This window comes from Microcaecilia unicolor, chromosome 11, assembly GCF_901765095.1.
Source record: "Microcaecilia unicolor chromosome 11, aMicUni1.1, whole genome shotgun sequence".
Taxonomy (NCBI): Eukaryota; Metazoa; Chordata; class Amphibia; order Gymnophiona; family Siphonopidae; genus Microcaecilia; species Microcaecilia unicolor.
In genome coordinates this window covers 123271930-123416108 of record NC_044041.1, presented here as the reverse complement: position 1 = coordinate 123416108, position 144179 = coordinate 123271930, and the positions used below count along the sequence as shown (strand labels likewise).

Here is a 144179-nt window from a genome sequence, read left to right as displayed (position 1 = left end):
TGGGAAAAATCCACAATTCCAGGAATAACATGTATAGAATGTTTGTACGTTTGGGAAGCTTGCCAGGTGCCCTTGGCCTGGATTGGCCGCTGTCGTGGATAGGATGCTGGGCTCGATGGACCTTTGGTCTTTTCCCAGTGTGGCATTACTTATGTACTTATCTTTCGACACAAATCGGGAGATGAGCGTCCTTCTCCCAGGGTTGCCCAAATCGGCACAATCGAAAGCCGATTTTGGGCACCCTCAACTGCTTTCCATCACGGGGATGACCAAAGTTCCCGAGGGCGAGTCAGAAGCATAGTGAAGGCGGGACTGGGGCGTGCTTAATACAAGGGTGTCCTTGGCCAATAATGGAAAAAAGAAGGGCATACCTGATGAACACTTGGCCGACTTTACTTGGTCCCTTTTTTTTATGACCAAACCATAAAAATGTGCCCTAAATGACCAGATGACCACCAGAGGGAATCGGAGATGACCTCCCCCTACTCCCTCAGTGATCACTAACCCCCTCCCACCCTAAAAAAAAAAAATTAAAATATTTTTCCAGCCTCTATGTCAGCATCAAATATCATACCCAGCTCCATGACAGTAGTATGCAGGTCTCTGGAGCAGTTTTAGTGGGTGCAGTGCACTTCAGGCAAGCAGATCCAGGCTCATCCCCCCCCCCCCCCTCCACCTGTTACACTTGTGGTGTTAAATGTGAGCCCTTCAAAACCCACCAGAAGCCCACTGTACCCACATCTATGTGTCCCCCTTCACCCATAAGGGCTATGGTAGTGGTTTACAGTTGTGGGGAGTGGGTTTTGGGGGGGCTCAGCACACAAGGTAAGGGAGCTATGCACCTGGGAGCTTTTTCTGAAGTCCACTGAAGTGCCCCCTAGGGTGCCCGGTTGGTGTCCTGGCATGTGAGGGGGACCAGTGCACTATGAATGCTGGCTCCTCCCACAACCAAATTGCTTGGATTTGGTCGTTTCTGAGATGGGCGTCCTCGGGTTCCATTATTGCCGAAAATCGGGGACGACCATCTCTAGGGACGACCATCTCTAAGGTCGACCTAAATGTTGAGATTTGGGCGTCCATAACCGTATTATCGAAATAAAAGATAGCCGCCATCTTGCTTCGATAATACGGGTTTCCCTGCCCCTTCACGGGGACGTCCTGTGAGGACGCCTTCAGGAAAACTTGGGCACCCCGTTCGATTATGCCCCTCATGGTGATGTAAATAAGCAGGCTAAATTCTTTCAAAACCTTGAATTGCCCTCCCTTACAGGGAAGCAAAGAGAAATTTTAACTCCCCTGATATCAGGGCAAGAGATACAACAGGCGATAAGGCGTCTCAAATTAGCTGAGGCACCGGGGCCCAATGGCTTAGGCCCAGAATATTACAAACGTTTGATTCAGGGGAGGTTGGCACATGCCAATATTGTGGTGCTACCAAAAGCGGATAGAGATAGAGAGCAGCTGGGGTCCTATTGTTCGATCTCTCTATTGACACAGGATATTATGCTATTTGCCACCATTTTGGCCTTCTGTCTGGGGAGAGTTCTAAGAGTTCTTTCATTTTTAATTCACCCAGATCAAGCAGGCTTTCTGTTGGGTAGATATGCCTCTTCTAATATTCTTAGGGTCCTAGCTGTTTTACAAAACAGGGGAAATCAGCAGGGTGATACAATCATAACTAGTCTAGACACGGAGAAAGTGTTTGATAAAACCTTATGAGACTATTCTGGGTGTTATCTTAATTCAGCACTGTATAAATGACCTATGGCACAAATCTTAATCAATGGAGATCTCACTCCTACTTTTGCCCTTGCAAGGGGTACATAAGTACATATACAGTGGGGGAAATAAGTATTTGATCCCTTGCTGATTTTGTAAGTTTGCCCACTGACAAAGACATGAGCAGCCCATAATTGAAGGGTAGGTTATTGGTAACAGTGAGAGATAGCACATCACAAATTAAATCCGGAAAATCACATTGTGGAAAGTATATGAATTTATTTGCATTCTGCAGAGGGAAATAAGTATTTAATCCCTCTGGCAAACAAGACCTAATACTTGGTGGCAAAACCCTTGTTGGCAAGCACAGCGGTCAGACGTCTTCTGTAGTTGATGATGAGGTTTGCACACATGTCAGGAGGAATTTTGGTCCACTCCTCTTTGCAGATCATCTCTAAATCATTAAGAGTTCTGGGCTGTCGCTTGGCAACTCGCAGCTTCAGCTCCCTCCATAAGTTTTCAATGGGATTAAGGTCTGGTGACTGGCTAGGCCACTCCATGACCCTAATGTGCTTCTTCCTGAGCCACTCCTTTGTTGCCTTGGCTGTATGTTTTGGGTCATTGTCGTGCTGGAAGACCCAGCTACGACCCATTTTTAAGGCCCTGGCGGAGGGAAGGAGGTTGTCACTCAGAATTGTACGGTACATGGCCCCATCCATTCTCCCATTGATGTGGTGAAGTAGTCCTGTGCCCTTAGCAGAGAAACACCCCCAAAACATAACATTTCCACCTCCATGCTTGACAGTGGGGACGGTGTTCTTTGGGTCATAGGCAGCATTTCTCTTCCTCCAAACACGGCGAGTTGAGTTCATGCCAAAGAGCTCAATTTTTGTCTCATCTGACCACAGCACCTTCTCCCAATCACTCTCGGCATCATCCAGGTGTTCACTGGCAAACTTCAGACGGGCCGTCACATGTGCCTTCCGGAGCAGGGGGACCTTGCGGGCACTGCAGGATTGCAATCCGTTATGTCGTAATGTGTTACCAATGGTTTTCGTGGTGACAGTGGTCCCAGCTGCCTTGAGATCATTGACAAGTTCCCCCCTTGTAGTTGTAGGCTGATTTCTAACCTTCCTCATGATCAAGGATACCCCACGAGGTGAGATTTTGCGTGGAGCCCCAGATCTTTGTCGATTGACAGTCATTTTGTACTTCTTCCATTTTCTTACTATGGCACCAACAGTTGTCTCCTTCTCGCCCAGCGTCTTACTGATGGTTTTGTAGCCCATTCCAGCCTTGTGTAGGTGTATGATCTTGTCCCTGACATCCTTAGACAGCTCCTTGCTCTTGGCCATTTTGTAGAGGTTAGAGTCTGACTGATTCACTGAGTCTGTGGACAGGTGTCTTTCATACAGGTGACCATTGCCGACAGCTGTCTGTCATGCAGGTAACGAGTTGATTTGGAGCATCTACCTGGTCTGTAGGGGCCAGATCTCTTACTGGTTGGTGGGGGATCAAATACTTATTTCCCTCTGCAGAATGCAAATAAATTCATATACTTTCCACAATGTGATTTTCCGGATTTAATTTGTGATGTGCTATCTCTCACTGTTACCAATAACCTACCCTTCAATTATGGGCTGCTCATGTCTTTGTCAGTGGGCAAACTTACAAAATCAGCAAGGGATCAAATACTTATTTCCCCCACTGTATAAGTACATAAGTATTGCCATACTGGGACAGACTGAAGGGCCATCAAGCCCAGCATCCTGTTCCAACAGTGGCCAATCCAGGTCACAAGTATCTGGCAAGATCCCGAAACAGTAAAACAGATGTTATGCTGCTTATCCTAGAACTAAGCAGTGGATTTTCCCCAAGTCCATTTTAATAATGGTCTATGGACTTTTCCTTTAGGAAGACATCCAAACCTTTTTAAAACCCTGCTAAGCTAACTTCTTTTACTACATTCTCTGGCAACGGATTCCAGAGTTTAATTACACGTTGAGTGAAGAAAACTTTTCTCTGATTTGTTTTAAATTTACTACTTTGCAGCTTCATTGTGTGCTCCATTCAAATCCACTCATTATTTTATAGATCTCTATCATATCTCCCCTCAGCCATCTTTTCTCCAAGCTGTAGAGCCCTAGCCACTTTAGCCTTTCCTCATAGGAGAGTCGTCCTATCCCCTTTATCATTTTCGTTACCCTTCTCTGTACCTTTTCTAATTCCACTATATCTTTTTTGAAATGTGGTGACCAGAATTGATCACAATATTCGAGGTGCAGTTGCACGAGGAAGTGATACAAAGGCATTATAATATCTTCATTTTTATTTTCCATTCCTTTCCTAATAATACCTAACATTCTATTTGCTTTCTTAGCCGCCGCAGCACACTGAGCAGAGGGTTTCAACGTAGCATCGATGATGCCTAGATCCTTTTCTTGGTCAGTGACTCCTAATGTTGAACCTTGCATTACGTATCTATAATTTGGGTTCCTCTTTCCCACATGCATCACTTTGCACTTGCTCACATTAAACGTCATCTGCCATTTAGACACCCTGTCTCCCAGTCTCTTAAGGTCCTTTTGTAATTTTTCACAATCCTCTTGCGATTTAACAACTTTGAATAGCTTTGTGTCATCAGCAAATTTAATTACCTCACTAGTAACTCCCATCTCTAGATCATTTATAAATATGTTAAAAAGCAGCGGTCCCAGCACAGACCCCTAGGGAACCCCACTAACTACCCTTCTCCATTGAGAATACTGACCATTTAACCCTACTCTCTGTTTTCTATCTTTTAACCAGTTTTTAATCCACAATAGAACACTACCTCCTATCCCATGACTCTCCAATTTCCTCTGAAGTCTTTCTTGAGGTACTTTGTCAAACACCAGACAGGGATACTCCATACTACCCATGCTTTTTGTTCTTTCACTTTAGCCTTTTGCTTCTAAAATCAGATATGTGGACTCCATGAAGGGGATCACTGTAGGCTCCAGGGAATATAAAATTAATGTTTTTGCAGATGATATGCTGATTTCCTTGGATCAGGCATCGCAAGGGATCCCCCAGCTGGTAGACCTCATTCAATATTTTGGCTCATTCTCCGGTTTAAAAATTAATTTTGAAAAATCAGAAGCACTAGCAGTGTCAACCAACTGTAGATGCTGTCACAATCCATCCTTTCCTTTGGTGTGGTCCAAGGGTACTCTGAAATATTTTGGACACTGCTATTGTTTACAGGAAAAACATACTTGATAAATTGGATTCTATGAAAACTCTTTGCCATAAGTGGAGGTATTTGCCCATTTCCTTCTTAGGTAGGGTAGCGTTAGTTAAAATGGTTATATTGCCAAAGTTATTATACAATCTTCAGATGATGATCCTTTCGATCATGTGCAAAGATGAATCAGCATATGGGGGGATAGTCACCTCTTTTTATGGAAAGCCAGACAAGCCCAGGTTGAATATAATACATTAATTAGGGATACAAATAAGGGGGAGGGGTTTGGTTGGTTTACCTGATATTCAACTGTATAATGTAGCAGCCTTGCTTTGATGGGTTCATGAAATACACATGGGCTCTTACAAATGTGCCCCTGAGTATATATGGACAGATGCAGCCTCACCACATTCTGTGTTTATTGCCCATGTTGCATCCCCTGAGGCTTGTTTGGAACTGGTGGACTAAGCTGGGGGAGAAGGAGTCATCAGGTCCTTCCCCTTTTTTAGAATTTGTGAACAATCCAGATTTCCATGCAGGCCAATGAATAACACCGTTCCTTAACTGGAGAAAACAGGGGTATAGATATGTGGATCAGGTTCTTGGTTTAGGCCAAGGAGACATCTCATTTTTTTCAAACTTGTAGGCAGAAGTGGGGCTGGCCTAATGCAAGTTTTTTTTGCATACCTTCAGCTCCAGAGTTACTGTCACTCATTGAGGCGACCAGATGAGGAATACCCTTCTTTTACTACATTTGATGCTATTTACATGAACATACCACTAAAATTCAACAGGCTTGTGGTGTAGTACAATTTGGGCAGGGAGCAGAGACCATCCCTCTTTTTTTCAAATTTGTCAGGAATCACATTTAGGGAACAGAGTATCTGAGGAGGAGTTATCATATAGTTTTGTCACAGCTGTTCATGTTACCCCTAACATGGGATTGCATGAGATTCACTTGAAGCTCCTACACAAAGCTTACATCACAAGATGAACAGGGAAGCCAATGGGGCCACTGGTAGGATGATATGTGCCTTAGATGGAAGGTTCACCCTTGTATGTTTGGTGCATCATTTTATGGAATGTTCCACACTGCAGAGTTTTTGGAATGCAGTTCTCTCCAAGTTGGAAGGGGTCATAGGTATGTCACCTGAATAAGTACATAAGTACATAAGCACCGCCATACTGGGAAAGACCAAGGGTCCATCAAGCCCAGCATCCTGTCTCCGACAGCGGCCAATCCAGGCTTCAAAAACCCGGCAACCCCCCTCCCCCCCCCAAAAAATTAATAATGTTCAATGGACTTTTCCCTCAGGAATCTGTCCAACCCCCTTTAAATTCCATAAGGCCAGCTGCTGTCACTACATTCTCCGGCAACGAGTTCCAGAGTCTAACTACACGCTGAGTAAAGAAAAACTTTCTCCTATTTGTTTTAAATCTACCATATTCTAGCTTCATCTTGTGTCCCCTGGTTTTGTTGTTGTTTGAAAGTGTAAACAATCGCTTCACATCTGTCCGCTCTACTCCGCTCATTATCTTGTAGACTTCTATTATATCACTCCTCAGCCGCCTTTTCTCCAAGCTGAAGAGCCCTAACCTTCTCAACCTTTCCTCATAGGGAAGTCGTTCCATTCCCTTTATCATTTTCGTCACCCTTCTCTGCACCTTTTCTATTTCCTTTATATCTTTTTTGAGATGCAGCGACCAGAATTGGACACAATACTCGAGGTGTGGTCACACCATGGAGCGATACAACGGCATTATAACATCCTCGTGTTTGTTTTCCATCCCTTTCCTAATAATACTCAACATTCTGTGCACTTTCTTAGCCGCCGCAGCACAATGGGCAGACGTTTTTAACGTCTTATCAACGATTACTCCCAGATCCCTTTCTAGGTCTGTAACTCCTAACGCGGAACCTTGCATGACATAGCTGTAATTCGGGTTCCTCTTACCCACATGCATCACTTTGCACTTGTCAACATTGAACTTCATCTGCCACTTGCACGCCCAATCCCCCAGTCTCGCGAGGTCCTCCTGTAATCTTTCACACTCCTCCTGCGACTTGACGACCCTGAATAATTTTGTGTCATCTGCAAATTTAATTACCTCACTAGTTACTCCCATCTCTAGGTCATGTATAAATATGTTAAAAAGCAGCGGTCCCAACACAGAATGCTCTTATAAAATATTTTTATTAGGCATTTATAGATCAGGGGATTGTAGAATATTAGACAGTTTCTCCTCCTAGCCTTTAGTCTGGCAAAAAAGTTATATTACAGCACTGGGTGGGTGAGGCCCTCCCATCTGTACAACACTGGATCACACCAAATGGCTGCATGGGAATGCACAAGATTATGCTTGCAGAAGCAGAGTCAGAGTTATTCTGGCCTATATTTATTTATTTATTAGGATTTACTTACCGCCTTTTGAAGGAATTCACTCAAGGCTGTGTACAGTAAGAATAGATCAAACATGAACAATAGACATTTACAGCAGTAAAAATATTCAAAAACAATACAAAGTATGGTATGGTATACTATTTACAATGTCAACACAATACGTAATAGAACATTATAGGTGATAGCGAAGGGTAAAGCAAAGATGTAACATATAGAAGGGTAAGGAAGTAGGAAGAGTTAGAAAGTAAGGTGATTGATTTAAAGAAAGTTGCACATGAGGTCACAGAAATGGTTAAATGTTATCTTAGGTAGGGTAGGAGTGGGTAAACATGTTGTGCTGCAGTCTATGCAGCCTGAGTACTCCTTGTGTGTGTGAGTGAGACTAACGGGTTAGTTACTTCTTCCATTAAAGGCCTGGTTGAAGAGCCAAGCTTTCACCTGCTTCCTGAAGTAGAGATAGTCTTGTGAAGCGGAGCCTTTCAGGCAATGCATTCCAGAGTGTGGAGGCAACTCCGGAGAAGGCTCGCTTGTGGGTATCACATCGTGTAATGTCTTTTGGAGAGGGTGTAGTTAGTGAAAGTCCTTGGGAGGACCTTAGTGTCCTTGGCGGTGTGTGGAGGATCATCCTATTCTTCAGATACTCAGGGCCATTTCCTTTCAGGGCCTTGAAGATCAGACATAGTTTTAAGTTTAGCCCTGTATTGTACTGGTAGCCAATGAAGTTTTTGCAAAAAACGGTTGTGATATGGTCACGTCGCTTGCAACCTTCTATGAGCCTTGCTGCTGCATTCTGAATCAACTGGAGCTGGTGCAGGCCCTTTGTAGTCAGACCATTGTATAGAGCATTGCAATAATCCAGTCTTGATGTTATCATGGCATGTACAACTGGAATAAGATTTACCTTCTCGATGTAAGGAGAGAGCCAGCGTAGCTGTCGCAAATAGTAGAAGCAGCTCTTGAAGGTTCTTGGATTTGGGGAATCAGTGTAAGTGTTGAATCTAACTGTATTCCAAGGTTTCTGACGTGATTTGAGGCAGGGCCGGTCTTAGCAAGTGCGGGGCCCTGTGCAGACCAATTTGGTGGGGCCCCATCCTAGCCTCGCCCCCACCCCAGCTCCACTCCATTGATAAGATTATTCAATTTTTAGAAATTTTTTTATTTATGAAATTTCAAATAAAGACAAATGAAGCTAAACTTGTACAGAAAAACTGATTGAAATAATAAGCACAATGCTATCATGAAACTCCCCCTCCCCAGAAATTATTCAGTTCAAGTCCACTTCAATTAGTAGTTCCAATTCTCATAACCCCGGGGGGGTCAGAGGTGCGGACACACAATCTCTGCACTGCAAAACACTACACACAAACTTGTGCAAAAACACACTCATAACCTTACCAAACCATAACAGCACTAATTCCAAGGACAAGACGAGCTACAACCTTATGCGTGGAAAGGCAGAACTGTAATTATACCAGGCTCTAAAACACCAATACACTACCTCGTGAAAAAAAACAAAACAAAAAGGGCTGCAAATACTACACACTAGCAGGATACTGCACCTTGATCACACATGAAAAACACATGACACAACAGATATGAAGGCAAAATACTGAACTGGAAAGTTACCTCAAGAAGTCAGACTCAGTGTGCAGCAATACTAGAAAAATTGAAACTTACATGCAAAGTATCACAGATGCACATTTCCAAAAGCTGACATATTCCAATTAATAAATTCTGAATAAAATACTTTTTTCTACCTTTGTTGTCTGATCATTTAGTTTTTCTATTCGCTTTGGTCCCAGTGTCTTCTGTTTTATGCAGTGTCTTCTTTCCATTTGATATTTTTTCTCTCATCATGTCCACCATCCTCCTATGTCCTTATGTGTCCTGTCTACCATCTGTAGCCCTGTCCCTATCCTTTCTCCAGTTTCAGAAGAGGGAGAGGGCCCACAGTCAGTCATAAAGCTTCAAACTTAATTATATACTTCTGTGGGATAGATTAGACACAACACCCCTCCTCTCTCCATTCCATTCCTTAACATTACCTTTTTATTTTAAGTTGCACTCGCACCAGCGATGGCTCACCTCCGACCAGGCTCCAGCTTTTCCCTTCCCGCTCAGTGACTCCCGCCCTCGCGGAAACAGGAAATACCTCAGAAGGCAGGACATTGAGCGGGAAGTAAAAAGCTGGAGGTAAGCCGTTGCTCGGGGCCGTCGCTGCAACTGTCGGGGTCCAGGGAGGTCCACCCAGTCTGCCCAACAGTCACGTTCTCAATTCTAAATTATATCAACAATGAACGTGATATTATATACATACATGTCTAGCCTCAGTATCCCAAAAAATCACCAGCTCTGGAGAGGAGCTAATTGCATATCATAACACTAAAATCTCTGTCCCTTCCCTGCACTTCTTCCAGCACAAGAAAAATGCAGGATGGACCAAATCTTGCAAAGAAAGTCAGGTGCCTAGAAGTGCAGTGGAAGATCCTATAGATTAGAGCTGCTTTCTTGTGGCAAATCTTGGTGTGGTGCGCTGCATGACAAATTTTGAGCCATTCTGCCTCATTCTATTTGGTCTTTAAAGACTTAAGGGGAGATTTCACTCAGAACACAGTCCAGGAAGTTAGTCAAATATTTATTCTGAGATCATTAGTGACACAATTAGCCTGCATACTTCAGACTGGGAACCTCTCAATTACCTATCTTATCAAGAACACATCCAGTTAATTAATATGCAATGCACAAATGAACCAGATCAATTTCATGTAAAAGGTTCCAACTTCCATCATGATTCGCAAATCAACAGACCACTTTAATTTAAAAAGGTTCCTTAAGCTTACCTTTGAATGGCACAAACTGTTGCTCTGCCTCCTTCTTAGCCTCTAATCAGCCTCAACCTACTCCCCATCAAAACTTAAATGCATCTGATTTGGAATCATTTTTGAACCAAAACAGCACCATCCTAAGGGGCCGTAGACTTTATTTTTGTAATTAATCCCTCGTCAGAAACCACAACAAACACGCACCACCCGCGAGATGCCAAAAAAAGGAGGACCTCGCTTGGCTATTATCCAAAGAAAATGCATCCGAGAGATAAGCGCATTGCGCGGCGCCTAGTCACAGATCCGCACGCAAATCTCTCCCCCCCCCACAATATCCCCCAAAGGTAAATATGACTTTTTCTCTGCATGTTTTTAGTTACTTGTTTATTTGCAAATTGTCTGTGGAGAGTGTGGAGGATGGGCTAAAATGGGGGGGGGGGGGGGGGGGGGACTGCCATTACCTTCATGCAACTGCCGCGGATCGTGCATGAGTTCAGATCTGTCACTGCAGTGCACCTGGGGCTTCTTGCAGCTAACTGGTTCATCTTTTGCAGTCTGCCGGCTGGGTTTTGTACGTTTGTTAGGCTCTAATGTTAGTAGTAGTAGTAGTAAGTCGCACGTCGCACCAGCGATGGCTCACCTCCGACCAGGCTCCAGCGTTTCCCTTCCCGCTCAGTGACTCCCACCGCCCTCGCGGAAACAGGAAATACCTCATCAGAAGGCAGGACATTGAGTGGGATGTGAAAAGCTGGAGCCGGTGTGAGCCGTCGCTGCAACTGTCTGTCGGGGGCTCGGGGCCGTCGCGTCGCTGCCTGCAACAACTGTCGGGGATGGGGTCCACGGAGCTGACAGCGGGGGGGGGGGGCACCAGTGGCGGGAGCGAAGCGGGATCAGGAGTGGTCCGAGCGGAGGTCAGAGGCAGAGTTGAGGTGCGCCGCGCGGGGCCCCCTTTAGTGCGAGGCCCTATGCGGCCGCCTCGGTCGCCTCTGCCTAAGACCGGCCCTGATTTGAGCGGGAGCTCATACTTCCCAAAAGGGATATTGATGTCAGGTATGCATCCACTTTTGTTAGGGGCCCAGAGAACCTCGATTTTACTTGGGTTCAGGCAAAGTTTGCTGTGTTTAGCCCATTCTTGAATTGATGTTAGACAGGTAATCAGTTTATTCAAGGCTGTAGGTAAGTCAGGTTCAATGGGTATGAGTAGCTGCACATCATCCACATAGATGTAGAACTGAGTGTCCATTGACCGAATCAGCTCAGCCAGTGGTTTGAAGTAGATATTGAACAGAATAGGTGACAATATCGATCCTTGTGGTACCCCGCAGGTCAGTGTCCATGGTGGTGATGAGTTGCTGCCAAACATTTTGGATTGTTGCCTGTCTGATAGATAGGATCTGAACCAAGCATGTACTGTTCCATTGATACTTGTTTCGGTCAATCGTGCTAGCATGATATCATGATCCACGGTGTCAAAAGCTGCAGAGAAATCAAGTAATACTAACATCGAGGCGAATTCCTTGTCTCGGTTTCTGTGAAGATCATCTAGTAGGGCTACAAGGACTGTTTCTGTACCATAACCAGGTCTGAATCCAGATTGACATGGATCTAGTCAGTTTCTCTTTTCTAACCAGTCATTAAGTTGAACACAGACTGTTTGTTCTATGAGTTTCTCTAGAAACGGGATGTGGTAATGTATATTTTAAGGGTTTGTGTTACGCAATTGTTCCCCCAACTTGGGAAACAGAATTGTTTAACTTTAGAGTATGCTCTTATACGTTGGGCTTTAGTTGCTGCTTTGTAGGAAGTGGGTTTTGGAGATAAATGGTCTTTAATAGGGAGGGGTAGGATGATTATAATCATACACCACCTTGATAGTTTTTGTTACCTTAAAGTGATATATAAAAATATGAAAAAGATAAATAAATACAAGTCCTAGAGGTACATAAAATATTATGAGATATGGCCATCCATGACTAGGAAGGAGCAGAATGACACAGAGATGAACTCCAGTGTTCCAGCCTTCCCAAGCTGACCACTGGAAGCGCCAATCAAGGTCTGGTTAATGATAATATAAACTTTAACTTATTTTCACAGAAGGGAAGTAATTAGACCTGGGGTAACTGTCTCAGCTGTTAACACTATTTTGCTTGGTCATTTTGTTGATCGATGCAAAGGTCCAATGATGGGGAAAGGTCCAGGATTCAGCTGGCAGGATTGTAAAAGCCATGTATTTAGCATGTGACAATAAGAAATAAGTTATCATATTACTACTAGAAGGCAATACTGCTGTGTAGACTGAATGCTGACTTGATGGGAAGAACTCCTCCTAACACTATTTCTGGGACACTGGGTCAGTACTACTGGCTCAGAGGAGAGTGTGTCCCTTAACACCATGCTGAACACTGAGTCAGTACTGGTACAGAGGGAAGAGTATCTCCTTGCACTAATTAGGACACTGGATCAGTACTAGGTCAAAGGAGAGAGTGTCCCCTAACAACATACAGGGACACTGGGTCAGTACTGGCTCAGAAAGGACAGCACCCACTAACACTGTTCTAGGACACTGATTCAGTACTAGCTCAAAGGAAAGAGTGTCCCCCTAATGCCAATGCTGGACCCTGGGCCAGTACTAACTCAGAGGGGAGAGTGCCCCTAACACTACACTGGAACACTGCATAAGTACATAAGTAATGCCATACTGGGAAAAGACCAAAGGCCCATCAAGCCCAGCATCCTGTCCCCGACAGTGGCCAATCCAAGTCAAGGGCACCTGGCTGCTTCCCAAACGTGCTCAGGCCCACCCAGCAGTGCCGCACCATTAACATAGCTGGTATGGAGGGGATTAGGCTGGGCTCCCACGGTCCTGCATCTCCCTTGTTTCGCTCTCACATGAACGGGTTCCCTGGCAGTGGCAGCAGCAGCAATTCCCACATGCTTCCTGCTGGTGCCAGTATGCCAGAAGCCTCCTTTCTGCTGCGTCCTGGCCCCCTCTGTCACAACTTCTTGTTCTGACTAGGTGGCAGGACACTGCAGAAAGGAAGCTTCTGGTTTAGCAGTAGGCAGAATGTGAGAATCGCTGCCATTGCTAGAGACCTATTCACACAAGAGCAACGTTTAAGGGAGGGAGATGTAGGACCTCCGGAGACCAGCCTGTTTCTCTCCACACTGCCTTTGCTAGGAACCCGATCATAGAAAGGTGTGAGGTGGGGTAGGGAATGAGAGATGCTACAGGGGGGGCGGGGTCATGGAGAATTGTTGGATCATGGGAGGGGAGGGGATAATTAGTTGGACATAAGGGTGGAGGGGAGAGTGAGATGCTGCATGGATGGTGAGAGGGATGACAGAGGGAGAAATGCTGTATGGCCATGGAGGGTGTGAGGGGTGAGAGAGGGAGAAATGTTGGACATAGGGTTGGAGGGGAGGGAGAGAGGCTGCATAGGGGGTGAGAGGGAGAAATGTTGGACATAAGGGTGAGAGGGGAGGGTGAGATACTGCATGGAGGGTGAGAGGGATGAGAGAGGGAGAATTGTTGGACAGGGGAGGAGAGAGGAGAATTGTTGGTCAGAGGGGTGGAGGAGTGGGCGAGAGGCTGCATGGAGAGTGAGAGAGGGAGAATTGTTGCACGGAGGGTGAGAGAAGGGGAATTGTTTGACATGGGGAGAGGAGAGGAGAATTGTTGGACATAAAGGTGGAGAGGAGGGTGAGATGCTGCATGGAAGGTAAAAAGGGTGAGAGAGGGAGAAATGTTAGACATAGGGGTGGAGGGGAGGAAGAGATGGTGCATGGGGAGAGAGGAGAAATGTTGGACAAGGTAGTGGACAGGAGGAAGGGAAAAATGCTCATTGGGAAGAGGGAAAGAGAGATTTTGGGCACAAGGGAGGGAAAGAGAGAGAGGGTGGACAATAGGAGAAAGGGAGAGATTTTGGATATGGAGGAAGATGAGAGGAACGGAGAGGAGAGAAAGAGGGAGATGTTGGATCCAGGAGCAGAAGGGAGTGATGGAGAGATGTTGGACAGTGGGAGTGAGGGGAGAGAGAGAGAAATGCTAGAGAAATGGGGGAGCAAGTAGGAGGAAAGAGAGAAGAGACAGGGCAATGTCAGGTTACTAGAGTGGAGATGAGTAAAAAGAGGGAACAGTTGCTGGGCTAGAAGGGTGGTGGGGATGGCGGAATCATGTGGGACAGGCCAGGAGGAGGTGACAAGGAAATGAATGAGAGGATAGTGATTACAGATAGTAGAAATATGGTAATGGGGATTAGATTAAAGATGAAAGAGAATTGAGGGCTGGGGAAGGTTTGAGACGGGTAATGAGAGAGAAGATGTACATTTGATAGATAGCTGAAAAGTAAAAATGAGGAGAAGGGTAATAGAGGGTGAAATTTGAGTTGACAGCAGAAAAGAAAAAAAAGAGGAAAGAGCTAAAAAGGAACGATCAATATGTTAGAGGTAGATGTAGTGAGGGAATAAACATATCCAGGAGACTATGACAATGATACGAACTACATCTACCACCATATTTCCCCCATGCTTATCCTGTTCCCATCCTCCTCCCGCCTCTACTTCCCCTCCTCCCATGCTTAACTACCACTTGCTCATCCCCCTCCCACCTCCACACCCCTCCTCTTGTACCTAATCCACCCTCTGCCTATACCTCTCCTACTCCCTTCAACCTTACCTTTCTCTACCTACCTACCTATCTCTCTTATTATTCTGCTATATTTAATTTAGATTTTCTTTATCATTACTATGTAATCCCTATTACTACTACTACTACAAATCATTTCTATAGCGCTACCAGTCGTACACAGCGCTTCACAATTGAACATGAAGAAAAGACAGTCCCTGCTTAAAAGAGCTTACGATCTAAACTACTATGTAAGCCGCATTGAACCTGCTTTAAGTGGGAAAGCGTGGGGCACAAATATAATAATAAATAAATAAATAAATAAATAGACAAACAAACAGGAGAAAGAAGGAAAGACAAATGAACAGCAGCCACTAATTCTCCTTCATTAGCAGATGGCAGACAGGAAAGTAGAAAAGAGAAATCAGAACCAACATGTTGAAAAAATAAAATGCCCAGACTACAAAGGTAGAAAAAAAGAATTTTATTTTGAATGCTTTGAAAGGAACATGTTAGCTCTGGGAAATGTGCATAGCAAATGTTTTTGTGTTGTGTTCAGTAGAAAAAGAAATGCATTTCTGCATTTAGATTTTACTCACACCTTTTTCAGTAGTAGCTCAAGGTGAGTTACATTGGATAGTTCTCTGTCACAGGAGGGCTCACAATCTAAGTTTGTACCTGAGGCAATGGAGAGTTAAGTGACTTGTCCAAGATCACAAGGAGCAGCAGCAGGATTTGAACCAGCTACCCCTTAAGACCAGTGCTCTAACCACTAGGCCACTCCTCCACTGTTGTAGGATGTGCTAGATTTGTATTCTTGGGGTTGCCAGCTCAATTTTTGTCTAAATATTTTTATTTCTAATCTGTGATCCCTTGTTCTGTATTTGGTGAGGGTCTGGCAGTGTGTTGATCAAGTCTCTACAGTGCTGTAATCTGCATTCTCAGATACGTGAACTGGTTGCTGTTTTGTTGTCTTTTTTTTTTTTTTTTTAAGTTTGTTGTAGAAGTGCATTTTTATGTAAAAGATAAAATGAGACATTGGATGCAAATGTTAAGACAAATTGAAGAGCTTCAGATCTAGAATAGCTGTTGCTATAGGAGATCCAGTAGTTTATTTTAGAGCCATATATGATTCCTTGTTGTCTTTAAAAATTAAACAAAAATTACGTATGTTGATGCAATAAATTGATTCATAGTGTGTTTGGTTAGTAAGCATTTTGAAATTGTTACCACTTAGTGTGCACTCCTGTACCCTTTGTGGTGTGATAGCAATGGCAGGTGGGGAGATTGAAGGGGAGGCAGAGAGGAGAGGGGTTCAGGGAAGGGGGGGCCCTCTTCTATTTTCTGACCTGGGTTCTAGCACAGCTAACATCAATCCTGACCCTTGCTGTATAACTGGTGGGATCTCCAAGCATTCCCAGTTGTGGAATTCATCCAAAGACAGCCAGAACTCCCTTCTCCCAAGCTCTGCAGTAGACAACAGCATCCTTGAGCCACCAACAGTTATATGTGTGTGGGGTGCTGGCATCAGTGGTTTAGGGACGATGCTGCTGCCTGCCAAGCTTGGTAAAAGGGTATTCTGACCACCTTCAGAGAAATTGTAATTTATATTTTGAGGTAGGGGTAGGGCAGGGCAGAGAAAATGTTGTGCCCATCCACTTTGGGCTCAGGCCCATCCAAAATGGACACTGGGCCAGTACTGGCTCTGATGGGAAAGCACCCCCTAACACTACGCTGGGACACTGGGTCAGTACTGGCTCAGAGGGGAAAGCACCCCTTAAAACTATGCTGGCACACAGGGTCAGAGGGGAAAGTGCCCTCTAACTCTTTGCTGAAACATTGGGCCAGTACTAGCTCTGATGGGAAAGCACCCCCTAACACTACGCTGGGACACTGGGTCAGTACTGGCTCAGAGGGGAAAGCACCCCCTATGCTGGGCAACTGGGCCAGTACTAGCTCTGATGGGAAAGTACCCCCTAACACTACGCTGGGATACTGGGTCAGTACTGGCTCAGAGGGGAAAGCACCCCTTAACACTATGCTGGCACACAGGGTCAGAGGGGAAAGTGCCCCCTAACTCTTTGCTGAAACATTGGGCCAGTACTAGCTCTGATGGGCGAGCAACCCCTGCTGGGATACTGGCTCAGAGGTGAGAGTGATCTTTACTACAGTGTTGTACCCTGGATTAATAGTGGCTTAGAGAGAAGAGTGAACCTGTACTGGGACACTAGGTTAGTACTAGCTCAAATAATAATATTTTCTTTCTTATATATAAATCTTCTATAATTCTCCAGCACATAATGATCCACGCTGAATGAAAACTGAGGGGCCATGTTATATAAATAAGAAAGCTTGGAATGAGGAATGGGAAAAGCAAAACCAGAATCACTAGAGATACTCTGTGACAGTGGGATGTGGCTTCTATCTCTCATGGACCTATTAGATATTATTACATTTATCCACCCAGCCCCACTTCCTTCCTATCCTTTCATAACTTGGTTCCAGAGTCAATCTTTAACCATCAGCTGAAGCAGTGGCCGCAACACTGTGTATATAACCTGCAGAGGCAGAAAGAGAAAACATCTGAACACACTTTGCCTTCAGGAGACCTAGCAGGCAGAGAACATCATTATCACAGTTGTACAAAATGGCTTTCGGAGATCTCTTGGAGAAAGTGGGTAGCATGGGGCTCTTCCAGATCATCTATATCTTCTTTCTCTCCATTCCAGTCCTCATGATCGCCAGCCATAATCTGGTTCAGAACTTCAGTGCAGCTATACCTGAGCATCACTGCCAAGCCAATATCCAGATGAACGGCACCCAGTCCAACTTCACTCGATATCTGGACCCATATGACCTGCTGAAGTTATCCATCCCCCTGGATGGGGAGCAGAGGCCAGAAAAGTGCCTACGCTTCACCAACACACAGTGGCGACTATTGGAGGACAACGGCACAGTTCTTGGGATGGAGACAGAGCCCTGCCAGAATGGTTGGGTGTTCGATGACAGCATCTTTTCATCCTCTATTGTCACTGAGGTAGGAGAAATAGCATAATCAGAACTGTGTTTAGTGTGTCTCACGTGGGAAACAGGGGAAGTCAACCACTGGTCCAATCAGAACAGCCAAAATGAAAGCAGCCCCTGTTGACTAAGCAGTTGGTACACTGTTGTTCCTGCCACTCTACTGATTCCCTTTCTCCTTCCCAAAGCCAAAGACCCCCTAGTCATCAATCATCACTTGCAACTTGCCAACAATAAGTATGCTGCCAATACATTGCCAATAACCAGTCTACCCACTAGTGGGCACTTTTTACACTACTACAGGTTGGCTCTTAACTGTATATTCTGACCAGGCTGGCTGAACATCAAGCTCAGAATTCTATATTGGGATAGTTTCCAAACTGCTCACACTAAGTTTCAAGGGGAAACTGCCCAAGGAAATAGATTTGTAGTTGCTATTTCCAGCCAAATAACACATGTAGTTTTGAAAACCCCAAAACTACATTGTTTCCTTTCCTGACCTAAACTCGTCCACACTACAAGTAAAAGAACAGATACCGTAGAATTATATGCTTACTTTTACTTATATACTTATATACAATGTAGAGAATGTTCAGAAAGTCAACTTATGTGGATTTGAAGGGCAATTCTATTAATCGGTGCCCGCATTGATGCACCACTTGTGCGTAAATGTACAGAATATAGTCACTTACGCATGTAAGTGGCAGCAAAACAGGTAAGTGCTATTCTATAAGGATGTGTGTAAGTGGAATAGTGGAATGCAAGGGGGCAGAGCATGGGAGGGGCATGTCGTGACTGCCATATACACACCACTTACAGAATACTGTAAGTTACATGTGCCCTTGCTGCATGTAGGCATCTGTAGTTACCTCAGGTCTATGGCTGGTGTAACTGCAGCTGCCTAGATTTTAGGCACCTGATACTGGGTTGTGCTAGTATTCTGTAATGGACTGGGCCGTTAGCTGAGTGGGTGTCCTCCAACTGCATTGCTACCAGTAAGGGGTGGTGCCTCAATGTTGTGTTTTCAGTCTCTAGGGCCAGGCAGGTTCCCTGGAGTCTGCAGAACTTGAAAATGTGATAGTGAAACAGCAGCCCCTACTGGCAGGACTGTAGATGGAGGACTCACACTCAGCTTAAAGAGAACAGTGCTGGGCACCAGATGCTGTTATGGAATAGGCTCTCATGGCACTGCATCGAGGCAGGTCCACAGAGAGACAGAACCAGGCCTGGAGCAAGGCCACCACCGCCCCCCAAACACTCAGGCCCCCCTTCCCCCTTACCTTCCTGCATCTGCTGCTCCCTCAGTCTGTCACTTTCCTGTTCCTGTGTGCCAGGACTTGGGTTATTACATTAATGCAATCACCTGGGTCCCAACACACAGGAACAGGACAGAGATAGACCAAGGGAGCAGAACCTTCTGCCTGCCTCCAGAAGCCTTGCTGGCACTGGGCTCCCTTTGGATGCCGGGCCTGGGGAATCTTGCCCCCCCCCCCCCACCTCTCAGCAGTCCTGCACTGAAGCACCTAAAAGAAGTCACCCATTAATAAAATTACCCCCAAAATGTTACTGCCCATGGAAACAGCTATGAACATTTCCCTCCCTTTGTTGGTAATGAGACTATACACAACTGAAAAGGACGACCAGATCTATGAAGCAGAGGACTCCAGCTCCTCAGGGATACATTGAGTCAGGTTCTGCTTTTGACCCATTGTATCATAGTTTTCCTTTCATTAAGAAGATTGAAACTATAGGTCTGGGATAAAACCCAAGTCAAGATCCATCTGAAAAGACATCATATTCTATCATCAGTAACTGATTTTTACAGAGATATTCTTGTTTCCTTCATGCAGTGGGAGCTGGTATGTGACTTACGCTCTCTCAAGGAGCTGGCTCAGTCTCTCTTCATGGCTGGCGTTCTGATCGGTGCTCTCATATTTGGTGGTCTCTCTGACAGGTAGGTATCACACCAAGAAGATAGTCCTTTAATATTAAAGAATGTACCAAACACTTCAAAGCACTTTGCTGCTACCATGGAGAAATCTATATTGTTTGACAGTGGAGTTACAAGGTTCACAGCTGATCTGTAGGGTGGTGCTTCTTAATCTTTTCCTGGTGGTGTGAGCTACATTTATATGTACTGGAAATCCACTGTATGCAACTCTCTCAGGTATAGTCATTTGGTAATCCTGAAAACCCAACTGACTACGTATGCCTCCAGAAAAGTGTTGAGAAACGCGGCTGTAGGGAGCTTGCAATGTGACTGCTTTTATCTGAAACTTCAGTGAGTCTGTTTTTTTTTTTGTTTGTTTGTGGTTTAGGTTTGGCCGACGGGCAGTCCTTCTTTGGTCATTGCTGATGATAGGAGTAATGGGCACTGGGGCAGCTTTCTCTCCCAGTTTCACTGTCTACTGCCTTTTCCGCTTCCTGAGTGGCGTGGGACTCTCTGGACTCCTCCTGAACTACATTTGTCTGAGTGAGTGCAAGCTCATGTAGCCTCTCATGGTCTGGGGTCCCTCACTGCTTCTTCTTTTTGCCGTGCAATAGACCAGGGGTACATCTTCAGGGGGAGGGGTGGCAACACTGCCTTTTTCATAGATCTAGACTACCCTCTTTTAGCTCCACAAACTAATACTTCACTTAAAGAGCCAGAAGGAAAAAGCACAAATATAATCATTCAGCAGAGTGTAAAAATAGCACAAGTAGAGTCACTTTAATTCTTATGGGAATCTAAGGGGAACCTCTACTCTCCTTGTCCCCACAAGTAGCTTGAGTATCTGATCTCAGATGTGATCACAGGTACTGTACTCCTGTAGAGCCTGGCCCTCCCTGTCTCTGCTCCAAGGCATCCTCTTCTTCTCTTCCAGAAACCATGGTATCCCTTTCCTTCTCAGTACTCATAGGCTTTCTTTTTTTAAAGTAAACTTCTTAATTTCACTTTACTGTAGAGGTCTCTGTCACCTAAGCAAGGCAGAACCTCTCTACTTTTGCTACAGACTTGTTGAGTTTAAAGATAACCACTGAGCTAGGTCAACCTTCATCAGGATGAGTTAGACTTGGATTTACCCCAGTTGCATCTATGAACTTCTAGTTCCTTCTAAAACTAAAAGGCTACAGACACGGGTAAAGCCAGGCAGGCACTCCACTTATATCAGCCTTATCTTGATAGCCCTCAGTGCAAAGTCAGCAACTGAAATGCCCAGTCAATGAATATGCAGTCTCCTCTGGGGTTGAATGAAGCATGAGTTAATTGAAGGAACAGGATGATGCAGCCTAGTTGGAGAAAAGTGGGTAGCTAGGAAGATTAAGGTGGAGTCTTCATGGCCATTCTCTTTCTTCCAGGTCTTGAATGGGTCCCCACCAAGTTTCGTGCCTTTGTGGTGTCCATGCAGGCGTACTGCAGCACCGCTGGGCAGGTGGTGTTGGCGGGCATAGCCTACTGGCTCCGAGACTGGCGCTGGCTGCAACTAGCCATTTCTCTTCCCTTCTTTGTCTTCTTCCTATATTCCTGGTAAGCTGACGTAGAAGGTGCTTCTTTTGGTCATTTTTCAGCTCTGACTAATACTCTCATAGACTCTGGCCACCCAGGAGATACGTTTTCATTTGTCCAGGCCAGCTGGGACTCAAACTGGTAATTGCTAGTCCTCACCTAATGCTTGAACTATGAATTTGCAAATTCATGTCAAGACAGAGAAGGCTCGATATTTAACCCGCGGCAGTATGCGGTGTCTGAGCTGCGCCACAGACCTGACCCTGAATATTCAATATCAGGGCATGCACGGCTCCCGGCATTGAATATCCAGGAATCAGCAGTTACCCAGAAGTTAACCAGGCACCAGCCAATATTCAGATTGGTGCCCAGTTATCTTTAGTGCATAAAGGACCCCTTTTACGAAACCATGCTAGTAATTCCTGGCACTGCAATGCTGACAATGCCCATTCACTGAATGGGCTTCATCAGCATTGCTGCACGGGAATCGCTAGCACAGTTTGGTAAACTAGTCCCAAAGTTAGGACAGCCTTTATGCTGTCATAACTTTATGCGTTTACTTAGCCAGTTAGCAGATTGAAAATTGCCACTAACCAACTAAGTAGGTGCTCCACCCATGCTCTGCCTCTGGCCCGCCACTAACTGGTTAGGAGATGGCTGGTTAACAACGATATTCATCAGCATTAACTGGTTATGTGCCGCTGAATCAGGGCTGCTGAGGGGAGGGTTGGACAGGGGGAAATTCCCTGGGCAAGCTTCTTCCTGCCTGCTTCTGAATGCCATCCAGGACCTGGAAGATTGCATTAAAGCGAGGAGAGAGCGAGGGAGCAGACAGAAAGGTGCGAGGTCGGCAGCCTGAGTGTGGGGGGGCTGGGGTATGCTGCAGCGGCCTAGGTGGGGGGGGGCATGGGGTACACGCATGCAACAGTCCAGTCCTGCTCCGGGCCTGGCTGTGTCTCTCAGCGGCCCTGCGCTAAATATCTGGTGCAGGGTCGCTCAGTGGGGTTTAACCGGGCAGGAGCCTCTCCTGCCCAGTTAAGCCCTTTTGAATATTGGGCGGATGGTTTCCCGGTGCTTTCTCAAAGTGGGGTAGAGCTGAAATGGGATTTCTTCAATTATTCTGACTCGGTTCTGATCAAAACTCTTTAACAGGTGGCTGCCCGAATCAGCTCGATGGTTGATTGTGAACAATAAGACAGAGGTGGCCCTGAGGAGCTTGAAGCGGGTGGCAAAGATGAACGGGAAGAAAGAAGAAGGGGAGAGGATTTCCCTGGAGGTTAGAGAATGGATTTTCTGTGTTCAAGGCTATCATATAGTCTCAGTCATACTAGGAAGAAGAAGGCATATGCAGAACAACGGAGATTGGGATGAGCTTAGAAAGGATGACAGAATATCTTTTCTATCTCTGTAAATGTAGCAGTCACTTGTTAGCACTGTGCAAATGATGATAATAAGTATTTTATTTATGTATTGACTGCCCGATATTCAAAAGAGTTTAACCAGGTAGGAAAGGCTCCCAACTGGTTAAACCCTGCTGAGTGACCCGGAGTCTGATATTCAAAGGCACTTAACTGGTTAGTGCCACTGAATATCACCACTAACCAGGCAGGGGGCAGATCATGGGCGGTGCCCCTACTTAGTTGGTTAGTGGCAATTTTCAGTCCGCTAAACTGCTAAGTAATTGTATAAAGACAAGACAGCAAAAAGACTGTCCAAACTTTATACACAAATGTGAGTGGCTCAGACGTCACATATCACTGTGGGCCCTGAATTCATAATTTACTTTTGTAGTGCTCAGAACAAGGGGCAACCTTTAAAAATACAGGCCTTCATATTCACAAAAAGCTGAGCTCCTAAATTTAGCTCCTGAAGTGGTTCCCTATTTTCTGCCAAACTTAGAAGCCTAGGTTTCCAGCTGACAATTCATTCTAGGAGTTTAAACATTATTCTGATAAAAGTAGGCCTGCCATTCATTTGCCTAGATTTATAAGCCTAGTGCTGGAAATCAGTTCTTAAATCTTAACTTCTTTTCCCCACCCTAAATCTGCTCCTGTCACCACCTACTTTTTATTCCCTTAAATTTAGGAGTTTAGTGATATTTTGAGTATAAATTTAGAAAGTCAGCCCTAATAAAATTTCATAGAGGCTCATACCTGCCCACTTTCTTTTGTCAGATGTTGCAGAAGGAAGCAGCAGAGAGTTCACCAAAGGCCAGTACCCATTCCATTCTAGACCTCTTCCGCACCCCAGCCATGTGCCGGATCTCCTGCTGCCTAATGTTCGTCAGGTACTGATTCTCTTTCTCCTTGTTGAAGCCAAAGACCCTCCTACCCATCAGGTATCACCCAGGGGCGTATCTAGACTCCAGCGGTAGGGGGGGCCAGAGCCAGAGGGAGGGGGCACATTTTAGCCCCCCCCCAATGATGTTGGATTATTTGTAGTAAATAATTAGCAGATTTTAGTACACACAGCTTCAGCTTTAGAAATGTTAATTTCTTTCTTCATCTCTCTCTCATTCACCCCTGAATAATTCACTGCTGAGTCACTTTAAAGTTGAAGTAACAAAACATCTGTTTACTCACAGTTTGTAGTTAGATTATAATCAGACAGGCTTATATATACATATTACTATACATTTGTCTTATCAGCTCCTTCCATGTGCTTAGATGGTAATGGATGCTCACACCACCATAGATCCTCTCAGGTTAGGAGAGATCATGAGCTCCATGTGCTCCATGTGCTGCATGTGCTGCATCTACCCCCACAGGAAGTTGCATAGCAGTGTGACCTCTCTAAGTAATTCACATCAGAGGTCACAGAGTAATCACAGAGAAATAATAGGTGACAGGCAATGCATGTAAAATACAATTACATTCCAACAAACCCCTTCTCATGCATAACTGTCATGCAATTATTTATTCATACAAAGTCCAAGCTTTATACGCAGATTCACAAAATGTTCTCTGGGTAACGGTTTTGGTCATGATGTCAGCTGTCATCTCACTGGTGTGACAATAGTGTAGACTGATGACCCCTTCTTTTGCCAACTCTCGCACGTTGTGGTATTTTGTTGCGATGTGCTTGGTGCGTGACTGAACCTTGTCATTCTGTGACAGTCGGATGCAGCTCTGATTATCTTCCATTATCTGGATTGGTCTCTTTTCAGCTATTCCAAAATCCAGCAAAAGTTTTTCAATCCATATCAGTTCTCTGCACGCTTCCGATACTGCCACATATTCAGCTTCTGTAGAAGACAAACTCACAATACTTTGTTTATGACTGGCCCATGAAATTTGTACATTTCCATACATAAACACATATCCACTTGTGGATTTATAGTTAGAATGATCCCCTGCCCAATCTGAATCACAGTAACATATTAGTTTTGGATTACTATTGGCTGAAATCTTTAATTTACAATCAATGGTACCCTTTAAATACCTTACCATCCTTTTAACTGCAGTCCAATCTGATTTGGTAGGTGAGCTGACCCTTCTGCTCAAAATTCCTACTGCATTTGCTATATCAGCCCTGTATGTGGTAGCTAGATATAAAAGCTTACCTATGGCTGATCTATATTGGATGTTATCTGGTAAAGGTTCTCTTACTGTTTCATCCTTCAGAAAATCAGTGATCATGGGAGTGCTTACAACTTGGGCATCTTGCATACCTAAACTTTCAATAAGCTCATTTATTTTCTGCTTCTGGCTTAGAAGATAAGAACCATCATTTTGTTTCTCAATTTCTATACCAAGATAGTATGACACATTTCCAAGTTCTTTTATCTCAACATTGTGGTTTAAACACTTTACAATGTCCTTGTACTCTTGCTCACTTTTGCTTGCAATGAGCAGATCATCAACAAAAGCTAAAATGTATGCATATTGTCCATTTGTGCACCTAGTGTACAAGCATTTATCTGCTTCACCTTGCTTAAATCCTAAATTTGTCAATATTTCATGCAATTTATCATTCCAACATTTTGCACTTTGCTTTAATCCATAAAGACCTTTGTTTAATTTACACACTAGCTGTCTTTGTTTTGTATTTATGAAACCTGTTGGCTGTTCCATGTACAAGTCTTCAGTTATATCTCCGTGAAGAAACGCTGTTTTCACATCAATGTGTTTGACTTGCATGCCTTTTGAGACTGCAATGCTCAGAAGTGTTCTGATTGTCGTGTGTTTCACTACAGGTGCAAACACTTCATCAAAATCTTCTCCATATTTTTGAAGATATCCCTTTGCCACTAATCTGGCTTTATACCTTTCCACTTTTCCTTGTGCATTCCTTTTTAACTTGAATACCCATTTGCATCCTATAGCTTTCTTGCCAGGAGGTAATTTTGTAAGAATCCAAGTATTATTTTTATCCAATGCATCAATTTCTTCTTGTGCAGCTTTATGCCATTCAGCAGCTTCTTCTGCTGGCATTTTCTCAATCTCATCCCATGTTAAGGGCTCTTGAGCTTCTGCTGACTTTGTTAAGTACGACAGTCTTGGGGGTGGAACACCTTTGTTTTCCCTGGATGAGCGTCTGACAACAGGTTGGTCTGACCTTTCTGCATCCTCTAAATCTGAGAGTCCTTCTCCAATTGATTCCCCTTCTCCAACTGTACTGTCTTCTTCAATGATCCTTTCTGTGTCTGTTTCCTCTGCCTGTTCCTCGTTCGATACAGGTGAGTTGCTTTCAGACATCTGCCTTGGTATGGCATTTATATACACTGGCATGTCTATTATGGTTCTAGTTTCATATTCTGGATGATAAGGCTCATCTGGGATAATCCAGCCTTTATCAACCCTTTTGTTTTCATCAAAATATGTAACATGTCTTATGCCAACAATGCCAGTTTTCAGATTCAAATTCTATATCCTTTGTGTCCTGGAGCATAGCCAACTAAAATGCCCCTTTCTGTTGTGGAATACAGCTTATGCCTTCTTTGCTTTGGTACATGAGCATATGCTGTACTTCCAAATGTTCTTATGTGTGACAGGTTTGGCTTCCTACCATGCCATGTCTCATGTGGTGTGCGCTCAGCGCCTTTAGTTGGCATTCTGTTTTGTAGGTACACTGCTGTGAGAATGGCTTCCCCCCATAGTCTTTTAGGGAGATTGCTATCTGACAGCATACATCTGGTCATTTCCACAAGTGACCTAAATTTTCTCTCTGCAACAGAATTTTGCTCTGGTGTATAAGCTACTGTTGTGATATGCTGAATGCCTTCTTGTTCTAGAAATGTGCGCATGCTTTGTGAAGTGAACTCACCACCATTGTCGGTCTGAAGAACCTTTGGTTTTCTTTCAAATTTGTTGCTCACCATGGCTACGTATTTCTTCAGCATGTCTGTGACTTGACTTTTTTCTTTCAGCAAATAGGCCACACAATATCTAGAGAAATCATCCAAGAATATTAGCACAAATCTGTTATTTCCCAATGATGGGATATTAAACGGTCCACATAAGTCACTGTGTATTAAGTCCAGCACTTTATTACTCCTATTTCCTGTGTATGCAGGAAATGAGGGTCTCACACCTTTTTGAGTAACACAGTCTATGCATTTCTCCATTTTACCAGCATCTGCACTTATCTGAATGCCGGTGGCCAGTTGCTTACTGTAAAGATCCTGGATCACCTTAGAATCACGATGTCCCAGGCGGCGGTGCCAGATTTCCAGACTACATTTACCATCATTCTTCCTTACTTGCGCCATATGTGAGGCTTCACCTGAAATGTTCAGCTTATAAACATCATTATGCATAAAAGCTTCAGCATACACTTCATCATTTTTAGAGATTGTGCACTTACTGTTTTCAAAATGAATCACAAATCCCTTCTTATCTAATGTAGATACACTAAGCATATTGCAAACTGCTTGGGGAATATACAAGACATCACTTACAGGAATTTCTTTAACTTCATTAGACACTTTGCATTTTAAGAATCCAATACCTTTTGCTTGGATCTTAGCAGTCCCTGCGTTTGCAGTTTTAAGAATACCTTCCTCTGGACACATTTCCTGAAAGAAATCCTTACAATTGGTTAAATGGCATGTGCTCCCCGAATCCAAAATCCAAGTACTTTCATTTGAATTATTATTTACCATAGTCAAAGATTTTTCTGCCATTAGAAAGCCCTTGTGTTTATCTTTGTCCTTCATACATTTCCTGGTTTGAAAATTCTTTAGTTCCATTGGCTTAGGTGAGCTAGAGGGAGTGTTTTGTGTTTCCTTACACCATTTAGATACATGTCCCTCCTTTCCACATGAGTAGCAAATCAGCTTGCCCTTGGGTGGAGTTTTCCCATAGCTCTGCCTTCCTCTGTTCTTTGCCAAGAAATTTGTTTCATTTCTCTCTGACTTGCTTTGAGAACACATCTCCTCAGAATCATTTATTATGCATTCCTGCCTTAGTTTTGATGTTGCCTGTTCAAAAGATTGCCCTTCAATGGCCTCATTTACAGACCTAAAAACATCAAACTTCTTTGATAGTGAGGTAAAAAGAAATGCTCTTTTCAATGCATCACACATGGGAATTCCAGAAAGTTCTAACTTTTGAAATGAAGACATAAGATACATAATGTGATCATTACATTTACTTTTATCCCTTAATTTGGTTTCATTCAACTCTGCTAACCAAATTGGTTGCTGCTTTGCATATGTAGTTGCATACATAGTTCTCAGTTTATATAAAATGTCCTTTGGTGTATCTTTTCCCTCCACTAATATGGCTTGTTTCTCTGAGAGAGCTTCCAAAAGCATGCACTTCACATAATAGTTTGCATTGTCCCATTCAGCCATATTTTCAGCTGTTCTGTCTTGGTCTAAGCATATATCTAATCTTTTTGCTCGAAGGAAACATATGAATCTTAATTCCCACTGCTGATAATTAAACTCAGTTAATCTAGGCACCTTGAGAGAATAGAACAATGGTGAATTTCTTCCCTCAGCCATTTTCTTAGCCTTCTGTCTGCTGTGTGGGGGGAGAGAGAGACAGACTGAATCTTTCCTTTAAAACTTAAGAGAAAAATGTGGCCTTTTTTTCTGCCTGGTAATATTTCTCTTCTTTTTCAATTCCTGAGCCCTGGGCCCATAACCCTTTTGTTGGATTATTTGTAGTAAATAATTAGCAGATTTTAGTACACACAGCTTCAGCTTTAGAAATGTTAATTTCTTTCTTCATCTCTCTCTCATTCACCCCTGAATAATTCACTGCTGAGTCACTTTAAAGTTGAAGTAACAAAACATCTGTTTACTCACAGTTTGTAGTTAGATTATAATCAGACAGGCTTATATATACATATTACTATACATTTGTCTTATCAGCTCCTTCCATGTGCTTAGATGGTAATGGATGCTCACACCACCATAGATCCTCTCAGGTTAGGAGAGATCATGAGCTCCATGTGCTCCATGTGCTGCATGTGCTGCATCTACCCCCACAGGAAGTTGCATAGCAGTGTGACCTCTCTAAGTAATTCACATCAGAGGTCACAGAGTAATCACAGAGAAATAATAGGTGACAGGCAATGCATGTAAAATACAATTACATTCCAACAAATGACCCCCCCCCGCTGCCGCCACCATTGCCAGAACCCCTCCTGCCATTGCCAGATCCCCCCACCAACGACTCTCCACCCTCCCCCCCCGCCAACCCTCCCCCGCTGCCGTTGCTTACCTTTGCTGGCGGGGGACCCCACCCCCCGCCAGCCGAGGTCCACTTGCCGCCTTTAAAGATATTTCTTCAGCTGGCGGGGGACCCCAACCCCCGCCCTTCCTGCAAAGAGTGCATTATCAAAGTGTGATCCTTTGTTTAGGTAGGAGCATCTGATGGGCTATATACATTCTATGGTCTGTGTCCCATATATGACAAGACAGATTGGGATAGGCTGGAGAGGGCTTTGATGGTCTATGTCCCAGAAATGACAAAGAAAGATCAGGATCAAGTATTTTATACCACATTCATTGTTTGTTTAATCATGAATTAATTATGAGTGTGACTGTTGGGCAGACTGGATGAACTGTTCAGGTCTTTATCTGCGGTTATGGGGCCAATAAACCGTGGGAGGTAGCCAGGCTGCCTCCCACAGTCAGTGGTCAGCCCGGATATTCAATGCTGGGCCGTTTCCAATGACCAGCATTGAATATCTAGGTGTTTTTTTGGCCGGTTTAGATGTAACCAGTCATGCCGATATTTAGCACTGGCTGGTTAAGCTTAAATCGGCCAAAGATATTCCAGCTGTTTAGGTGGCCTAATTTGGCTGTCAAACTTAGCTGGCGATGTACTGAATATTGGTGGATAGCCAGTTATATTGTGCGATATAACCGGTTATCCGCTATGCGCTAACTGCCAATATTCAGTGGGAGATAACTAGCTATCTCCCACTGAATATTGCTGGATAGCCGGTTAAGTGCCATTTAACCACTCCTGGCTGGTTAAATGCTTTAAAATATCAGGTGGCATGTTACCATGTTACTACAGTTGAAGGTCAAGGTTGGGACTAGATAAAAACTAGGAGACTAGGAGACACTCACTCCACACCACTCTCGGTCAATGAAACAGTCCAGGACAGCAGGTATATTCTGCCTGAATTGAGTTTACTATAACTTGGATTAATCAATGGCATAACAGTATTAATCTTCAGAGCAACTATGTGCATTCCATGTATCTCCTAGCATCGATAACAACACTGACGTTCTCTAGGCAGTATCCCTTAAGAATAATCTTTCTTACTAGACTAGGTTCTTGAAATCCTAAACCTCTCTCCCTCCTCTGGGCCCTGTCCCAGAGAATAACTCCTCAGGCTGTCTTTCTCTCTTACAGACAACTTGTAGCCTTGGAAAGCTAGTCAAAAAATGTGTTGATAGTCCACTAAAAAAGTATCATCTTATCCTCTTGCTTTATTTCTACTTATTATAAATAAAAATAGTAACATGGTAAGTGGGGAGAAAGAGAGACCAATGTGGCCCATCCAGGTGCCTAGGGGTGTAACATGGTGCCCACATAGCTGTCTTTATCCATGAACTTTGTGCCAGTTTTCAAATTGGAAGCGAGGGTACTTTCACTTTGAAAATTGTCTATGGAAAAAGTTCTCACTGCCATTTGTGCCCACATTTTCTGTGGGTACTTTGATTGAAATAGCACATTATTTTTGAAAATGGACACGTATGTTGTTTCAACCCCCACTTGAACTCTGCCCTGGGGGACACCTCTGTTAAACACAAGTAGAATCACATGTATAATGGAACAACACATACATGGGCGGACAAATTTTAAGGAGCTCATTTCCGCAGATAAGACATATTGCACTGTACAGTTACTTTTAGACAAAGCGTCACTAACTCAAGATCAAAGGCCCATGTATCTTGCATTTCAGTATTAAACGTTTGGCTACAAATTTATTTATTTATTTGGATTTTCTCACACCTTTTTCACTAGTAGCTCAAGGTGAGTTACAATCAGGTATACTGGGTATTTCTCTGTCCCTGGAGGGCTCAAAATCTAAGGGGTCCTTTTACCAAGCTGCGGGGGAAAAGTGCCCTGCACTAGCAGCAGGGGTAATTTTTCCACACACCAGGGCCCTTTTTACTGCAGTGGGTAACCCCCCCCCCCCCCTCCATACACACATGGCCTTCAGTAAGAGAACTCTTACTGCATGGCCATGTGACGGGGAGTTCTTACCACCATCCAATGAGGTGGCGATAATGGCTCCCATGCTAACCCGGTGGTAATTACAACCAGGTTACCACTGCATAAACCATTTCTGGGGGTTTTCTTTTTCCCATAGTAAGTAGAGGAGTGTGGTAGCCGTGTTAGTCCACTCTTAAGGTTATCAATAGAAATCAAACAAATAGAAAGTTTGATTTCTATTGATAACCTTTTTCCCATAGAAATGGCATGCGCTTGGGGTGGGACTACCGCCGGCGGACACGTTGGACCGGCGATGGTACCAGAAGAGAAAGTGGTAAGCCCCCTTTGGGCTTACCGCTGCTCTCTAAAAGGGCCCCTCATTTTGTACCTGAGGCAACAGAGGGTTAAGTGACCTGCCCAAGATCACAAGGAGCAGCAGTTGGATTTGAACTGGCCACCGCTGTATATCAAGGCAGGTGCTCTAACCACTAGGCTACTCCTCCACTTCGCTTGGCGTTTTGTTGCTGGCAGTGTATTTCCAGCAAGCTTGAAAATCATACTAGTCGGCTCCTCAACTAATTGAATCAGTCCTGGTTTTGATTCTAGCAGCACATGGCCTTGTAGTTCTGATTTCCCTGAGATAGCCAGCATGCATGCAGCTAGGGGGCATACCCGTAACTAAATTAGTCTATCCTGGAAGCCTAGCATTGATTGGTGAGCCTGCATTGACTGTTTAGTTCTGCAGAATCTACAATGTCACATGGCACCTGTACCCTGTTAATAAGAAATACATTTAAACAGAGCCGAAAGATTCCATTTATTTCATTTAGGAGACCAGCCAATGGAAGTCAGCAAATATATTACACACACAGCACAGCACAGCACTGCAGTAGTGCCTTCAACCTTACATCAGGATGTGTGCCTTTTTAATGATTTACAGACAAAGTATCATCTGTGATTTTTAATTAAAACAGAAAGGCTGCTATCTTAGCAGGTTTTCTCTCTTCAAAGGACATTCTTTGTCACATACACCATTTCTTTCTCAAGCATTCAGTAGCCTTGAGTAAAGCCAACTCCCTTTAGACTAGAGGCTATTTTCTCTATGCTAATACTTCTGGCTCACAAATAAACACTTGCTTATGGACACTGGGGCCTACATTCATATTTACTGCTTGAGAGTGGTACAAAATACACCGACCTTTAAAAGAGAACTAAAAACATGGCTGTTAATGTTATATGATGAAGGGTGATTTGTTTACCGAATCTGTGATGACAATAATTTAGGAAATCCTTCAATATGTTGTTTTAATATCATTTTTTAATTTATGTATGGATGTATTGTAATCCGCCTAGAATTAATAGTCAGTGCAAACTACACATATTTTAAATAGATAAAAAAATAGCATCCTATAATCCCTTCCTTGCTCCTGTGTCCACCTACAGCTTCTCCACCAACTTTGCCTATTTTGGCCTCTCCATGGACTTGAAGAACTTTGGTTTTAGCATACATCTGGTCCAGATGCTTTTTGGTGGCATTGATGTATTTGCCAAAATCATATGCGGAGTGGCACTGAACTTCTTTGGGCGCCGGACTATCCAGGCATCCTCTCTCATCCTGGCTGGAATCTTCCTCTTAGTGAACACAGCTGTGCCATTAGGTAAGATTAGAGAAAGGTTGCCAAGTTGTCAAGGCTGGGGCGAGACAGTTCTGCTTTCACACACACTCAGTGGAGTTTGCAAACAAAAACGATTCTTTCGTTTTATTTATTTATTTGGATTTAGCTCCAACTTTTCAGTAGTAGCTCACGGTGAGTTCCATTCATGTATATTAGGTCATTTATGCTGTCATATTACGAACTCTAGTTCTTGAAGCTCAGCTTCCAAGGCAGATCCTCTTATTGGATCATTAGAGAGCTTTATGCTTTTGGTGAAATAGGCAAAACTGACCACAAGGTGGACCAAGCATCTACCTAAGGTGGCACAATTTGAGAGGTGGCACCAAGGAAGCCATCAGCTTGTCTATCCATCGCAGGTAGTGTAAACTTTGAGCACCTGCACAATCTCAAGAGCTGCAAGCCTTTTGAACTTCCTTTTTCAGAGGGTGTAGGACCAGCAGGTCTTGAGCATGTGGAGATGCTCAAGATTCCATACTGATTGTGATGAGTCTTCTTTAAAGACTCATCACAAGATAGCCATACTGTTGCTGCATCAGATGGAGAAGGGAAGGGAATGGAAGTACAACAGAGCTGCTGAATGCCTCAGGAGGGGAGGGGTGGAGAGGGGAGAGGCTGAACTATTTAGGGAAAGGGAAGGGGAGATGCTGAACACCAGGGATTAGGGGAGGGAAATAGAGATGCTGAACATCTCAGGGGAAGGTGGGAAGAGGAGATGCTGCACACCTCAGGTAGGGAAGGTAAAAAAAGGGGAGATGCTGGACTTTTTTTGGGGGGAGAGGAGAGCAACCCATTTGCCTAGGCAGAGACTCTCAACCCAGTCCTCATGACACACCAAGCAAATCTAGTTTTCAAAATATTCAGAATGAATATGCATGAGATAAATTTGCATGCACTGCCTGCATTGTGTGACGATCTCTCGATGTCTCTCATGCATATTCATTGTGGATATCCTAAAAACTTGACTGGCTGGGTGTGTCTCGAGGACTGGGTTGAGAATCCATGGCTTAGGGTGTCAGATACCTTTGGCTAGGCCCTTAGAAATAGGCTTGTCCTTGATGGCATGATCTAGTGACTCTAGATAAAGTTGTGAGCTGTAGATACAAACCTCAAAAGTGTGGACTCTCATTTTCTATTGTAACATGTAGTATGTGAATAATCTGTAATTTGTGTCAGAAATTGTTATTTGTTTCTACAGACATGCAGGCATTTCGCATTACACTGGTCATGCTGGGGAAAGGATGTCTCGCTGCCTCCTCCCTCTGCACCTACCTGTTTGGTGGTGAACTCTTTCCAACGATAGTCAGGTACGAATCACCCAATGCATAAGGTCATCCTTGAGCATCTGCACTGCAGAGAGTGCAAGGGCTTAAAATATTAAAGGAGACTCTAGCAAAATGTGCATGGGCTGAAAAGATTGGAGGATACTTCGTGTGCAGGGGCAGAAAATATTGTCAATGAAAATAATATAAATAATAATTTTCCTATATTGACGAAGTGGCTTTCTCCCACAGCAGATGCTGATGCTCTCAATTCTTTCTTTTCTTGGCAGACAAACAGGAATGGGTTTCATAACTATGATGGCGAGATTGGGTGGCATTGTGGCCCCCATGGTTCTGATGGCCGGAGACTATGTGGCTTTCCTGCCCCTGGTTGTATTCGGGGGGGCTCCAATCATATCTGGAGTGGCGGCCTGTTTTTTACCAGAAATGCTCAATGCACCACTCCTGGACACTATTGAGGAGGTCGAAGAAAGGTCAGTGAAATCAGAGTCTCCATGGCTGCAGCCTTTCCATCCATGGCTTAATTTTCCATACCAGAGGTTGCCGTGTGTCGGGTGATTCAGCTCCATTTTTTCCAGAAAGGGACACACCAGGGATAGTATCAAAGCTGGGTTTATAGAGGAGTGCTTTTATAGGAAAGGTTGCTTTTCATCTTGACCACTTCCCTATAATATTCTCCTACCTATACTCTTGTTTGTCATGTATGTTTGTCCTGACAAGACCGTCAGCAAAAGGGGACATGGACTGTCTTTCCTTTGTTAGGTGCTCAATATGTCTGGCAATGTGTTAGAAAGGGTATCAAGGAAGACAGTTACCCATTGAGGATTATGAAAAGATGTTCTTATAACAGGGATGGACAATGCAGAAAAATTTGTTTTGGTATATTTGACATTTCCTTTCTTAATTTCTCTTTTCCCAGAGCCAAGAGGAAAGAGGTTGTGACGATCCGGGAGAACACCAAGGAGATTGTGATTCAGATCATTGAAGGCACAAGACTTTAAGAGCACTGGAGGAGCTTCTGCAGTTGCACTGGAAAAGACTGATGCCACCATGTGTGTTTGAGGGTGGCTGAGTGAACTTGTCTGCAAAAGAGGGGTCACTGGTATTTAGGGGGTCATGGAACCTCCAGGAGCCTAGAGCAGAAGACAGGGGACAATAGTCTTCTAGGAGATCATGGAACCTCCAGGAGCCTAGATCAGAAGACAGGGGACAATAGTCTTCTATCTCCATCCTAAAGGCAAGTCAGTTCAGCAGTGTTAGAAGGCCAATGAATGGGACAGGAATCTAGTTCCACAACTATTCACAAGAAAAGCCGTGCATTCTGTCTCTGATAGGGGCTAGTCTGGGTCACAAGTACATGACACATCAAATACCTTATGATCTCATTGGCTCCAGTGCCTCATTTCTTTGTTGAGAGCAACTCTTGGAAACATGTGAGACTGCCAGTGTATCTACCCTTGAGTTTCCCTGTGGCTGCCTGGACTAACACTGCTCAGAATCGGAAGACCTCTGCCACAGGGCCCACTATACTGACTGGGCTAAGCTGCCAGGCCAGCCCAAAGCTCTCTACTCTGCTGAACCTCTCAAAGCTGCTTCTAAAAATAGTAACAAACTCCACCCGCCAAGATGAAAGACTTTTTTACACTATCAGTCAGTAAATGCAGATTTGGTCAGCCCCTCTGGACATCCTGAACTACCAGATTTTGATTGAAAGGCTGTTCATCCAGTTGTCTGTAACCGAGGTGATTTCATAATGGGCTTCCAAACCTTTAAGACAGGTATGCGTTGCTGCACCAAATTTCAAAAGGGAAAACATGTACATACTGGGGGTGGGAGGGGGGAAGTTACCTATGTGGGCTACTGGTAAGACATGTTATTTTATCTCTAACTTGTGCTATTTTAGCACAGGTCATATTTTATTCAGTGAGACCTAGTTACTAATAACTGCGGTTAACAGTAAAATAACATAGAAATGTACTTCAGGGGGAACCACGCACACCTTTACATCTGCTCTGAGGCACACACAGTTTCCTGGTTTGACAGACATATTTTATATAAAATATGCATGTAAGTCCAAACTCCATCCCAGCCCCTCCCCAGGAACCTCTCTGCTCAGATCAGAGAAACTTAGGGGGTGTTTGACTAAGCCACGGTAGCATTTTTAGCTCACAGTAGAAATCAGCTAGTGGTAAAAGCCGAGACGCCCATAGGAATATAATGGGCATCTCAGCATTTACCACAAGTTGATTTCTACTGCGAGCTAAAAGCACTAGCGCAGCTTAGTAAAAGACCCCCTTATGCATATACAGGGTGTTTGAATACATCCACAACTCCTGAGGAAGAGTATGAAACGGGGCACCTTGCTGAGCTTCAGTGAAATCAGCCTGCCATCAGCTGTTCTATGAGTAAAGATAAGTGAATGATTTTTTTCACAGGTTTAGTTTTTTGAAGATTGCAGGAACGTTGAGTTTGAAACAAGTACAATTGAACCCAAATTTCTAACAGTTGCTGATACAATTGTTAATGATATATTTCACAGTATAGGACCTCGGACATGTGTGGATAAAGTCACTGACAGAAGCAATAGTAGCCATTTCAGGCTCCACATTTGCTGGTATAAAAGGCCCAAAAACGATATGGTGATACACTGAGAAGTTTTATTTATATATTAACAAATTTCTTTCCTATATGAGCGTATAGAGCAACTGGTTCATGAATATTTTTCAGAGAGTATTTTGATCAGTTTTATAAATGCCCATTTCTGCACATACAGTGCTGTTTTTCACATAGAAATGCCTTATGAAGTTATCTCTTTCTTAATATTATTAAAGATTTGTAGATATGCATCATTGTCAATTTGTTGAATACTGTACTGTGAAAAAGGTTTTGTACTGTATTGAAAATGCATTTGTGTATTTATTTCCAGTGTAAACTGGGCTGATATTAAAACAATAAAAATTTAGCTGAAGTAATTTTGTCTTTTCAGTAAACATTTAAGCCAATAAGGGAAGAAAAGGTGTTAACAGGATATTGTACAGGGAACATGCACCAAATGAACAATAATGGCTGTAGGCTTGTTGAGACCTTTGGTGAGAGAACCTTTGGGTCCCCTTAAAGGCTTAATTTTGATAACCTATTTTATTTCTATATTTATTTACATATTTTTAATTACAATCAAGTATAATACTTGTACAGAAAAGTAAACTGGCTTGACAATATTAAACTTACAAAGTCTAAGAACAAAGGAATCAATTATCCCGCCAGATATTACTGAAGTCCACAATGGGATTCAAAATATTAAACAAATGGAATTTTAAATTTACATATAATAATATAGGAATTTGCTAAGTCTGATTACCCAAATGATACCAGTTAATCACTATCAAGAGAACAATTATTTAGACCCCCCTGTAATTTTCTTAGCTGTTAAAAAAGCTGTGAGTTGGGGTGGTTAAAACAAAAAACCCCATACTTGTTCATCTGGTATTTAATAACACATTTACAGGGGTATCTTAAAAAGAATGTAGCCCCCAACTGAAGAACACCTGGCTTCATCATCAGGAATTGCTGATCTCTCTTCTGAGTATCTTTAGCAACATCAGGAAATACTTGGATTCTCAGTCCAAGAAAAGTTTTTTCTCCATTCTTAAAGAATAGTCTCATTATGAAAACATAACACGTGTCATATTTGGCCACATGGAATGTCTACACCTACCAACATAGCATGACTATGATCAAACAGGACAACACGCAATTTTCATCCATTCCGACCCTCCACTTATACCTCATACGATCACTAAACAACTTTGTATTTGCTAACCACCGACTGGGCAAACACCTTTGACGGTACTATGTAAGCCACATTGAGCCTGCAAATAGGTGGGAAAATGTGGGGTACAAATGCAACAAATAAAAATAAAGAAAAAATAAAGAAAATGATCCTGTCTCTAACAGTGGCTATCAATAAGAACTGATAGGAGCTTGTCCAAACCTTTTTTCAAACTCAGCTACATTAAGTGCTTTTACCACATCCTCTAGCAATAAATTCCAGCAGGAATTCCTTATTGTTCATACCCAGAAATAAACGATGACTTTGCTAAGTCTGCATGGCCAATAATGGTTTATGAGCTTTTCCTCCAGAAACTTATCTAAACCTTTTTTTTAACCCAGCGATGCTAACTGCTTTGTCCTGATATTCGAGCAACAAATTCTATTAACTTGCCCTACTCCAATCATGATTTTGTCATTCTCTCTCATATTCTTCTCTCAGCAAACAGTCCCTTCTCCAAGCTGAAGAGCCCTAACTTCCTTAGCCTTTACTCATATGAGAGTTGTTCCATCCCCTTTATTATTTTGGTTGTTATTCTCTGTACCTTTTCTAATTCCTTTATACCCTTTTCACGATGATCAGAATTGCACACAATACTAAAGGTGTGGTTGCGGGATGGAGTGAAACAGAGGCATTATAGTATTCACTTTTATTCTCCATTCTTTTCCGAATAATTCCTACTGTTCTATTTACTTTACTTGGGTAGGTTCCGCCTAACATGAAACTCAGTACTGCGTACCTCTGGTTTGGATTATTCTTCCCTATGAACTTCACTTTGTACATTTTCACATTCAATTTCATCTGCCATTTGGATGTCCAGTCTCCCTGTATCCCTTGGTTCTCCTGCAGCGCCTCACAGTTTGCTCATAATTTAAGAACGTGGGGTAATTTTGTGTCATTTGGAAATTTGATTGCCTCTCTTACTGCCATTTTGAGATCATTTATATATGTTAGAAATCACCAGTCCCAGTATAGACCCCTGGGCACTCCACAACGTACTGTTCTCTATTGATAATATTCACCATTTAGCCTTATTCTCTGTTTTCTGTCTTCTAACGAGTTCCCAATTCACAACAGGGCATTGCCTCCTATCACATTTTTAAACAGGAAAACCTCTCTGGAAGTACGGAGGCTGTTCCAAACTCCCCTCCCCCTCCAGTGCAGCTCCAGTCAGGTCAGAGCTGAGAAATACCATTTCCCCAGCAGCAGAGGCAGTGCCCTGAACCTGGAAGTGGGTCAATAAAGGAGGGGGAAGTGGACAGCAGCGCAGCAGCATTAAACAGCTGTGAAGTCTGTAGTGATGTGATGGAGCCATATGAACATGTTCTGAAGCAGCCGTGAAAGATCTAGGCCGTATTGGCAAGGGCAACCCCCCCCCCCCCCCAAGCATAAGGGGTAAGGAGACCAAATAAGGGCCAAGCAAATATAATCAGAAGAGAAGGTTTCAGGAAAAGTATAGAGGTGCATTAGAGGTGGCTGACAGGGAATGCACAGGCCTAAATCAGCAATGGTGTCTCTAGACAGAACATACCAGACCCGGTAACCCAGTCTCACCTACACCTTAGCAGAGGCTGTTGGGTCAGTGGGCTGCCCAGAGGCATATCACAGGAGAAAGGATTGCTAAGCTTTATCAAACTTACTTTGCTGTCCCTCTTCTGCATTATTACGGGGTCCTTATACCAAGCTGTGGGGGAAAGGGCCCTGCGCTAGCAGCGGGGGATGCTTTTCCCGCGCGCCAGGGCCCTTTTTTCTGCAGTGGGTCAAAAATCCACAGACACACATGACCATGCGGTAAGAGAACTCTTACCACGTGGCCATGCGACAGGGAGCCCTTACCACCACCCATTGAGGCGGCGATAAGGGCTCCCGCGCTAACCCAGTGGTAACCAGTCAACGCGCAGCGATGCCCAGTTACCGCTAGGTTACCGCCACGCAAGCCATTTCTGGAGGTTTTCTTTTCCCACATTGGGCTTACTGCCACTCTGTAAAAGGGACCCTAGGTAACTAAGGTAATACATCTACCACAGACTAGATCTTAGATATGCCACCAATGGAACCTGCTCCGTATTGCAGAGTCTGGTCACCTCCCTCCGCAGCACCACTACACAGGGGAAGAAAACCCATGTAATATCCAGAGAAATATGATCTGGGTGGCATTGCAGCAGAAAAAAAATTTAGGGTCAAGAAGAAGCTGAGTCCAAAACATGGTAGAAAAAAATTCAACACCACTCACCCCAAAAGGCCTGAACCCTTGGGCACGTCCACACCAGATAAGGAAAAAGGATCCCACACCTCCACATGATCTCCAATATTTTTCAGAGTGGCTAGCAGAAATATGATGAAGTTTAGTGGGACAATAAGACCTTCAATGCAGCAATTTAAGGCCATTTTCAACTAGGTTAGCAGAAACAAGAGAGCTTAGACGTGTCATAATAAATGGCTTCCCATTCTGCTGATAATAAGTCCCCTAAATCCCTCTTCCATTGCATAGGCTGGAGCAAGAGAGTCAGGATCCGTATATAGGTGTGAAATCAGCTTATGTTGCCTAATTCCAGTTCCATGAATGTTTCAAATATAGTCATAGTGGATTCTAACCCCACTTGCTTACAAATGACGAGAGTAGATGGTGTAACTGCAAATAGAAATAAAAATCAGCAGCCGTGATTAAGTTGCCTCTCTGTTCCCATAAGTCCAGAAGCTTAATATTCCAAGAGGAAGAATAGAGACGTAAGGCAACTAGGGGTGTCAATAAAGAAAATAATTTGCCCTTCAATAGTTTTTTTTAAGTCTTACGCCAGACCCTCAAGACTAACTGCAGAGAAGGAGGCAAAGTTGACTGTTGGAATTGATAACCCTCCAGTCACATTCCATTCTCTCTTCTCTTCACTTGCAGTAATCCCCCCTTCACATCACTTCCCTTAATGTGCAGTGTCTTTCCCTCTCTAGGTACTCTTTCTCCTCCTTCCTACCTGTTATGACCTGGTGAATGTGAGCCCTTGTGCCCCGACTGAGCACAGCGAAGATGAAGTGGCACCGCACTCGATCAGGCAGCCAGACAACCCCTAGCTTCACCTGGGGAGCGACCACCGTTCCCTGGGAGTTGAGCCCCCAGGTGCAGGCGGCCACCAGGACTTCTGGAACAGGCGGGGTTGCACAACCGCTGACCAGGCTGGCAGGCAGGCAGACACAGTCCAGGAGCAAAGAGTCAGTGAAGCAGCAAAACAGAGAGCAATCCGAAAGTCTGGGCAGGCAGCAACACAACGCGTGGTCAGTAAACAATCCAAGGTCAGGAACACAGGAAAACACTGGAACAGATGAAGACCACAACCTCTAAGCGAATAGAAGCCAAAGCATGGAAGAACTGGAAACAGGGCTTTAAATAGAGCAGGAATTAGGCTCAACCATGAGCAGCTGTTCCAAGATGGCTGCCCCCATCAGCAGAGGTGCCTACATCCAAATATGGGCTTCCTTCCTGACCTCGTTACTCCAAGATGGCTGCCCTCTCCTGAGCTAGCCAAGATGGCTGCTGTCCATGATCCAACCCGGATGACGGCTGCTAGGTTAGGAAACAGAAACCAACCCATCCTGGAGAAGTGTAGCAGAGCGTAACACTACCCCTCTTCCTTCCCATGGCTCTAACCACTTTCCCTACCTTCTTCCTCCTCAGCCCTTAGGTCCAGTCTCTCTCCCTTCAGCCACGAGTTTAAAAACCTAAGGCAGCTACCGGCAGCGTATAAATCAGGCCTTCCACTAGCCGCCTCGAGGCTTTCCCTCTGATGCAATCCACCCACACAGCAAAAGGAAATTGCAAAAAAGGGAAGAACTCCAGGGTTGGCCAGAGGAAGGCCTGATCTGATCGCTGCCAGTAACGCCACAAGTGTTTAAATGTCGCGGTTGAGGGGAGAGAGACTGGACCCAAGGGATGGGGGAGGAGGAAGGTAGAGGGAAGTGCACTGATTTTGTTTGGGTGGTGACCTTTCACTAAGGTTGCCAACTTTTTGACAAAGAAAAACCCAACACCTACCATGCTCCATGCCCCACCCCTATACCTCCATTGTCTCCCCCTCATATCCCACCCCATCCCTTGCCACACCTACTGTTGCACCCTTCATCTGCCTGAAGCTTGATGCCGAGACTCCTTGGTGCCAACAAGGATGATGTTAAAACCTCAAGTCACCTCGGGGTCGGGTCCTACCCTGGCTGGTCCCGGGGGCCCTGTACAGCAATCGGTGTACAGGTAGGTGGAGACCCACTCTACGTACTACTGCTCCCAGTGTCTCTGGGTCTCAAGGCAGCCATAGTGACCAATGCTCCCAATGCTGATGCTGTCTTTAACATCGACACTGATGTTGCCAACCTCGATGCCGATGCCAATGCCAATGCCGATGTTGAAGACTGAGACTTGGCTCCAAAAATCTTTTCTCGATGAGTTTCTCTGGGCAGTTGTGTCCTTTTCTTCATACGAAGACAAAGGACACAGTTAGCAGGACTATGGTCGGGCCCTAGACACTGCAGACACCAAGAATGGGTGTCTGTGCCAGGGACTGTCCGATTGCACTGGGACAGCGCTTAAAGCCACTGGGAGCTTTAGAGGGCATGAACGGAAACATTTCTGACACTAAATCAAAAGACGTGATGGTGCTTGAAAAAAGAAGCAAGGCACCAGGAAAAAAAGACAGGAATGTTTCCGTTCATGTCCTCTAAAGCTCCCAGTGGCTTTAGGCACTGTACCCAGTGCAATCGGACAGTCTCTGGCACAGACACCCATTCTTGGTGTCTGCAGTGTCTAGGGCCCAACCGGAGGCAAGGCCTAAGCGCAGCCTAATGGATGGAAAAGAAAGGAAACTTAAAAATTGGACAAAATAAACTAAAAAGGTATGGAAAGAGAAGGAAAAAACAAATGCCCAAAAATGCACAGCAAAAAACCACTGAAAAAACACCAGTAGGCACCAAAAACGAAGCTCTTCAGACCGGACGTGAAGTCAGAGATGCAGTCTTCTCCTCACTGTGGTAGAAAAAGAACTGTAGCTGCACACAAGCGGCAAGTGGGAAGGTACCCATGCATGCACAATGGAGAGTGTCTCGCGCCGCGCGCCACAAAAGCTTTTATGGCTTGTTATAAAGCCTGGACCGGGCAAGGTGGAGCCATGTTACTCACTTGTGAGAATTAATGCCCTGTTTGTCCTCAGAGTAGTGTCAATTATTGCCAATTAGTGCTGACAATTGGTTTTGATTGGCCAATTATCATCGCTGGTTGGCTGGTTACTCAATTAAGATGTGTATGTAAATTAGGCGGGTTTGTGTGTAAGCCATAAAAGACAGTATATCAAGACTAATAAATATAGATATAAAGCCCAGTTGACTCATTATTTTCCAGGATTAGGAGACCTATTTTGGAAGCGTTGTGATAGCAGGTAAAGGATGGCCCACAATTGGTGGCTTCTGCTCATGAATCAAAGCATACTGGAAAGCGATTCAATATAGAATCAAGTACATGCTCGGAGTAGAGATTCTCTGGTAGCTGCTTGACTTGAAAGTTCCCAACTTTTGTCAGGCCAAGGCAATATTAGATTTTGTTTACGTTCACCCAGGCTTGTCCTGCATGGAGACAGGTGCCGGTATCTTCCCTGATTAACTAGCTAACAGAACATGGGGCATATGCTATATGAAGAAACTCACAGCACAGCAAAGGCATAAGGTGATAGTTATAAAAGAGAATGGATGCCGTTTTTGCAGCATATGAATCAACACCTGGAAAACCCTTCTGGAATTAACATACACTGGATAAAATATAAAGATTGAATGTGTGATGCTGTGGCCCTCCAGTATTAAGTGATTGATATCCTTTTCTTTAACCTTTATTATTTTTTTCTTTTTTTTAATAAAAAATGGAAGAAAATGTAAAATTGAGGCTGATTAATTTTGAAGCAAGCAGTTGAATCAAATACATGCGCTTTTACAACTCGGGAAAAGACATAAAAGCAGAGAATCCAATGCAGGCAAGGGGAGGGATGCAAAATTAATAGAGGAGGTGATGTTTTCCCAGTGTTTATCCAATAAATACTTTTTTACAATTTGTTTCGCATGAGAGGGATTGTTGTAGGTTAAAAATTAAAATCAAGTTTCTTAGCTACCAGCAGGAAGCAGCATAGCATAGACAATGTGTAAGCAGAGAATGGTGAAACTCAAAATCAGGGGTGCTCAGCCCAATAATTTGGATTTTGTATTTCTAATTTGAAACGTTTAAGTTATTGGTGCAATCCTTGCTTTTTATGTTTAATTTCTTTATTAATTTTCATTTTAAACAAAGATTACAATCTTTGAAAGATACACCAATATTAAATTAATTCTACATCACTGTAGAATCCATGAGGAAATATCAAATCTTATAACATAGGGAAAAACATTGGATCAAACAGCCCACAATAATGGGGGAGATCCTAGGTTACACCAAAGGAAGTAGGCATAATTAACAGAAAATACAAATCAAAGTAAAATTGAGTAGGCAGTTATCCTTTTCATATCAGTCATGTCCTCTTGTCATCTTGCATATCTAGAAAACGATTCAATTGTTCTGGCTCATAGAAGATATATCTATTTTCTTTATAGGAAATCAAACATTTACAAGGGAATCTCAGTTGAAAGGAAGCATTAATCCTCAAGACTCTTTGTTTTAAATCCAGAAATTTCTTCCTCCTTTGCTGTGTCCATCTAGAGATATCTGGAAAAATCAGGACTTTACTACCTTAAAATTCAGGTTGAATATTTTTGAAATATAATCGAAGCAAAGATTCTTTATCTTGCAAAAATACAAATGTGATAATTGCAGTTGCTCGAGTTTTAATTTCTTCTTTAGATTGTTCAAGAAATCCTGTTAGATCTAATGTCTCTGATGGAACTTCTTGCTGAGTAGGAATTTCTTGTGGGATCGTTTGTTGTGGCTTCTTTTTATCTCCAAGATAATATATTCTTTGTAATGGAGGAAGAGATTGTTCTGGGTATTTAAAAATCTCTTTAAGGAATTTGTTAAACATTTCTCTAGCGGATATATAATTTGTTTGAGGAAAATTTAATATACACAGATTTAAGTTTCTTGTTGAATTCTCCAGATTTTCAATTTTCCTACGAATTATTAAACGATCTCCTGCCATTTGTGATTGCTGCTCTCGCACTTTAACCAAGTCCCCTTCTAAGGATTTTTGTTTAGTAGAAACAGTCTCAAGGTTTCCTTTTATCTCTCTTATTTGTTTTGCATTGTTCAATGAGACAGAAATAAATGAGGTACACACCTTATGCAAGGCCTCAAGAGCTGACCAAATAGACTCCAATGATATTTCTTGGGGTTTCACCAGGGGCTGTATCGCCATGGCGCATAGCGAAGTTTCCTGCCCAAAGGCAGATATCCGTTTTCCCTCCGCTACCGCCTCTCCTCCCGCCATACCTGGCGAACGATTCCCTTCCACGAAGATGGAAGCTGACGCCACTTCCTCAAACGGGGTCTGCCGCTCCTTCGAGTCGTTCTCTCTCACGCTCGGAACTATGGCTCCGTTTAGTTGTGGCGGTGGGGGGTTGCTGGTCCAAGTGGGCTGAGAGATAATTCACTCTCCAAACCAGGAATCTTCCTTGTCTCAGTTACGGGTGTGCCTGTCAGGGTGGATACCATAAACGAGGAGATGGAAGACTGTCTCGAAGAAAGGGACTCTAGCTTCGGGAGGGGAGGTCCCTTAGGCTTGCCTTTTCTCTTCGGCATGCTCAATCGCCAGGAAAAGGTAACTTTGTCAGTTCTTTAGGAAGAGCGTTCCTCCCCTGCGTCCTACTCAGTCGCCCGCAATCCTTGCTTTTATCTAAGATTATTGTAATTTTATATATTTGGGTGCACCCAGCCACACCATCCAAAAATTACAAACAATTCAAAACACCGTTGTAAGATTGATTTTTTCTTTGCAGAAGGATAACATTTCTTTGTGTTTTGGGGAAGTTCATTGGCTGCCTATAGAGGCAAGGATTCTGTTTATATTTCTTGTTTATTGTATAAGATTCTTAGGGGCTCTTTTACTAAGCCACGTAGGCACCTACACATGCCCAATGCGCGTTAATTTGGAGTTAACACCTGGCTACCGCAAGGCCCAGGCAGTAATTTCATTTTTTACGTGTGTCTGGTATGCGCGCCGGAAAATAATTTTTATTTTCCTGTGTGTGGCAGAAACGGGCGGTAGTTGTCATTGTACATGCGTAGATGATTACCGCACAGTTACTACGTGAGACCTTACCACTAAATCAATGGCTGGCGGTAAGGTCTCAGACCCAAAATGGACGCGCGCCAATTTTTATTTTGCTGCACTTCCATTTTCGGCAAAAATATTAAAAAGGCCTTTTTTATAGGCACGCTGAGAAATGGATCTGCATGTGCCCAAAATATGCACCTACAGTAGCACAGCCCTTTTTTTGGCGCACCTTAGTAAAAGGACCCCTTAATGGTGAGTGTCTGGCTTACCTGTTAGAGTTTATGCCTAATAACAGGGTTAGAAGGTCTTGCCATAATTCATTGTTTGTCTGTCCCTCATTGTGGGGAGTAAAGAGATTTAAATTATATGTTAGACTTCTTGCTGTCCAAGCCAGTGGCGAAGCTATGTGGGGCCACAGGGGCCTGGGCCCCCTCAAATTTCCTCTGGGCCCCTGGTTTTGCTGGTGGGAGTCCCTAACCCCCACCAGCTGAAGCCTTATCCAGCACGGGTCTCTGGTGCTACCGTGTTGCCTGCCCTGCTCTTTCTTCCCCTGGGCCCTCTTGTCCTGCACACTCCTTTTAGTGAAATTAAGCATACTCAGATTCACTAAAAGGAGTTTGCAGGACGTGAGGGGGAAGAGAGAGCAGGACAGACAATGCGGCGGTGCCGGACACCGGTGCTGGAGGAGGCTTCAGCTGACGGGGATTGGGGACCCCTGCCAGCCAAGGTATTTGCTGCAGCAGTGGGTGGGGAGCAGCAGGGGAGGCAGCAGTGGGGCAGCAGACCAAAATTGTCCCCCCACCTCGGGCTCTGGCTCCCTCTCACTGCAAGGTCTGGCTACACCCCTGGTCCAAAAACTAAAGATATGGAAAAGTTTGTATCCCTGTTTTAATTCTCAGTTACATTTTTTCTTATTTAAGAGAAATTTAATGGCCTTGCTTTTTATGAGATTTGTATAATGCAGATTCCCAATAGATTGTCTTGGTTTTCTTATATTGATGAAAACTGCTTAAAACCTGGTGGTAGCAGCAGTATAGAAGTATATAATGTAATGTTTCCCGTGTTATTATGGGAATTATAGTTTTAGTTTTGATTTTAAATATATTTTTTGTTATAGGAGATAATGCAGGGTATTACATTTTGACTGATGAGGACCTGTATCATGATCTCTATAGTGAAATTTGAGATTGATGACAGTCTGTAATTCACGGTTACATACAGTGAATATAGAGTTTCTGAAGTCTTTCCTCCTTAAAAAATTTGCACTCACTATATTCCTTCTTGCCTATAGTATATAGCAGTAATCCTCAGGGGTAAGTACCAGCAATTGGGATAAATAAAAAAATGCAGCAACAAAGGAGTAGCATGATCAACAGAACTCTTCCAAAACACCAAGGAGATGTGGTATAACAAATATCTCCTTGGTGTTTTGGAAGAGTCCTGTTGACCATGCTACTCCTTTGTTGCTGCATTTTTTCTCTACGTAGCGAATCCAGTTTCTCCACCTCAGTGGTTTCCTGTTAAATAAAAAAATACCATTAGTAGAGTGCACTTTTCACAAAGAGGGCACACTCCTTTCCAATAGTGCATGTACTAATGGGAAAGCGTGTGCCCAGGGCCGGTCTTAGCAATTGCCCTGTGTAGGTGGGGCCTGCCCGTCCCACCTAGTCCTGCCCCCACCTCCAGCCCCCACCTAGCCCTACCCCACCTACCCCCGCCCCTTATTGACAAGATGTGTTTTAAACATTTTTTTTTAATTTCAAATCAAGCAAAACCTGTTCAGAAAACTAATGTGCTATCACAGGAAACCTTTGGGTTTAAAAAGCAAAAGCATGTGTATGTAAGGACTGGATAAATGAATTAAAACAAATCTCCTTAATATGTAATACTTGGTAGCAATAATGAAACAGTGATTAAATATTCACATAGCAAGCAGCCTGAGCCAACAGATTTATTTTCCACTGAACATAATTAACTTTGTATGAACTTGGCTGCTAATAGTGTGCTGAACTGGACAGTTCTGCTTGCTCTTTAGAAATGGCTGCCGAGACTTCCAACGGTGGCCTCGCAAGACTTCAGCAGAAGTCTCGCGAGGCTGCCACTGGAAGTCTCGGCAGCCATTTTTAAAGAGCAATGTGACAGCAAGAGGGTCAGCACCGGCAGCGGACAGGAAAGACTGGGGACCTTTCCTGCCCCGAAGACTCCACTAGACCACCAGGTGGCTTCAGGTATGTGCCGGGAGGGCACCCTGAGGCTTGGGGGAGGAGAGACAAAGCAGATTGCGACAATAGCAGGGAGCATGAGGGTCTGCCACGGGGCCCCTGGAAGCCTGATACCCTCTGCAATCGCCCCTCTCACCCCTGCCTAAGACCGGCCCTGTGTGTGCCCCCTTTCAGGAAAGTGCACACTTGTCGCACAATATAACTGGTTATCAACATAGTGCTAACCAGAAATATTCAGCAGGCACTAACCGGCAATCTCCCACTCAATATTGCTGGATAGCCAGTTAAATTCAATTTAACCGGCCAGGAACCATTCCTGGCTGGTTAAATGGTTTTAAATATTGGGTGGCTTGTCTCTACATTCCCACAAATGCAGATAATATATTCAGCTAGTGTGGTTCCCAAACTCATCTAACTTTTATTTACAAGAGAATTAAATGGAACAGGCCAGGGTGCCTTTCCATAAGAAGAAATGAGTTTCACAGTTCTTTTTTTTCTGCTTGGATCAGCTGAACTAAACAAGAGTTTTAAAGGAAATCTTAGCCTGAGCTGCCCTCTCCCCCTGTTTACTCAAGAGCTGCAGGATCAAATTTAGGATAATCTCTGTGACAAAGGATGCTAGCAACTTTTCCCTCCTGCTTGGGTGCTATCTTGTCATGCTCTGCCCCCTCCACCCCCCCTCTCTCCTCAGTATATAAGTACATAAGCGTCACCATACTGGGACAAATAGAAAGTCCATCAAGTCTAATATCCTGTTTCCAACACGACTAATCCAGTTCACAAGTACCTGGCTGTCAGACCTGTGAGTTCTTGTACCAAGTAGAGTGCTGCTAAGCCCAGTACTCGGACAAGGTTCTGTTTGGCAGCCGGACAACCCCGGGTTTCACCTGCGCTGACCGCCGTTCCCCAGAGGTTGAGCCCCTAGGTGAGGGCGGCCTGCAGGGCTTACGAGATGGAGCAGGAAGCGGGGTGATGAACGTGACGGCCAGACAGGCAGCAGGCAAGAGAGTGATCCAGGTACAGGCAAGGTCAGTAGGCAGGCAGCAGACACAAGAGTAATCCAGGTACAGGCAGAGCCAGTAGGCAGGCAGCAGACACGAGAGTAATCCAGGTACAGGCAAGGTCAGTAGGCAGGCAGCAGACACAAGAGTAATCCAGGTACAGGCAGAGTCAGTAGGCAGGCAGCAGACATGAAAGTAATCCAGGTACAGGCAAGGTCAGTAGGCAGGCAGGCAGGCAGCAGACACAAGAGTAATCCAGGTACAGGCAGAGTCAGCAATGAAGAACAAAATAGAAGAGAAGCACACAACTGAGCAAGTAACACCTACCAAAGTAGAAGCCAAAGCAAGGAGTCTAGGGAGAGCTCAGCTGATAAAGTGCTGGCGTTTGACATCAGCAGGGAGAAGGGGCACAGCCATAGGACAAGAGCAGGGGAAGGAGGAACCGGAAGACCAATAGGAGAGAAGCAAGGGAAGCCAGGCAGAGGAACAGCAGACCCAGGTGGGGTGGAAGCAAAGCAATCAAGGAGCCTGGAAGCCAGACAGAGAGAGAGAGAGAGAGAGCAGAGCCAGGTGCATGGAAGCAAAGCAATCAAGGAGCCTGCTGTCAGAGAAGAACTACACACACATGGCTCAGGGCTGTGCCAGTCAAGTGTGCGTGTCGACGGGACCCTGCGCAGCCCGAGGACGCTGCTTGCGTTGAGGTAGGGGACATGACACTGGGAAGATCCCAAAAGAGTAAAATAGATTTTATGCTGCTTATCCATGAAATAACCAGTGGATTTTCCCAAGTCCATCTTAATAATGGCTTATGAACTTTTCTTTTAGGAAGCCATCCAAATCTTTTTAAATCCTGCTAAGCTAACTGGTTTTACCACATTCCCTGGCAATGAATTGCAGAGTTTAATTATACATTAAGTGAAGACATATTTTGAAGAAGATGGCCAGAGATGGAGCTTGACATACCGGCTCAGGAAGTCTATTCCAGGCATATGGTCTATTCCAGGCAAATCTAAGCTAAAAGCCCACCTTTTTGATGCTGCTTTTAACTCCTAACCCTTATTCACTTGTTCAGAACCCTTATGTTATCATCCTCACTTTAATATTCCTTTATCTCTTGTTTGTCCTGTTTGTCTGTCCTAGTTAGATTGTAAGCTCTGTCGAGCAGGGACTGTCTCTTCATGTTCAAGTGTACAGCGCTGCGTACGTCTAGTAGCACTTTAGAAATGATAAGTAGTAGTATATTTTCTTTGATTTATTTTAAATTTACTACTTTGTAACTTCATTGCAAGCCCCCCTAGTCCTTGTATTTTTGGAAAGCATAAGCAAGTGATTTGTGTCTACCCATTCCACTCCACTCAGGATTTTATAGACCTCTATTATATTTCCCCTCAGCCATCTCTTCTCCAAGCTGAAGAGCCCTAGCCTCTTTTGTCTTTCCTTATAAGGAAGTCATCTCATCCCCTTGTTTTCGTTGCCTTTCTATGTACCATTCTAATTCCACTATATCTTTTTTGAGATGCAGTGACTAGAATTGCACACAATATTCGAGGAGCGATATAAAGGCATTATAACATCCTCATTTTTGTTTTCCATTCCTTTCCTAATAATACCTAACATTATATTTGCTTTCTTAGCTGCCACTGCACACTGAGCAGAAGGTTTCAACCTATCATCAACGATGACACCCCTAAATCCTTTCCTGAGCAGTAATCTCCTAATATAGAATTTTGCATCATGTAGCTATAGTTTGGGTTCCTCTTCCCTACATGCATAGCTTTGCACTTGCTCATATTAAATGTCATCTTCCATTTGGATGCCCAGTCACCCAGTCTCTTAAGTTCTTCTTGCAACTTTTCACAATCCTTCTGTGAATCAACAACTTTGCATAATTTTGTGTCATCAGCAAATTTGATCACCTCAGTCATTATTTCTGTTTCCAGATCATTAATAAATATGTTAAAAAGCAGCAGTCCTACCACTGATCAGATCCCTGGGGAACCCCACTATCCAGCTTATAATCAAAAGAGAAAAACGTCTATATTGCGACCCAAATCGGGAGATAGGCATCTTTCTCCCGTGGGCGCCCAAATCGGTATAATCGAAAGCCGATTTTGGGCGTTTCCAACTGCAATCCGTCGCGGAAACGGGTAAAGTTGATGGGGGCGTGTTGGAGGTGTGGTGAAGGCGGAACTGGGGCGTGGTTATCGGCCGAGGAGAGATGGGTGTCTTTAGCTGATAATAAAAAAAAAAGGCGTTTTTACCGCGATTTGGGGTCACTTTTTTTGGACCCTTTTTTTTTACGAACAGGTCCCAAAAAAGTGCTCCAACTGATCAGATGACCACTGGAGGAAATTGGGGATGACCTCCCTGGACTCCCCCAGTGGTCACTAACCCCCTCCCACCAAAAAAAAACCCACTTTACAAACTTTTTTTCCAGCATCTGTGCCAGCCTCAAATGCCGTACCCACCTCTATGACAGCAGAATGTGTTCTATCCTGTGACAGCCTTTCCCTGGTTCTGATGTGGCTCTCGGGTGAGTGTGACACCTTTTCTGTTATGCGCACTACAGAGTCACATCAGCAATGCATTGTGGTGGGTGTATTGGGCTCCGTGATTCCACTAGCTTGTGGCAAATACTCACGATGTTGGTAATTGGTAGGTTCTACTCCCATGGTGCTTTTCCCCCTGCTTACTGGGTCAGAGTGTGCCCTGTTTTGTTTCCGTTAGTCCATGAGGTAGTGGCCATTTTTGTAAGCCAGTTTTAGATCCCTTTCACGTGTCAGCCACGTTACAGAACTTAGTTCTTCCCTTGAATGTGGCTGAAAGAGGGCATTGTACAGCATTCTGCCAGCTCTGACCTACTTCTAATCTCAGTACCAGGGAGACTCGTTGCCAGTGGGGCACAACCTCTGATCTGCAGTTAACTGTGAGTAAGCGTGCTTATTCCAATAAAGGACGTTTTTGGAGAGATTAGTCTTCAGGTGTCAACTGGTGTGCCAATGTTATATAGCAGCAACCAGTCCTAGAGGCCTGCGTGTATGCAGGTCCCTGGAGCACTTTTAGTGGGTACCGCAGTGCACTTCAGCCAGGCGGACCCAGGCCCATCCCCCCCTACTTGTAACACTTGTACTGGTAAATGGGAGGCCTCCAAAACCCACTGTACCCACATGTAGGTGCCCCCTTCACCCCTAAGAGCTATGGTAGTGTTCTACATTTGTGGGTAGTGGGTTTTGGGGGAGGGGGTTGGGGGCTCAGCACCCGTGGTAAGGGACATAGGCGGTCGGTGGCCCAACTGTTTGGGGAGGCTAAAGGGGGTGGGGATAGGGGTGGGGCCAGGGGTGCAGCTTTAATCCATAATTGTCTGATAACAGAAAAAAAAATAAAAATAAAAGTCACAATTAACACCTTTTATTAAATTTAGATATTAGATATGTATCATATGTCAAAGAATGAAGTAGTTGCTCAAAGCATATACTAACCACAATCGCTCAACTGCAAAACACTATGCACAACTTTGTGCAAAAACACACTCAGAACCTTACTGTACCATAAATATTACACTGGGCAGAACCTAATACACCAATATACCACCCAAATGGACAACATCACAGACTGTCAACAATATAAAACAAGGGATCATATCACAATTCTCATGTACAGCCACAAAACATCCTTTTAGGGTGGATAGCATAGTATTCACAATGAGCTCCTTTTATTAACGACTAGATAGAGATAAGTGTTTTCATATTTCAATTTTGGCACAGTATAAGTCATCTTTATGACTACTGATGCACTCAAGCTTGCAAGTAATTAATTTGAAACTCCAAAGCCACAGTCTCACACTACCTGTGCATAAAACAGGATACAGGAAAAGTTATCATCATCGCCCACAGTTAAATGTGAATCTTCTTTCAGCATATAGAGTGGAGAAAAAAGGGGAGTTCAGTAATGCCACCCAGCCAGCCCAAGATGATCGGACTATATAAGGCGTAGTAGGCCCGGCGCAACATCATCTAGCCCCCCCAAAAACTCCACACTGTTAAATGGCCAAAATTAATATCAAAAATGGACTTGAAATGTCCTGAGGGAGGGTTAATAATGGACAAATTCCTGCATCCAAAAAGTTGAGATCACAGCAGTGGCGTAGGAAGGGGGGGGGGGGGCGGTGGGGCGGTCCGCCCCGGGTGCATGCGGCTGGGGGGGTGTCGGCTCCACTGGTTCCCTGCGCCCTCTGCCCCGGGACAGGTTACTTCCTGTTCCGGGGCAGAGAGAGCAGGGAACCAGCAGAGCCGACGCAGCTCCCAGCGACATGCACTCGGGGCGGTTCGGCCCTCCCGCCCATCCCTCGCCGCTTTCCCATGTAGGTACATGCTCTGGGAGGGGGGTGCGCTCCAGAGGGGGGAGGGTGCGCAGTGCTGCACCCAGGGGGGGGGGGTGCGCAGTCGTGACCCGCCCCGGGTGTCAGCTGCCTCGCTACGGCACTGGATCACAGTCTGTCATCACAAACAATATAGGAAAAACCAAAAGCATTAGGGGCTTATAGCCCATTTAGTTATGTTTAAACAAAAGAGATGTGCATGAAAATATTTTTTTTTTACTTGTTTTAAAACCTTCAGGCTTCAGAGTCAGTCAGTCAGCACCTCTGCCTAAGTTGAGATCACACAGAGGGGCATAATCGACCAGAAACGCCTATCTCCATGGGCGTTTATCTCCGAGAACGGGTCCGTGAAGGGGCGGAGTGAACCGTATTTTCAAAAAAAATAGACGCCCATGTGTTATTCGCCAAGGTGTGAGCTGGGCGTTTTTGCTTTTCAGCGATAATGGAAAATGAAATCGCCCAGCTCAAAAACGAATAAATCCAAGGCATTTGTTCGTGGGAGGGGCCAGGATTCATAGTGCACTGGTCCCCCTCACATGCCAGGACACCAACCGGGCACCCTAGGGGGCACTTTTACAAAAACAAAAAAAAAGGTAAAAGAGCTCCCAGGTGCATAGCACCCTTCCCTTGGGTGTTGAGCCCCCCAAATCCCCCTCAAAACCTACTGCCCACAAGTCTACACCATTACTATAGCCCTAAGAGGTGAAGGGGGGCACCTACATGTGGGTACAGTGAGTTTGGGGGGGTTGGACGACTAAGCATTAAGCAGCACAATTGTAACAGGTAGGGGGGGGATGGGCCTGGGTCCACCTGCCTGACGTCCACTGCACCCCCTAACAACTGCTCCAGGGACCTGCATACTGCTGCTTGGGAGGAGGGTATGACATTTGAGGGTGAAAGTAAAAAGTTGTGAAACATCATTTTTTTGTGGTGGGAGGGGGTTAGTGACCACTGGGGGAGTCAGGGGAGGTCATCCCCGACTCCCTCTGGGGGTCATCTGGTCATTTAGGGCACTTTTTGGGGCCTTATTCGTGAAAAAACAGGGTCCAGGAAAAGTGCCCTAAATTCTAGCTACAAACGTATCCATTATCGGCGAAAGGCGCCCATCTCTGTTCGGGTGATAACCACGCCCCAGTTCCGCCTTCACCACGCCTCCGACACGCCCCCGTCAACTTTGTCCGCATCCGCGACGGAGTGCAGTTGAAAGCGTCCAAAGGTCGGCTTTCGAGTATACCGCTTTATTTGTTTTTGTGAGAAAAACGCCCATCTCCCGATTTAGGTCGGAACTTGGGCGTTTTTCTCGTTCGATTATAAGCAGGACAGTCTGTCATCATCATCAACAATATAGGGAAAAAACTCAAAAGCATTAGGGGCTTGCTTGGCTTATATAGCCCAGGCATTTAGTTATGTTTAAACAAAGAGATCTGCATGAAACTTACAAAAATAACAAAATATTTATTTTTTTTTACTTCTTTCTTTTGTTTTAAAACCTTCAGAGTCAGTCAGCACAGCAGCACCTTACCTCTGTCTCCTGAAATCCAAGCGGTGCAAATTTCTAGAAGGAAGTGGGAGGGATCAGACTCTCAGTCTTTCTTCTTCTTGCCTCCTACGTGCCCGTCCCACGTGTTCCCGCCTATGCGGAACAGTACACCACGGGACAGGAGCGAGCCGAGCGCTCAAAGAAGGCTGACGTGACGTGATCTGAGGAGGGTGAGCCCAGCCGAGGGCGAGGGGCGAAGAAAGAAGAAGCACTTCTGAAGCACACAGGACCGGCGCGCCGGTGAGAGCCCTAGCGGGCGGAACTCAACTGCCTGGGGCCTGGGGCTGGGCGGGCTGAATTTGGGATGGTGGCCGTGTCCGTGTCGGCTCGGGATCGTGGTCACACGCGTCGGCGTCGGTCTGAAAAAGTTTTGATGCCGGGCCAAGCGGCGAGCCCCGCGGGCGGAACTGGGGGCTGATGCGGTCGGTGTGGCATGTCGGCGTTGTCGTGGTCCGACGTGTCAATCAAAATCCGACGGTCTTCTGGCTGGGGAGGCTTAGCTTCCCCAAGCCTCTTATACCGGGCGCCTATGGTAAGGGAGCTATGCATGTGGGAGCGTTGTCTGAAGTCACCGCACTGACCTCTAGGGTGCCCAGTTGGTGTCCTGGCATGTCAGGGGGGCGAGTGTACTACAAATCGTGGCCCTTCCCACGACCAAATGGCTCGGATTAGGACATTTTTGAGCTGGGCATTTTTTGTTTCCATTATCGCTAAAAAAAACAAACGCCCAGCTGAAAAACGTCCATTTTTTCAAAAATATGGTCTGTCCTGCCTCTTCACGTACCCGTTTTCGGATATAGACGCCATGGAGATAGGCATTCGCGTTCGATTATGCCCCTCTATGTATCCTTCTTATTGAGAGTATTGACCATTCAACCCTACTCTCTGTTTCCTTTGAACCAGGTCACAATGGGACACTGCCTCCTATCCCATGACTTTCTAATTTCCTCAGGAGTCTTTCATGAGCTACTTTGTCAAATGTCTTCTGAAAATCCAGATACACAATATCAACCAGCTCACCTTTATCCACATGTTGTTTCACCCTTCAAAGAAATGTAGCAGATTGGTGAGGCAAAATTTCCCATGTTTGGTGATGAAGTCTATAAAATAAGAGCAGCACAATATCAACTTTTATTCGGACAGCAAACACCATTCAGTGGTGTAGATCAAAATGTCCTATTGTTCAGGTCTTAGACCATCCAACTTATAATCGAAAGTGATCGCCGGCCATCTTCCGACACAAATCGGGAGATGGCCGGCAATTTCTTAAAAGCGGCGAAATTGGGAGTGCAATAGAGAGGTTCAAGATGGCGTATGAAACGGACGTGCGTTGCAGCACCTCCTGATCTCTAGTAAAAAACCTGGAACTTGGGACTTTCCCTATACTTGTTATGGGGAAAAGGAAGGGAAAAACTAACGTGCTCACCTCCACGAGCCGTTCTGAAACTTCCACCATGAGACAGGCGACTCTAGAGGAGATGGGGTTGCGAGCGCTGGGATCCCCGATGGGCACTTCGATAAACCCATTAGAAGATCGGGAACATAATGTCGAGGGAGCTACATTGAGTCCGCCCTCGAATACAGCCCCTCCGAGACCTGGAGATGTTAGAATTGCTTTGGAGGAGCAGAGCTTCGGTGTACCCGACAACGGACAGACCCTGGTTGCTGCAGGAGGAGGCCCCGTAGCAACTTCCTCTCCTGTGGAAACAGCTTGTTTGCGAGGACAGGAGGCACATTCCTTCTCCTCGCACTCACAGGAGAATGCACCCGGAACAAACAGAGGATATCAGAGACCGGCTGTTGTGACTCTAGAGAGTCTTTGGGAAGCAATTCAGGGTTTGAATTCTACCCTGCAGCAATTTTCCAATTCAATGAGAGGAGAGATGGCTGAGATCAAACAAATCCAGGGGGATTTTTCTGGCAAGCTCGAGGGCCATGCTGCCAAGATTGAGGTACTTGAAAATGAAGTTAAAACTTTTAAGAACTTTACCTCGAATGTTTCTAAGGACAAAAACTTTCAGTATCGCAAAATTGAATATTTGGAAAATCAGATTAGGAGGAATAACCTAAGACTCTTAAATTTCCCTAAGTCACCTTTAATGTCACCATTAGAAATGTTTAAGAAATATCTTACAGAAGTTTTACTTATACCTTCTGACCATATTCCACCCATAAGAAGAATTCAGTATATTTCGGGTATAAGAAATGCTAGGAATACCTCTTTACCTAATCTGAATGTGACTCAAATTCTTGAAAACCCATTGGAAATAATAACGGAAAGGACCACTGTAGTGGTGACGTTTGCCCTTGAGATTGACTGTAATAATATTCTTAAATTGTATTTCAGCCATATAAAAGACAATTTTCTAGGTTCAAGAATTCAAATGTTTCCAGATCTATCGAGGGAAACACAAAAAAGAAGGAAAGAATTTTTGCAATTAAAATCGAGAATCCTGAATTTAAGTGGAACCTTCTATTTGATGTTTCCCTGTAGATGTGTTATTTCCTTAAATTCTTTGAATTACATATTTTTTGAACCGGGGAAACTGTCAGAATTTATTTCGAGTAAAGAGTAGAGTAAGAACACCTGATTGTCCAACTATGTATCGGCTGTGCTTATCGTTTGATCCTTCTGTTTCTTATTATTGACTAATTCTAATTTAAATTTTCTTTGTTCTTGAACCAAATTGTGGACAAAAATTACAAATAATTTTTCCTATCTTTCTTTGTTAAGAATATTATATTTCAAAATTACCATATGTTTGTGTTATTGCATGAATGTAAAATGAAAATTCATAAATAAATAAATAAAAAAAAAAAAGCGGCAAAATTGGTATAATCGAAAGCGGCATTTTTGACAGCATCGCCGCTTTCCTGTCGCTTCGCCGGCAAAAGTTCAAGGGGGCGCGTCGGTAGATTAGCGAAGGCGGGACATGGGCGGGCATGGGCTTGGCTACCAGATGGCCGGCTTTCGCCGATAATGGAAAAAAAAAGTGGCGTTAAGCAGTATTTCGCCGGGTTTACTTGGTCCTTTTATTTTCACGACCAAGCCTCAAAAAGGTGCCCCAACTGACCATATGACCACTGGAGGGAATGGGGGATGACCTCCCCATACTCCCCCAGTGGTCACCAACCCCCTCCCATACTAAAAAAATAAAACTAAAAACCTTTTTTGCCAGCCTGTATGCCAGCCTCAAATGCCATACCCACCTCCATGATAGCAGAATGTGTTGTATCCTCCAACAGCCTTTCCCTGGTTGCAATGTGGCTCTCGGGTGAGTGTGACACCTTTTCTGTTAGGTGTCCTGCAGAGTCACATTAGCAATGCATTGTGGTGGGTGTAGGGTACTGGGCTCTACTCCCATGGTGCTTTTTCCCCCTGCTAACTGGGTCAGAGTGTGCCCTGTTTTGTTTCCTGTTGTAGTCCATGCGGTAGTGGCCATTTTTGTAAGCCAGTTTTAGTTCCCTTTCCTGTGTTACCCACGTTAGAGAACGTAGTTCTTACCTTGAATGATGCTGAAAGAGGGCATTGTACACCATTGTGCCAGCTCTGACCTACTGCTAATCTTAGTACCAGGGGACTCTTTGCCAGTGGGGCACAACCTCTGATCTGCAGTTAACTGTGAGAAAATGTGGTTATTTCAAGAAAGGACATTTTCAGAGAGATTAGTCTTCAGGTGTGAACTGGTGTGCCAAAGTTGTACAGCAGCAATAAGTCATAGAGGCTGTATGCAGGTCCCTGGAGCAATTTTAGTGGGTGCAGTACATTTGTGGGTAGTAGGTTTGGGGGGGGGGGGGGGGGGTTGGGGGGCTCAGCTCCCAAAGTAAGGGAGCTATGCATGTGGGAGCTTTTCTGAAGTCCAGCGCAGTGACCCCTAGGGTGGCTGGTTGGTGTCCTGGCATGTCAGGGGGGCCAGTGCACTAAAAATGCTGGTTCCTCCTACGGCCAAATGCCTTGAATTTGGCCGGGGTTTGAGATGGCCGACATAACTTTCCATTATCGCTGAAAAACAAACCCGGCCATCTTAAACCCGGCGAACTCCACGGCATTTGGCCGAGCTAAACCATATTATCGACAAAAAAGATGGCTGGCCATCTTTTTCGATAATACGGTTCCGGCCAGCTGTAGCGCCGCCGCCAACATAGATCGCCGGCGATCTATTTGGCTGGCGACGTTCGATTATGCCCCTCCATATGCCCAACATGTTTAGGCACATATAATGTCTATATCAGGGGCACAATAATACTTCTCGATACCCTGTCCTCACTTGGATTCCAGGGCTCTGTCCTTTCCTGGTTCTCTTCCTACCTCTCCCTCCGCACCTTTAGTGTTCACTCTGGTGGATCCTCTTCTACTTCTACCCCTTTGCCTGTCGGCGTACCTCAGGGTTCTGTTCTTGATCCCCTCCTCTTTTCTATCTACACTTCTTCCCTTGGTTCATTAATCTCATCCCATGGCTTTTCCTACCATCTCTATGCTGATGACTCCCAAATCTACCTTTCTACCCCTGATATCTCACCTTGCATCCAAACCAAAGTTTCAGCGTGCTTGTCTGACATTGCTGTCTGGATGTCTCAATGCCACCTGAAATTAAATATGACCAAAACCGAGCTTCTCATTTTCCCCCCCAAAACCCACCTCCCCGCTCCCCCCGTTTTCTATTTCTGTTGATGGCTCTCTCATTCTCCCTGTCTCCTCAGCTCGAAACCTTGGGGTCATCTTTGACTCTTCTCTCTCCTTCTCTGCTCATATCCAGCAGACTGCCAAGACCTGTCGTTTCTTTCTTTACAACATCCGTAAAATCCGCCCCTTTCTTTCCGAGCACTCTACCAAAACCCTCATCCACACCCTTGTCACCTCTCGTTTAGACTACTGCAATCTGCTTCTTGCTGGCCTCCCACTTAGTCACCTCTCCCCTCTCCAGTCGGTTCAAAACTCTGCTGCCCGACTCGTCTTCCGCCAGGGTCGCTTTACTCATACTACCCCTCTCCTCAAGACCCTTCACTGGCTCCCTATCCATTTTCGCATCCTGTTCAAACTTCTGCTACTAACCTATAAATGTACTCACTCTGCTGCTCCCCAGTATCTCTCCACACTCGTCCTTCCCTACACCCCTTCCCATGCACTCCGCTCCATGGATAAATCCTTCTTATCTGTTCCCTTCTCCACTACTGCCAACTCCAGACTTCGCGCCTTCTGTCTCGCTGCACCCTACGCCTGGAATAAACTTCCTGAGCCCCTACGTCTTGCCCCATCCTTGGCCACCTTTAAATCTAGACTGAAAGCCCACCTCTTTAACATTGCTTTTGACTCGTAACCACTTGTAACCACTCGCCTCCACCTACCCTCCTCTCTTCCTTCCCGTTCACATTAATTGATTTGATTTGCTTACTTTATTTATTTTTTGTCTATTAGATTGTAAGCTCTTTGAGCAGGGACTGTCTTTCTTCTATGTTTGTGCAGCGCTGCGTATGCCTTGTAGCGCTATAGAAATGCTAAATAGTAGTAGTAATAGTAGTACTACAAAAACCCAGATCTCATTTACAATAATAACATAAATGAAGACATAGAAACAAACTTGACTATATATAGAAAAACTGCAACAAAACGTTAATAACCAAAATACGTTTAAAAAAAAAGGAGAAAGAACGAAATCAACTACAAAGGAAAAAAAATTACCAAATGCAGTGAAAAGAATAAAAACCTAGAAATACCCAACATGTGACTATGAAAAGCATTTTACCTTCATAGAAATCACTAATACTCCAAAAGCACACAAAGAGTGACACCAGCTGCATATACTATAGCAGGACATGTGTTTGCACTCCTACCCTAGCTAAGATAATATTCAAGCACCTTTCTGACCTCATGTGCAACTTTCTTTAAATTAATCTCATTTTCGTACTCCTTTTAATCTATGTTATCTATCTATAGGTTCCATCTTTGCTTACACCCTATGCTGTCTATTATTTATTGACTGATTGATTAGAAAAAGCTTGATATACCACCCTAACTAGCAGTTAGATCTAGGCACTGTACAATAAAACCAAAGCCATTAAAAAGAAAGAAAGGAACTACAATGTAAGATAGGAAGGAATAAACATGCGTTCAACACAAATTAATAAAGAAGACAGCAGGAGGGGTAATTTGGGGGGAGACATAGCTAAGAAAAGAGTGGGGTAATAGGAAGATAGGGCAAAAGGGAAATTTATGGGGAAAACAGTTATTAGCAGCAAACAAACCTATAAGGTATTGAATGCCTGGTGAAAAATTCAGGTCTTTATAACTGGTTTACAATTTTTTAATGATAGTTCAGCTCTGATTTCCCATGGGAGAGAATTTCAATAAAAGGGAACTGCCAAATAAAAAGCACAGTATCTAGTGGACTCCAAAACATCTTGTTTAGGATTGGGCAAAACCAAGCGATAGTCGTTAAGGGATCACAGCAGACGTAAGGGAGAGTATGAAATGGTGACATTAGATAAATATTGTGGGAAACCTATCTGAAAAGCTTTGAAGGTAAGGGTTAAAAGTTTATGGATGATTCTCTGATCAATAGGAAGATGATACTTCTGAAACAATGAGGGAAAGTGGTCAGCTCTCTTAGCATGACAGAGTAGCTTGATTGCATTATTTTGTAACGATTGAAGACGTTTAAGGACATAGCTCAGGGATCCTAGATAAATTACCCTACAGTAGTCAAATCTGGAGATTAACAATGAAAGGATAAGTATTGTGTTAACATTGAAGTGTAGCATGCTATGCCATACTTTGTATTGTAATTTGAATATTTTTACTGCTGCAATTGTCTATTGCTTATGTTTCTTATTCTTGCTATACACCGCCTTGAGTGAATTCCTTCAAAAAGGTGGTAAATAAATCCTAATAAATAAATAAAAATATAGAAATTTGATTTCTGTCCTGTATCAAGCACCAACAGGAGCTAATTTCTGAAATGAAAAGCACAGTGCTATGATGTAACATATAGCAAGTATCCGAAGTCTTCGTTAGACCTAGTTTATAGTAAACCAACCTGACAGGACTGCTCAAAGTTCATACTGCTCTGGCTTAAAATGCGCTTATTCTGGCACTAATCCAGCTGTTCATTTAACAATAAAAATCCTCAGCTTTTATTATGTGGCCTTTATAGGCACATGAAAGTCACCAGATAGAGGGCTACAGGGCTGGTGTTCAACATGCCAGGGCCCGGGGCAGAAATTTCGAAAGGAGCCCCCACAGCCCACCAGCAGGCTGTATTTTTTACAGATTAGGGCAGACTTGGGGGCCCTCTGTAACATGGGGTCCCACTTTGTTTGCACCCCTTAACAATGGCCCTGGTAAGCTCCTTTGGCTTCTGTTCACTGCATACTGGAACCTTGTTCTCTCTCTCTTTTTTTTTTGTCTTCTTGTGCATATATAATTTACTTGTATTTATTTTTATGATTGAAGATAGTTATTTTCCAGTAACGTGGTCCAGCTGTTCTATGTACTGACATATTCAGGTTGCTACAGGTGTTTGAAAACAGGCTACAGATCTATCCAATTTAAAGTGAAGCAAAGATACATTATAAAGTCTAGAGTAGGGGTTCTCAATCCATTCCTCAGGACACACTTAGCCAGTCAGGTTTTCAGGAAACCCACAATGAATATGCATGTGATAGATCTGCATGCACTACTCCCATTCTATGCAAATCTATCTCATGCATATTCATTGTGGGCATCCTGAAAACCTGTCTGGTAGGTGTGTCCCAAGGACTGGGTTGAGATGCCCCGGTCTAGAAGACTGCCATCATATGATATGATCCTGTAACTGTGGACGTAAAGGGTGTTCTGCTGCATATTTAAGGATGCTAATTCAGACAGTCCTAATCACACAAAGATTTAAAAATATACCCCTAAATATACAGGAAAGCACAGTGTCTGGCACATCCTGCCATCTGTAGACTTACAATTAGAATTAATAGTATGTGCTACTGTATTAGCAAATACCAGTGCTATTAACATGCATTATTAGTAACCAGATCCCATTTCAGTAAAACAACACATGCTAATCCAGTAGTGCAAATTAATAACTCTAGTCAAAGATTTCTGTAAATTCCATTTCTACTGGCGAACAATAATAACTGCTGAACAGATGGCACTCAGGTTTCACTTCAGTTCAGACTTTAGGCTGCTTGTTCATTTTTTCAACTTGCTTTGTTGTCACCTGCTCATCAAAGTTTTGTTTTTAAATCAACTCATCTGCATTATCTCACCAGGCTCTCAATATAACTCACTCCACTTTCAAGGCAATTCTATAACAGGATGTCTGAAAATAGGCACCCGGGAGGAGGCAATTCTATAAAGGAACATAGGCACTGTCTTTTGTTTATTGAATACTAGCTTAACAGGTGAACTATGAGTCTGGAATTTAGGTACAAACACATAGGTTAGCCATAGAGCTGGTGTAAGTGTTGACACCTACATTTATTTTAGATTTAGATTTGCTTACACCTTTTTCAGTAGTAGCTCAAGGTGAGTTACATTCAGGTACACTGGATATTTCTGTGTCCCAGGAGGGCTCACAATCTAAGTTTGTACCTGAGGCAATGGAGGGTTAAGTGACTTGCCCAAGATCACAAGGAGCAGCACTGGGATTTGAACCAGCCATCTCTGGATTGCAAGACCAGTTCTCTAACCACTAGGCCCCTCCTCCACTCCACAGAGATATGCATGTGACTTACAGTATTCTAGCGTTACTCGCTTAAGTGGGAGTCCTCCTACCTGAGGTCCACCCATGTGTGCACTCCCCTTGCACATATGAGCTATGTTAGTTAAACAGGTATTTACAGAATAATGCTTAGGGAGAATTTTGGCATTTTCACATACATATGCATACATACATGCGTAAATACCATTATTCTAAATATTTACATACTAATAGGTACATTAGTGCCTATGGGCCCTGTTTACTAAGCCACACTGTAGCTGCACAAACTTTTTATCAAGCGCTAATGCTAGAGACACCCATAAGAATAGCGCATGCTAAAAAGTTAGCACGCCCACAGTGCGGCTTAGTAAACAAGACCCTATTTTTTTTATTTTGGTGCAATTTCCAATTAAATTACATATAAGTAGCTGATAAGGAATACAAGCAGGTTAATCCAAGCAAATGTTAATAATGAAAAAAGATTGTTAGTGTCTATGTTATAGAATTGTCCCCTTTAAGCAAAGGAGCACATTTATCCCCACAAAGTCTGTGGACCGTCCTCTCTTAACATTTGTTTTTAATAAAGGCGAGCCTCTTTTCTATAGCAGGAAGAAAGGAAGCTACTTACCCTACAACTAAAATGAATCCTTCATATCAAAGTAAGGTAAAATTGAACTGACTTAATAAATGTCATAGTTTCAGGTCCTAATACTGTAGAAATGGGCTCCTTTTCCTTGTACTGCATGTTTTTCCAACTCTTTGCATTTCCCTGAGACATTTGTCAAAGACTTACTTGCAAAGAGTAAATTGTTAACCAGTAGGCTAGGTCAGTCCCAGAACAACGGTTCTTATCTGAAAGACCTGGACGGAGGGGCACACATGCACAGATTACCTAGGCAGCTGAGGGTTTACAACCAGACACATCCTCTTCAACCATTGCCATGGGCTTCCGAAAGCTGATCGAAGAGGAGACCCGCATGGGACCTTTCCAAATGGTGCATGTGACGTTGCTGTGCTTCCCATTGCTGCTAGTGCCCAGCCACAATCTCATGCAGATTTTCACAGCTGCTGTTCCTGCCCATCGCTGTCACATCAGCATTGATGGTGACCACAAGGCCAACATCACCCACTACCCCAACACCTCTGGTGGTGCCAACTTTAGCAAAGACCCCTGGCATGCATTTGTCCCCATGGACGCAGACCAGAAACCTGAGCAGTGTCTGCGTTTCAAAGCACCCCAGTGGCAGCTTCTGGCTGGCAATACATCATCTGTGGGATATGAGACGGAGATCTGCATTGACGGGTGGGAATATGACAGAAGTATCTTCACATCCACTATCGTGAGTGAGGTAAGTGAGAAATAATGTTTGAAAAATCATCCTAATCCCTACAAGAGTGAAAGTCTCTTTAAGAGTGCAAAACAGTTAACTTTTCCAGCAGCAGTATCATAGGTTGAGTATTATTGCCTTTTTTTTTTTTCAACTTTGTGGGCCTCTCAGTCTCATGTCATCATTCCTCCTTCTGACATACTGAAATTCATCTTCTCTCACTCTCTTTTTGCTTTGTAGTGGAATCTGGTTTGTGATCTGCGGTCTTCAAAGGAATTTGCTCAGTCAATATACATGGCCGGGGTGCTGGTGGGTGCCTTTGTATTTGGAGGCCTTGCTGACAGGTAGGTTGCTGTATATAAACTTGAACTCCCAGGCAAACTAGAGTTAGGGTTGCCAGCTAGGGTTGCCACTTTACTCATAAGTACATAAGCATTGCCATACTAGGACAGACTGAAGGTCCATCAAGCTCAGCATCCTGTTTCCAACAGTGGCCAATCCAGGTCACAAGTGTCTGGCAAGATCCCAAAATAGTACAATACATTTTATGCTGCTTATTCTAGAAATAAGCAGTGGATTTTTCCCAAGTCCATTTTAATAATGGTCTATGAACTTTTCCTTTAGAAAGCCATCCAAACCTTTTTTAAACCTTGCTAAGCTAACTGCTTTTACTACATTCTCTGGCAACGAATTCCAGAGTTTAATTACACATTGAGTGAAGAAATATTTTCTCTGTTTTGTTTTAAATTTACTACTTTCTAGCTTCATTGTGTGCCCCCTAGTTCTAGTATTTTTGGAAAGAGTAAACAAGCGATTCATGTCTACCCGTTCCACTCCACTCATTATTTTATAGACCTCTATGATATGTTCCCTCAGCCATCTTTTCTCCAAGCTGAAGATCCCTAGCCATTTTAGCCTTTCCTCAGAGGGAAGTCATCCCACCCCCTTTATCATTTTCATCACCCTTCTCTGTACCTTTTCTAATTCCACTATATCTTTTTTGAGATGTGGTGACCAGAATTAAACACAATATTCGAGGTGCGGTCGCAACATGGAGCAATACAAAGGCTTTATAATGTCCTCATTTTTGTTTTCCATTCCTTTCCTAATAATACCTAACATTCTATTTGCTTTCTTAGCAGCCGCTGCACACTGAGCAGAGGGTTTCAACATATCATCAATGATGACACCTAGATCCCTTTCTTGGTCTGTGACTCCTAATATGGAACCTTGGAGTGGCCTAGTGGTTAGGGTGGTGGACTTTGGTCCTGAGGAACTGAGTTTGATTCCCGGCACAGGCAGCTCCTTGTGACTCTGGGCAAGTCACTTAACCTTCCGTTGCCCCATGTAAGCCGCATTGAGCCTGCCATGAGTGGGAAAGCACGGGGTACAAATGTAACAATCAGTAGCTATAATTCAGGTTCCTCTTTCCCACATGCATCATTTTGCACTTGCTCACATTAAACATCATCTGCCATTTAGATGCCCAGTCTCCCAAACAGGCTGAACCAGTCCTGGTTTAGCCCATTGCCTGCAGTGATTTGTAGTTCTTTATTTCCTATTAAGTTCCCTAAGAAAATGAGCGCAACATCTCCAAGCATGCAGTGGGGACCAAGATAGACTGTTCAGCTCAGCTGGTATGAGGTGATATCCCTAACTGACCTGTGTGCATATTCAAACTGTCTTGTTGCTGGGGAAAGGTTACTTGAATACAAATCCTTGTAGGTTAATACAAGATTTATTTACATATAGCTGGACTGACGTGATAGTCTCTTCAACTTTTGAATTAAACATGGCACATAGGCTCCTTCAGGTACAGAGTACTGATAGCTCTCAGCACTTCATCCAAAAACAACAATTCACACCATGTTACATATTCACAGTCCAGTTGAGGTTACAAGATTCCAGTTAACTTCCACAGATATTACAAACATTTCAACAGGCTTATCTGGGTTATGGTTCTCCTCCAGCCAGGCTCCACAGCACACCTAATAGTCCTCAAGTTGCAGGGAATGACATGTACTAGCCGATATTCAAAGAGATATAAGCAAGGAGGAGGGGCTTCTGCCCTCTTAAATCGCCTTTTGCCGCCTAACCCCTAATATTCAGTGGTACTAAAGTGGGCAGTGCCACTGAATATTGCCTCTAACTGCTGCTGCTGCAAAAAAGGGGCAGGTCAGGAGTGGTACAGGAAATGGCATTAGGGAGGAATCCAGGCTTATGTGGGTGCTGGCACTGAATATCGGCCAGCACCCGCATAACGTTTTTTGCATTTAAAAAAAAAAACCTTGTGCCCTCTCTTGGCCCCCCGACAAAGCCCCCTTCTTCTCTTCCCCCTCCCCCAGCCTGCTGCCATGATCAAGATCCTCATGAAACCTCCCCCTGCCGTCTAGGTAGCCCCCCGAGAGTCCAAGTGGTCTGTGGGGGTCATTGGGGGCAGGTGTGAAGGCCATTTGCCTCTGCCCCTTGTAGCTTCCCTGGAAAATCATGATAGCCAGTTTTCCAGGGAAGCCACAAGGGGCTGGAGCACGTGGCTCTTGATCCTGCCCTCAACAATCCCCATGGACTACCAAGGATATCAGGTAGGCCCACAGGGCCTACCTAGATGCAGGGGGAGATTCCTGGGGGGGCTTTGATCATGACAGAAGGCTATGGGATGGGGCTTTGTTGGGGAGGGAGGAGAATCAGGGACATTTTTTAACGCATAAAAACATCCTGTTTTATGCAGAACCCAGCTGAATATTGGCTGGACCTGCATTAGTGCTGGTGCCTGCAAGTAGCCTGGCACTGAATATCCAGGGCTAATTTAGCCGGCGACAGTCATCATTTCAAAAAACACTGACCGTCGCCGGCTGAATATCGGCTGTCTTGTTCCCTGCAATCCTCTAAATGCCTGAGAACAAATCTGGATACTCAGGGCATGGCTACAGGGCTTTACTTTCGCACAGTCACATGGTGGCTCAGTCACAAAGCTCCAACCTCTAACCCCAAACAGTCTGTTCTGTTGGTTTCAAGCCCTAAGACAGGGTTGCAAATTGGTTCTATGTCATGAGGGGCAGGTAGATTCTCCTTATGGTTTTACATCCTCCTCCACATCCCTAAATTCCATCTATGGATTTATAGTTCTAATTTCTCTTTAAGAAAAAAAATACAGGGAACAAGCCCCAGCATGAATTAAAGATAACCATGACATGAAGAGAAACAAAAACCAAGCTGATCCATTCCATTGAGCACAGTATCCTGTTTCCAACAGAGAACAGCCTGGATCAAAGTACCTGGCAGACCCCAAAATGTAGATCTATGTCTCTTAGCTCATTTCCAGGGATAACCAATGGTTTTCCCAAGTCTACCTACCTAATATAATTTTTACGGAATTTTCCTCTAGCAACTTGCCTAAACTCTACAGCAGTGGTATTCATTTCTGTTTCTCAAGGAGCAGAGATGGGGAAGACAGGGTCAGAACAGAAAGAGAAGAGGAAATATAAGTAATGGCAGTTTACTGAAAATACGGGACAAGAAAGTAAGGAGGGGAGGAGGGAAGGCAGATGGAATGTAATAAGGAGTTGATTTGACCAGGGAATGGGGAAAGAGTGAACTCAGTGAAGAGAAGAAGGAGAAATGGCATGGGTGTGGGGGGGAGGGGGGGGGACATGAGAATTAAATGAGGAGAACCCGGAGGGAGATGCCGGCACCATGGGGTGGGGTGGGGTGAAGCTAAAGGGGACAGTAGGAAGTAGAGGATAAGGTGTGGGAGAGTAACGAGAAGCAACCAAGGAGGGACCCAAAGACCACACATGGAGCGTGAGCCAACAGCGTTTGCCTGCAGTGCAAGCACCTTGCACCGGGATGTTTGAAAGAGCTGCAAAATACATGGCATCACCTCAGGGAAACTGCAATGGAGAAATAGGGCTTCGGGCAACATGCACTATGGACAGTTGAACACAGGTATAAGCAGAGACACAAGCAGCATCAGGCAGGAGCAATTACTTACACAAGGATGTTTGCAATAGCTGCAGAAATGTAATGTCACCTCAGGGAAATTGCAGTGGCAAAATACAGGTTACAGGAAGCATGCAATATGGGCAGTTGACCATTGCGCTGGCTAACACAGAAAATTCTAGGGATTATTTGCATACAGCATAGACAGCTGCTATATAGTTGATGAGTTCTATACATGTGTTTAATAGGTTAATAAGTAGTGAACATTATATCTGTTGTTGCGTTTTATAAGTAGTGAGCACTAGTTATTGGTTTAGCTTTTATGTCACGGTTTCCTTTTGGTCTTTGCTCTCCTTTACCCAAGACTCATTACAGGAACTATCATCTGAATAAGCCTGTGTTCTAGTCATGAAAAGTAAAATGGGCACCATCGGTTAGGTCCTCCAGCCTTGATTCTGTATACTATTTCCTGTCAGGATAAAGTACCTGGAACTGGAAGATTAGTTATACATGTGTCCATAGTAATCAACACCACATCACTGAGACGTTCTTCTTTTTTTTATGTATCTTGCATCCTCCCACCTCTCCTCCCACTTTAATATACATTTCTGATATCAATTCTTTTCAGGAATAACATCCCTTTCAGTTTAAATATGATGCCCCACAATTACATTTGCTCTCAGTTTGCTGCTATGCTTGGTTTGATATGCAGTCAGTTACACCTCAAGCCAAGCAATCTTGACACGAGTGGATTATTGGATATGAATTTTAGGTGGCATTCCACTATGTGCCCTTAAAATAATTGATTTAGAGGTACTCCGTAATAAGATGGTTCTCAAAGGTCAAAAGATTTTCAGCATATCCCCCTAATGACTTTTATAAAGGGGGATATCCTGGTTGCAGGGTGACACATCACTGGATTTCAACCCCCAGGGCACCCACAAAACATTTCTTTCTTTCTGGTCCTCTTCCTTAATCGCTCCAGCACACAGTCTTCTCCAAAGGAGCAGGCTCTCTGGGGTGAAGGAGGATTTCCCTTCAAGGCCATACAAGAACGTAAGACCTTTGAAGTCAGAATGATTGAATATTTTAACACCCAACAGAAAGGACTTAACAAGGATCTGGGGTTCCTAGCCCATTATAAACCATAAAGCTGTATTTCTCTCCACCCCTCACCTATCCACACCCATCCTGTTAGAATATCAATGATATGCTTTGATGTCCCCATGCATACCTCCTACCCATCTCCATCCTCCCACCCTGTCAGACTGTCATAGTAATGCTTGAATGTTTTCACTTACATACACTGTCAGCTAGCACATTTGCTTATTTCCGATCTGACGAAGAAGGGCAACCTTCGAAAGCTAATCAAGAAATGTATTGAGTTATGTCCAATAAAAAAGGTATCATCTTATTTTCTTTTCCATGTTTTATTTTGTTTGATTTCTATTGATAACCTTCAAGGCCCCAATGTAGAAGTGCCTCTAAAAGATAACTCAGAAACTGAAGCTGGGTAACTAAACTTAAGTGCAAAACAATTACATTTCTGAGATAATAAAAACGGTAAAGCTCTACACTCTTTTTATATCTACGTATGTTATTCCATAGTTTTTTGGGACAACATGCCTCCTGTATTCTGGAGCAAACCTATTCCTTTCAGGGTATAGCCGTTTTTAGAATAAGAGGTCTCCCTGGATCTGAGGTAAACCTATTTGTTTCTGGTTCCACACAATGTCTCTCCTTCCTGGGATCCACTTCCACACAGACATTTCCAAAAAGAAATAATCTTGTACCTTGTTCATTGTACATCCTCTGTAGTCCAGCTCCTGAGTGGGGCTTCTCCTTCCTTTGGTCCCATTTGATTTAAGGCCAAGCAACTGCTTAACTCCTCTATCAAACCGCAAGCAGAGGGGTTGGTAAAACCTCTGTCCAATCACATTTATTTTGCATTGGATACAAACTAAAATCCTCAAGGAAGTCCTCAAACAAATGCACAAAACACATTTGGAGAAATTGCTGAGACACAAAAACAATAAAGGAAGGCTGGACCCTGCATACACAGCTTCTAATAGTAATACACATGGAGGGCCATTTTCGAAAGAACCGTCCAAGTTGGGATTTGGACGTCCTTGCAAAATGGTGAAATCCAGGGGCGGGGAAACCCATATTTTTGAAAAAAGATGGATGTCCATCTTTCGTCTCGAAAATACCATCAGAGACATCCAAATCCTTAAATTTGGATGTCCCTAGATTTCGATGTCCTTGGATCTGGACATTTCTGACTTTTGGCAATTTTTGAAACCAAAGACATCCATGTCAAAAACGTCCAAATGCAAGCCATTTGGATGTGGGAGGAGCCTGCATTTGTAGTGCACTGGTCCCCCTGACATGCCAGGACACCAACCAGGCACCCTAGGGGGGCACTACAGTGGACTTCATAAATTGCTCCCAGGAACATAGCTCCCTTACCTTGTGTGCTGAGCCCCACAAAACCCACTACCCACAACTGTACACCACTACCATAGCCCTTGCGGGTGAAGGGGGGCACCTATATATGGGTACAGTGGGTTTGTGGTAGGGTTTGGAGAGCTCGTTATTTCCTCCACAAATGTAAAGGCCTGGGTCCGCCTGTCTGAAGTGCTCTGCAGTAGCCACTAAAACTGCTCCAGGGACCTTCATGCGCTGTCATGGACCTGACTATGACATCTGAGACTGGCATAGAGGCTGGCATGAAATATTTTTAAAGATGTTTTTTGAGGGTGGGAGGGGGTGACCACTGGGGGAGTAACGGGAGGTCATCCCCAATTCCATCTGGTGGTCATCTGGTCATTTCGGGCACCTTTTTGTGCCCTATTCATAATAAAAACACATCTGGGTGAAAACGTCCAAGTGCTCGTCAGGGACGTCCTTGTTTTTTTCGATTATGAGTCAAAGACATCCATGCTACTCCTCCAACATGCCCCCCTTGAAATTTGGACGTCCTTGCGACGGACTGCAGTTGGAGATGTCCAAAATCGGGTTTCGATTATACCGATTTGTCCATGGGATCAAAGTACAGCTAGAACATCCTTGTGATTAACAGATTGGCACACTGACTGTCTACCAATCGAGGTGAGTTATATCATATTCAGAGAATTTGGTGTTAGCCATCTGGACAAGGAGATAACTTAGAAGTCAGAATTTTCTTTAAGATAATAATAAGCTCGATCTGCATTTGAACACAGGCCCATGAAATATTATTTCCCAGCCTTCATGTGCAAAGAATACAATTTTCTGTTCTATAATGGGTGATATAAGAACAAAGGTATCTACAATTACATTGAATGGTTTGGAGGATACCTCATGTTGAGATGTGGATCCCATCTTATTACGGAGTACCTCTAAATCAATTATTTTAAGGGCACACAGTGGAATGCCACCTAAAATTCATATCCAATAATTCACGCTTGTGTCAAGATTGCTTGGCTTGAGGTGTAACTGACTGTATATCAAACCAAGTATAGCAGCAAACTGAGAGCAATTGTGATTGTGGGGCATCATATTTAAACTGAAAGGGATGTTATTCCTGAAAAGAACTGATATCAGAAATGTATAGTATAGTGGAAGGATGGGTGGTATGTAAGCAAGATACATAAAAAAAGAAGAACGTCTCAGTGATGTGGTGTTGATTACTATGGACACATGTATAACTAATCTTCCAGGTACCTTTATCCTGACAGGAAATAGTATACAGAATCAAGGCTGAAGGACCTAACCGATGGTGCCCATTTTACTTGAGTAATATTTCATGACTAGAACACAGGCTTATTCAGATGACAGTTCCTGTAATGAGTCTTGGGTAAAGGAGAGCAAAGACCAAAAGGAAACCATAAAGTAGATTTCCTTAGTGACTTCACTCCAGATATCAGCTCAGATTTGATCATGTTATGATCACTGTTTCCCAGCGGACCTCTCGTACTATGTCCTGCATTCCACTAAGGATTAGGAAACTGGAGAGATCTTGGAAAAAATCAGAGGATGATGATATGTATAATATATGGAGATTAGAGATGAAAAAATATGAGAATGCTATTATGTTCGCAAAAAAAGATTATTTAGAGAAGCTAATAGATCAGTCAGAAAATTCAACTTTTCCATATATTTAAATCTTTGACTAAAACTGAACCAGTACAAAAAATGTCAACTGATTTACAACTTCCATCAGAAGAATTAGCAACTTATTTTCAAAATAAGATTGATACTATCAGACAAAGCTTTGCTGTGTCTAAACAAGATTATTATGTTTAGGACATCAGGAAGAGGAGAAGACTAATCTAGTTTATTGTGATATGTTATGGAATGAATTTCTACAAGTAGATGAAAACACTATTAATTCAGTTCTTCGGCGTTTGTCAAAAAAATCAAGTTACTTGGATATCTGTCCTTCATATTTATTAAAAACAATACCATTAGATGTAGTAGCTTGGCTAACATTATTTGTTAACACTATACCGAGTAGTGGAAATTATCCATTTGATCTAGTGTGCATTCTCTTAACACCTATTCCAAAATCAATGAGAGTAGAGTTGACTAAGGTGAAAATTACAGACCAGTAGCGAGTATTCCATGGCTTGCAAAGTTAACTGAATTCATTGCCAATATTCAATTTAACAATTATATTAAACAGTTTAATTTTTTACATGGCTTTAGAACTTTGCATAGTATGGAAACTCTATTATTGGAGATGGTAACAGAAATTAAGATCGCTCTGAGTAGGGGAAAGCAGATGATACTTTTAGAATTTGAGTCAAATCGGAGTAGGTGGAACTGTATTAAAGTGGAATTTTTGAAGAAAAAAACTTATAAAGTAAGGAAGGATTCTAAGATATCAACAGAATGGAACGCAAATTGTGGTGTCCCGCAGGGGTCACCTTTGTCACCCTCTTTATTTAATATCTATTTAAGAATGATGGGTAATGAGTTGTCTAAGCTTGGTGTTTCGGTATATTAATACGCTGATGACATTTTTTTGTTACGTGAAGCTCTGGCTGAGATTGCAGACAAACACTATTGCCTGTGTTTACAAAGGCGTTCTATAGACATGTTAGCATTTTTTAACGCGCATTAAATGCTAACACGCTTTAAACACTAATGCACCTATAGGAATGTATTGGTGCATTAGTGTTTAGCACGCCCTAACTTTATAGGGATGTTAAAACCGCTAACACGCCTTAGTAAACATACCCTTATATTTTTGCTGAAAAGGTTTGTTAATAATACTGATAGCTGGGCAAAAATGAATTTTCTTAAATTGAATAGGTTAAAAAATAAAATTGGAAAGTATGATCTCTTTTTGGAAAACAACTTTAGATCAGATACAGAAGAGATATTAACAATAGAGAAACATTCTAAAGTTTTGGGCATCATACTAGATTCTGCCTTAATCTTTGAGTTACATGTGAAAGCTTTGGTCAAGAAATTCTTTTTTCAGCTGTGACAACTTAGAGAGATTTGCTCTAAACTACAATTTAATAGTTTTAGAGCAGCTGCTCAGGCAGTTTTTCTCCCATTTTGATTACCGTAATTCATTGTTTGGGGGCTGTAGCAAAAAGTGTTGCTTAGGTTGCAGTTCTTGCAAATCATGGCTGCCAGGCTGATTTATGGTCTAGGAAAATATGATAGGATGTCACATTTGTTGAGGGAGCTGCATTGGCTTCCAATTGATTCACAAATTCAGTTTAAAATAATTTGTATCAAGTTTAAATCTCTATGGAGCTCATTTTTAAAAGAGAAAAACATCCCAAAAAGTGGCATAAATTTGCATTTGGATGAATTGTTATTTTCAAAACCAATTTTTAGATGTTTTTCTATGAAGTCTATCAGAAGTTCATTCAAATCACAAGGGGGCATGTCAGGGGCATGTTATGGGCAGGATCTGAGTGTTCCTAACACTTGAACATTTTTCAGCCATAATGGAACAAAACAAAAGTGTCCAGGACTAAAACTAAGACATTTTGAGCTAGACCTGTTTTTATAACGAATAAGGCACAAAAGGGTGTCCTAAATGACCAGATGACCACTGGAGGGAATCAGGGGTGACCTCCCAATAACCCCTCCAGTGGTCACTGACTCCCTCCCACCCTCCCATAAATGTGAATACAAATATGATTTTGCAGCCTCTATGACAGCCTCGGATGTTAGAGCCAGGTCTATTAGAGCAGCATGCAGGTCCTGGAGTAGTGTAGTGGTCAGTGCAGTGCACCATGGAGTGGGGGACTCTGGTCCCTATCTCTCTCTACCTGTCACATTTGTGGGGGAAACTGTGAGCCCTCCAAAACTCACCAGAAACCCACTGTACCCACATATAGATGCCCCCTTCACCCATAAGGGCTATTGTAGTGGTGTACAGTTCAGGGCAGTGGGTTTTGGGGAGCTCAGCAGACAAGATAAGGGAGCAATGGTGAGATGTGTACCTAGGAACATGTTTTTGAAGTCCACTGCAGTGCCCCTAGGGTGCCCCATTTATCTCCTGGTATTTCTGGGAGACCAGTCTACTAAAAATGCCGGCCCCTCCTACATCCCAATGACTTGATTTTCTACGTTTTTCACTTGGACGGGGTTTTTTTTTTAATGGACCAAAAAAACAAAACGTCCAAAGCACAAAACCTTGTTAGAAACAGTATTTTTGAAAACAAAATATAGATGTTGTTCTTTTTTGAAAATGAACTTCTTTCCTATTCAGATTTTGGACATTTTTTGCAAAACGTCTAAAGTTGGACTTAGATATCATATTGAAAATGCCCCTCTATATGGCGAGTGTTCTGATAAGTTGATGTACTATTTAGACTTCCCTTCTTCTTTTACATTGGCACGATCTGGTCATTGTTTGAAATTAAATTATCCTACTATTAAGGGTGTCTTTAAAAAATCGATATTAGAATCATCTTTCTCGTACCAGGGTGTAAAATTATGGAATAATTTACCTTTAACTATTAGAAGATTAACAACTTAGTATACTTTTAGAAGAATATTGAAAACATTGCTGTTTAGTGAGATGGATTAAGGTAAATGAGATTATGATATAAGATCTCATTCGATAAGATCTATAGTTTTCCTTGACTGGAGGAATTAATATTGTTATCTGCTTATCATTTTGGAAAGTTAGCAGAATATAAAACCACGTATAGTATAGTATAGTATAATATAGTATCCAAAATAGCTTCCCCTTTTGTTGGTTCCAGGACCAGTTACTCCAAGAAGTGGTCATTTATTACATCTAGAAATTTTAACTCCCTAGCACTCCCTGATGTAACATTTACCCAGTCAATATTAGGATAGTTGAAATCACCCATTATTATAATAAGTACATAAGTACATAAGTACATAAGTAGCGCCATACTGGGAAAGACCAAAGGTCCATCTAGCCCAGCATCCTGTCACCGACAGTGGCCAATCCAGGTCAAGGGCACCTGGCACGCTCCCCAAACGTAAAAACATTCCAGACAAGTTATACCTAAAAATGCGGAATTTTTCCAAGTCCATTTAATAGCGGTCTATGGACTTGTCCTTTAGGAATCTATCTAACCCCTTTTTAAACTCCGTCAAGCTAACCGCCCGTACCACGTTCTCCGGCAATGAATTCCAGAGTCTAATTACACGTTGGGTGAAGAAAAATTTTCTCCGATTCGTTTTAAATTTACCACACTGTAGCTTCAACTCATGCCCTCTAGTCCTAGTATTTTTGGATAGCGTGAACAGTCGCTTCACATCCACCCGATCCATTCCACTCATTATTTTATACACTTCTATCATATCTCCCCTCAGCCGTCTCTTCTCCAAGCTGAAAAGCCCTAGCCTTCTCAGCCTCTCTTCATAGGAAAGTCGTCCCATCCCCACTATCATTTTCGTCGCCCTTCGCTGTACCTTTTCCAATTCTACTATATCTTTTTTGAGATACGGAGACCAGTACTGAACACAATACTCCAGGTGCGGTCGCACCATGGAGCGATACAACGGCATTATAACATCCGCACACCTGGACTCCATACCCTTCCTAATAACACCCAACATTCTATTCGCTTTCCTAGCCGCAGCAGCACACTGAGCAGAAGGTTAGCTTTCCTAATTTCTGTAAACATATTTTCATCTGTCTGTTTGTTTTGTCCTGGCAGACGGTAGTACAGCCCTACCAGTGTACTCCTTCCCTTCAGACCTGGAAATTATATCCATACAGATTACACGCTGCTATCTGTTTCGTGTACAATTATATTTTGTTTGACTCAATTCCCTCTTTAACATATAGCGCAACCCCCCCCCCCCCCCCCCCCAATTTGATCCACTCTAGCATTAGTGGAGTAGTGGTTAGGGTGGTGGACTTTGGTTCTGAGGAACTGAGTTTAATTCCCACTTCAGGCACAGGCAGCTCCTTGTAACTGTGGGCAAGTCACTTAACCCTCCATTGCCCCATGTAAGCCACATTGAGCCTGTCATGAGTGGGAAAGTGCAGGGTACAAATGTAACAAAACAAATTACAATATAATTTGTACCCTGCTAACATAGTGTCCCATTGATTGTTCTCCTTCCATTAGGTCTCTGAAATGCCTATGATATCTAGCTCTTTATTTAGTGCTATATACTCAATTCTCCTATCTTATTTTTAAGGCTTCTAACATTTGTACATAGACACTTCAAATTGGGGTTTTTTTCCTTGCTTTTACAGGCTGCTTTGAAGTTAACAGGGATAATTTGCATTTTTTACTCTGTTCTCTCATTGAACAGTCCTGGCTTTCTTTCACCGTTAATGAAACCTTCCTATCGGGATTCTCTAAAAATCCTGTTTCAATAATATCCTCCAAGGATACTTCACACCGAATCATGCGCTCCTGGGTCACTGTCAGCTTCCACCACACCACCACCACCACCACCACCATTTTTGTTTAAAAGTTCCTTTATCTCCTTTTTAAATGTTAGCACCAGCAGCCTGGTTCCATCCTGATTAAGGTGGAGCCCATCCTTTCAGAACAGGTTCCCCCATCCCCAGAATGTTGCCCAGTTCCTGACAAATCTAAACCCCTCATCCTTGCACCATCGTCTCAACCACACATTGAGATTTCAGAGCTCCTCCAGCCTCTTGGGTCCTGCACGTGGAATGGAGAGCATTTCTGAAAATGTCACCCTAGAGGATCTGGTTTTCTCCTAAAGCCTTGCCTTTAGCTAGACTTCCTTGAAAGTGGAATTTACTAAAACAAGACTCTGAGGCTGCGTACACCACCTAATTTCTGAACTATAATAACTGCCTTGCTGATCACCACTGCCTTTTCTCTGATGAAAGTCCAAACTTGATTGTACCAGGCATCAATCACATACACAAGGCCTGCCTCTAAACAAACAGCTTCCTCTTCCGAGTGCTCTGAGGGTCAAAATAGGCCCCAGTGAAGACAAGACCTGGACAGAAAGCATTGCAAATCACCATCTACAACCCCAGAGCTGCCACTTCAAATGCTTGCTGTAATAAGATCTCTACCTTTTGGTCTTGAAGATCCCCTTCTACTCGGAGAGCAGTCATCTTGGTCACCTCCACAACAAATACTCTGCCTCTTTCCCCAGCTCCTCTGACAAACTCAGCTCTTCCAGTGCCTGGGCTAGCAGGGGGTAGCTCTTTCCTTCTCCAACTGAAAGGTCATCCTCCTCTAAAGGCTCATGGAAGGCTCCCCAGCCCTCAAGACTGGAGGGGCTCCATGATTGGAGCCCCTTTGAAACTGCCAACAGACTTCCCAGCCATCGTGACTCTCCAAATGGGCCCTCTTAACTGAAGCTGCATGTACCAAAGTCAGAGATTGGTTCCCTATGCAGGACCCTGACTCTGGCACAGTATGAAAGCCATGAGTAACAGGATCAACTTGTGAGAAAGTATGACTCCTAGACCCTGAGAGTCCTGGTTCTCTCTAGAGCCACAGCCTACTTGCACAGACCAAGAGGAATCCACCTCAGCCCGTTATGGAGTAAATATTTGTACAGAAGAGTGACAGGACAAACCCCTGGATCCAATATACGGTTACAAGATAATCCATATGCCAAAAGAGGAGAGTCGGCATTGCCATATTATATAAATCATTCTTCACAACTGAACAAATCTCAAACCTTGCTTCACTAAATCTCAAGACAGGGCCGGTCAAACCCGGTAAGCGGGGTAAGTGCCGCAGGGGGGAGCCTGCCTTCAAGGGCGCCGCTGCGGCACTGCGCCGCCATACCGCGCCACCCTTGGTGCTTTAAATCTTTAATTTACCTCCGTTCCAGCAGCCGCGTCATTTGAAAGCCTTGCCCCGTCTCTAGCCTTCCTTCCCTTCGTGAGTTCGTTCTGCAGTCCCGCCCTTGAGGAAATGACATCAGAAGGCGGGACTGCGGAATGAACTCACGAAGGGAGGGAAGGCTAGAGACGGGGCAAGGCTTTCAAATGATGCGACTGCTGGAAAGGAAGTAAATTAAAGATTTAAAGCACCAAGGGCGGCGGGGGATGGGGTGAAGGAAAATCGCTGGACAGGGGCAGGGTGGGAGAAGAGAGAAAGTAGATGCTGGGGGGGCAGGGGCGCGCGGGTGCCGGAGGGGGGGGTGCGGGCGCCAACTCATAGTCTGCAGGGGGGCGCCAGAGACCCTAGGACCGGCCCTGTCTCAAGATTATGGCTTATGTAATCAAAGATGATACACTAGTAAATAATCTAATGACCCTTAATTTCTATTGTTAACCTGGTAGCTGGGCAGAAGCACAATCATCTTTTGAGGAGTTTGCATCAAACACCTGTCTGAATGCTATGAACACCATCCTCATAGGGGACATTAATATACATTTAAATAACCCACAAAATACACATACAAAAGACCTTAATAACTTTCTAAACTCCTGGAACTTTTTTAACCCTTCTACTCATTCTTCTCATACCAAAGGTCACCCCCTAGACTTGTTTGCCTATAGGCTCTCATCTTTAAACATCCACTACATTAGCAACTACAACTGGAAGATTATCCCTTGGTCTGATCACAACAAATTAACATTTACACTAAACTGGAGCGAAGTCAAACACAAATTAAACAATCGGTCACACCCCACTACCTACATCAGAAGAGGCAAAATAGACATAAAAGAATTCTGGTCACAACTCCAATTAGACTCACACTTTTCCTCAGACAAACCAAGCAACTTCATCCAGATATGGGGGAAATCGAGCAAAACCATCTTAAATAAAATAGCTCCTGAGAAGGCCAAAACAAAATCAGCAAAAAAAAAAAAAACCCTCCCCTTAGTTTGATACGAACACCTTCTCTGCTAAAGGATTATGCAGGAAACTTGAAATACAATTGTGTAAAAACAGTACTGAAGAAAATAAACAAGAATGGAGGAAAGCTATCAGAGCTTACAAGTTGGCTATAAAATCTTCCATGTGTAAATATTACGAAAAATACATTGGCGAGGGACAAATGTCTATAAAACGACTACCATCTAGTCAATAATCTACTCAACACCAAAGACCTCCAGCTATCTACTGAACAGGTACCATCTACCTGCGACTTAGCAAACTATTTTGAACAAAAGATAGTATACGAACAGGTCTAGACATGACTAGACCACCACATCTAATACGTTTGACAAAATCCTTGATACCTTCCATGATCCCAATGAAAGAATAAAAACCAACAGACTGTGGTCTTCTTTCACACTTCTCTATATCTCAGAGGTTAAATCTTTGCTCTACAAACATATACAATCTCATTGTACCCTAGATCTATGTCCTAGCTACATCCTATCTAAAGCACCAGACTTTTTCATAAAGATCTTCCACAAATTTTTATCTTTCATGCTAATCAATGGTTCTTTTCCAGCAGAACTGGGAAATATAGTATTAACACCAATCCCAAAAAAATCCATTAGGGAAAAGAAATGATGTTACCAATTACAGACCAGTAGCTTCAATACCCTTATTTGTGACTTCAAAACCCTTATTTGTGAAGGTAATGGAGGACCTGGTAGCTAAACACTTGATGGAATACTTAGCCCAATTCACCTTACTACATAACTCACAGTCAGGATTTAAACCTGGTTACAGCACAGAAACAGTACTCACTACATTACTGTCAAAATTCAGGAGACTAGTAAGCACTGGAAAGAAGATAATCATCTTACAATTTGATGTCTAGTGCTTTCAATATGGTTGATCACAATATACTAGCAACACTACTCGATAACATGCGCTTGTGTGGAAACGTACCCAAATGGCTCATGGGTTTCCTCAAATTTAGAGCTTATAGAGTTAAAATGTCTGTATCCCTTTCACAGCTTGGTTACCAGACTGTAGAGCGCTCCAGGGTTCACCTATATATTCTATCCTTTTTTAACATCATGATGTAACCAATAGAGTTGCAGTAATCAAATTTTGTTAGGACTAGGGATTGAACTAGGGTATGGAAGACTGATCTTGTAAAGAATGGTCTTAGTCTCCTCAATTTACTACTACTACTACTACTTATCATTTCCAAAGCGCTACTAGACATATGCAGCGCTGTACACTTGAACATGAAAAGACAGTCCCTGCTCGACAGAGCTTACAATTAGGACAGACAAACAGGACAAACAAGAGATAATATATTTGGTAAAACGAGATTCGAAAGCTCCAAACCCCTACAAGAAAAACTGCATTGGCTCCCAATCAAAGAACATATTGCGTTCAAAATCTGCACTCTGGCTCATAAAATCATCTACAGCGAAGCCCCAGGATACATGTTAAACCTCATAGACCTACCAACTAGAAACATAACAAGATTAACACGCTCATACCTAAACCTTCACCACCCAAGCTGCAAAGGGCTCAAATACAAATCAACCTATGCATCCAGCTTCTCCTATATAAGCATGCAACTTTGGAACGCACTACCAAACGACGCGAAAACAAAATATGACCTACCAAACTTTCGGAAATCACTAAAGACTATCTTGTTCAAAAAGGCATACCCTAACGATCGAACTTAAATGCCTGAATCCTGCAACACAACGATACTAATACTTGAACTGGACATAACTTAACGCTTCCTCCTTTCTATTCCCTTATGTGTCTGTCACACATGCACCTTATTATACCATAATATCACTCTGTATTTGTCATACCGGAAAGGCGATTGCCTCATGGTACTATGTAAGCCACATTGAGCCTGCAAATAGGTGGGAAAATGTGGGATACAAATGCAACAAATAAATAAATAAGAGAATATTTCCATAATGAATTGAAGACGTTTGAGACCACTTTGAAAATTTGGTTATCCAGAGTGAGGAATTGGTCAAATGTGACTCCTAAGATTTTCATAGTTGAGTCAAGGGGATATGTGATGTTCTCAGTGGTAAATGATTTAAGATTTATAGCTTGATAAGGATTAGTAACTATTCATAGGCGCCAACTCCAATATTTTCTAACCCTCTGTCACCCAACCAGAATGAGCCATCAGAAGTTCTGGTTCCAACCCCAGCCCAACTTGCCCGCCCTCTTCTCCCTCAACAGTCCTCTGTCCTCGCCTTCCTGCCGCCCAGAATGTAAAACTCATTTTACCTCAGGTCGCGGTGGCAGTGAAAGGTGAGCAGGCTTGGTTTCAGCCTTCCCTTCTCTCTCAGCTCTGGTCCCGCCCTTGCAGAAACAGGAAATGAGGGCGGGACCAGAGCTGAGAGAGAAGGGAAGGCTGAAGCCAAGCCTGCTCACCTTTCACTGCCGCGGCAACCTGAGGTAAAATGAGTTTTAAATTCTGGGCGGCAGGAAGGCGAGGACAGAGGACTATTGTGGGAGAAGAGGTTGGGCTGGGGTTAGAACTGAAACTCAGGGGGGGCTGAAAAGGGGCAGGTGGTGTTTGGGGCGAGTTACTGGACATGGAGGGGATGGGAGGGGAGGGCAGGGAATGGGAGGAGAAATTGCTGGACATGGAGGGGAGAGGAGAGAGGAGAAATCGCTGGACATGGAAGAAAGGGCAGGGGAGAGATGTGACTTGTTGAACATGGATGGAGAGAGGGAGGGGAGGGCAGGGGGGAGAGAGGAGAAATCACTCGATCTGGATGAGAGGGGAGAGAGGAGAAATCGCTGGACATGGATGGAAGTGCAGGGGAGAGAGGAGAATTGCTGGATATGGATAGAGGAGAGGGCAGGGGAGAGAGGAGTCTTGCTGGACATGGATGGATGGAAGGGAGGGCAGGGGAGAGAGGCGAATTCACTGGAAATGGATGAGGGTAGGGGAGAAAGGAGAATTGCTGGATATGAATGGAGGAGAGGGCAGGGGAGAGAGAAGAATTGCTGGATATGAATGGAGGAGAGGGCAGGGGAGATAGGAGACTTGCTGGACATGGATTGATGGAGGGGAGGGCAGGGGAGAGAGAAGAAATCACTGGACATGGATGGGAGGGAGAGAGGAGAATTGCTGGATATGGATGGAGGAGAGGGCAGGGAGAGGAGAATTGCTGGACATGGATGGATGGAGGAGAGGGCAGGTGAGAGAGAAGAGTTGCTGTACATGGATGGAGAGGAGGGCAGGAGAAATGCTGGACATGTATGGAGGAGAGGAAAGACAGGAATGAGATGCACATGGATAGAGGGAAGGAGATGCACATGGATGGAGGGCAGGGAAGAAAGGAGAAATGCTGGACTGGACATTGCATCTACTTCCTCTGTCTTTCCTCCACTATATGTCCAGTCCAGCACTATATGTCCATGTCCAGGTGCACATGGAAGGGAGAGGAGAAATGCTGGACATGGATGGAGGGGAGGGAAGAGAGAGGAAGTGAGATGAACATGGATGGAGGGGTGGAGAGAGAGGAGATATGCTGGACATGGATGGAGGGAGTAGAGAAAAAATGTTGGGCATGGATGGAGGGGAGGGAAGAGAGAGGAAGGAGATGCATATGGATGGAGGGTAGGGAAGAAAGAGGAAGGAGATGCATACTGACTGAGATGAGGGAAAGAGGAGAAAAACTACACATGATGGAGAAAATAGACACTGGATGGAAAGGGTGAAGAGAGGGGGCAGACGCTGGATGAAAAGGGTGAAGAGAGGGGGCAGTTGCTGGATGGAAAGGAGATAGATGCTGGATGGAAAGGGAGGAGAGTTAAGACCGAGGAAAGAAGAAAGAAGAGACTGAGACTAACACAATTAGAAACAGTAAACGGCCAGACAACAAAGGTAGGAAAAAATGAATTTTATTTTTAGTTTAGTATAAAGTAGTGTGGTAGCTGTGTTAATAAATACAGAAAATGGAAATAAGGTAATATCTTTATTGGACTAATTTTAATACATTTTTGACTAATGTTTGGAGACCACACCTTCCTTTCCCATGTCAGAACAGAATACCGTAACAGCAGTATACTGTCCTGACCTGAGGAAAGAGGTTTTGGCCTCTGAAAGCTAATTGAAAAATGTATTTAGTCCAATAAAATGATATTATCATATTTTCCATTTTTTGTTTTATTTGTATTTGTTAACCTATAGTATAGTGATTGAAATACGTCAGTTTTTGAAATTTGCATCTCCTCATATTTGCACAGTACAGGGGGACTGAGGGGCGGGACTGATCACAGAAGAAGTCCTGGTGCAGGTTGCAGGCAGCCTTTGAGTGGCGCTTCTACTGCCTAGGTGAAGACTGCAGCAGACAGGAGGTTAAGGTACCGGGGGGGGGGGGGGGAATGCACCACCTGTGAAAAAAATAAATTTTCAGCACCCCCCAATCATTTTGAAAAGTTGGCTCCTATGTAACTATTAAGAAATTAGTTTTATCGGTGTTGAGTTTTAAATTGAAATTGGATGCCCAAGATTCTATTACAGAGATACCTAATCTGAAGATATGAGTCATTTCATTTATTTCTTTAGTGAATGAAATATAGATGGTAACATCATAAATTACTGTTGGGAGACCATTTTTCTCCAGTAAACTGCCTAATGTTAAATAGGATGGGGGACAATGGAGAGACCTGGAGCACTTCACAAACAGGAGACAATGCTGATGAAATTGTACCTGATTGTTTCACTTGATATGATCTAGACATTAGGAAGCCTGAGAACCATTTTAACACAGTTCCACAGATTCCATAATGGTCAAGAATGTTTAGAAGGATATTATGATCAACAGGCACTAGACATATCAAATTGGAGTATTAATATTCTATTACCAAAGATAAGTTCTATCTAAATTTAGCTAGGAGGGTGGTGAGAACAGTTTCAGTACTGTGAGAAGGTCTTTAAACTGGATTTTGAGCTATGTAAAATGGAGTAAAATTTGAGATAGTCCATTAGTTGGTGCATGACTAACCCCTCCATTACCTTTACCAATAATGGGATCAATGCCACTGGTCTGTAGTTAGAGACTACACTTAGGCAGGTTTGGGTATTCTTTGGTATGGGAGTCAAAATAATGTTGCCATTTTGAGGGGGGAATTTTAGTACAGGGTCCCATTTTATGCAATGAGACCCTGTGCTAATATAACCCAACTTGTGGTAAGTAACCCGTCTGAACAGTAGACCATTCCCCCTAAGTATATTTATTCAGAGAGTAGGGGACATGACGCAATCTTCAGACCCAAATTTCACCCAGGACACTGCTTAGTTACATGGATAAAAGGTTTTGAAGATTGCTGTTATTGGGACAAATAATCAGAGGGAACTACACAGACTAACAGGAGGAGTGGCCTAGTGGTTAGAGCAGTGGTCTTGTAATCCAGAGGTGGCCAGTTCAAATCCCACTGCTGCTCTTTGTGACCTTGGGCAAGTCACTTAACCCTCCATTGCCTCAGGTACAAACTTAGATTGTGAACCCTCCTGGGACAGAGAAATATCCATAGTACCTGAATGTAACTCACCTTGAGCTACTACTGAAAAAGGTGTGAGCAAAATCTAAATAAATAATAACTCAAACTTCCCTGTATAAAATCATGGGCTGATAATTGCTCCCCCCCCCCAATTATGTGGATAAAAGTGGATGGACCTAGATCAGGGGATGGAAATCATAATTAAACTCTGTATGTCATTTCTGACAAGCAATTTTGTGTCTGGTTCTATACAAGTGCAAAGCATACAGACACATTGTACCTCTGTTCTGCATGCCAGCCAATTGAGTTTCCCTTTGAAAATGGGATCGCTCTCCCACAGTCACAAAATACCCATGATATTTCAGTCTCCATGCAGAGGTTTATAACTAGCCTTAGCCTTTTTAATGACAGCTTCAAAACTAATATTTTTGTTTCCCTCAATTCTGATTTAGGTTTGGCCGCCGGTCAATCCTGCTCTGGTGTTCACTACAAATTGCAGTTATGGGGTCCGGAGCTGCTTTCGCTCCCAACTTCCCAGCGTATTGCATCTTCCGCTTCTTTACAGGCATGGGGCTCTCTGGCCTTCTCCTGAATGACTTCAGTCTGGGTAAGGAGATGTGCACTTTGAAGTAGGTTGTTTCAACAGGCTCCATGTTTCCTGTGACATCTCAAATGGAAAATCTGGCAAAGTTTCAGAAATTGAAGAAAGTCTATCAGGAGCGTAGCCTGACACCCAATTTTGGGTGGGCCTCGGCCCAAGATGGGTGGACAGAAGAACTCTGCCCTTTCCCACAAGTGATTTGGTCTCTCCCTCTCTCACCTGCATGTCATATGGTCTCTCAAACATCTCCCCTCCCCCGCATACCTTTTACTGTAAATAGCAAGTTTTCACCGGCAGCTAGCAGCAACTAATACACACTGCTCATATTGACCCCACAGCTTTCTCTCCGATTCAAATTCCTGTTTCTGCATAGGCGGGAATACATCAGAGGGAAGGCTGTAGGGTCAGTGCAAACAGTATGTATCAGTCGCTGCTCGTTACAGGCGAAGATCTGCTATTTACAAGGTATGCAGGAGGGATAGCTTTCGGCTGGTGGGGCTTGGATCCCTGCCAGCCACATCATAGGTGTGCTGCTACTGGGTGGCCCTGAGCCGAACATGGGTGGGCCTGGGCCCACCCAGGCCCACCCTTGGCTACGCCACTGATATGATTTATTTGCTTACATTTGCATAATTTGTAATGCATATTTAGTTTGACATTAGAAAAGCAATGTGATGTCTCATACTTACCCCTCTCCCCAGTTAGCTCTTCTTGCATAAGAAGTGAGCTGTGAGTGGCGACTTCCTGCCTTTTATATTGCTCCTAGTCACAGCCTGATGATGAAGGTTGCCCCAGTTGGTCCACTGAGAATGCATTTTGGCTTGATTGACTCTTAGGAATGCATCTAATCTGATTGACTCCTTACACATATTTAAACCTTGAAGCTCCCATTCTACCTTGCCTGCAGATAGATCTCACTTGTGAGTTCCTGAGTGCTATATTTTTGCCAGTGGTTTATTTAAACTAGGTACTTCTGTTGCGTATGCACCCCCTGTCAGATCCGGCCTCCAACCCCCACCTTAAAATCTTCTTTGCTGCAGTCTTCATCCGGGCAACGGCACTCATAGGCTGCCTGCGGCCTGCACCAGAGCTTCCTCCCTGAACCATCCCACCCCTTCTGATGCAACTTCCTTTTAACCCCATCTCCACTCTCACTCAGCTCCTTCAGAGACTCATCCCTTTCTTCCTATGCCCCTCCCTAGTACTCCCATTCCTTTTTAATGTCTCTCATCCTTTCTCCAATCTTCCAGATCATTCACAATATATCTCTATCCCCACATCATCCCCTTTTCTTGTTCCTCTTCTCTTATCTGTCATTTTACAACCTCATTTGTTCTTCCAACTCATCAATTGCCAAGTATTCGTTATCCCTTCAAAATGCCAACTCCATCTCTCCTATCCATAATTCCCTGCACTGCTCCCCAACACTCTCTCATTCAATCACTAAATCTCTGTCATCTTCTGCTCTGTTCCCCTTCTCCCCCTCACCTGTAGTCCCATCCAGTTTCTGCTCTGTTCCCCCTCCCCTCCACCCACACCTCCGAGTCCCATCTTCTACTGTGTTGCCCCTCCTTTCCTCCTTCACTTCCACACTCTCGTCCCACCCACCCCACACCTCCTAGCTTCATCAACCTTCTGCTCCATTCCATTCCACTCCACTCACACCCCATCTATCTTCTGCTCTATTCCCCATCCACTTATATCCACTAGCTCCATCCATCTTCTGCTCCTTCCCCCTCCCATCCATCTTCTGTTTTCCAGTATCTCCTATTTGACGTTTTTTCTCTCTCCATGTCCACATAATTACTTCTGTCTCCTTATCTCTGCTGTTCATTACCTCCCCTCTGTGTCCCTGTCTCTATTCCCCCCATGTTCAGCACCTGCCCTTTGTGTCCCCATGCCTCCACCTGTCCCCATGTTCCTCGCCCCTCTTTCCCCCTTTTACCTGCACTCCCACTCCAGGGTCAACATCACTAACTCTTCTTTCCCCTGCCCCATCCCCATGGTATCTTATCTGGCTCTCCCTCTCCCCAGAGCTAGCATTTTCCCAATCTCCACTCTCCCAAGCGTCCTATCTTTCTCCCTTCATGAATCCAGCTCCCCTTCCCCTGAGGCCTGGCATCTCTCCCTACCCTTTTATCCTCTCCATCCACAGGACATCTCTACTGCTCCCCACCCCCTGGAGAAACTGCTTGTAACACTCTCGAAACCCATCCCCCCCCCCCCCACAGAGACCACCAGAACTGCTCTCCACCTCTCCTTCCACACGGGACCACCAGTATCCCTCTCCATACCCCACCCCCCCCAGGAACCACCGGTATCACTCCCCACCCCCACACTCCCCCATGCTCCCCCATGCTGCAGGCCTCCAAACTTGCAGGCCACCAGCATCATCAGCAATGTAAGCACTGCCTTCGGCCTGCCCTGGAAGCCTTCTCTGAACAGCAGCTCACCTATGCAGGAACAGGAAGTGGCTATACAGAAGCAGCTTCTGGGGAGGCCGGAGGCAGGAAGGCAGTGCTTACATCGCTGATGCTGCCAAATGACCTGCAAGTTTGGAGGCCTGCAGCATAGATGGGGCAAGAAAACCCATGGGGGTCTGGGAGGGGCCACACCACTCGAGGAGGGGGGAGTGTCACACCGCATCGCACTGGACCAGCAAGCTGTTTGGGGGGGCAATGCCCCCTTGCACCAGAGGCATAGCCAGACTCGGTATTTTGGATGGGCCCAGAGGTAATTTGGATGGGCCCTTCTACGTGCACGTGCCTGCCGCCCCCCCCCCCCCCAACCACTCCACACACAGCTTCCTGGAGATATTTTTTAAGAACATATATTTTTTTTCACCTACCCCACATCATCTCCCTCTCCTCTGTGGCATGCTGGCATCTGCACTTCTATCTCTGATCCCCGTCCCTCCCCGGTGTCAATACAGGCGTCCTTAGTGCCTGCAGCTATTGATTCTCACTACTTGCACCAGCTTTGCAGGCTTCCATCTGCCATGTTCCGCCCTCACTGGCATTACCTGTTTTCTGTCTGGCAGCATGCGGCAGATGGAAGCCTGCGGGGCTGGCGCAAGCTGTGAGAATGAATCTCTGCAAGCACCGAGGATGCCTATACCAACACTGGGGAGGGAAGGGGTTCAGAGAGAGGAGCACAGATGACAGGACGCCGCAGAGGAAAGGGGTGAAGAGAGCAGTATGGTGCTGCAGCTGGGTGGGCCTGAGCCAAAAATGGTTGGGCTTGTGCCCACCCAGTCCCGCCTGTAGCTACGCCACTGCCTTGCATGTTCTGCAAGGAACACTGTGGGCTTCTTCTTCCAGTCCTGGCAGCCTCCAAGTATTTGAATGCTCAACTGGAAGGGAAAGTGGGCTGTTACCAGTAGAACCATATGACCTAGGTTCAGGGTCCCTGGTGTTCCTCATGGTGGTTTACCCAGTTATGACATGCACTTTGCAAAACTTGCTTGTATGGTTAGATTTAAGACAGCCATGTAAGTGGACAAATTTTACTAATTAGAGATGCATATGATGTTAACCCACAAACTTTACAAAATCCCTGACCCTCAGCACACCCAGCCTCAATTTTGTTCAGTGAAGTCTGTGCGCAGCAGTTATTTTCTGCAGAAAGAGTTTTGGCTGGATGGAGTGGGGAGATTTTTAACAAGCTGGATTTATGAGGTTACAAACAATTTTAGCTACAAGAATCTTTCAAATATTAACCTCAAAGCAATCAGTAGGGTGCCACAAAGATCAGAGTTAGGCCAGTGTCTTTTAATATGTTTGTAATGTCTATAGAGAAGGTTTAGAAGGGAAACTGGATTGGTCCTGCTTACACACAATACAAAGTTACAAAAGAAGGCTAAATAACTTGAAAATGTGTTTTAAAGGTATAGATATTACTTATTAATTGGACTTAGATTTAATTTGGATTTAATTTTTCATGTTTTCGAAATCCAAGTTGCAGGTAAGTTACAGATAAGGTAAGGTACAATTGGTAGGTCCCTTCCAAAGAGAGCTTAAAATCAAAGTTGCACCTGAGGCAATAGAGAATTAAATAATTTACCCATGGTCACAAGGATTATCAGTGGGATTTGAAGCCTGGCCTCTCTGATTCTTAACCCACTGCTTTGACCTTTAGCCTACTAGTCCAACAAAGTTCAGTTAATCAATACCACCACCATTTGCTTCTTCCACTTAAGTTACTCTTGCCATTTCCGCCATGTCTATGCCATCTATGCTATGCAGTTGTGATCATCTCAGATGGAATTTTCAGCAAAGGGTGTCATGAGTTTCCCTTTGTTCCACGTTATGGTTCCCTGAAGAAGAATCTCGAAACGGGACTGTCGGATTCCAAACGCGAGTAGGAACAGATTGGGATTTATACCACATAAATAAGATAAGTGGTTTTTTTCTGGCATATTTACACGCAAGCTGGTTTTGATTGCCGATGCATGAATTTTACAGCATTGTACTAAAACATTTTGAACTATTAAAACAGCATTAAAAAATTTTTTTTTAATGATTTTTGCTCATTGGGGTTTTTTTTCAGTCAATGATGACTTGTTGTGCGTGCAATAGGTTTCATGTTTAAATAATTGCCGCACTTGTTGAGACTTTTTCCCCCTTTGATTTTTCAATTTATAGACAGTATTACTCTGCTTATTTTGTGTTTGAGTTTTCAATATCATCAGCAGTAGTGTGGATCTGACTTTACTTTCGTGTTTTGATCATCTCAGAGAGCTATGGACCAGAGGAGGAACTGATGCAAAGGGGTGTCCAAGCTTTGACAGACAGAAACTGCCTGCTCCTCATTCCTCTTAGTTCCCTTCTGTGGGATAATTCTATCAAATGGGTACCATTATGCGATTACATGATTAGAATATTGGCATTTACACACATATGTGCTCAGATATGTATGTAAATATTGAATATCTGTTTAAATTCTATTCATTAAATACATGTTTTTGACAGGTGAGCATACACATGGGTGGAGTGCAAAGTTATAAGCATAAAGTATAGGATACTATAAGTTATGCCTGTATCTCTGGTATTTAGGCAAGAGCTAGTATAGGCTTGTATCTAACCTCTTATGTCAGTATTCCCTGAAAGAAAGTAGCTGTCTACTGTCCTTTATAGAGTAACCCCCTGATATTCAGCTGGCGGCAGGCAATGCAATTAGCTGCCACCGCCAGCGCTGAGCCCAGATATTAAATGCCAGGCCATATCCGGTGACCACCATTGAATATCCGGTTTCAGTTTTGACCACGGCAACTTAACCAGCTAAGCAAATATTCAGCGCTAGCCGGTTAAGTAAATAGCTGTTAAAGATAGGCCTGCTATTTTAGTGGCCTATCTTAACCACTCAACCTAGCCGGCTAAGACACACTAAATAGTCAGTTAGTGGCTAGCCACTAAGCATTAAATGAATCCGAATCTCTTTTAATCCAGGTAAAAGAGGAGAAACCAATCTGGCTGCTCATGATATTCCGATCACCTCATAACAACACATTATCCATGCAAGAACTCCTTGATCTGATTGCACAAGTGACCCTGAATTATCATAGGATGGTGATCATGGGAGATTTTAATCCACACTTTGAAACCCCAGATACCACCACAGCTGTCTTCCTGGACACGAAGATAGCACTAGGTGCTCAATTTGCCAACCCATGAAAAGGGTCACATGCTAGACTTGGCATTCTACAAAGGGGTTGATATCCCAGAATACTGGGATAGCAGTCATGAGATAACACCCTTATCATGGAGAGACCACTTTCTAATTAAATTTTCCCTATATGACCACCTGTAACAAATATATAAAACAAAAAGTGAGGAGAGTGAATGAGGATACCAAATAGTTTGTTTATTCACATAAAAAATGACGTAATTCGCATTAAAAATGACCCGACATGGCCGTGTTTCAGCCCAAAGGCCTGCCTCAGGGGTCTTTGTAACCTCAGAGAATATGACTTGAAATGTGTACTCCAAGGGAAATAAGACAAAACTCTCTTGGGTCTCCACTCTTCTAAAAAAATGTTGAAAAACAGAGCGAACTTGTTATACTCCTCTCTAGAGAGATGTGTACAAATGTAAAATACATTTGTACACATCTCTCTAGAGAGGAGTATAACAAGTTTTTCAACATTTTTTTAGAAGAGTGGAGACCCAAGAGAGTTTTGTCTTATTATTTCCCTTGGAGTACACATTTCAAGTCATATTCTCTGAGGTTACAAAGACCCCTGAGGCAGGCCTTTGGGCCGAAACACGGCCGTGTCGGGTCATTTTTAATGCGAATTACGTCATTTTTATGTGAATAAACAAACTATTTGGTATCCTCATTCACTCTCCTCACTTTTTGTTTTATATCTCATGGTTTCGTGAGGGTTTTTACCTCCTTTTTGTTTTAGCACCTGTAACAAATGGCATCTTCCAGAGTTTGCAAGGAGATCAGAGACAAGAAAAAGCTGACTGTGGAGAATTTCCTAGAGGCCTTGGACTATCCACATGTGGATAAAAAGCTAACCAGGAGTGCACAAACTTACCCCCTCCTGACACAGACATATGGGACTCTTTTAACCCAACAAGAGAGGAGGGCCTTGACAAAATCTTAAGAAACCTTCAACTAACTACCTGCACCCTCGACCCCAGCCCATCGTAGTGCAGCAGGCAAGCAGGGGCCTAATAGAAGGTACCACAAAAATCATGAACTCCTCTCTTTCTAATAGCAACTACCAACAGCATTAAAAAAGGCAATGGCGCGACCTTTGCTAATGAAGAACAACCTTGACCAGAACAAACTTGAAAATTAATGGCCAGTATCCAACATCCCATTTTTAGAGCACCTTATAGAACAAACAGTCCGTGATCAACTCAGTGATTGGCTAGAAGAGAGAAACTGGCTAGATCCATGTCAATCTGGATTCAGACCCAGTGATGGAACAGAAACAGTCCTTGCATTCCTACTAGTTGGTCTTCACAGAAACCGAGACAGGGGATTTGCCTCAGTGTTAGTACTGCTAGATTTCTCAGTAGCTTTTGACACTGTGGATCATGATATTATGCTAGCATGACTAGTAGAAACAGGTATCAGTGGAACAGTACTTGCCTTGTTCAGATCCTATCTATCAGACAACAGTCCATAGTGTTAGGCAGCACCTCATCACCACCATGAGTACTGACCTGTGGGGTATCATAAGGATTGATACTGTCAATTTTTCTATTTAATATCTACCTCAAGCCACTAGCCAAGCCAATTCAGTCAAAGGACACTCAGTTCTACATCTGTGCAGATGAAGTGCAGTTACTCATACCCATTGAACCTGACTTGCCCACAGCTTTGAATAACCTGACTATCAGGCTAACTTCAATTCAAGAATGGGCTAAAAACAACAAACTTTGCCTGAACCCAAATAAAGCTCAGGAAGTAACCTGTTCCGGGGCAGAGGGAACACAGAACGAACGTAGCGGACAGGCGCGTGGCACCCCCCCAGCGACATGCACCCGGGGCGGACCGCCCCCCCCCCCCTTGGTATGCCACTGTCTGTAATTAAAGAGAAATTAAGGCCATAAATAGCCTGAAAAAAACCAAAGTGATTTATATAGAATTCTCTGTTGCACCGGAAGCCAGTGCAATTATATAAATGAGTTCAGTTAGTGGCTGAATAGTGCTAGTTCTGGACAAATTTTGACACTATTTTTGGAATGTCCTGGCCCCTCCTAAATCTAAATGGATACATTTTGGCTCGACATTTAGCTCTTTGGTCAAAATTTTGTCACTAGCCAGAAAAGGAGTTAAAAACAAACAAACAACTTAACCAGACTGTGCCACTGAATACCACCTCTGACTACCACTGTCTGGGAAGGTCCATGGGTGGAGCTTGGGCACAGCTGGTACTTAACCAGTTAGTGGCGATATTCTGGCCTAACTTTATCCATTCAGCTAACCACACACTGTTCTGAATATTGACCGGTACATAGGGATATTCAATGTCATGCCTGGAACTGGTCCTGCATTGAATATCTGAGCTCAGTTGGATAAAAACCGCTGACCACCCCAGGCTGAATATTACCCCCTTAGGCTCCTAAGTTGGTTGAAAATAGGACACAAATTTAGAAGCCTAACTTAGAAGCCTAAATTTAGGAGCTTGGGTTTGTTTTTGTTTGTTGTTTTTTATTTAAATATCAGGCTTCTAGTGAAAAAGACATATGAAAAGATGTGCCCCGTTGGATCATCTCAATGGTTCATTGAGCTTAGTATCCTGTTTCCAACAGTAGTTAATCCAGGAGATCCAAACAGGAAGATCTACACCCTGTTACTCATGCCCAGAAGTAAAAGTTGGAGGATATCCCTATGTCTACCTGGCTAATAATTGTTAATTAACCTAAAATTAGGTATTCAGTCCTAGTCATATTTCAAAGGGACTGATTTAGGTATTTGACCCACCTATATTTGGCATCTAAACCATAGAAACATAGAATTAGATGGTAGATAAAGACCATACGGCCTATCCAGACTGTCCATCTATACCAACTACTATCTCTTCCTCTCCCTATGAGTTCCTATGTACTTATCATTTTTTCTTGAATTCAAATGTAGTCTTTCTCCATCACCTCCACAGTAGGCCATTCCATGCATCCACCACCTATTACTTACAGAAGTATTTCCTTAGATTACTTCCGGGTCCATTCCCTTTCACCTTCATCTTATGCACCCTCATTCCAGAGCAGAGGGTTGCAAGGGGACAGAAATCTTAACCCCCCCCATCTCCGAGGGGCTCAGAGCAAAGCAGTAGTGGCAGCCTGAGGCTGCTGCCCCCCTCTGGTGTCTACCTCCAACATAGATACAGCTCCTGGGGTTGCGGAGTCTCTGTGCCCTGGGCAACGCGTCTGATCACCAGACCGTGAGTAAAGTGCCTATTATATTTCAAGATATTGACACTTTACAACTGACAAGGCTTGAAAGGCCTGACAGTAAAAACCAAAGTAAAAACTGAATAATTGCTAGTGAACTGAAGACACCTTCAGCAGGACGGGCGTGCCTGAGAAGGAGCCTTTTGCACTGCATTTGATCAACTGGAGAAGGCAGGCTTGTGAGAAGAGCAGATTGGGGCAACACGGTCTTAAGAGTAACCACAGGAAATATATACCATAATGAATACCCTCAAACTACTCCTAATAATCTACTCCCTAACACTGATCCACTTAACACTAACCACCCCACTTGCAGAAAACAACATCATACCCGTACTACACAATCATCATAGATTGATCAAATACACCACACCTCACCAAACTGATAACAACCTAAACAAAGGAAGAACACTTACATGCGAACAACCACAATAGAAGGGAAAGAAGGGCCCAAACAAACTCACCTCAACAAAGAAACGACAACTAACAAAAGTCCACTTAACACCAAACACAGAAGACCCATTCCAAACAATCCAAGTGGGCTACATCAACGCCAGATCTGCTGTAAATAAAACAGCAATACTAACAGACTGGATCATGTCAGAAAACCTCGACCTACTCTTCCTCACTGAAACTTGGATCCATGACCAAAAGGACCCTATAATCCTAGACCTGTGCCCTCCAGGATACAAAATCACACACTGGACCAGAAAAGAAAAGAGAGGCGGAGGCATAGCACTAATCTATCAGTCCCACTTTACCACCGAAACCACTGCCGAGTCCATAACACCTCAACTTGAAATTGCCTCAATCAGAATCCACAACAAAACCCTACACGATCATTTGAATTGTGTCTTGTTTTACAGAACTCCAGGTAATTGGAACAAAGGCCAGACCAACTTCATGGACTTAATTTCAAACACATGTGTAACCAACTCCAATACACTAGTACTAGGAGACATCAACCTTCACTTAGAAGACCAGAACTCTATCAACACACGAGAATGTAAGGAATTTCTCCATTTATGCGATATCAAATGGCCACAAATGCAAGCAACCCACGTCAAAGGGCACACACTTGATCTCATCTCACATAAACTCTCAACAGACCAGAACCTAACAATAACAAATACGAAATGGACAGAGACACCCTGGACCGACCACTACAAACTAAACTTATCCCTACATTGGCGGAAGAAGGGTATGCCACGAATACTAGAACACACATCCTACAGCACAAGAGGTCAAGTAGACACGAAAACATTCTGGCAACTACTATACAATAATGAATGGGCAACACAAACAGACTCCATATACTACCTCATAGAATGGGACAAAAGATGCAAAAGCATACTAGATGAAATTGTGCCCTTACGAACAAGAACCCTACGCAAGCATAACTCGACACCATGGTTCAGCGATGAACTGAAAAAGTTAAAAACACAAACCAGGAAACTCGAACATGGAATAAAACAAAAGATGAACATACACTCAACACATGGAAACAAATGCAAAGAAAATACAAATATGCAATAAGACAGGCCAAAAGATAATACTATAAAACCAAAATAGGGAGAGATTACAAAGACATGAAGAAATTATACCAACTCGTGAACAAACTCCTAGACACCAACTTGGTCACTACCATGAATACAGATATCCCATCTGCAGATAAACTTGCAAAGTACTTCAATGAAAAAATTGTAAATCTACGCAACACGCTACCTCAGAACAACACTGACATTGAAAACTTCCTTAATGAATTGGACCCAACCATTGGAGAATACCCAGCAGATCGGACCTGGTTAAACTTCGCCCTCCTTACCATCAAAACAGTTACTTAGGCGATTAGTAGGTTTTTCAACACTCACTGTAAACTAGATACCTGTCCCAGCTACCTAATGAAATCCGCCCCTGACCGCTTCATAGCAGACCTCACATCCCACCTAAATTACATGCTTCAGCAAGGCCTCTTCCCTAAGGAAAATGGCAATATCCTACTCACCCCAATACCAAAAGATACCAAGAAAAAACAAACAAAATCACTAACTACCGTCCAGTAGCATCTATCCCGTTGGTGGTCAAACTGATGGAAAGCATGGTAACCAAACAACTTATAGATTACATAAACAAATTCTCAATATTACATGAATCACAGTCAGGCGTTCGCCTCCTCCACAGCACGGAAACAGTATTACTCATTCTTCTAGCCAAATTCAAGCAGGAAATAGCAACAGGCAAAAACATCCTTCTCCTCCAATTCGACATGTCTAGTGCATTCGACATGGTAAACCATAATAAATTAATTAGATTACTAGATAAGTTCAGGATTGGTGGAAACATACTTAACTGGATCAAGGGTTTCCTAACAATAAGAACATATCAATTAAAATCAAATTCAAACATATCATCACCGTGGAAAGCAGACTGTGGAGTACCGCAAGGATCACCGCTATCACCGATCCTATTCAACAATGATGACCCCACTTGCCAAGTCCTTATCCAACTATGGCCTTAACCCTTTCATAACTGCAGACGATGTCACAATATACATTCCTTACAAAACCAAACTGACAGAAGTCACCAACGAAATCAAGCTCGGCCTGAACTTAGGAGCCAACTTTTTAAAATTATTGGGGGTGCTAAGCCCAATGGAAATAACCCCTCCTTGGATACATACAAGGAATTTTCTCAATATTGGGGGTGCTCAAGCACCCACAGCACTCACATAGTCAGCTCCAGTGGGTCTGAACATCATGGATTCATGAGCAAATGCATTTCAACTAAAACTCAATAAAGAAAAAACTCATTGTCTCATCCTCTCATCCCAATACAGCGCAGACATCCCCACAAGTATCAACACTCCAGACCACACCCTTCCTATCTCAGTCAGCTTGAAAATCCTTGGCGTTACAATGTACCATAACTTAACACTAGAGAGCCAAGTGGCATCCACAACAAAGAAAATGTTCCACTCAATGTGGAAACTCAAACGCGTAAAGCAATTCTTCCTGAGGGAAACATTTCTCAACCTGATACAATCAATGGTACTAAGCCACTTAGATTACTGCGATGGAATTTATGCGGGATGTAAAGAACAAACCTTAAAGAAACTTCAGACCGCTCAAAACACGGCAACTAGGCTTATATTTGGTAAAATGAAATTTGAAAGCAAAAACCCCTCCGCGAAAAACTACACTGGCTCCCAATCAAAGAACACATCGCCTTCAAAATCTGCACTCTGGTTCACAAAATCATTTATGGAGAAGCCCCGAGTTACATGACAGACTTGATCGACTTACCAATTAGAAATACATCCGAATCAGCACGATCTTATCTAAATCTGCACTACCCAAGCTGCAAAGGGCTTGAATACAAAACAACTTACGCATCTAGTTTTTCCTACACAACTGTGGAACGCATTACCAAAAGCCTTGAAAATGACGTACGACCACCTAAACTTCCGGAAATCACTAAAAACCAACCTGTTTAAAAAGGCATACCATACCGATCCAACTTAAATGCCTAATCTCTGCAACACAACCAAACTAAAGCACGTAATGGACATAACACAACTCTTCCATTCTCCGATTACCTAATGTGGCTGTGCCATGTGAACTTGATCTTACCACAACATCACCCTGTAATTGTTCACACCGGAGCCTGCAAAGGCCTCTCCGGTACTATGTAAGACACATTGAGCCTACAAATAGGTGGGAAAATGTGGGATACAAATGTAACAAATAAATAAATAAATCCCTGCTGGAATCTTACCCGACCCCACTCATCCCCGCAATACTTGAACCCATCCCCACCCGTCCTTAATAGAATTTAACCTGTTCCCACCCAGTCCTGCAAGAATGTAATGGTACATAAAAAGAATTCCAGTCATCACTCTCGATCTTTCTCTGGGTTTGAGCCACAGCACTGCAGGCAAGGAAGGAACGGAAATTGGAACTTGGAGCACTCTGGTGCGCACATGTAAAATTTGTCTCTGATTCATTGGCACTGTGTGCTGAGATGTCGCCACTTACACGTGCCTGTAGGTCAGGTGACATCTGATGCTCGTGCCTGCATCAGAGCTGAGGTCTGTGCATCAGCCTGGGAGCAGAGAGGATTAATAGTAACATAGTAAGTGACAGCAGATAAAGACCTGAATGGTCCATCCAGTCTGCCCAATAGTCACACACATTATCAATTCATGATTAAATCAACAATGAACATGATATTATATACTTGACTAGTAAAAAAGGCCCGTTTCTGACACAAATGAAACGGGCGCTAGCAAGGTTTTCCTTGGAGTGTGTATGTTTGGGAGAGTGTATGTGAGAGTGACTGTTTGAGAGTCAGAGTGAAAGTGTGAGTGTGTGAGAGAGAGAGTGAGTCTGGGTGTGAGTGTGTTTGTGAGAGAGTGTGTGTGAGAATGAGAGTGTGTGCAAGTGTGTATGTGAGACACAGTGTGAGAGAGAGTGTGTGTGTGTGGGCAAGAGAGAGAGTGTGTGTGAGACACAGATTGTCTGTGAGAGTGAGTGTATGACACCAAGCGAGTGTGTGAGTGACTGTGTGGCACATAGAGAGTGAATGTGATACAGTGTGAGACAGAGTGTGTGAGAGTGAGAGTCAGAAAGACATTGTATATGAGAGAGAGAGTGTGAGCCGTGCCCTCCCAATCCATGGCCATCTGTCCCCTGCCCCCTCCATTCATCCTTTTCCAGCAATTCCCCTCTGTCCCTGAGCCCTGCCCTCCCAATCCATGGCCATCCATGTTTGTCTGTCACCTGCCCCCTCCATTCATCCCTATCCAGCATTTCCCCTCTCTGCCTGAGGCCTGCCCTGCAATCCATATCCATCCATGCCCATCTGTCCCCTCCATTCATCCCTATGCAGCAATTCCCCTCTCCCTGAGTCCTGCCCTTCCAATCCATGCTCCTCTGTCACCTGGCCCCTCCATTTTTCCCTATCCAGCATTTCCCCTCTCTGCCTGAGGCCTGCTCTGCAATCCATATCCATCCATGCCCATCTGTCCCCTCCATTCATCCCTATCCAGCAATTCCCCTCTCCATGACTCCTGCCCTTCCAATCCATGCCCATCCATGCTCATCTGTCACCTGGGCCCTCCATTTTTCCCTATCTAGCATTTCCCCTCTCTGCCTGAGGCCTGCTCTGCAATCCATATCCATCCATGCCCATCTGTCCCCTCCATTCATCCCTATGCAGCAATTCCCCTCTCCCTGAGTCCTGCCCTTCCAATCCATGCCCATCCATGCTCCTCTGTCACCTGGCCCCTCCATTTTTCCCTATCCAGCATTTCCCCTCTCTGCCTGAGGCCTGCTCTGCAATCCATATCCATCCATGCCCATCTGTCCCCTCCATTCATCCCTATCCAGCAATTCCCCTCTCCCTGAGTCCTGCCCTTCCAATCCATGCTCATCTGTCACCTGGCCCCTCCATTTTTCCCTATCCAGCAATTTCCCTCTCTCCCTGAGTCCTGCCCTCCCAATCCATGCCCATCCATGCTCCTCTGTCCCCTGCCCCCTCCATTCATCCATTTCCAGTAATTCCCCTCTCTCCCTGTGCCCTGTCCTCCTAATCCATACCCATCCATGCTCCTCTGTCCCCTGCCGCCTCCATTCATCCTTTTCCAGCAAGTCCCCTCTCGCCCTTCCATGACCCCCCCCCCTCGCATCCATGCTACTCTCTCTCCCATGTCCCAGCCTGGCCCGCCCTCTTCTCCCCCCCCCCCCCCTTCGCATCCATGCCTCGCATCCATGCATCCCTTTTTTTTTTATTATTCTTTTTAACTTTACCTCCGTGGCGGTTCGTGCAGCGAAGCGTCAGGGAAGGAGGCGGCGCTCCCGACGTCTAGCTTTCCAAAATAAGGCGGAACACAGCGAAGGGAAGGCTAGACGTCGGGAGCGCCGCCTCCTTCCCTGACGTTTCGCTTCCCGATTTGTTTGTTTTTTTCGCGAGGGCGGGGCAGAGACGGCTGGCTGGCTTGAAGGCTTCACACCACGAATCCACGAACCCTACAGCTTCAGTGACGTCAGATGGCTTCAGGGCTTCAGGGCTTCAGGGCTTCAGGGCTTCACAGAACGTTGTCCTCATTAGAACGTTCACGGTGCGTTTTATTATATTAGATTATTGCCATTCTTTGGTATTTCTAGGATATAGACCATGGAAGTCCACCCAGCCCTATCCTTATGTTCCAACTGCTAGAGTTGCCATCAAAGCCCACTCCAGCCTATTCGTCTTTTCATTTGTGGGACACAGACTGTAAAAATCTGTCCAGCACTGTCCTCATGTGCGCTGTCTAAGCCTTTTCCAGCCCATCCTAAACCATTGTCATATATGAGACACAGACCATACAAGTCTGACTGGTATTGGCCCTGGTTCATCACAGCCGGAGTCACCATCTAAGCATCACTCGACACATCCACATACATGCAGCCATTTAAAGTTGAGGTTTTTTGTAACTTCCATTTTCTAATTAGAAATCCTTTGAGTTCTTCCCACGTCTTTTTGAATTCCGTCATTGTTTATGTTTCTACCACCTCCTTAATAGAATATTTTCCACATCTGTGCTGTTAAAGTAAGGACAAGGAGAAGACAGCACTCAAAGAACTTGGTACTCAGTAGGTGAGAGGCTGGTGCAGGTGCAGCTTAGGAAATCGTGCCAAACGAATCTCATTGAATTCTTTGATTGGATGACAGGAGAATTGAATCAGGGACGAGCTATGGACGTAATCTACTTAGATTTCAGCAAAGCTTTTGACATGGTTCCCCACAGAAGGCTTTTAAATAAACTGGATGGGCTGCAGATAGGACCCGAAGTGGTGAACTGGATTAGGAACTGGTTGATGGACAGACGCCAGAGGGTGGTGGTGAATGGAGTTCGCTCAGAGGAGAGAAAGGTGAGAAGTGGAGTGCCTCAAGGATCGGTGCTGGGGCCGATTCTGTTCAATATATTTGTGAGTGACCTTGCCGAAGGGTTAGAAGGTAAAGTTTGCCTATTTGCGGATGATACTAAGATCTGTAACAGAGTGGACACCCCGGAGGGAGTGGAAAACATGAAAAAGGATCTGAAGAAGCTAGAACAATGGTCTAAGGTCTGGCAATTAAAATTCAATGCGAAGAAATGCAAAGTGATGCACTTAGGAAACAGAAATCCACAGGAGACGTATGTGTTAGGCGGCGAGAGTCTGATAGGTACGGACGGGGAGAGGGATCTTGGGGTGATAGTATCTGAGGATTTGAAGGCGACGAAACAGTGTGACAAGGCGGTGGCTGTATCTAGAAGGTTGTTGGGCTGTAAAGAGAGAGGTGTGACCAGCAGAAGAAAGGGAGTGTTGATGCCCCTGTATAAGTCGTTGCTGAGGCCCCATCTACAGTATTGTGTTCAGTTTTGGAGGCCGTTTCTTGCTAAGGATGTTAAAAGAATCGAAGCGGTGCAAAGAAAAGCTACGAGAATGGTATGGGATTTGCGTTACAAGACGTATTACGGATACTTGCTGATCTGAACATGTATACCCTGGAGGAAAGGAGAAACAGGGGTGATATGATACAGACGTTCAAATATTTGAAAGGTATTAATCCGCAAACGAACCTTTTCCGGAGATACGAAGGCGGTAGAACGAGAGGACATGAAATGAGATTGAAGGGGGGCAGACTCAAGAAAAATGTCAGGAAGTATTTTTTCACGGAGAGAGTGGTGGATGCTTGGAATGCCCTCTCGCGGGAGGTGGTGGAGATGAAAATGGTAACGGAATTCAAACATTCATGGGATTAACATAAAGGAATCCTGTTCAGAAGAAATGGATCCTCAGGAGCTTAGCCGAGACTGGGCAGACTTGTACGGTCTGTGCCCTGAAAAAGACAGGTACAAATCAAGGTAAGGTATACACAAAAATGTGGCACATTTCTTGGGCAGACTGGATGGACCGTGCAGGTCTTTTTCTGCCGTCATCTACTATGTTACTATGTTACTTCCACAGGAACTGCTTTCGTCCCCGCAAGAACTGCTTCCATCCCCACGGAAACCCTGCAGAACTGATTCCATCCTCGTGGGAACCCTGTTCCTATGCAGGTCTCTATTCCAGATCTTCTTTTCAGTTGAAAGAGGCCTGTCTCCTGAGCATTTATGCCAAAAAAGTATGTAAATGTCTCTCCTTTCTTCCAAAGTATACATATTAAGATCTTGAAACCTGACCCCATATGCTTTATGATGAAGACCACTGACCATTATACCTTTTTGAAGGTGCAGTCTCCTAACTCTACACAGTAATCTAAATGGAGTCTCACTATCACAGCCTTATTCCTGCTAGCCATTCCTCTCCCTACACACCCAAACATCTTTCCAGTTTTTGCTGTCGCTTTTTATGGTTTATTAAACTTGATATATTGCTTAATTTGTGGGGCAAGTCAAAGCAGTTTATATAACTAGAAACAGTAGCATAAAAACAAAGCAAAACTTTAAAACACTAAAAAAGCGAACCAAAAAAAGGAACTGCATTATCTGAAAGGAAAGGGACAATCTCTCTATATAAAAAGCAACACCAACGGAAGTGTGAAGGGGGCGAGATATCCGGTTTCCCTATGAGTGTCTGCCCCGCCCTCTCTGTAACACAGTTAGTGAAGGAAAACAGCAGAGCACGAAATCAAATCGCTGGCTCTGTAACAGTGAAGGACTCAGAGGGGGGAGGGGAGAGAGGCCAGAGGGTACGGACACACACACTCCCACATGCACACAAAAGAAAACATTGCTAGCCCCCGTTTCATTTGCATCAGAAACGGGGCTTTTTTACTAGTTATCCATAAAAGAGAACACTAAAATATCAATTGATTAATGCATTCCCTGTGCTCTCAGTTGAACCATTCTGCTCACTATCCAACAAGTCCCATCAGTGATCATAGACAAAGGCTATTTGAAGCACATAGAATTTTAATAAAGAATGGAAAGCTATATATGATTTTTCAAGTCTGATATACTGAGGTAAAGAATTCCACAGTTTTGGAGCTAAAAAATAAAACATCCTATTCTAATCCACATGAAATGGAGCAAGCAGAATCAGTCTCTTGTCATTAATAGATTGTAAAGTTCATGTTGGAATAAACAGCATGGCAAGATAATTAAAATAAGATGGAATACTCTCATCTAGAAACTTATGAGTCATAACTAAAACTTTGAAACATATCCTATATTCTATTGTCAGCCAAAGTATTTATTTCAAGAGCAGAATCACGTGATCTCTACACTTTGTCCGGTAAAGTATTCTGGTGGCTGTATTATGCCATGTTGGTAGTTTCTTTAAATTTTCTACCCGTTTGATCATCTTAACATCATCTTAAGATCATCAGATATGACCACTCAAAGTTCCACTCTTCTTTCATGTATAGAAACCTTTGAAAATGTACACTTCTGTGAATGGCAGGCAATATAGTATGTATACCCAACAGCTTTAGCATGCTGTCTGTTTTAGTGTACAGTCCCCACTGTGTCTGACAACAAACTAGTTTACAAGGAAGAATCAAATATTTTGCAAAAATATACTTAATATGAGCTGTTACCATTACTGCTCACCATCCTCAAAATAATGGATAAACCAAAGAAATAGTATAGACAGTCAAGGGTGCTTTAGGATGGATGAGTGCAGGTGATCAACTGTCAAGAAGTAGACCAGATTCATTCTTGCTCCACATGTCACCCCATGAGTGACTAGTAGAGTCTACCCAAACCTATATTTCAATTGGCAGTACTGAAATTTCCACAAATAAATGAGAACATGTAACAAACGCAAAACCAGACTTCATACAGTCATCCTCCTCATCATCATCCTTGTTTTTCTCACTCCTCAAGATCCCATTATTGCAAGAATTTACAGAACTGGTCCAAAGTGGATTCCTGCTAGAGTTACTGTGGTTATGAGTTCTATTTCCCATAGGATGTGACCCAAAGATGGACAAGACTGGCATCTTCATGTTGACCAATTGCAAATACAGTGCACTCCATTTAAGTGCATGTCGGATAAGCACATGCTCTGTTTAACTGCGTGCCGTACTTCGGTCCCGTTTTTGGCGCCATCAATTTCTATGGGGACAAACTTCGGTTTAGCGCACTACTGATAAGTGCAAGATTTGCTTATATGCATGGTTTAAGACCGCTCTTCTGCAGGAAAGACTCCGCATAAATGCACGCACGGAATATGGAAGCCGATTGGCACGTGACAAAGGGGCAATAAATTTGAAATCTCATTGGTTAACTGCCACAGGCAGAATAAGCGAAAGAAAGTTGTTAGAGTGTACACTGGAGTCGTCATCATCGTCATCGCACAACTGTAAAACTTTAACACTGGCTGAACGAATAGAAATTCTTAAAAAATTTGAAAACAAAGTCAAGGATCTATTGCTAAAGAATATGGTGTCAATCCCAGTCAAATTTCATATATCTGGAAGCAGAAAGATCAGCTTCTGGAAGACTGGCAAAACAATACAAATCCACACAGGAAACATAAACGGGCGGGAAAAGCTGAGGATGTAGAAGATGCTCTTCTTCGGTGGTTTTCTCAAGTCAGGAGCAGACAGTTTCCTGTCAGTGGTAGATTGCTTATGGAGAAAGCTAATCAGCTAGCTGAAAGTCTTGGACTAAATGAATTCAAAGCCACTGTTGGAATGTTGGAAAGATGGAAGGAGAGGAACAACATAAAATTCAAGAAACAGCATGGTGAGAAACAAGACGCTGATGACTTTGGTGCTGAAAATTGGGTTGTTTCAGTTCTTCCTACCATCTTGAATGAGCTTGCACCTCGTGAAATTTTCAATGCTGACGAAAATGGTCTCTACTGGCGAGCGATTCCTGATGGAACACTTGCATTCAAACAAGCCGAAACTACAGGAAGTAAAATGTCAAAGGACTGACTGACGATCCTCCTTTGCTGCAATATGGATGGGAGTGAGAAGTTGGAACCACTCGTCACTGGAAAGAGCAAACAGCCCCGTTGCTTCTAGAATGTTAAGCGACTTCCTGTGTTATACGAGGCTAACGCAAATTCATGGATGACTGGGTTATCAATAGAAATCAAACAAAATAAAACATGGAAAAGAAAATAAGATGATACCTTTTTTATTGGACATAACTTAATACATTTCTTGATTAGCTTTCGAAGGTTTCCCTTCTTCGTCAGATCGGAAATAAGCAAATGTGCTAGCTGACAGTGTATATATGTGAAAATATTCAAGCATTACTATGACAGTCTGACAGGGTGGGAGGATGGGGGTGGGTAGGAGGTATGCATGGGGACATCAAAGCCTATCTGGAGGCCACTGGATATCAGTGCTATGGCAGTTTTTACCATCTGGCAGACATAGTCTATGGAACTCACAGACACAATAGTGTACAGAGGACTATGACTGATTACTTCAAGTAAGCCTAACGTCAGTTAATGGAGACTGTATAACGTCAGTTAATGGAGACTGTATACTGTATGTATAATAAACAGTATTGTACATATGTTTATCAGATGTCAAGCTTCTTTGGGTCACAACGGTTAAGTGCACGCTCCAGATAACTGCATGTATTTCTTTGGTCCCTTGCACTTAAGCAGATTGCACTGTACACACTTCTCTATTATATGGATTTAGTTCATGCATTTCTCAGTTGTAGCTCCAGGTGAATTATATTCACGTACAATAGGTATTTCCCTGTCTCCAGACAATCTGAGTTTATGAGGCAATGGAGGGTTTAGTGACATGCCTAAGATCACAAGGAATGACAGTGGGATTTCAGTCTGGCTTTCCTGGTTCTCAGCACATTGTTTTAACCATTCTATCATTGTAACAGAACGTTAGTGTGGGTCTTTTTTGGGTGTGATGTGCCGTTCCTCCAGTTGTACTTATAGTTTTGTGTCCACATGAATATACTAAAGTTCCTTTCTCAGAGTACTATTCTATCTCAACAGAGATTTAGAATAAAGCACTATTGCAATCACATCACTCTCTCTGCCAAACAGAGTGAGCATTATCCATTTCAGATAGATTAATTATGCCAGCTAAGCAGGGTGGAATACTGCATAAAGGGTTCTGTAATGTTTGCAGTAATGCATTTCCTCCTGGTGGCTTGCTTTCTTTGCTTGTAACTTGCTGTTTCCTTAGTTTAGTTTCATTTCAGTGGATACATGTGTGTGTTGGACGCAGTTGCTTGCTGGTGAAGCAGAAATAGCCCTCCTGCCCGTGAAGCAGAAATAGCCCTCCTGCCAAGCATTTCCTCAGTTTTGCAGAGGACTCTAATTCTCTTCTCCCATTTCTAAAACCTGGTATGGATTCTGTGAGAAGGTGTAGGGGGGATGTGAAGGGAAGGGGAAAAGAGATCTACATTTCAAGGCCCAGTATGCAAACACAATTCTTAAAAAAACTTTCATAGATCTATAAGTGGTGTCCAAGCAGCAAAATAATTTTTTGTAGCAAGCTGATAAAACAGTTAATCCCACTTCTTCGGAGCACTATTCATAGTCATTCTCAGGGGGAAAAAATCACTGATAATCACAGCCCTGAAGAATTCTGTATGTCTGGGCTTTCACACACTTCCCAGCCTTTGCTTTAACAGTTGTGCCTCTATTCCTACTTACTCTAGAGCAAAAGACACCCCTTTGGTCCAAATTCCAGTTTCTTGCACTCCTCAGGGTCCTTGAAACTCTACCTCTTTAATTATCTGTGTCCTACTTTACTCTTTCCACACACTTTAGTGTTGGCCCCATGGGGCTGCTACCTTCGAAACCCAAGTGAGGATCTCAAACTCATCCAGTAGTTCTTCAGATGCTCTAAGACTTCTATATTCTTGAACACTCCACCATAACACAGGCAACCAGAATCTCCCTAGGTGCCCATCAGGTTAGAAATAGCAGGGCACTGCTCTTATGTCTCCTTCACACACTCCTTGCCCCCTGAACTCTGCTATCAGGTTGAGACCCAGCTGCTGGCAATTCAGAATAGGGTCCAAGTCCTTCCTCTTCCTTCTGTTACTCTCCTTATAATTCTAAATGCAAACGACCCCTCTTTTTCAAGTAGGGGATGTGGAAATGTATACACTGCTTTCTGAAATAGGGAAATGTCTTGTATTACCCTCTTAAAATAGTGCAATTTTAACCATTTGATTTCTATTGCCTTCATGGAGAGGTGCATTGCTAATAATGCAGATTAATGGATCCCTTTACACTGATAAAGGATTGTGAGAAACCACTTTGTGCTTTGTTGTGTGACCACGGAAAAGATCCCCACAATACTCAACAGATGATAAACCAGGCCCAGATCTACCTATAAATCTTGGCTTTTAAGCTGAAGTCCTGCACTGTCTGAGCACAGTGGTTGACACAGACCTGGTCCTCAGATCTGCCAGGTTACCCAGTTCCAGGTGTGAGGCATTTTTGGCCAGTCCCGGTTTTAAACTTACATCCCATAGCAGTGTGGCATTTGTAGTCCCTGATTCAACCCTTTGAAATCAGTGCTGTGGGTTCCATAATGCATCAAGACGTATTGTCAGAAATCCATGACTGCAGCAAAATATCCCTCCTGGAAATGGGTAACTTGGCAGTTCTAGATTCTCAACACTCCCCACATCTGTCTGCTTGAAAATGTTTGGGTTCTGGTCTAAGTGCATAAATACTTTACTTTTTTTTTTTTTTTTTTTTTGAGCACTCTGAAAACCAGCCTGCAACATTTGCTTTCCAAAGAACTAATGTCATGTGATGTGTTTTCCATCTTCTTCCCTCCCTCTCCCCCCACAGCTGTGGAATGGATACCAATCAAATTCCGAGACATTGTCTTTACAGCCCTAGGCTACTGTATCACCCTGAGCCAACTGATCCTTGCTGGTGTAGCATATGGGATACGGGACTGGCACTACCTACAACTGGCTCTCTCGCTGCCATACTTCATTGTCTTCCTGTACAGCTGGTATGTTATCAGGATATATTATAGACATTCTTCAGGACAGTTGTGAGTAGAGAAACTTCCCCTTCTGCAGAGCATGGTGTGATTTACAGTCCTCTTTCATGAATGAAAGCAGGACTACAGGTCCCAGAATGCTCAGGTGGCTTGGAATGTAAAGTAGTTGGTGGCATATGTTCAAAAAATCCGCAGTAAATCGGAGAAATTGAACGCCCCACGGGAGAACACAGGTATAGAAGAAAGTTGGATGTTTGACCACTGCAATACAAGACCTGGAGAGATGGATCCTAAAAATACTTGTTTATTGATGTTCCATAGAGTGAGTCTCAAACACCGGAGAGCAGCTGATGCGTGCGTTAGTAGGCACGTAATGTGTTGATCTATGAAGTGGGTCTTTAAAAAGACCTTTTACGGAGGAACTTGCTCGTAGACAAATGGATTGTCCGCGTGAAGCATAAAAAGATATGTGTGATCTGAATAAGCATTCTAGCTTTTTAAGTGCTTATTCAGATCACACATATCTTTTTATAGATCAACACATTACGTGCCTACTAACGCACGCATCAGCTGCTCTCCGTCGAGTAAGACTCCTGATGCAGGCCTAACGGCCGAAACACAACGGTTGTGTCAAGTCTTTTTTTCATCAAAAACAAGTATTTTTAAGATCCATCTCTCCAGGTCTTGTATTGCCGTAATCAAACATCCCACTTTCTTCTATACCTAAACAAGTAGTTGGTGGCTACATTGCCATTTGCATGAGTATTTATGGCCTGTTCATGTTTTATGGTGGCCACTGACCATCTGTCCCTGGCTATTTCATTTGAATTTTGGTTACATTCATAGGTAGCAACATATCCAATGAAGTCTGAGTACCTGGTAAATGTACATATGATGTTTTATCTGTAAATAACTGTACCTACTTACATTTTATTAATTATTATTATTATGCAGTTATCAATTTATATTAAGTAAAACCTGATGACGATGCAAGGAAAAAAATTATAAAGACACAATCTCACTGAAAACATAAATGTCCTATATTCCACAGCCCTCAAAAGATCCAAAACAGAAAGCTCTGCAGGGTCCACATACAAGGAAAATGGTAAATAAGAAAACTAAAAGCTACACTAGATATTTTGCACAGGATGCCAATGGAAGAAAGCTGATATCAAGTATAATAACAGAAACAAATGAAACCTCCTCAACTGCTGAGGAGAGTCATATAGATTGACCTCTCACTTCATATGGCTTCTATCAAAGGTTTCTTAAACTATTCCCCCCCAAAAAAGGAACAACAGAAAACAACTCCACTAAAGGAGAAAAAAAAATGTTGTTCCCCAAATAATGGGCACTTCAGTATGTTAAACAAAACTTCAGTTATCTTCACAATTGGCGCCCACCATAAGGGCCCCATTGTTTCATGTACTTGGTCAGGAGAAAATCCTGAGCTTACTTTCAGTCCAAGACAGCAACAACAGCTATAAAGAGGTTCTCAAAATGCACCACCCACATGATGACATCATCTACAGAATACTTGATAGAAAACTTAAAGGCACAGTCACTCAGAAATATCTTAATAAAACGCTTCCCATTTACGTACAGTCAAACATAAGAAGTTACAGAGAGATAAGAAAGATTATTCGGAAGGATATATTTATACCTGGATGAAGCCATAGGAGTCTAAAGCAGAATCTCAAGTGGGGAGGAAATGATAGTCTAATGATAAATCAGGGGTGATTGGAGGATGAGGAGCCAGCAGAGGCAGAGTGTCTTGGCAGATCCAGGGGAGACAAATCAATTCAGAGGAGCAGAACAGACCATAAACCAGATGGCGGCAGAGGGACGATTCCCTGTAATTAATCTATCCCGCGCTATGAGGGTCTTTTACTAAAGGTTAGCTCGAATTATCTGCAGCTAATCTTTGGTAAAAGACCCCCTATATTAACTTCATCTCAGTTATCTGTGCTGGCTAAGGGTCCTACTTTTATCCCAACGCAATATCATGATTTATTCCAGTTACGAGTAGATGGTTAAATTTATTTGTGTTTTGCAGTTAAAACTATACTTTGCAGATAATACTACTCATTCACCAGCTTTTTCAGATGTTTGGCAATTGGCAAAGGAGTACTTGGTTCCCCAAGACTATTAGACCCAGCCATTGAGACCTTTCGGAAATTAGTTCTTTGAGATCTAATGAATTTAGAACAAGAACAAGGAAGGGTAGTTCCTCATAATATATCTTTGATGGAAAAAGAAGCTCTAAAATCATTGCAGAACAACCCAGATATCATCATTTGGTGTGTGGACAAGGGGGTGTGATAGTTGTATTAAATAAGGCTGACTACATTGAGGAAGCCATGTGTCAATTATCTGACACCACTGTGTATCGATACTTGCAGAATGATCCAACTGGTGATTTATTGAAGCAGATCAGGCTTATAATTCTAGAAGCCGTTAATCTAGGTTTTTTTTAAAACGAAGAATGAGTATCAATTCTTGAATCACCAGAGAGCTAAAATACCTATATTTTATCTACTACCTAACCTCCCTTTTATACATTCAAAGTAAATGGGCTGTGTCGGCATTGCCACGCGGCTTTGTAAAGGGGGTGGGGGTAAGATTTATAAAACTTTGGATCACCCCCCCCCTGGGCTGCTCGATTGTTTTGGCTCAAGAAGACTTACTTGAGAGATCCTATAAATATGTGGATTGTTTCCTTGCTCCTCTGGTAGTTACCGTTCCTTCGTATTTGAAGGATACAACTCACTTCTTAAAAAAAATACAGGAACTTCAATGTATTCCATCCATTAGTTACTCTTGATGTACAATTGCTACAGTCACTTTATACAGTGATACCTCATTCTGAATCTATCAGTGTAATTCAAGCAACTTTGGATGAACGTCTACTACGGCCATGGACTGTTCCCACTGAGTTTATTTCACAGCTAACCTCTTTCGCTTTACATAATAATCACTTTCTATTTAATGGGAAAATCTATTTACAACTTTCTGGGATTGCAGTGGGGGTTTCCTTTGCCCCCTTTATAGCGAACCTCTTCATGGATAATCTAGAAAAAGAAAGAATTTACACCATGAGTTTGTTCAAATCTGTTCTATGTTGGTGGTGCTTCATTAATGACATTTTTGTTATCTGGTTGAATATGGAAGAAATGTTCCTACAATTTGTTAAAGAACTTAATATATGTCATCCTACAGTGAAATTTCAGTGTACTTACCAATGGTTTGAAAATTTTTTTCTGGATGTAAAGATCATGGTGAACGATGGTCGATTGGAAACTAACATCTATTCCAAACTGACTGATCGGTGATCGGAATACATTATTGGCATATAAAAGTATGCATCCTTATCACACCAAAAACTGCTTACCCTTTGCTCAGTTTTTAGACATATCTGTGACACTCCAGCTAAGTATAAAGAAGCATCGGAACAATTGAAGGCTAAGCTGTATACTAGAGGATGTCTTAAGAAAGCTATTAAACAGGTTTATAAGTGAGCGCTGTTTAATAATCGGGAGCTGCTATTACAGAATGCTACTAAACAGTCATCTCAAGATGGGGTGACTTCTTGTGTTTTGAAGTACACTAATTTATCGCTTAAAATAGCTAACGTGATTAATAGATACTGGCAAGTGCTTTCTGTGTTTGAGGTTTTTGATGAAGCACACAGTATGATAGCATATTCCCACAGTTCCAATCTGTCTGATGTGTTATGTTGTTCTGATCTATGGACCCAATATGATGAAGTTATTACAGGACATCAGAAATATGGGAGATGTGTGATCTGTGCAGTTACTAAGGAAGTGAATCAGTACTGGGATGATAAAAATCAGAAATGGATTAAACTACAGTGTTCTACCTCATGTATTTCACAAAGCCATGGTCTATATGATCAATTTGCCCTTGTAATTTAAGATACATTGGGCAAACAAAGCGGATGCTAAAGACTAGACTGATTGAACATAAACATTGCATATCTACTGGGAATCTCTACAAAATTGTGTAATAGTGGTCTATGAGGATAATGATATAATAGTAATAGTCATCTACATCAAATAATCCTCCCCAATAAAGTATTGGGGAGGATTATTTGATGTAGCTGTGAAAACAATCCACGACCACCTAAACTCCAGGAAGTCACTAAAAACCCACCTCTTCAAAAAGGCCTATTCGGTGTCCAAGATGGCGACTCTCACCTGAGGTTGAACGCTCCAAGAGCTCTGGATGTGAATCTCTTTTCCTTTTGCAACGACGATAATAATGCCTCATACTAAGAGGAAAGTCTTGGTGAAGAGTAAACCGCCGTTACTCCTTACCTCTATGCTCCTCCAGACAACCCTGGACCGTTTTACCACGAGCTGCCCTCGAGTGACCGGCGAGTTACAAGCCGCGTCGAGAGAAATTGAGAGAGCAACTTCTCTCTTGGCTACTGAAACATCTCTTTCACCGCCGGACGTTAACACCCCTCTGTGTCCTGCCCGCTTGAGAGGGAGGATGTTGGATCCGATCTCTTCGGAAGGCGATAGAGACGGCTCTGAAAATGGCGGCGCCACCCCGGAGCAAGCAGAGGAAACACCATTGGAGCCTTTTTCTCCACAGGAGGTTACGCTGGATTCGATATGGAAGGCTATTCAAGGTCTGACAACGATAGTGACGAACACTGCTCGGGAGACTAAACTTCTTGTGAGTAAAGTTAATTCTTTAACTGAAATGATGGAAAATATTAAAACTGACTGTTCTGAAAAATTTGAAACGATTCAGGCTGAGATAACAACATTGAAGGCAGTAAATATGACTTTAATTAAAGATAAAACAGTTATGATGAGGAAAATTGAACAAATTGAAAATCAAAACAAACGACTGAACTTAAGAATCCTGAATTTTCCTGTAATACAAGGCATTGGCCCGATGGAATTATTCCGAAAATATTTAATTGAGGTACTACAATATTCCCCCTCGCTTATACCTCCTCTAAATAAGATTTTCTATATTTCCTCTTCAAAAAAAGTCAGGGGGAATTGGAGGAAGGACCTAATTTGGACATAATTTGCAGGATATATCAACATTTCTTGAACAATCCTTCTCTGCCATATCTCAACGACAAACATTGTTAATATCCTTTGTTATTGAACAAGATATGACCTCATTGTTTAAACTATACTTTAAGAACTCTACGAAACCCTTTTGTGGGTCTAGACTTTGGATATATCCTGATGTTACAAAAACTACTCAGGACAGAAGGAAATTATTTCTAACTATGAGAGAAGAAACCCGAGCACTTGGAGCCACTTTTTTGTTGTCCTACCCATGCAAATGTTTAGTTAAATATATGAATGTTAAATATGTCTTTTTTGAACCACAACAGCTTAAATGTTTTATAGAACAAAAAAAAGCTTTCCAATGTGAATCCAGCTTAAGACAATAACGGTTAATATGGAAAGTACTTGGGTAGATTAGAGTCAGGCCATTTTCTTGTATTTAATTTTCTTTTTAGATCTCTCTAATTAAAAGACTAACCCCCCATATTTGTGGTCTAAGGAAGAGTAGCATAATTTTGATTTATAATTTTGGAGAGTGGGATACAGTGGGGGAAATAAGTATTTGATCCCTTGCTGATTTTGTAAGTTTGCCCACTGACAAAGACATGAGCAGCCCATAATTGAAGGGTAGGTTATTGGTAACAGTGAGAGATAGCACATCACAAATTAAATCCGGAAAATCACATTGTGGAAAGTATATGAATTTATTTGCATTCTGCAGAGGGAAATAAGTATTTAATCCCTCTGGCAAACAAGACCTAATACTTGGTGGCAAAACCCTTGTTGGCAAGCACAGCGGTCAGACGTCTTCTGTAGTTGATGATGAGGTTTGCACACATGTCAGGAGGAATTTTGGTCCACTCCTCTTTGCAGATCATCTCTAAATCATTAAGAGTTCTGGGCTGTCGCTTGGCAACTCACAGCTTCAGCTCCCTCCATAAGTTTTCAATGGGATTAAGGTCTGGTGACTGGCTAGGCCACTCCATGACCCTAATGTGCTTCTTCCTGAGCCACTCCTTTGTTGCCTTGGCTGTATGTTTTGGGTCATTGTCGTGCTGGAAGACCCAGCCACGACCCATTTTTAAGGCCCTGGCGGAGGGAAGGAGGTTGTCACTCAGAATTGTACGGTACATGGCCCCATCCATTCTCCCATTGATGCGGTGAAGTAGTCCTGTGCCCTTAGCAGAGAAACACCCCCAAAACATAACATTTCCACCTCCATGCTTGACAGTGGGGACGGTGTTCTTTGTGTCATAGGCAGCATTTCTCTTCCTCCAAACACGGCGAGTTGAGTTCATGCCAAAGAGCTCAATTTTTGTCTCATCTGACCACAGCACCTTCTCCCAATCACTCTCGGCATCATCCAGGTGTTCACTGGCAAACTTCAGACGGGCCGTCACATGTGCCTTCCGGAGCAGGGGGACCTTGCGGGCACTGCAGGATTGCAATCCGTTATGTCGTAATGTGTTACCAATGGTTTTCGTGGTGACAGTGGTCCCAGCTGCCTTGAGATCATTGACAAGTTCCCCCCTTGTAGTTGTAGGCTGATTTCTAACCTTCCTCATGATCAAGGATACCCCACGAGGTGAGATTTTGTGTGGAGCCCCAGATCTTTGTCGATTGACAGTCATTTTGTACTTCTTCCATTTTCTTACTATGGCACCAACAGTTGTCTCCTTCTCGCCCAGCGTCTTACTGATGGTTTTGTAGCCCATTCCAGCCTTGTGCAGGTGTATGATCTTGTCCCTGACATCCTTAGACAGCTCCTTGCTCTTGGCCATTTTGTAGAGGTTAGAGTCTGACTGATTCACTGAGTCTGTGGACAGGTGTCTTTCATACAGGTGACCATTGCCGACAGCTGTCTGTCATGCAGGTAACGAGTTGATTTGGAGCATCTACCTGGTCTGTAGGGGCCAGATCTCTTACTGGTTGGTGGGGGATCAAATACTTATTTCCCTCTGCAGAATGCAAATAAATTCATATACTTTCCACAATGTGATTTTCCGGATTTAATTTGTGATGTGCTATCTCTCACTGTTACCAATAACCTACCCTTCAATTATGGGCTGCTCATGTCTTGTCAGTGGGCAAACTTACAAAATCAGCAAGGGATCAAATACTTATTTCCCCCACTGTATATCCACTCTTATATTTGTTTGTGTATATTTCTATCTCTGTTTTTTCCTTATACAAGATGTTGATGCTTGTAAAATGTTCAAATGAATAAATAATAAAATTTAAAAAAAAAACAAAAAGGCCTATCCCACTGACCCAACGTAAATCTCCACACCCAGGAACACAGCACATCCAGGAACACAGCATATCCAATGATCGTACTTGTCCCGTTCCCCGGTCCTACCTGTGCTCCAGGTGGAGGGGGCGCGGTTCAGCGACCCCCGCGACGCCCGGGGTGGCGAGGGGGGACCTCCGGGAAGACCGACGCGGTCGCGGGGACCGGCGACCCGCTCGGGCGAGCGCCGGCCTCGGGGAACGGGGCGTTGTGCCAACGAAGATGGCGGCGCCAGCATCGACGCCTCCAAGGGCGGACCAGCGCACAGGCTCCGCCCATCTCTCGCGGGATTGGTGCGCCGGTCCTGAGGCCCCGCCTGGAGAGCAGGCCGATCAATCCCGAGGACCATTGCCTCCTGGGGTCGGGTTGGTTGGTTCCTCTCCCGGGGAGGGGGCGGGACGGCGCGACATTTAAACCTGGAGACAGGGAAACTCACTGCTTCCGGTTCGTTGGTTACTGAAGCCGTCACAGTGGGTTTCCCTGTGCTAATTGCTAGCCGTCCTGCTAGCCCTCCTTCAGAGACTGTGACTTCTGCTAGCCGTCCTGCTAGCCCTCCTTCAGAGACTGTGACTTCTGCTAGCCGTCCTGCTAGCCCTCTTCAGAGACTGTGACTTTGCTAGCCGTCCTGCTAGCCCTCCTTCAGAGACTGTGACTTCTGCTAGCCGTCCTGCTAGCCTCCTTCGGAGACTGTGACTTCTGCTAGCTGTCCTGCTAGCCCCCTTCAGAGACTGTGGCTTTTGGCTAGCCGTCCTGCTAGCCCCTCCTTCAGAGATCATGCCTTTGGCTAGCCGTCCTGCTAGCCCTCTTCAGAGACTGTGACTTTGCTAGCCGTCCTGCTAGCCCTCCTTCGGAGACTGTGACTTCTGCTAGCCGTCCTGCTAGCCTCCTTCGGAGACTGTGACTTCTGCTAGCTGTCCTGCTAGCCCCCTTCAGAGACTGTGGCTTTTGGCTAGCCGTCCTGCTAGCCCCTCCTTCAGAGATCGTGCCTTTGGCTAGCCGTCCTGCTAGCCCTCTTCAGAGACTGTGACTTTCGCTAGCCGTCCTGCTAGCCCTCCTACAGAGACTGTACTTCTGGCTAGCCGTCCTGCTAGCCTCTCCTTCAGAGATTGTGCCTTTTGCTAGCCGTCCTGCTAGCCCTCTTCCATAGACTATGCTACTTGCTGGCCGCCCTTGCCAGCTATCCTCCAGAGACTGTGCTACTTGCTGGCCGCCCTTGCCAGCTATCCTCCAGAGACTGTGCTTGGGCTAGCCGTCCGCTCGCCCTCATTCTGAGACAGTGCTGTTCCCTCTCGGAGTGCTAGCCGCCCCTGCTAGTCCTCCCTTAAAGACTGCGTTCTGACTACCAGCCAGGTCAGCCGTCACCCCGCGGTTCCAGCAGTCCTGCTGGCCGCCTGCAGCTGAGGGCTCAACCCTCGGTGAACGGCGGTCACCGCGGGTGAAGATTCGGGGTGCTCGGCTGTCCTCTGGGGCCTTGCGGGGCCTTAGGAAACCTAAGGGCTCACCGACCAAAAACAGAACAGTACTGGACAATTACAATCCTCATTCCCTTCGACCCTCATGACGCTTGACTCATACCTACCTCATTGACCACAATATAACCTTGTATTTGTTATCAACCGAATTGGCAAATGCCTTTACGGTACTATGTAAGCCACATTGAGCCTGCAAATAGGTGGAAAAATGTGGGATACAAATGTAACAAATAAATATATTGATGATTTTATATATTTTGTTAATTTTTTGTTGATTTTATATATACATTAAGTATCTTGTAAAAAGGAAAGAAAAAGCCTCATCTGACTCCTTTATGAGGCAAACCGCCTTAATTTGAGACACATTCAGGCTCATATTCAAAAGAGAAGGACATCCAAAAAGCAACACAAAAGGCACATGGGCGTCCCTGTGAAAGAAGGTCGTCCAAATCCAATAATCGAAACAGGGCCATAAGGACGTCCTCAGCGCAAGGATGCCCATCTATGGTTGTCCCCACAGGGGGCATTTATGGGTGGTGTTATGAGATGAGCACTTCCAACGTATAACAGCTAGTGAAATGGTTTCGCATGGGCGGGAACATGGGCATCCTTAGTTAGACCTGAAATAAAAGCAACCAGGTTAAGGGGGAAGTCGTCTTTAGACCCATTAGTGATTTTGTGGAGTTGGAGAGTGGCGAGATCGTTGTTGGGAGAGAAAGCTGAATCATTGTTTAGAGAGAAAGCTGGGAGTTTGTTGAGTATCTGTTACCTTTGTCTGTGTTCCCTAGTCGGAACGTTTTCATCCTCACCTGCCTCTTTTGTGTTTTACCTTTTCAGCTTCCCCTTCCCCTTCTAGCCCCCAAACCCAGACACCACTATTCCTTCCTCTATCTCCCCCATCCCCTCCCCCTATCCCTCTCCATTCACTGTTCCCAAGTTCATATTTCATTCCCTTACCTGTTTGTTGTCTCTGTCTCTTTGTCCTGTGTGCTGCTGCAGCATGTTTGTGAAGACTGTCGTTTGCTGCTTGGAGAGTGAGTGGCTAGAGGGTGTGGCAGGAGAGTTTGTAGTGGGTCAGAGAGTGCTTGTAGTGCGGCTCTGCTGTGTGTGACCACATTGTTTGTCAGTGGTGGGAGAGTGAGGGTCAGCTTCTGTTTGTTGCTGCTGTGTTTCACCAGGTTGGTAGGAAGAGGTGAGCACTGGTGTCACTGCATTATACCTGTAGTGTGGGGAAATGGAGGCACTAATGCACAGGTGGCTTACATGTTGGAGGAAGAGGGGAGGCACCGCAGGAGGTACTCATGCCCCAGAGTTTTCAGGCCCCATAGCAGTTTCCTAGACCTCAATGACCTGCAGTACCTCACTAGGTACCGGTTTGATAGGGCTGCCATTCAGCACCTTTGTGACCAGCTCCAACCCCTCCTGCAGCCAGGACCCGTAGGAACAACCCTATCCCTGTGCACCTAAAGATCACTGCTTCTCTATGTTTTCTGGCCACTGGGAGTTTCCAGTCTGTCCTATCTGCGAACACGGGTCTCACCCAGGCTTCCATTTCTAACTGCCTCACCCAGTTCCTTGATGCCTTCCTTACCCACACCTCTGAGCACATCACCTTCCCCACCACCCCCAGGCCGGCTGACTTCTACACCGTAGCTTGCTTCCCCTCGCCATTGACTGCACACATGTCGCACTCAGAACCCCCCCCCCCCCCCCCCCCCCCCCCGGGCACGAGAGGCCACTTATAGGAACAGGAAAGCATTCCACTCACTCAATATGCAAGTTGTGTGTGACGCCCAGGGGGAGATTCTAGACGTGTGTGCCCGATACCCAAGTTCCACCCATGACGCCTATATATTGCAGCACTCAGGAATCTTCCACAGGTTTGACCGATGGGAGATCACCGGCGGATGGCTCCTAGGTAAGTGCAGCATGGATCTGCCCAAACTATACCTCCTCCTCCGGGCAACCCTCAGCACTGTCTCCCTCCAGCTCATTCCACAATCCACTATTCCTCCCCCCCCCCCCCCCCCCACCTCCACAAGGTACCCATTGCAAACAATACACATCTTTCTCATCCTGCTTCTCCCCAAAGGTGACAGAGGCTACCCACAGCAGAGTTGGCTCATGACCCCATAGTCCACCCACAAACAGGGTCGGAGGAGAACTATAACAGTAGACATTGGTCCACACATGGCATCATCGATCGCACCTTCGGACAACTTAAGAACAGGTTTCAATGTCTGGACCGTTCTGGAGGGGAGCTCCTGTACAGCCCCCAAAAGGTGGCAAAGATATTCCTGGCCTGCTGCATGCTACATAATTTGGCAATGCGCAGAGGACAGGCCCTCCCAGAAGAGCCACAGCAACCACAGCAGCAGGCCCCAGATGAACAGGATGAGGAGCCCCCTCCACCTCCCGCTCACAGAGCAAAGCAGAGTGCGCACCAGCTGGGGGTCAGAGCCAGGCAAAGACTGATCAAGACAAGTTTTGTGTGAGAGTAAGGGGGGAGAGGCTGGATGGGCATTTCTGTTTCTCAACAGAAATGCCCACCCAGCCTCCCCCCCCCTTACCATACAGCCATGCAGTTTGGAAGGAACAGGTGGCCTTCTGTATGGCCACACTTATGACACATATGTACCAAAGTTTCTCTGTCACACTTCCCCTGTCATGCAACCCAGATTGTTGCCTCCTCTCACATCAACCCCAGCATTTGATAATATGTAGTGCACAAAGTAGACACACACCCTGTTATATCACAAAATATGAAATGTGTATTTAACCAAACAAAAACAAATAGAACTATTTAAATTATTAATTTTTTTCCAAAGTCTCTCAAGGGAAGCCACATCCTCCTGCCTGCATGGCCTTTTGCAGCAGGCTAACGAGCAGCACCAGGAGCAGCTTCTGTGCCCTGAAGGCTCGTTAGCCTGCCGCATCACTGACACTTCCTGCAGCAATTGGTTTTGGGTATGCACCAGTTGCTGCAGGAGGTGCAGTGATGGGGATGGGGCTGGTGCTGGGGCTGGTGATGGTGTGGAGAGGGCAGGTAGTGTTGGGCCCTCATCCCCCTCAAGGGGAGGCATATCGTGCCAGGGGTCTGGCCCTTCTGTTGTTGTTGCCGCCTCCTCCTTCTCCTCTTCCACCACTGGTGCTGCCTTAGCCTCCTCCTCTTCCTCCTGCTGCTGCTGGCACCCTGTATATGTAAAAGGATTGTCCTTAAGATCAGCACATTCAACATGGCTTGCATAGTGCAGGACCTGGCTGGCTGGCCTGAGGCAGGAATGGGGAAAGGTGGGGCCAGTGATGAGTCCTGGGCTAGACACATGGGGTGTGAGATGCATGAGATGACATGACAGGGAGCCTTGGAAGCTGGTCTGAAAAAGGAGTACACAAGGTGTGTTGGCAGGGCACACTCATTCCTCAGCAGCATGTTAGCATTTTGAGTTGTGACTATGGTTGGATGACCATTTTTTTAGGAGGGGGGGAGGGGGTGGAAGCACTATTTCTTTACATTACTTTCAAATCATGCTATGACATCCACTAAGAGCAGGACATCAGGCAAGAATACCATGGAACAGTATCCACCCCAGAAAGGGGGATACAGAAGTGAGGCATGCCATCTCATTAATCTCAGAGGAGGTTAGTTGGAAGTTACAGCCACACTCATGGGAGGGTAGCTGCAACCTCAGGCCTTGATCTAGGACAGCGGTGTTATGACTTACTATTTGCATTATTAAATAAATACATTTATAAAGGAGTACAGGTGCCCTGTTTATAATACTTACATTGAGCTCTGAGGCGCCGTCGCACGCTCCGGATTATATCGGGGTGGTCCCACCGTACACGGTGGAACCTTCTTCTCAGGGACTCCAGGTCCCTCCTGATGTCAAAACGTCTGTAAGATACAAGTTTGTACACCAGGAGTCAGGGGATGGCCCTTCTTGCCTTCACAACATAAAACCATTTGGCAGTCAAATTGTAGAGACACACAACACTAATGATGGGCATGGGGGGACATGACATTGGTACAGGTGATGTCATTGAGGTGGACATGAGGACAGAGAGTACCGTTTGTGTGCAGTATTGTTGGGAAGTGAGAATGTTTTTCCTTTCTAGTACATTGATGCTATTAATGTGTGTGCGTGTGCACATACTGATTACCCTTAAATGCAGACTACAGTTAGTGCTTACATTGCTGAGGGAGCTCTTATATGTGTAGCTACAGGAGGGGGACCTGATAGGCCAGGACCGGGGTGGGGGGAAACAAACAATTACCTTTGCAACCTGTCTCTTATATGACTCCAGGCTCTTATAGAGACAGTCCTGGGGGGCAGGTGCTGATGGTGGAGAAATAACCTGCGATGGTGCCGCAGACAGAGGTGCACTAAGAGCAGGGTCTCAGCTGTACTAAAGTTAGGTTCTCTTCTGAGCGCCATCTCAGTGAATAACCGTTGGGAAATGTGCATCGCCTTATATGGACGTCCATGCGTGATGGACATCCTTACATGCACAGTTCTATATATGGACGACCATCAGCACATGGACGTCCTGGCTTATATAATGGGTCCGCACGTGGACGGCCATCATGCACGTGGACGGTCTTCCTTATATGGATCATTATCAAGTGTGCGAACCTCTTCATATATACATAATAAAATATGTATGTTCCTTATATTTCCCATAGCTGCATATTCCGTAAGTACAGTGCATGTAGTTGCGGACATCCAGGTAAGGGAAATATAAGGAAAATTCATAGTGATAAATAAAGTAAAAAGGACGTTTCTCACAGTACTGCCGAAGGACGTCCCTCTTACAGGCCCTCTGTCCTTTGGCAGTTCTGCAAGAAACACGTCCTTGTTACTGTACTGTACTGTCTTCCTTATATGGATCATTATCAAGTGTGCGAACCTCTTCATATATACATAATAAAATATGTATGTTCCTTATATTTCCCATAGCTGCATATTCCGTAAGTACAGTGCATGTAGTTGCGGACATCCAGGTAAGGGAAATATAAGGAAAATTCATAGTGATAAATAAAGTAAAAAGGACGTTTCTCACAGTACTGCCGAAGGACGTCCCTCTTACAGGCCCTCTGTCCTTTGGCAGTTCTGCAAGAAACACGTCCTTGTTACTGTACTTTGCACTTATGAATGTTCCTTATATTTCCCTACCTGGAAGTCCGCAACTACATGCACTGTACTTGCGGAACAACCAGGTACATCAGAGAAGTCCAAGTATAGTAATAAGGACGTCTTTCTCGTAGAACCGCAGAAGGACGTTCATATGACAAATGTTGGCAAGTACAGTGAATGTATTTGCTAACATTTGAATTGGGGATGTCCTTTGGCGGTTCTGAAAGATGGGCGTCCTTATTACTATACTTTGGATGTCACTGATTTGGGCGTTTTGCACTGCGATAATGGAATGTCTAAGGACGTCCATACTATTTTTTGATTATACCTACTTGATTTTGAACGACTTCACGAGGGCGTCCTAATTCATACTTGGATGACCTTTCGAAAATGCCCTTCCTTATGTTCTAAGGACACAATCCTGGTACTTTGTCTTTCCAAGACGTTGGCCTTTGTCTTTAATTTCATTAGAAACCTCAACCAATGCTGGCAAAGTTTTGTCCAAAGAGATCAGGACTCCCAAGCTGCCTCAAGGCTTATAATCACAGGATGAGCAGTCAATAAGGACTACTTGTTGAAACTAATCAATTTTTCTCCTACCATAGGAGTTCCTCCATCCAACCTCTGAGCTTTGGATGTTCTGGGGCAGTCACATCTGGAATCTTTCTCCTCACATCACAGCCCTCCACAGCTACTCAGTCAATTATTCAGTGCTCAACTGTGAAGCCTCTTGTTGTGTTCCCATAACAGCTGGAACTGGCAGTTCCTCCCTTATAGTAGCGGACTGGTTCAAGTCAACCAGTTGCTCACTCAATCGCTTAACTTCCAATGATTGTAGAATGCGCATGAAACGTCAACATAGTCCCGTAAGCTCAAAGACACTTCCAGCCATGAGGGATCCTCCATTTCCTCCTGGACACTAGAACTAGCTCAAGACCTCATGGTATTCAGGCAGTAAGGCCCAGTCATATATTCAGATGCACTGACCTGAACTGTCTCTCTGTCAGGTGGGTACCGGAATCTGCACGTTGGCTGGTGCTGAACAACAAGCCAGAGGTTGCCCTGAAGACCCTGAAGTGGGTGGCAAGGATGAATGGAAAGCAAGAGGAAGGGGAGAATATCTCCTTGGAGGTAAGACTCTTCTTTAATGTTCATTCTATTAACTATTCACAAACCAACCCAGGAGATTTAATCACTGCATTCTACTCACGTTTTTCAGGCTCTGAAAGCAGAAATACAAAAAGGAGTCATGGCCATGACATCTCGCCACTCAGTCTTTGACCTCTTCCGTACACCTAGCATGTGCAAGATCACCTGCTGCATGACACTAGTGTGGTAAGTGTTACTTGCACTGCTATGGGGTCTGGCCTTTTGAGAAGTACAAGCAATCATGGTCTCTTTTATAGAGATAAAAGAAGATGAGAAGAAATCTATGCCTTGCCTGTAATGCTACGGTGTCTGGCATTATGGGAAGTGGAAGCAATACGGCATCAGTCTATGAAAGGGGATGGGGAGAAATCTAAGCCTTGGAGTAATTGGACAGACAGTAGCATGTGGCCTGGCACTTAAATCCTTTAATAGACTGCTTACACAGCATTTATCAAGGTGTTAGCCAATAGCAGAATAGTTTTTACAATGCCTGATGCATCATAGTATGCATTAAGACACTAAAAATTCCCACAACACCTCAGAATCTCTCCTCTGGTCATTTATTCCTTCTAGGATTGACACCTCACTGATAGCAATCTGGGCTGGTTGATTTAGTCATGGATTCGCCCCACTGTACACATCATGTTGGAGTTCTGATTTTCCTAAGAAAAAGTAAGCTTCACTAATTATACAAATTCTCAATATATCACGCTAGTTTCCTCTTTAAACATTTATTACATCAAATATCCTAACTCAACCCAATAGATCTCACATATCATTCCATACAATTGATAACTAACATTTCATCTACCTCAAATATATAAAATTTTTGGTTCACAGGATATATCAAATCCACAATAGATCATCACAGATCTGTAAATCTGCTGTGATGTTACATAATCATGTCCCAATAAACAACGTCCCGTATCCAATCAGTAGAAAGTTTCAAAGATGAAAAGCACAGCGTTCACAGATGAAAAATCGATGTGCAACAAATGAGTGAACAAATGTTCCGCTGCAGACTCAGTCCTGACCACCATCAGACGTGAAATCTTCACAGCTTCCAATTCTTATTTGGAGATCATTTAGGGTTGACCTGTTCCTTTCATCCAACATTCAACCAACATTCTGGTCTCAACACAGGCCGTGTTTCATTTTTTCTTCATCAGGAGACCTTTCACAAATAACATTAACAATTACTCACATTCTAATGCAAGCACCCTACAACTCATATTTAAAAAACGGATGTTTAACAATACCTTTAACAGCCCCAATAGAGCATCTGCTACACTCAGGATTACCTCTGTATCCAGTCCCACCAGCTACGTGAATCAGATGATTCTCCGTATACCTCACTTCCTTCTTTATAATGCTATCAATAAAGACCAATCCACTTCCTTATTTAAACCAAATGGTTTCACAGTACCCCAATTATATATCAGCCGCTGTTCCCTGTGGATTAATTCCCGCTCAGGATGGCCCACTTGCCCCCGTAATTGAAACAATACTACAAATCTTAAGTCCTCAACCAAATTATTAAACTGTAACCAATGGCTAACAAGCGGAGTATCAACTTTCTTAAGTCTAATGTTACTGAGGTGCTATGCTACATGCATTTTGATCTTACGTGTGGTTTCACCAATATTCTACAATTGGCACGGACAAGATATACCATAAATCACATTGTGAGAGTTATAATCAGTTTTCATTCTTAAATAATAATATTTACCAATCGATTGAACCCACACACGATCAGTGCACACAGCGTGTCTACAATAAACACAAGTATTACATTGTGTATGTCCACCAGACATCCCATATTCACATTGACTAACTAGTCTTTTCTTAGATAACATCTCTCCAACATTTCTGTCACGAGTACATGAAAACCGTAGCTTATTTATTAATGCCGGATGCAAAGATAAAACAGACCAGTGTTGAGACCAGAGTGTTGCTTGAATGTTGGATGAAAGGAACAGGTCAACCCTAAATGATCTCCAAATAAGAATTGGAAGCTGTGAAGATTTCACGTCTGATGGTGGTCAGGACTGAGTCTGCAGCGGAACATTTGTTCACTCATTTGTTGCACATCGATTTTTTTCATCTGTGAACGCTGTGCTTTTCATCTTTGAAACTTTCTATTCATTGGATACGGGACGTTGTTTATTGGGACATGGTTATGTAACATCACAGCAGATTTACAGATCTGTGATGATCTATTGTGGATTTGATATATCCTGTGAACCAAAAAATTTATATAGTTGAGGTAGATGAAATGTTAGTTATCAATTTTATGGAGTGATATGTGAGATCTATTGGGTTGAGTTAGGATATTTGATGTAATAAATGTTTAAAGAGGAAACTAGAATGATATATTGAGAACTTGTATAATTAGTGAAGCTAATGAGTAGATGATACAGTGTGACTAATTACAGCTACTTGTAACCCTTGTATTACTAGTAAGAAAAAGTAAGAATATAACTCCAAGCATGCCATGGGGCCAAAGCAGAACTGGATCAGCCCATTCAGGCTGACGCAAGTGACAACTCATTCCTATCTATGATTTGCAAAGTCATTTTTTAAAATGCATCTTCATTAAATTTTACTGCCAAACCCTCATCACAAACTGCTGACATCACTGTTGTACATGACTGGTGCAGAATAGTTTATGATGTCATCATTTTTATAAAGGCTGAGCTTGTCCTATCTTCTCCTCATAGTTTGCTTGAATTTATAGTTTATTTGTAGCATTTGTATCCCACATTTTCCCCCTAATTTGCAGGCTCAATGTGGCTTACATTTGCCGGAATGGCTGTTGCCATTTCCGTGTAACAGGATTACAAATGGTATTGCATTAGGGTGCATATATACGTGGAGACATACATGGAACATGATTTAAATGGGATAGCTCATGGTGTAAGTAAATACTATTTGCAGACATATATGATAAGGAAAAATACATTAAAGTGACGTAATAATATCTCTAAGTAATAGATTAGATTGTACCATAGATTAGATCGTCGACTATAGGGAGACCCTATTCGACATACAGTTTAGAGTGGTAATGCTTGATCGTTAGTATCATAGAGATTAGGTAGTCGAGCAATAAAAATTCATCTTGTATAGATCAAGTATAATATTAATATTTAGTATGTAAGATGGCTGTTTATGGTATGCCTTCTTGAAAAGGTCCGATTTCAGTTCTGTTCTTCCTCAGAAAATTAAGAAAACTAGCAGTCCAAACATGCAGAGGGGTAAAAGTAGGGCCACTGCATTCTGCTCCTGATGACCTGGAGCCCCTCTTATGACTTTAAGCTTTTGTCATCAGGTTCTCTGCTAGTTTTGCCTTCTTCGCTCTTGCTATGGACATTCAGAAATTTGGATTAGACATTTATCTGGCGCAGGTAATATTTGGAGGCACGGAAGTTCCACTGCGGATTCTGGCAATCATCTCATTGACTCACATTAGTCGGAGGTTCACACTGGCCTTGTATCTCTTGCTGGCTGGCCTATTGGTCTTAGCCAGCCTGGCAGTGCCAAATGGTAAGGGACTATTTGCAAATTCTCTTTCAAAGAATTACACCTTTCTTCATCTGTTGATTCATGATTATCAGTAGACACTATTTCCTTTGCCCAGCTCCATCACTAGCTCTGTGTATATGACCTAGGGGTGGGTGACTATCTCTCTCTACTTCAGTTTTAATCCCCAGTCCAGCAGTAAGCCTCTACTGAAAGGTTTCACACTGGCACTGAGTAAGTTTGGAATGGCCAGAAAGAGGTAGAGCAGCAGCAGCAGGAGAAAGTGAAAGGGAGGAAAGTGCTGGACGTGGGACCAGGGTAGGGAAGGAAAGATGAAATGCTGGACCTGGGGAAGAGCAGACATTGGGGTGAGGATAGGGAGAGGAAGGGGAGATGCTAAACCTAGGAAAGGGTGGTTAGGTAAAGCAAGGGGAGATGCTGGCCACCTGGGGAAAGGTACAGAGGGGAAAGGAGGCTTCTGGCCACATGGAGGGGAAAGGGAAATACTGAATCTTTGGGGGGGGGGGAGAGAGGAGAAGGGGAGACACTGGACCAGGGGGATAGGAAGAAGAAGGGGAAATGCTGGATCTGGGGATACAGTTAGGAAGGGGGAAAGGAGGTGCTAACCACCTGGGGGGTAAAGAGAAAAAAGGGCATTCCTGGCCGCCAGGGGAGGGGGAAGAGATGCTGGACTATAGGGGAGGGAGGGCCTTGAGCTGTTCCTGGGAGGTGGGGGGCACATGGCTGAAGGTTTGTCAAGGGTATCATATACCCTTGGACTTCCTCTGCTAATCTACATCATGGTCACTAACTCTGTGTGGGTGATCTGGGGCCAGTGACTATCTTTCCCTGCCTCAGGTCTAATCCTCAGCATGGTCACAGACTCTCTGTGACTTGGGAGCACTTGGCCCCTCAGCTATATGGTAAGCTGAATTGTAGAAAAGCGTTAGTATCATAGGAATGTTATTTGAATGTTCTAATTGTGTGCTTATTAGATATTCCATCGCTATTATACCAGTGGCGTAGCCAGACCTGACATTTTGGAGGGGGCCCAGAGTTAACATGGGGAGGCTCCAGGCATATAGGTGTGAGTAGTTCTTGATATACTAAATAATGCCATAGAGTACACGTGATAATTAATTTCTAAGTAAAGTCTGTCCTGCATCAACAACAACCCCATACACAAACTTAAATATAGTAGCTTTATCCCATAACTTAAACTTTGCCATTATCAACATCTCAACACACATCGCAATATCTGGCAAAATAATTACCACATGGTACATATCTTTCAACTTTGCTTTATAACAAATATCAATTTCTTATAAAGCTGTATTAATAAACAGGTAAAATAAGTAGCAGCTTAATTATGTAGCCTGAAAATCTAATATACAAAAAATATCAACCCCGACACTGCTCACTGGACCATCAAGCTATTAATTTAAACATATATTTTGCATCCATCTAAAGCCCCATAATCCCTCCTCCAAGAATGATATTTAAAAAAAAAGATATAGCAGAATTAGAAAAGGGTCAAAGAAGGGCAACCAAAATGATTAAGGGGAGTGAACTCCTCTCATATGAGGAAAGGCTTAAGAGATTAGGGCTTAGAGAAGAAACGACTGAGGGGGGATATGATAGCGTTCTATGAAACCCTGAGTGGAGTAGAACAGGTAAATGTGAATTGATTGTTTATTCTTTCAAAAAGTAAAAAAAAGACTAGGGAACGCTCAATGAAGTTACATGGTAATACTTTTAAAATGAATAGAAGGAAATATTTTTTCACTCAACAAATACTTAAGCTCTGGAACTGGCTGCTAGAGAATGTGGTAACAACAGTTAGCGTATCTGGGTTTAAAAAAGGTTTGGATAAGTTCCTGAAGGAAAAGTCTAGAAACTGCTATTAAGAAGGAGATGGGGAAAGCCACTACTTATTCCTGAGGTTGACAGCATGGAGTCTTGCTATTTAGGATTCTGCCAGGTACTTGTGACCTAGATTGGCCACTGCTGGAAGGATACTGGACTAGATGGACCATCAGTCAGTCCCAATATAGTTTTTCATAAGTTCTTATGTAAAGCATAAAAGGAGCATTTCCTCAGAAACTCACCATACAAAAAAATTCTGATTTTGGTGTCATCTCAATAAAAACAAAGACTCTGCAGTTCCAAGCATATAATGTGAAGTACCTTTAATGCTAAACCTAGAAAAATTACCCCTTGTAATGCAACAAGGACTCTACCTAGGAAAACTCAACACAGTGCAGTGGACATTAGAACATCAATACACCTATTGTAAAACTAAACAAGCTGGATTAGTACAGATCAATCCTACACAGACATCGAATGTTAACAGAATACCTGGCCTTTTTCACACACGAACACAAGTAGACCCGTAAGTACAGAATAAATAACCACAAACTAAAAGTAGAATTACAAAGACAAAAATGAAACTGAACCCCCAAGAAGTAAGACTTTGCATACAGTGCAACACCAGAGAAATAGAAACAGAGATGCATGACCTTCTGTACTGAGCAGATATAAAGAGAGCAGATGTAAATTTCAAAAATTGACATATTCTAATTGCTACATTATAAATTAACAAATAACCTGCTTGCACGGCTGGCTGTGTGCTAGTGCCAACGCAGCCCATTCACTTTGAATGGGCTGTGTCGGCAATGCCACGCGGAAGCCACTTGCGCAGACCCCAAAATGAAAAAGGAAAATAAGGTGCTTCCTTTTATTTTTGGACTACTAAATACACACTTGTTGACTTCAGTGGCGTAGCTACGTGGGCCCTGGACCCCCCTGCCGACCCTCTGACCCCCCCCTTCCCACCGCTAACCCTCCCCTGCCGTCGCCTACCTTTGCTGCCGGGGGACCCCAACCCGTGCCAGCCGAGGGTCCTCTTCTTCCAGTGCAAGGCTTCATTCTGTTTCTGTGAGTCTGACGTCCTGTACGTCAGACTCACAGAAATAGAATGAAGCCTTGCGCCGGAAGAAGAGGACCTCGGCTGGCAGGGGTTGGGGTCCCCCGCCAGGTAGGCGACGGTGACGACTGGGGAGGGTTGGCGGCAGGAGAGGGGTTGAGAGAGTCGTCGGCAGGGGAGGGGTGAAGTTGGTGGTGGCAGCGTCGGCGGGGGGGGGCAGCAATGGTGGGGGGGGGGCTAAAATGTGCCCCCTCACCTCAGGCTCTGGACCCCCCTCCTGCCGAATTCTGGCTACGACCCTGGTTGACTTATGCCAAAATATTCTTCTTCAGGTCTAAACAGTATACTGCTGTTATGGTAAACCTGTCTTGACTTAGGAAGGAGGTTTTGGCTTAAGAAAGCTAGTCAAAAAATGTATTTAGTCCATTAAAAAGGTGTCATCTCATTTTTTTCCATTATTTCTATTTATTAACATTTAAAGTGAACTAATACATCTACCACATTCTTCATCCTAAATTAAAAATAAAATTGTTTTTTCTACCTTTGCTGTCTGGTCATTTAATTTTTTCTAATGTTCGGTCCCACCTCCTCTCATGCAAACTTCCGGGCCCGGCACAGGTAACAGTAGCGGCAGGCAGAGAGCCACAGTCCCGCGCGTCCTCTTTGGGTTATTACCACGGGCTGGCAGAGCTGTAAGAGAAGGGAGGGAGGAAAATTGTGCTGTTTGACTTCAGTACATAGAAGGGGAGATAGAAAGGAACTGGATAATACGGGATGGGTGGGGAGGGACAGAGAAACTGAATGGGAGGAGTGAAGCAGTGGATGCACAGACACTGGGGGGGGAGGCTTGGGCCCCCAAGGCTACACCCCTGTTTTATGCTTAATTGTATTATATCTCTGTTATTTGAATTTCAGTGCTGTTAAATGTGTATATTTTGATCCTGTTTCATGGTAGTCCTATTATTAGGTCTCAATTTGCTGTTTTTCCTCTTTCAATCTGCCCCATGTCTGTACTTGTTAATTTTACTATTGATTGTAGTTTGATGTTAAACTGTACCTGAGGTACACACCGCCTTGGTGAATCTCTTCATAAATGCGGTTAATAAATCCCAATAAATAAATAAAATTATAGCTCTTTGTTCCTCTGAGTTGATCCCTGCACGTTCTGTTGTAATTGTTTATTGTGTTGACGTGTTTGTTGTTTGGCAGGTATGCCAAAGATGGAGATAACACTGGTAGTCCTGGGGAAAGGTTTCCTGGGTGCAACGTTGCTTTGTGCTTATTTGTACACTGTGGAGCTATTCCCTACAGTGCTCAGGTAAGGAGTTGCCTATGTCCTAATAGTGTCATAAGCTGAGTTTGAAATATCAAGTCCTGCTCCCATTTGCATTTTAGGACTTGTAGTTCTGGTTCGCAAAAACAGAAAACTATAAATTCTATAGACACAAAGGAAAGAGACTCAGGCCTGGCTCTATCTGTCTGTGATGAGACAGAGCCAGCTGGAATTCAAGTTGCCCAACCCTGGACTTTTAGAAGATAGGGTGACTTACCAGTACCATTCTGGGAGACCAGGCAGAACCAGTCTGGTCAGACCTTATTTAAGTGTTTTGGACAATTCTGAAGACCACACCTTCAAAAAGATTTAAACAAGATGGAGTAGTTCAGATAGCAGCTACTAAAAATAGTCATTGGTCTTGGTCATATAGAATATCTCTCTATATAAAAGGCAACCCCAACGTTCTGAAGCCTCGAGATATCCGGTGTGCCCTGGAGTGTCTGCACCACCCTCGCGTCAAAACGTCATGACGTCGAGGGCAGAGCTATGACACTCGAGGCCCGAAACCGTGAATCGTATCTGCTGTCCCATATAGTCTTAAATAGTATAGATATTGTCCATCATTACTGATATTCCACCAGATGTCGTATGAATTGTCTTTCTCTATACTTGGACCAAAGCGCTGCTCATTTCGTCAAAACTTGTTATGGGTCCAGTAGAAATGTCCATAAAGGTTCTTTTGCCTGAAACTCTTCCAGACTGTAGAATGAAACATAGAACCCGACACAATTGTGTTTCGCCAACTATGGCGTCTTCAAGGGTTATTCATTCGTCCTACAAATGTAATGTGCATAATGTTCAATCCTACTTACATATTTTACACATTATTAAAACATCAAAACTTTAAATTTGTCAATCACTCTTACCGGCTTCTAACGGCAGCTAGGAGCACACATCCGCTAGCAGCGTGGAAGGCAAAAAACGCCCGCACATGCGTACTAGCGGTCAAGATTCCCATTGGTTATATCAAATGTTTAACCAATCAATTTCACAGTTAAGTCCACCAGGAACTACCGTATTCCACTGATGAATCAAACGTTGTTCTTTTTTCAATAAGCTAGAAGAGAGATTACCTCCTCTTTCTAATTTAACCTGATTAAGGACCACAGACTTTAAATCTTTAAGCAAATGTTGGGCAGTCATCCAATGAGGCACAAGCGGAGCTTCCTTACGCTCTGTTCTAATGCAACTTAAGTGTTGGGCAATTCTGCATTTAATCTTCTGAGTAGTCATACCTATGTACCATAATTTACAAGGACATACGATCCCATATATGCATCCACTAGAGTTGCAATCAGTACGAGATCTTAACCTGTACTTCTTCTCAGTATGGGGAATGGTGACCTCCTAAACTTCCAAAGCATATTGGCAGTAAATACAATGATTACATTTAAAATGTCCTGTTTCTATTACATTGTGGTCGATTTTTTTTATTGTTTTTATTTAAATATTCTCCCAAATTCCTCCCTCGAGTAAATGCAAACCTAGGAGTGAATTTAAATGCTTCATGAATCGACAGAATTGTCCAGTGATGTTGAAGAATCTGAATTATCTTATGTGACATCTTAGTGTAGGGTAAAACGCAAGTTAAATACTGATCTGAGCTTTGAACATTTTTACTTTTCTGCCATTCAGTATGAAAATTAAAGGCACGTTTTGCCGCTTTTTTAAATATCTTTGAAGGGTAACATCTAGATTGAAATCTATTAATCATAGTTTCTGCTTGTTTGCAATAATCTTCTCTTGAACTGCAAATTCTTCGTGCTCTAAGCAATTGACTACTAGGTATGCTATTTCTTAAAGGGGTGGGATGATGGCTACGGTAGTGAAGGATGGTGTTACGATCAGTATTTTTGCGATATAATTTAGTATTGAGTTTACTGCCTGTCCAAACAATATTGACATCTAAGAAATTTATTTCCTGATGTCCAATGTGATATTCAAATTTTATATGTTCACTCACAGAATTCAAATATTGTGTGAAATTATACAGAGACTCATTATTATCATCCCAAATTAACAAAATGTCATCGATGTATTGTATTTATATATATATATATACTTGGAAAACAGGTGGGAAAGAAGAGATATGATAGACACATTTAAGTACCTCCATGACATAAATGCCAGAAGATGGGCCTATCTCAATTCAAAGGAAGCTCAGGAACATTGGAAATAGGATAGAGTTGAAGGGAACAGACCCGAGAGTAATCTTTCTTCGTGGAAAGGGTAGTAGATGCGTGGAACAGCTTTCCAGCAGAGGAAGTGGAGACGAGGATTGTATCTGAATTCAAGAAAGCATGGTACAAACACAGAGGGTCTCTGGTTGCGGGAAAAGGATTGTAGAAATTAGCAGTTGGTGTGAAGTGGCAGAATTGAAAGGCCATAGGGCAGTGGTTCCCAAACCTGGTCCTGGAGGTACCCCAGCCAGTCAGGTTTTCAGGATACCCACAATAAATATTCATGAGAGAGATTTGTACTTAGTGGAGGCAGTGCATGCAAATTTCTCTCTGACTGGCTGGGCTGCCTCTAGGACCAGGTTTGGGAACCACTGCCATACAGTTTTTATTTGCCATCATTATCTATGTCTCTGTTTCCCAGTGTATGTATGGATATACATTTCAGATTTCACCAGGACTGACTAGTTTTCCTTGTGTAACAGGACAAGGTGGCCCAGACCTATGAGTGAGGATATAACTAAAGAATAGTATGTGGGCATGAAACCACTAACCTCTTTCCATGTGCTCCCCAGGCAGACAGGAATGGGCTTCACCAATATGATGATGAGGCTGGGGGCAGTGGTGGCCCCCGTAATCCTGATGACCAAGGACTATGTCTCATTCCTGCCCACTCTTGTGTTTGGCCTTCTTCCTATGCTCTGCAGCATCCTTTTTATCTTTCTGCCAGAGACACTTGGCCAGCCGTTAGCAGACACCATTGAGCAAGTAGAGGAAAGGTAAGTGATCGCTGTAGCCTTCTGTCTGTATTGTTTGCAAACATTCTTTTCCTCTGGCTTTCACCTGGGATCCCTTCCTTTGTGAGATCTCTCTCCTGTCTCCTTCCCATCCAGATTTCATCAGAGACCAACCCCCTCTTGCAGAATATATTTCCGTCCTCCTCCCCATCCAATACCCCACCCCCCATTGTGCCTCTCTTGTTACTAGCACTCATCTGGCTCTCATCAGTGATTCTTTCCCCACAAGACCTCGTCAGTTTCATTTTTCATTTTTCCTCTTTCCTTTCAAGGTCAAAAATTAAAATAAGCTTTGCCAAGGACAAGAAGAAAGAAGAATTGACAAGAACACTGAAGACAAGACTTTAAAGGACAACCCATGCTCTAAGCAGGGATCTCACCAAGGAAATTTCATTACCTTAATTCTCTCTTTCCATACCTATCTTGTGCTCAGAGTCTGCAAGATTTAGAACAAGGGAGTCCGTGATTGGTAAGATGAAACCAATGTTCTTTCTGGGAGTGCCCAACAGGAAAAGCAAATGCAAAAACCACTTCAAGGCAAACTGTGTGGCACTGGGGTTCTTAGTACTGAATTCTAGGTGCAATGGCTTAGATACTTGATTCGCTGAAAAAGAGGTGGAAAGAACTTAGGATTCATCTGCAGTCACCAAGAATATAGGATTCATTTGCCAACAGGACTGCACTGCATGCCAGGAATGAAGGACTCATCTTCCAGTAGGATTCATCTCCCAATGAGAGACTGCACTGTAACACCAGCATGAACCTTAAACACCAATGGCATGACTATATTGGGCTTCCAAGGAGGCAGGGGTAGCCTGCATGGGCAATCATCGCTAAAGTCCAAACAACAACTAGGTAGGACAGAAAGGGCAGTAAAGGAGTAGCCTAATGGTTAGAGCACTAGGCTGACAACCAAGGAAGCCTGCTGCTCCTTATGAGTTTGGTCAAGTCACTTAACACTCCATTACCCCAAGTAGAATCTTAAATTGTGAGCCCTCAGGGGACAAGGAGATACTTACTGTACCTGAATGTAACTGAACTTGAGCTAAACACCAAAGAAAGACCATAATCAAGTATAATCATTGATTTAATCATGAATTGATAATGAGTGTGACTATTGGGCAGACTGGATGGACCATTCAGGTCTTTATTTGCCGTCACTATGTTACTACTGAAAACAGAAGTGAGCTAAATCTAAATAAATACAAATTTTGGGATAATACTTCCCTAATTTTTGTGACTGTATGGATTATTACAGAATGTTGTGATTTTTCTGAAGGTGATATAATAATGGGAGATTTTTTTTTTTTTTTAGTTTTCAAATATGTATTGCAAATATATTGCAAAAAAAATGAACTGAAACATTTGAATACATATAGCCAATAATCAACAGCTGAGCAATCATCCCAAAATACCCACACCCTCCCCACCAAAGTGTCCCATGGGGGGAGGGTCTCCTCCCAAGGTCCTGCGTGATCTAGGTAGGTCTTTGCCACTGCTCCTGGCAAACAAAAGTAAAATGCACAGTCACCCCAAATGGGAGTCAGGTTACCACATTAGCTCTCCATACGTTGATGATATGTTGAAACCCTCTCCACAGTGTGCAGTGGTGGCTAAGAAAGTAAACAGAATGTTAGGAATTATTAGGAAAGGAATGGAAAACAAAAATGAGGATGTTATAATGCCTTTGTATCACTCCATGGTGCGACCACACTTCAAATATCGTGTGCAATTCTGGTTGCCACATCTCAAAAAAGAAATAGTGGCATTAGAAAAGGTATAGAGAAGGACGACAAAAATGATAAAGAAGATGGGATGACTTCCCTATGAGGATAGGCTAAAGTGTCTAGGGCTCTTCAGTTTGAAGAAGAGACGACTGAGGGGAGACATGATAGAGGTATATAAAATACTGAGTGGCGTAGAACAGGTAGATATGAATTGCTTGTTTACTCTTTCCAAAAATATTAGGACCAGGGGGCATGCAAAGAAAATGAATCGGTGAAAATATTTCTTCATTTAACAAGTAATTCAACTCTGGAATTTGCTGCCAGAGAATGTTAGTACATAAGTAATGCCACACTGGGAAAAGACCAAGGGTCCATCGAGCCCAGCATCCTGTCCACGACAGTGGCCAATCCAGGCCAAGGGCACCTGGCAAGCTTCCCAAAATTACAAACATTCTATACATGTTATTCCTGGAATTCCTGCAGTTAGCTTAGCAGGGTTTAAAAAAAAAGGTTTGGCTCATTTTCTAAAAGTCATTATTAAGGTGGACTTGGGAAAATCCACTGCATAAAATTTGTTTACTGTTCAGGGATCTTGCCAGATACTTGTGACCTGGATTGACCACTGTTGGAAACAGGATACTGGGCTTGACGGACCTTAGGTCTGTCCCAGTATAGCAATGCTTATGTTCTTCTGGCAATGCTTATGCACTTGATAGCAATTCCAGGTCTGGTGGAATGGCGTAAGATGTCCATTTTTTATGGCTGTCAATTCAGACATCAAATAAAAATAATCCAGTTTACGCAGCAACCTAACCTCTGAAGGAACACTTGGCTGCTTCCAATCCACAGCTAGTGTCAAATGGGCTGCTGTAAAAATATGAATAGTCAACTTATGCAGGGCAGGCTTGATCCCCACAGGCAAGCAATGCTCCGCCTTCAAGGGATATGGGAGCTGCAATATCCGCTAAATCAAATCAATAACACGACCCCAATAGGGCTGAATAATGGGACAAATCTACCAAATGTGAAACATATCCCCAGGCATGACACAGTTATGCCAACACATACCAGTACCAGATTTAAACAGCTTGAGAAGTCTCTGTGGCATATAGTACCAACAGTATAGCATTTTATGTTCATTTCCATCAACACTCTACTCACTGAAGGCTTGAAAAGATATTTAAAACTAAGTTCCCATTTCTGTATTCACAAGTAATCCCCAAGTCCTTTTCCCAATGCTGTATATAATAATCTGTAGGGGAACGAGCCAAGATGAATGCCAAATGAAGGTGGGAATAGACCATCTACCTCCCCTCTCATTGCCCATTCTAATAAAGTCTCTTCAAGGCTAATTTCTTTGCAAGCTATCCATGAAATATAATGTCTAAGTTGTAAATAATGAAAGTGCTGATGGGGAGGCAGACCTTATTCTTCTACCAACTCTTGATATGTAAGAAACTCTCCATCTTCCAAAACCTGCCCCAGTATTTGTAAACCCTTAGCTGCCCATTGATGAAATATAGTACTCATCATCCCACGCATGAATCCCGGTGCACATTGTATTGTTCTTTGCAAAAAATATGTCTTCTCCAGAAAAACTTTTTTCCTAACATCATACCAGGTTTTCAGGGGGCCTCCTATATTTACTGGTACCCTTTTGATACACTCAAGGATCTGGAGAAAGGATGCCAAGGAACCACCTCCAGTGGTAACGATTATTAACGGGAGACTTTAATTTAGCTCCTAAATCAATAATGGATAAATCCAGAAGAAGAAATGAGCAAGATGACAGAATATGTGAACATTTTAGAAAGAGAGGATACATGCTTTACAATTAATAGAGTGCTGGAGAGGTTTAAATATAGAAGCAAGACTCTATTCCCTTTTTTTCAATGATGAATAACTCATTTTATACGTGCATATGTGTTGCCATACTGGGACACACCAAAGGTCCATAAAGCCCAGCATCCTGTTTCTAACTGGCTGATCCACGTTACAAGTACCTGGCAAGATCCCAAAACAGTACAGTACATTTTATGCTGCTTATCTTAGAAATAGTAAGCCATCTTAATAATAGCTTATTAACTTTTCTTTTAGGAAGTTATCCAAACCATCCTAATAATGGCTTATGGACTTTTCTTTTAGAAAGTTTCCAAACCTTTTTTAAACCCTGCTAACTGCTTTTATCACATTCTCTGGCAACGAATTCCAGACTTTAATTACACATTGAGTGATGAAATATTTTCTCCGATTTGTTTTAAATTGACTACTTTGTAGCTTCATTGTATGCCCCCTAGTCCTAGTATTTTGGAAAGAGTAAACAAATGATTCACATCTACCTATTCCACTCCATAAAATACTAACTAACATGAAAGTATTAATGGATCTTTCACGGCGGATACTTTCATGTGCTCCACCATTGAATTTCCAGGTTTACGGAGCTTGCAATACCATAGCCAGTTATGTGCAATATTCAGCCCTTAACTGGCTATGGCGAACAAAGATAGGACTGACTTTTAGTTATACAGTTACTTTGGATGCTTAAGTGCTAATATCGGCCCTTAAGCAGCCAAGTGCTGACTCTGCCCCCACATAGCCAGTTTCAAGTTAGGCACTAGTCAGACATTTTCAGCAGCACTAACCAGTTACTACTTAACATTTCTAAAGCGCTACTAGGGTTACGCAGTGCTGTACAATTTAACAGAGAAGGACAATCCCTGCTCAAAGGAGCTTACAATCTAAAGGACAAAGTGTGCAGTCAGTCAAATTGGGGCAGTCTAGATTTCCTGAATAGGGTATAATGGTTAGGTGCCGAAAGCAACATTGAAGAGGTGGGCTTTGAGTAAGGATTTGAAGATGGGCAGGGAGGGGCTTGGCGTATGGGCTCAGGAAGTTTATTCCAAGCATAGGGTGAGGTGAGGCAGAAAGGGCGGAGCCTGGAGTTGGCAGTGGTGGAGAAGGGTACTGAGAGGAGGGATTTGTCCTGAGAGCGGAGGTTTCGGGTAGGGGTGTAAGGGGAGATGAGGGTAGAGAGGTAATGAGGGGCTGCAGATTGAGTGCATTTATAGGTTAGTAGGAGAAGCTTGAACTGTATGCGGTACCTGATCGGAAGCCAGTGAAGTGACTTGAGGAGAGGGGTGATATGAGCATATCGGTCAAGGCGGAAGATAAATTGCCCAACAGGCAATTTAATGGATCATGAGCTGTTTCTGGCCGGTTAAATCTCTTTGAATATTGACCCCGTAGTTATAAAATTAATTAACTTATATGTGTTCATGTGTACAGTATGTAATAGCATTTACACCAGCCATAGAGTTGTTGTGAGTGGCAGAGCCTACATATATGTGTGTTCTTTCACACCTATGCTAGCATTTTATAATGTCATGCAGAGCCATGGCTGAGCCTGGGTGGGCACCTATCCCTACAGAGGTAAATGCAATCAGAAGGGCAGAGCAGAGAGGAAGTTTCTAGATGGGAGATGGAAGAGAAATAGAAGGGTGAAATGTTTGCCATGCATGGCTATAGCAGATTGGCCATAGATATAGCAGCAAAAGCTACTTATAGATACATTGGAAAGGGAGAGCGAATGAGGTTAGAACCTGTGCACAGGGTGCACATGAGCCAATGGTACCCTGCAAAAGGCACATCCCAGCTTAGCAGTCCTACCAGAAGTATATATGTAGTCATTCCACATATGTGCTCACAGTATGAGAGCAAGGATGTAGGAAGCATTACTCAAATTAGATATCTGAAATCTGACTGCCCTATACTAAACCTGCACAAGGAAGCCTCTCCTCCAAATACAGTACACATAGGAAACACATTACAAGGTTTGTGGCACATGGCAATCAAAGGGGAGGATGGAAAAAGGTGGGGGGGGGGGAAGGGCCCCAACCTAAAGGACAAACATGGAATGAATGCCCATGAGTAGCCTGAGGGGGGTGGAGGAAGACCCAATGGACACTAGGTGTAGCTCAGGCATGAGAGGCAGTTTTGAGCTTCTAGGAACAGAGATGCTGCTCAAGGTGTGGATTAGTATGGAATGCAGTTGAAAAGACTCTTGGTATCCAGCTCACATTTTTCTAGCTTTTGAGATTCACATCCCTGAAGAAGGAGCTTCTGAAACAGTGATTTTTGTTGGATGTTTGTTGAAGTTAACCAAAATAAGTGGCTTGCTGCTTGTTGATATGGAAATGCTGGGTTAAGATTGCTATAGTTTTTGTTTTGATTAGTGTCTTATCTAAATTCATACATTCTTGTACTTGTATTAAAGTTCATGTTTGGTGTTTAAATTATAAGGATAAAACTTCACACAGTTATTGGAGTATTTTAAGGAGATTAGTGTAGAGTGGTCACATGAGCCGCTTATCGGCTTGGTTCATTGAGACTTTAGCTCTGCTGAAGGTGCAGCCTATACTGAATTCTCCTGCAATCCATGAACAAATGTATTTGATTTCCAGTACTAGAGTCCTATGCAGACATCTTTGGGATTGGTTTTTGTTAGGTTTGAGTCTCTGAAATTCTGGACATCCTGTGAGCATGGAGGGCCACAGCAGCATCATCCCCATACATGCTAAGTATACATGTATGTGATCTGTGAATGTGCAGGTTTAAACTGACCAAAAATAAACTGGATATCCAATGCCGTTCACCGGAAACGGGCTGGCATTGAATATCTGGGCTCAGTGCTGAGAGCGGGGGGTAGCCTGGCTACCTCCCATGGTCTGAATATTGGCCCCATGGTCTCTACCTAGGCTATATTCTCATGCATTCACACTAGTATAAATCCCCTTCTGGCAGAAAGGCTGGTAGACAGACTGGGACCCCCATAGATACAGTTGGGGTGCAGTGCAAATCAAAAGGAAACTTTATTGCTGAACAAACAAAATAACAGTCTGTTTCTATCACAGACTCAGAGCTTAACATAGCAACAGTCACATTAACAATGGTTTCTCCTCTTGTCAGCAGTCTTATCTTGTCAAGCTTCTACAGCATATTCAAATCACTCATGTATAAATCCGGGTCTGGCTCTAGTTGGGACACTCAGGTCTGAACCTTCACAAATAAAGAAATGCACCTTTATTTATTGGAATTCATTAACTGCCTTTATGAAGAGATATGCTGCTGTTGTAATGCTTATAGAGGTTCCAATGAACGAGACATGTCACCATGTTGTGCCTTTGCAGCCTTCTCTTGTAATCCCTGGGTGGTTATTCTTTACCCCAGATGCAAACCTTGGAAATAGGGTCACTCCTTGCTTCCCCGGGTCTCCCCACAGGTACTGCAGCCCTGCCAACACATTGGGAGGATTCCTTCACTCATAATCCTTCTGCAGGACATATTTGGGGTCTCACTCCTGGAGACCTCTTGCCTTGGGGCCTCTCTGATTGACTCTGTTCCAGAGCATAACCACCTCCTGGCCTCAGCCCCGCCTCTTTGACAAGGCAAGCTAGCGCCACCTGCTGTAAGGTGGCTTAACTGCAACATCAGTAAGGGAGTGTTCTCAGGGACACCCTCTACTATACCACTCACTCCCTCAAATTCCTACTCAAAAGACTATATGAGGGAGATAGACCTATCAAGTCAACTACAAGCCAACCCACTCCAAAATGGTCTCCTAGAATGGCACATCTCATGAAGCCTATGTCCCAGTCACATGAACCAGAGTCTAGGGAGAGTCACTAGGATGGCATCCTCTACTGTATCTAGGCAGAGGTGCCTTGTCAACCCTTGCCAGATAGGAGAAATAAGATGTAGATCATGCTCCTGGAAGGCCTATCATGAGGCATAAAGGAAATGCTGCATCGAGTTGAATGGGTTGACTACGTTTATACATCACACACTGCTTTGAGTCCCAAACCTGGGAAATTCAAAACATATCCCAACCTGATCTGAGTTACCTGCCAAATATGTCACTGAGGTACATGGTGCACTGCTGATATCCTCAATAAGGTTCTAGAACACTGATGTTACTATTAGTGCACAACCCTCAAACTTCAGTACCTCTGACTTGCCCAAGGTACAATTTCTCCAAATGGGTAAGTTTTGTGCATACCATGACAGGAATGAACCTCACTCCTATGCCAGGGTATGTGGAATATAATCTTAGTCTCTTAAATGTATTGCTAATGCTCACCATAGTACTTGCTTTGTTCCAAAGAGAGCTTCTTTCTGGAGTTCATAAAATGTAACATGTATAGGCTACTTATCCAGATGAGCTTGGAAATTCTTTTTTTATCAAGCCAAAATGATAGGAAATATTTCTGCCACATTTTCTTGGTCTCAGATTGCATTTCTTCGTACTTGAAGATCTTCCCTCTCCCAACGTGATTCACTGAGTAACCGCTTGGGACCGACACCTCTATAATCAATGCAGTTCTGCCATTTTTCTCTTTTACCACTATAGCCGTTTTTCTGGCAACCAGTTTTTATCAGTCGGGATGGGGATGTCCCAAGTGATCACAACCTCTTTGTTTTTCACAGTTCTCTTAGAGTAATGATCCCAATGCTTTTCTGGTATACTAATGTTGTAATGCTTACAGAGTTTCCAAAGAAAGAGACATGCCACCATGTTGTGCCTTTCTGTATAAAACTTTTTCCGTCATCAGCACTTCGCAGCCAGCAACAAGCTGAGTCACTGTTTCTAGCTCTTTCTTATAGAATCTACAGCTGTCTATTGCACCCGTTTTTTTTTTAATGTATGTTTATTAAACTGTTTTCAAGAATAACATGAAGATCAATAATATCAAAAATATCATAGACAAGGCACAGTGCCATCAAATCATGAATCTATGACCCTCTCTCAACCCCTTCCTCCTCTTTCTTCAGAAAAAGATCTCATAGAGAACTGCTTCAAGCCAGAATACAAATGACATTATGAAATTTATGTTCCAGTTCATGGGTCTCAGATTTTAGTAGCATTCACCAACCTGTTCCTTCGAAGGGCCATAAGCCTACATATTCAGAAAAACAAAGTCCACCTTAGCAAGTACCTGTTGGTGAACGGGAACCTCAGTTTGTTTCCACATCACTGCCAGAAACATTCTGCAGGCCACGGAAACATTGATGACCAGTTTCAAATATTTGCCCGGTAGCTCCGGCAGTTTAATATTCAACAAGTTACAGCCCAACGACTTCAGCAACGGTATTCCAATTGTGTCTGTAAGCAATCCAAAAATCATGTCCTAGAATACCTGCACCTTTGGACATGATCACAAGATATGAATGAAGGTTCCTTGCTCCCCCACATACCCCCAAAGAGGCATCAGTTATATATATATATATATATATATATATATATATATATATATATATA

The 144179-nt window shown here is 43.6% G+C and overlaps 2 protein-coding genes across 4 annotated transcripts; both read left to right on the top strand.

Annotated features, from left to right (window-relative positions):
* Nucleotides 1–17379: 17379 nt before the first annotated feature.
* On the top strand, nucleotides 17380–35066 carry LOC115480274 (solute carrier family 22 member 6-B-like). The gene is made up of 10 exons (XM_030218821.1): nucleotides 17380–17830; nucleotides 19665–19768; nucleotides 20133–20287; nucleotides 21154–21322; nucleotides 22454–22577; nucleotides 23476–23588; nucleotides 32371–32585; nucleotides 33799–33907; nucleotides 34153–34356; nucleotides 34803–35066. The coding sequence occupies exons 1-10, from the start codon at nucleotides 17441–17443 to the stop codon at nucleotides 34882–34884; spliced, it is 1665 nt and encodes a 554-aa protein (XP_030074681.1). The 5' UTR covers nucleotides 17380–17440; the 3' UTR covers nucleotides 34885–35066.
* Nucleotides 35067–64621: 29555 nt separating this feature from the next.
* On the top strand, nucleotides 64622–136086 carry LOC115480556 (solute carrier family 22 member 6-B-like). 3 transcript variants are annotated; one of them, XM_030219314.1, is made up of 10 exons: nucleotides 64622–65117; nucleotides 65337–65440; nucleotides 86287–86441; nucleotides 109117–109285; nucleotides 124241–124364; nucleotides 124453–124568; nucleotides 127711–127925; nucleotides 132037–132145; nucleotides 134916–135119; nucleotides 135410–136086. In XM_030219314.1, exons 1-10 carry the CDS (start codon nucleotides 64710–64712, stop codon nucleotides 135483–135485), a joined length of 1680 nt encoding a protein of 559 aa, XP_030075174.1. In that variant the 5' UTR covers nucleotides 64622–64709; the 3' UTR covers nucleotides 135486–136086. The 3 variants fall into 3 exon arrangements, with proteins under 3 accessions (XP_030075174.1, XP_030075175.1, XP_030075176.1); XM_030219315.1 differs by lacking the exon at nucleotides 127711–127925; XM_030219316.1 differs by lacking the exons at nucleotides 127711–127925; nucleotides 135410–136086 and having other exon boundaries at nucleotides 134916–135121.
* The last annotated feature ends 8093 nt before the right edge of the window (nucleotides 136087–144179 follow it).

Bases quoted from the DNA above. Each gene is read 5' to 3' on its own strand.
- LOC115480274 (XM_030218821.1), top strand. From the start codon at position 17,441: ATGGCTTTCGGAGATCTCTTGGAGAAAGTGGGTAGCATGGGGCTCTTC. The intron at 17,831-19,664 runs GTAGGAGAAATA...TCCTTCATGCAG, and splicing joins CATCCTCTATTGTCACTGAG to TGGGAGCTGGTATGTGACTT. The intron at 20,288-21,153 runs GTGAGTGCAAGC...TCTTTCTTCCAG, and splicing joins CCTGAACTACATTTGTCTGA to GTCTTGAATGGGTCCCCACC.
- LOC115480556 (XM_030219314.1), top strand. From the start codon at position 64,710: ATGGGCTTCCGAAAGCTGATCGAAGAGGAGACCCGCATGGGACCTTTC. The intron at 109,286-124,240 runs GTATGTTATCAG...TCTCTCTGTCAG, and splicing joins ATTGTCTTCCTGTACAGCTG to GTGGGTACCGGAATCTGCAC. The intron at 135,120-135,409 runs GTAAGTGATCGC...TTTCCTTTCAAG, and splicing joins ATTGAGCAAGTAGAGGAAAG to GTCAAAAATTAAAATAAGCT.